Source organism: Thamnophis elegans, chromosome 15, assembly GCF_009769535.1.
Source record: "Thamnophis elegans isolate rThaEle1 chromosome 15, rThaEle1.pri, whole genome shotgun sequence".
Classification (NCBI taxonomy): Eukaryota; Metazoa; Chordata; class Lepidosauria; order Squamata; family Colubridae; genus Thamnophis; species Thamnophis elegans.
This window is the reverse complement of record NC_045555.1, coordinates 14,566,569-14,688,464: the sequence shown is the minus strand read 5'-3', so window position 1 is coordinate 14,688,464 and position 121,896 is coordinate 14,566,569. Positions and strand designations below refer to the sequence as shown.

Genomic DNA, 121,896 nt, shown 5'->3' with positions numbered 1-121,896 from the left:
ATCTAACATATTCTAAACAAAAATTCATTATATTTAATAACATACTTTTAAGTCTCCTCTCATAGTCCTCATTTGCAGTTTGTATAAAATTTCATATCCTCAAACTAGTACCTATATATGTATTATTATCATTATTACTCATTTATATGACTACATATAATATTCTAAATTTAACTAAGTTTGACTTAATTATTATTATAAACTTTCACTACATCAACCTATATCTTTCCAGTAGCAATGCAGTTTTATATCTCGTGTCATTTGTGGAATTAAAATTCTGGTTGGTCTCCTAGATGATCCCGTGGGAGGAGTCATTGATGGGATATTCTCAGACCCTATTTGCCTTGAGACTGAGGTTAAATTGAGGCCACTCCTCTCTGCCTCACTTCCTGGCTCCCAGTTTAATCTCAGTCTTTCGGCCTAATAGGAGATTTTTTTCTTGGCTCCTGACTTTATTCAATTTGATGTGAGAATTTTCCATCCTTGCCTTCCCCACCTCCTCCCTTGTCTTCCCTGAGTGATTGTGGCTGCACTGGGCAATAGCTGGGTTTTGCAGGAGCACCTCAGGCTCCAAGTCTGCTTGCAGTCTCTGGGGAGCCTCCGAAGCCGGCCTCCAGAAGATCAGAAGAGGAACTGCATTTCCACCCCATCGGGGGCTGCTGGAGTTCCTCCAGGCTTCTGGGTGGCGCTGTTGAGGCACAGCTCCTGGAGAAATCAGGCTGCATGAGCGGCGGCCACCATCTTGGATCCCTGCCGGCTTTGTCGTCCTCTCTGGTGGCTGGCAACATCGCCAACAACCTTAAGGTAGGAGAGCTGAACTGACTCTGTGCAAGAACTTCCAGGTGGCCACGTGGGCAATCAATCCTTCTTCAATAGGTCTACCCTTCTCTGGCTGACCCAGATGCAAGAGAAGGTTCCGGCTATGGAGGTACGTCTCTTGCAGGGCATGGCAAAGCTCACTGCGGCTGCCCAGTTCTCAGCAGATGCCACACTTGATGCAGTCAAGTATGCGTCCAAAGCGCTCGCCATGTCAGTGGCGTCCAGAAGTCTGCTTTGGCTCCATAGTTGGCAGGGGGAAGCCCAGTCCAAGTGGACCTTAGCAGCAGCAGAGTATTCCGGCGACAAGCTATTTGGAGCATCCCTGGACCCATTGCTGGTGGAGGACAAGAACAAACATAAGATCCTTCCTTCTTCTTCCAAGTGGTCAGAGCAAAGGTCGATGCCCTACTAGAGGAGGCCTGCATATCAGTCTCCAGAGCAGGACTACCAGCAGCAACAGGGGTACCCTCCCCCTACCTACACTGGCCAAGGGGATAGGCAATATTATAGAGATAGGAATAGATACCAACAGGCCAACAAGCAGCCCTTTCGAGGTGGGGGGCGGCCAATCCTACCACAAGAATAAATGATCCAGGCTCAGATCTTCCTATTGGCAGTCGCCTCGCTCACTTTGTGGACCGCTGGGACCTCATCACTAGGGTATCCTCAGCTACCATTATTAGATGGATCAGGTCGGCTATTACTAGACCCTACGAGGCTCACAGCCTTACGGTGCCGGCTGGAAGTACAGCCCACTCCACCAGGAGCATGGCCACATCGGCAGCCTGGTCAACCCAGGCACCCATAGAGAATATTTGTAGGGCGGCAGCCTGAGCTTTCCCTACGTCTTTCATCAGACATTACCGGGTGGATGCTTACGCTTCGGCGGAGGCTTCATTCAGTAGGCAGGTTTTGCAGAGAGTGTTAGAACCTCAGAAGGCTCAGGCTTCCGATTCCCTCCCTGGAACATTGAGTGTTGGTATGTCCCATCAATGACTCCTCCCCTGGGATCACCTAGGAGACTGTCAGTTGGTCTTACCTGAACTGCAGGTCTCTAGGTTCCTGTGTGAGGAGTCACTTTCCATCTCAATTGGGCGCTGTCTCAGGGAGTCCCTAAGCATTCTTGTTGTATTGGGTCAGTTCAGTTCTTGACTGATTTGGTTGTTTTTCTTGGTTCCATTTGCTGTTCTTACCATTCCTATCATATTCCTCTTATACCATTGACCTTAGATTAAACTGGGAGCCAGGAAGTGAGGCAGAGGGGAGTGGCCTCAATTTAACCCCCGTCTCAAGGCAAATGGGGTCTGAAAATATCCCATCAATGACTCCTCCCACGGGAACCTAGAGACCTGCAGTTCAGGTAAGACCAACTGACATTTTCTTAGTGGGTCTTTTATGGACTTCTTTTCGCAGCTTGTTGCTCATTGTATATCTTATGAGCACTTGAAACCTTCCATCTGTTCCTTTCATCAATTTATCTTTGGTTATCACCTATGTTTCAGTCAAGATTTTTCTCCTTACTTCCTTCAAATTTTCTCTTTTTTTCTTCTTCTGTACTTTGAAGTCTGAGGTAGAGTTCCAGTCTACCTATCTCCCCTTCCATAGTCCACTCCTACTATTTCCAACCACGCTCAGTATACTGTCAGTATCCACAATTTCCTTATCTCTTTGTTCCTTTTTTCCTTCAATTTTTGGAACTATGTCCTCAACTTTCTTCTTTTGATAAATATTCTCAATTTTTCCATTTCTTTTTGTTGTTCTTTGTTCTGCATCATTCATTCTCATCTCAATTTTCTCTGTTATTTCTAATATTTTTTGAATTTTAAACATAATCATTTGCAATATTAATGTTTCTTTTTCATGTTGCGCCATCCTTCTAACTTACAAACACTGCCACTATAGCATTCAAGGCTTTTATTGTATTCCAAACAAGTTCATTATAATCTTTCGTCAAAACTTTGCCTTCACTCCAGAAACTCCGAAAGAGCAGCTGTGCTTTTTCCACTATCACTCTCAATAAACAGGCTTTGAAGTGTAACTCCGATGATCAAATGGCAGAAAGAAAATACAATGTTTCCAAGCCTCCAGCCTTAAAGTGGCAGTGTTACTTTTTTTCTCTCTCCTATTATAGCCCTTTTTAAATAGCAGACTTATGGACAAAAATTCTTAATTAAAAAAAAAACAATCCAATCAAACATTGTAGAAAAACAAGAAATTTTTAATCCACAAGCATATATAGAAAAAGTAAAAAATAGAAAATAGAAAAAGAAAAACTAAGTCTTCCAATTTAAAAAATAGGAAACATTTGCAGAACTTCCATTCTTAAAAAGAGAATTTTTTAAAAAAGGATAACACACTAAGTTTAATGTAGCTTAATTTCGCCGCTTGTTTTCTTTTGTCTTCAATTTTAATTTGGTTTTAATTTTCTTTGGGTAGTCTCTTTTCTAATAATAAAATTTCCTCACCAATCCGACACACTATTCTCTTCCATTTTCTTTCCATTTCTGTAATCAGGAAAAAGAGCTTCTCCTGGATCAATCAGAGACTTTGCAGTATCCCTGAGATCAGCAAGACATACTCTTCTCTATCACCATCTCTTTGGGACAGTTTAGGTCCAAAAGGACCGCCCAGTGGCAGAAATATCGACTGCGATCTTGGAGCTCCAAGATCGCACATCGTATCGTCGCAAAGTCAGCTCTCTCTCAGAGCCTCATTGCTTTGACCCACTAGATAGCAGACTTTTCCAAGATCTGTACAAGCATATTATTACGGTTAAGAGACACAGTTAGGGTCTTAAGCCTTGCAAAATAGTACAGGTACTCCTTAATTTACAACAGTTCATTTAATGACTGTTCAAAGTTATAACGGCACTGAAAAAAGTGACTTATGGTCATTTTTCACACTTAACGACCATTGCTCACCTGATCAAAAGTCAACTGACTCATATTTATGACAGTTGTAATGTCCCGAGGTCATGTGATCCCCTCTTGCAACCTTCTGACAAGCAAAGTCAATGGGGGAAGCTGGATTCACTGGTCATTTTCATTCCTGCATACATCACTAGCAGCAGTTTTATCTGGTCTGTGTGGTGTTTCTTGACCTCAGCATCTTTAAGATATGTGGACTTCAACTCCCAGACTTCCCCACCCAGCCATGGGGGAAACACTAATCTAATTACTATATCAGCAAGATTTTTTTTCTCTTAGAATGCAGTACTGCGGGCTAATGCTGCTGACTGCCGTCTGCCAGCATTTCAGCAGTTCAATCCTGACTGGCTCAAGGTTGATTCAGCCTTCCATCCTTTCTGAGATTGGTAAAATGAGGACCCAGATTGTCGGGGGCAATTGTTGACTCTGTAAAACTACTCAGAGAGGGCTGTAAAGCACTGTGAAGCTGTATGCTGTATAGGTTTAAGTGCTATTGCTATTCTTTCTCTCCTTGCCATACAATAGAAGTCTTTCTATTGGAGATGGGATAAAAGGGAAAACACCACTTCCAGAGCAGAAGCCCCAAAGTCTTTCTAAAGTGGGTGGGCTAAGGCAAAGAGGTGTTTCGTGTAGTCTTGTCCTGTAAAAACATTGGTCATCCTCACATTGGGAGAAAGAGAATGTGTGGTGTGTGTCCCCCCACCACACCGAAGCAGAGCAGAGAAAATACAGGGATGTCATTGGCACAGATATGATAATTGAACTGAAAGCAAGCAAGCAGGAAAATTCAAAGACAGAATGAACAAAGTGGGACTACAAAACAAACCCCGGGGAATACTCCCAGACCAAGGGAAGAAGAACAAAGATTTCTGCATAGCCAAAAATGTAACCTAGTAAGAAATATAAGGTTGTGTAAGGTTCCAGCAGTTTTCCCGAGCCACTGAAATGCTAAAGAGAGTGAGACTTGAGACGAGGCTTGCAAAACGTATCAGCTTTTATTTATGGCGATAGCAAAAGCTGGGTGACAAAACTATATCCAAAACATACAAATAAATGTGTATAAGGAATAGCCACCTGCTGCAAAAGTGGCTCAGAATATTATATACATTTTAGGCAGATAGAAACAAAGTTTATCCAATCAGAGACCAAGATTTGTTACCAACTTGATCTTTAAAGCATTCTTTTGTTCAAGCTCCTGTCTCTGTCTACCTTATCTGTGGAGGATTCTATAGCCTTGTGTAGAGGGTGGAACTTTGCCAAGTTGTTTTTTGGCAGAATGCTTTAAGGATTTATGAGTCAGGAAAACTCCCTAGTTTGGTTCCTTTATCTATGCGGCCAGTGTAACAATTTGTTCTCAAATCCTGGCAAACAAACAAAAGTTCCACCAATAGCAATGATTGACAGTTTGCTTGAGCCATCAGCAGGTCTCGGACAATCCATCCCATACAGTGCCCGGGTTATATTTAATAATCTTGGACAAAAATGATAGAGAAGACCTGGACAAAACTAGAACAAACTGAACAACACAACAAAGTATTGGGGGTTTTTTTTTTAATGATAAAGATAGGAATATTTCAGAATCTGGAAAAATACTTACTGAAAGAGAATGATTTAATAGAATAGCCTACTAACAAGAACAAAGAAAGAAGAAAAGATGCGTAAAGAAAAGAAGACAAAAAGATCCAATGAGTTTGTACCATAATCCATTTTGCTCCTCCTGGTAACATTTTAGTTACAGGACCTGCTACAGCAGCTGAAACTCAAGAGCCCATGAAAAGGTATCTGGTGACTTTCTGCCAGTGGGAAAACAGGCTGTTCACAAGTTTTACAGAGTTTTGCTATTGCAAAAAAATAAAAAATGCTCTTTATGTGATTAGGTTTTGCTGCAACTGAGCCAGAAATAAAGTCAGAATTGAGCCAGTTCTGTTAATGGGATAACACGGTTCTAGAGTTGCTTTTAAACTAGTTCATAGTCCATGCATGGAATTATCTTTGACTGGACTTTGGTGCAGGTTAGCTAGCCTACTAAGAAATTAAACCATGTTTATTATTCTAACTTAATAAGGCAAATTTTCTTGGCTATGTCCAAGAAAATGTATTCTAGAGAGCCATGCAGCGTGATTTTTATTTATAGTTCTTCTACAGGCTTGGCCAGACGAAGTGTGACAGAAAGCTACCATAAATACTTCTTGGACTTAGTTCAATACAATCCTTGTATTGAAACTTAGCTAGAATCTATAAAGAATATGGCTAAAATTTCTTGAATTTATATATATAAAAGTGTGTGTGTGTTCCATAACTCTGGAACGCCTTGAGCAATTTCAACCAAACTTGATACACAGATGATTTATCCTCTGGAAACAAATACTGTGGAGGTAAGACACCCCTAATACCCCTCTGGGTGTGTGTTCTGTTAAGAGCATGATGTGCCTTAAAATGATTTCTACCGTACTGCCTTAAAATGGCATCTACTGTACAGTGCTATGGAGTTGCCATGGTAACGGTTTCACAGTACTCCACAAGGGGGCGCTCTCTGGTAAGGGGGAAAATCCAACATTAGAAATTGTGGCAACATTCATGGAAGGGGGGTTGGGATAAAAAAATCCCCGGGCAGTGCCGGGTTATCAACTAGTCCCATATAAGCAGCTCCTCATTGGCATCTTTGTCTGTCTGTTTGTCTTTGGTTATTTGGGTTTTCTCCCGCGTAAAATTGGAAGTGTCTTGGCGACGTTTCGACGAAGTCTCGTTCGTCATCTTCAGGCTTATTTACTCGGCTTCGTGCTTCTAGGAGCAATATGAGATCTCAGCTGTTCCTTCCTTTTCTGCCAATGAGGGTTTGAGCTGATTGGGTGGGAGCTTGGCTGTGTTCTGATTGGGTGGGAGGTGTGTTCTGATTGGGTGGGGGTTTATGCTTCATGTATGGATTGGAGAGGTTTAAAGTGGCTAATGGTGCAGTTGGGGTCTGGCTTCTGGTCTTTGGTCGTGCCTCATCATCAGTGTGGGTTTCTGCATGGATGTGAACGCTTTTGGTGCTCTCCCAAGGAAAGAACAAGACAATATATTATACAAGCTAGAAAATTTAAAGAAATCCTTATTGGTCACAATGGACACAGCAGAGCCACTTATAGACCTGGTTTCCCCAATAAGTGAGCCTCTCACTTCCCCACCAGAGGACAAGAGATTACATGAATACAAGATCATAGAAAATATGCTGATGATGCCGCTATCATTTCACAAACACCCATAGGACTGAAGAGAGCAATTAGGGCAACACTCGGCTATTGCAGGCAAAACAAGCTTGTCCTTAACTTTGATAAATCAAAAATTTTAGTTTTTGCTAAAAGACCAAGCCAATACTCCTGAAAATTGGAAGGATATAGTCTGGAACAGGTTAGAACATTTAGATACCTTGGTGTGGTTTTCCACTCGCTAGGGACATGGAAGGCACACCTGGATCACACATTGCAAGTAGCCATTAGACAGACAGACAGACAGACAGACAGACAGACACACACACACACACACACACACACACACACACATATATATATATATATACACACACACACACATACATATCCTATGGAATGGTATAGGACAATGATGGCAAACCTTTTTGTAAAAGCGTGCTAAAATTGTGTGTGCACTATCGTGCTATCATACATGCCCACACTTACAGTTAATGCACCCTGCCCACCTGTGCATGTGCGTGTGACCCCCACCCCACACATGTGCATGATCCCCCCTGCTGGGGGGAGTTTTCACCTCTCCCTGGCTCTAGAGGCTTTCCTAAAACCTGGAGGGGGAAAACAGCTTCCCCGAGCCCCACAGAGGTCCTCCAGAATCTGGAAACGATCCCGAACTCTGGAGGCTTTCCTGAAGCCTGGGGAGGGCAAAAACAGCGTTCCCCGGCCCTCCGGAAGCCGAAAAATCAGCTGGCCAGGGCACGCATGTGCACTCCAGCTGATGGCTCACGTGCCATCAAATATGACTCTGTGTGCCACCACATGTGCCATAGGTTAGCCATCACAAGTATAGGATCTCCTCAAAGGTGGGCTGCTGCTGATTTGCACCGGTTCAGGCAAACTGGTAGTTCCAATCACCAGCTGGGCCAGCCCACCTGCCCCCGGCTCTAGTTTGTCCTATTTATTTCACTCTCTGGCTTTGTTCCCTGCCCTCGAAGCCCAGCTGATTGTCGCACCTCACCTGCCTGAGAAAATTTGTTGTGTGTTTGAAGATGCATGAAAGTGAGGAAGGCCCGTGAGCACATTTCTGGCGAGCCTGTTGTTAATGATGTGCAACCCACCGCTGGATCTCCTGCTTGAACAGAGGGCTGGACTAGAACACCTCAAGATCCCTTCCAACTCTGTTATTCTTGAGGACAGACATGATATTGTTGCCATTACAGAAACTTGGTGGGATGAAACCCATAAATGGAACATACAGCTAGAAGGATTTAAATTATTTAAAAGAAATAGACCAAGTAAAAGAGGAGGTAGAGTTGTACTATATATGTATAAGAAATAACTACATCTCAACAGAAATAGAGCACAACAATGATGAGAACCATCTTGAATGCATTTGGGTCAATATTAAAGGTTGGGGGGGAATGACATTGCCATAAGTCTATGGGCCATCCAACCAAGTAGAGGAAGTAGATGAACTTTTTGCTAGTCAGCTAACTAAGGTATGTAGGAAGCACACCACAATAGTAATGGGAGATTTTAACTACCCTGAATTCAACTGGGAAACAAACTCTGCACCAAGTGGAAGATCCAACAGGTTCCTAAACTAGCAGACAACTTTACTTCCCAAAAAGTAGAGAAGGGAACAAGGGGATCGGCCATTTTAGACTTAATTCTCACTAACAGAGAGGAAATGATAGAAGGTGTTGAAGCCATAGGAACCCTGGGGACAAGTGACCATGCAATATTGGAATTTAACATTATGCAAACACAAGTAGTAGAACAAAGTCAAACTAGTCTTGGATTTTAAGAGAGCTAATTTCAATAAACTTAGAGAGAGCTTGGGAAGAATTCCATGGATGAGAATCCTCAAGGGGAAAACAAATCAAGAAGCTTGGGAAATTTTGAAAAATGAGATTACAAAAGCCAAGTCTAGCACAATACCAATGAAGAAGAAAAATAACAGTTCCCAAAAGAAACCAGCATGGCTGCATAAAGAACTCTCTGATAAATTGAAAGACAAAAAAGATAAGTATAAAAAGTGGAAAGAGAGGGACATAACTAAGGCAGAATATCAGCAAATAGCCCGAGCCTGTAAAGATGAAGTAAGGAAAGCTAAGGCTCACAATGAAGAAATACTTGCCACAAAAGTAAAAAATAACAAAAAAAAGCTTCTTCCAACATGTTAAAAACAATAAAAAAGTTAAGGAAACAATTGGTCCATTGTTGGGAGAAAGTGGTAAAAAGGTGACAAGCAACAGGGAGAAAGCAGAACTATTTAGCTCATTTTTTGCATGTGTCTTTACACAAAGGGATAAAACAGTCCAACCAATCAAAAACAGCACCACAAAAATCAGATTAGGAACACAAATTGAAATAGGGAAGAAAATGGTAAGTGAGCACCTGTCTACCCTAGACGAGTTCAAATCACCAGGACCGGATGGATTACACCCCAGGGTTTTGAAGGAACTTGCAGATGAGATGTCAGAACCACTGAACTATATATTTCAGAGATCCTGGAGCACCGGGGAACTACCAGAGGACTGGAAAAGAGCTGATATGGTTCCCACCTTCAAAAAAGGAAAAAAAATAGATCCAGGAAACTATAGACCTATAGACAAAATTAGTGGGCCAGAGGAATGCCGTCGATTTAGTTTACTTGGACTTCAGTTAAGGCATTTGATAAGGTAGACCATAACCTACTACTAGATAAAGTAGAAGAATGTGGGTTGGGCGGCATCACCACCAGATGGATTTGTAACCGGCTGACCAACTGCACTAAGCGTGTAGTCCTCAATGGAACTGCATCTACATGGAGGGAAGTATGCAGTGGAATACCCCAAGGCTCTGTTTTAAGCCCAGTATTCTTCATAATCTTCCTCAATGATTTGGATGAGGGAATAAATGGGGAACTCATCAAATTTGCAGATGACACCAAGCTGTCAGGAATAACCAACACTCCAGAAGACAGGCTTAAGATACAGAAGGATTGGGCACTATCTAATAAAATGAAATTCAGTGGTGAAAAGAGTAAGGTTCTACATTTAAGCAAGAAAAACGAAATGCACAGGTACAGTATAGGTGGTACCTTCCTCAATAGTAGTAACTGTGAGAGGGATCTTTGAGTCCTAGTGGACAACCATTTAACTATGATCCAGCAGTGTGCAGCAGCTGCCAAAAAAAGCCAACACAGTTCTAGGCTACATAAACAGAGGGATAGAATCAAGATCACGTGAAGTGTTAATATCATTTTATAATGCCTTGGTAAGGCCACACTTGGAATACTGCATTCAGTTTTGGTCGCCGCAATGTAGAAAAGATGTTGAGACTCTAGAAAGAGTGCAAAGAAGAGCAACAAAGATGATTAGCGGACTGGAGACTAAAACATATGAAGAACGGTTGCAGGAGCTGGGTATGTCTAGTTTAATAAAAAGAAGGACTAGGGGAGACTTGATAGCAGTGTTCCAATATCTCAGGGGTTGCCATAAAGAAGAATGAGTCAAACTATTCTCCAAAGCACCTGAAGCAATGGATGGAAACTAATCAAGGAGAGAAGCAACTTAAAACTGAGGAGAAATTTCCTGACAGTTAGAACAATTAATCAGTGAAACAGCTTTCCTCCAGAAGTTGTGAATGCCCCAACACTGGAAGTCTTTAAGAAGATGTTGGATAACCATTTGTCTAGAACGGTATAGGGTTTCCTGCCTGGGAAGGGGGTTGGACTAGAAGACCTCCAAGGTCCCTTTTAACTCTGCTATTGTATTGTATTGTATTCTGTTGGATGAGAGATCGTTAAGAAATCCCAAAGCAGTAGATCAGATAAGGAAGTTGGAAAATGTTCCAGAGAAAGGAGGAGCCAAACACTCTCACATTACTAAAGAAATAACATTGACATATCTGTAGAGTAAGCAGATCAGCTAGAGGGAGCCTCTACCTATTGCAGATTTGAATTTTCCGAAAATATTGGAAGTGTTCACCTAGAGCAGGAGTGTCAAACACGATTTCATTGAGGGCTGCATCAGGGTTGTTTGAACTTGGGGTGCTGGGGTGGCTGTGGGCGGGGTGCACATTGCCAGCATGACATCACTTGTGTCGGGGCACATGGGGTGCCCAACTACTAAGGTAGGACTCTCCTTCAGACTCTCCTTCACTCTCATTATAATCTTCCTTCCTCCCTCCCTCCCTTTCCTTTTCTGCAGCCCTCTGCCAAGAAAAATGGAGCTTGGGAGGGGGCATGCACAGCCCTCTGGGCCCCGTTTTTGGCCACGACAGCCTCCTGCAGCCTTGTGCTAGTGAAAATGGAACTGTGAGGGCTGCACGCAGCCCTCCCAAGCTCCATTTTTGCTAGCAGAGGCACCGTGGGCCACTCCTTTGCTGTTTCCACAGCGGCGTTGTAAGCCAGACCTAAGCACCCCGCAGGCCGGATCTGGCCCATGGGCCTTTAGTTTGACACTCCTGACCTAGAGGTCCAGCAAACTTAAGCTTGCTTTCCATAGCCTTAAAATCTGATGGATAGGCTAGAGCTGAGTGAACTGTTGAATTCAGTTAGATGTGTCTTTTTCAATGTTTTTATTTTAGTCTCAAATGTTTTCAGATTTCCCAGGCAACCAGAAAAAAAGGCAAATAGGAACTATATAAGAAAATCAGGTTTTGTCATTTATTATTACCCACTGGAAGATAGCCAAATATTTAGGCAAATAACATATTGGTATGTTTTGTATAAGTAGCTTCCAAATTTTGCATTTTTTTCCAGCTAAAACAATAATATTATTTTACATCACAGCTGGTTTGCTTTAAGAGCCATGGTGATTCAGCGGTTCAGCAGTATAATATTACTGGTGAAGTCTGTCCATTGCCAGGAGTTCGATCCTGACCAGCTCAAGGTTGACTCAGGCTTTCATCCTTCCAAGGTCAGTAAAATGTGGACCCAGATTGTTTGGGGGCAATATGTAAATAATGCTTCTACATTTTTAACTGCCCAGAGGGTAAAGCACTATGGAGCAATATATATATATAAGCCTAAATGCTATTGCTTAAGGGATTTGAATTGCAATTGAGAAGACCTGAGTTCCAGTCCTCTGGGCACAAAAACCAAATGGGTAACTTTGGATTAGACACTTTCTCTTGGCCCTAAGAAGCCAATGCAACCTACTTCTGAAAATGTGGCCAAGAAAACATGTCCATGTAGTTGCCAGGATCAAGACCAACTTAAATGCTCAACCATAACATTCTATGTAAAACACAAATCCGTATCAGCAGCGGCTCCAAACAAACGGAAGCATGTAATTATTGATCACTTTTAATTATTTTTCAAAAGCCAAAAAACCCTCTAACACAAAACATGCTTGTCCACCAATATCTAATCTTCCATCTTGCCGGAGCAGAATCTTCAACTCTCCCCCACGACTGGAGCACTGAAATGCTAAATGACAGAATTAGTTAGGTAGGCAGGAAATGTGCTTCTCTCTCTATCCAAATTAACAATGCAGACCAAATTAAAAATGCAGACTTGCTGATCACTGATGAAGAGCAGATAGATAAGAGAATCTAACACAATTACCTACACTACAAACACAGGCCAGACTGGAAAAGATGAAATATATAAACTCAGCATTGTCCAGTTACTTATTTATAGGGGGAAATGTCCGGACCAAACATAATTTCTAATGCTGGATTTTCCCCCTTTACCAGAGGGACCCCCTTGTGGAGTACTGTGAATCCGTTACCATGGCAACTCCACTGTGCTGTACAGTAGAAGCCAGTATGGCACAACAGGCTGTATCTTAACATAACACACATCCCGAGAGGTGTTAGGGATGTCTTATCCCCACAGTATTTTTTTTCCAGAGAATAAGTCATCTGTGTACCAAGTTTGGTTGAAATTGCTCGCAGCATTTCAGATATGCTAGAATACACACACATGCACACTCACACACACACTTTTATATATAGATTTTAACTACATTTCTCCAAAAAATACAAGAAGTCCTCAGTGTGTGACCTCAATTGAGCCCAAAATTTCTGTTGCTTAGTGAGATAGTTGTTAAATGAGATTTGACCCATTTTACTACCATTCTTGTCACAGTTGTTAAGTGGATCACTGCAGTTGTTAAGTTCATAGCAGAATTGTAAAGTGAATCTGGCTTTTTCCTTGAGTTTGCTTGTCAGAAGGTCTCAAAAAGTGATTGCATGACCTTAGGACACTGCCACCATCATAAATATGAACCAGCTACCAAGCATCCAATTTTTGATCATGTGACTATGGGGGTGCTGCAGTGGTCATACGTGCAAAAAAAATGGTTGTGTTACTTTTGTATAACTTTGAACTATATCTGTAAATGGACACTGATTTAAGTGCCAATGATTTGTCGCAATCCTTAATTTTAGAATTAAAGCTATAGTAAAAACTAGAAGAAACGATTATGCCTGAGGTTTTTTTTTTCATCTTGATTAAATTTGGGAGGAGAGCATGGCTGAATTTGTGCCAATTGTACAGTATCAGGGCTACCCAATGAAATAAGCCGGGTTCTTGTTTGAGTTCAAGAGTTCAGGAGGACATTGCAAATAAAATTTTGGCAGATTATACTCAGAGACCTTAAAAGGGAAACTCTGTAAAATCATAGGAATTCGTACCGCATAGTTTGTTTTTCCCCAGTTGCTGTGACCAGTAGCTGCTTAATACAGCATGAGCAGATCCTTAAGGAAAAATAAGATATCATAGCTGTGAGAATGATGTCGTAGCAGATCAGTGTTCAAAGCACTTTACCATATCTTAACTTTGAATAGTAATTATTCCAAGAGTGTAAGTTAATGCAATTTCTGTCATGAATTTCTTATCAGCAAAATACGTGCAGTGGAAATGTTCCCTCAGTTATTCGCTGTATTTCTGAATTGTTTAGTCTCCCATTCTGTGTTGTAATCCCACCCGTGTCTCAATGGATCAAATCTGTTTCAAGGACACTTTCCTGAATGTGTGTTGGGTTGTGTCATCCCTGACCTGATAGACTTTTAATCTAACACAGGGGTGGGCTTCAAAAATTTCAGCAACGGGTTCTCTGCCCACAGATCTAACACAGGGGTGGGCAGGGCCAGCAAGGGGTGGATTTGGAAGTTCTCCAAACCGGCCATAATGTTAGCTATGGGTTCTCCCGAACGCAGGGAGGCCCACCTCTGGTTACATTCAAACTTATGTGCACTCCAAAATGCCTTTTCTGCATTATTTCCAAAATGCCCCACAACCTTATCATGTACGTAGTAAAGGGGAAAAAAATCATAGATCATGTTACCTCAAAAATATGTCATCAAACAGTCTTAAGGAACATTAACGATAAAAGTGTAACAGAATTGGAAGGGACCTTGGAAGTCCTCTATTTAGTCCAACTCCCGATCAAGCAGGAGACCCTGTACCATTCCGGACAAATAGCTGTCCAGTCTCTTCTTTAATAAAAACTCCAGTGATGGAGCACCCACAACCTCTGCAGGCAAGGCATTCCACTGGTTAATTTTTCTCACTGTCAGGAAATTTCTCCTTAGATACAGCTGGATTTTTCCTTGCTAAATTTCCATCTATTACTTCTCGTTCTGCCCTCAGGTATTTTGGAGAATAGTCCTCTTTTTGACAGTCCCTTAAATATTAGAAGATTCTTATCATGTCACCCTTAGTCCTTCTCTTTAGACTAGGCATACCCAGGTCCTGTAATCCATTCATTGTATATTTTATTCTTCAGCCTCCTAATCACCTTTGTTGCTCTTCTCTAACTCTTTCTACAGTTAGACAAACTAATTCATTGGTGCAGATTTTTATAGATAGCAGTTGTATATGAAAAGTTACATTTCCACAAAGTTTTGTTCCTCTTACAGTTGAAATATTATTTTGGAGCTTCTGCTGCTATTATATTTTACTGTTCATAAATAAGAATTATTCACCTATATCTAATAAAAACAGGAAAAGCCCTCCATACACAGACTTACCTGTTACAGGATCTTCAGAAATGCCATTCCATGGTGCAAAATAACGAGAGTAAAAATCATAGCTGTCAGGATTTTTATGATGATCTCCCTTAACTGTGATTATTACACCTTTTATTTTTCCAGTCTTGTCAGCCAACAAAAGACGTTGGGCATCCACTTTTAAATTCTCCAGATCATACCTTGGTGACAAAAATTGACTGTTAAGGACTCAAAACAGGTCTATACTCTTGAAAATGCAAAAGTAAAATACCAATGAGAACAATGAACTGAACAATATTGTATTTTTTTATTACTATAATACCAATGGTAAATGAGCTACAGTAGTGCAGTAGCGAGAGTGCAGTACTGCAGGCTACTTCTGCTGAGTGCCAGCTACCTGCAACTATTTTTTTTTAAAAAATGAGGACCCAGATTATTGGGGGCAATATGCTGACTCTGTAAACCGCTTAGAGAGAGGGCTGCAAAAGCACTGTAAAGCAGTATATAAGTCTAAGTGCTATTGCTATTGTAAGCTTTAGCTCTGACTGTTGGCACATTTTACATGCAAAATATAGATTTGAAACCAAAATATTAAGCTTAGTAGAAACAAAAAAGGGCCAGTAATAAGAAGATTGTCCAAAATGGGATTCCCCACTGTGGTATCTATTAGATCAGAGGTGTCCAATGACTTGTGGACTTGTGAACTTCAACTCAGACGGCTGGGGAATTCTGGGAGTTGAAGTTCACAAGTCTTCAAGTCACCAAGGTTGGACACGTCTGCCCTAAATGGACTAGGAATTCCCAGAAAGTAGAATTCCCAACCAGCTGAGAAGTGCCAGGTATAGTCCAAAAACCTGGAGGGCGTCAAGCTGGAGCAATGTGAGCAAGGCAAAAATTAACAGGAAGAGTTAAAAGGAATGTCTCCTTCCTATAGCTTGTGCGGGATCAAAGAAATGAAGGAAATCAACTAAGGAAGGGAGATGAGAGTGCATAAACTTACATTCAATCATTTAAAGAAATGTGCATTTGAAATGTGTATACCTTTCATATGCCTCACTGAGACAGATAAGTAGCTTTTTTGTGTCAGGAGAATAACGGACCTCTTGAACGCTCAAATCCCCCACTGCTGCCTAGTGATAAAATGGGACAGAATGAGCCAAAGAGAGATACCATATTTTTCTCATGTCCATATAGCAGCAAACTTTTCTTCATTACTTATTTACTAAGTCTGGCAACACCAGTTTTATCCCTGTTATCTGAAGTCTGGACTTGCCTTAACTGATGATTTAAGCACATTGCCAGCAGCAACAGAATAACAGAGTTGGAAGGGACCTTGGAGGTCTTCTAGTCCAACTCTCTGCTCAGGCAGGAAATCCTATAACACTTCCAGACAAATGATTGTCCAATCTCTTCTTAAAAACTTCCAGTGTTGGAGCATCCACAACTTCCGAAGGCAACTCGTTCCACTGAGTACCGGTAATTGTTCTCACTGTCAGGAAATTTCTCCTTACTTCTAGGTTGCTTCTGTCCTTGATTAGTTTCCATCCATTATTTCTTGGCTTGCCTTCTGTTGCTTTGGAGAATAGATTGACCCCCCCCCCCTTGTTTGTGGCAACCCCTTAAATATTAGAACACTCACACCATGTCACCCCTAGTCCTTCTTTAGAACTGAACTAGCTGATAACCCAGTGTTGCTCGGATATTTATTTATCCTAATCCTGTATTAGACAGGAAAAGCCCTGATTTCGTTGACAATTAAATTAGTTACAAATGTTTTCCCTGTGCCTCCAGGAGCATCAAGAAAAGTGATACCATCTTGATTTCTAATGTTGTATTTTCCCCCTTACCAGAGGGAGCCTCCTTGTGGAGTACTGTGATGCAGTTACCATGGAGACTCCACTGCACAGCAGAATAGAAGCCATTTTATGGCAGTATGGTAGAAACCATTGTAAGGCACAACATGATATATCTTAGCAGAACACCCCCCGCAAGGGGTGTTATGGGTGTCTTACCCCCATAGTATTTGTTTCCAGAGTTGCATTAAAAAAGGAGATCCATCACAGTTGCGCCCCTTCCTGGATCGGGATGCCCTGTGCACAGTCACTAACACCCTCGCCCTTTCTCGCCTGGACTACTGTAATGCTCTCTACATGGGGCTGCCCTTGAAGAGCACCCGGAGGCTCCAGCTGGTCCAGAATGCGGCCACACGGGTTGTCATGGGGGTACCTAGGTGCTCCCATTTTACACCCCTTTTAGGCAGCCTGCACTGGTTGCCGGTTGTTTTCCGGGTGCGATTCAAGGTGTTAATTATGATCTTTAAAGCACTCCATGGCTTAGGCCCAGGGTACTTGCGAGAACACCTACTGCCACCATCCAGTACAATCCCACAGAGTTGGCCTCCTCAGGGTGCCGTTGGCCAGGCAGTGTCAGCTGGCAACCCCCAGGGGGAGAGCCTTCTCTGTGGGAGCACCTTCCCTTTGGAATGAGCTGCCACCGGAGCTTTGCATAATCCCCGACCTCCGGTCCTTCCGGTGCGCCCTAAAAAGTTGTGTTTTTTTGCAAGCCGGCCTGGCCTGAATAGAATAAATTAAATTATTAATTTAAAATTATTAATTTTAATTTAATCCTAAATTTGATTTAAATTGTCAATTGAAGATTATTGGATTTCCTATTAAATCTTTTTAAACTTTTGTTATATGTGTTTTTATGTTGTACACCGCCCTGAGTCCTTTGGGAGAAGGGCGGCATATAAGTCCAATAAAACAAACAAACAAACAGCCATAATATTTAAATTAACAGTATCATCCGCATGCAATACAAAAGGGGTGGGATTTAGATGCAATGCCTCACCACCATCTTACAGATTTTGACACTGAATTAGTGGGTTTTAGATTAGGCTTTTCATATTTAATTCCCCACTTCATTTGTAGCATACTTAAGACATTTCATTTGGTTTGGGGATTACATTTCACATGTAGGAAGAATTTAAGAGTGAGCAAACCTAAGGAAGCCTTTGCAGGAGTGTCAAACTGGCAGCCTGTGGGCCGGATACATCATGTGAAGGCCACACCCACCCCAGCTCCGCAAAGGGAAAAAATGTTGTGAAACGTCACATGACGGCAACGTGACACCGCACGTTTGATACTTGGGGTTTATGGCGATAAATACAATGGGGGAAAAAGCTGTGTAAATTACCTTTACCAACTCTTCTACTTCCTGGAAATCCTAGATTTAAAAAAAGGAAAGCAATATGAAAATCATGTGCGCCTTTCCCTTTTCAAGGGGAATGTTCAAAAGGCACCACCCAAAACTAACCTGTGGATACGTGAAGTAAAGTGGCAAATCCAAGATAATCTCATCTCCGGCTTTCCTGGCCTTTAATTCTCCACTAAGAGTTTTGAAAGTGAGGGAGGGATTCATATTTTCTGTTTTAAAATCAGAAATGTGTAGCCATCAATAGAGTAGAATAGAATAGAATAGTAATAGAATAGAATAGTAATAGAATAGTAATAGAATAGAATAGAATAGAATAGAATAGAATAGAATAGAATAGTAATAGAATAGAATAGTAATAGAATAGAATAGAATTCTTTATTGGCCAAGTGTGATTGGACCCACAAGGAATTTGGTGCATATGCTCTCAGTATACATAAGGAGAATAAAATACATTCATCAAGAATAAAAAGATACAACACTTAGTGATAGTCAATGTTACTAATAAGCGCTACAAGCAACATGGTTATACTCATAAGTTGGGAGAGATAGATACTAGGAAGGAAGAGAAGAATAATAGTAATACATTCTTAGTAAATTATTGACAGTGTTGTGGGAATTAAATGTTAAGCAGGGTGATGGCATTCAGGAAAAAACTGTCCTTGTGTCTAGTTGTTCTGGTGTGCAGTGCCCTATTGCGTCATTTTTAAGGTAGAAGTTGAAACCATTTATGTCCAGGATGTGAGGGGTCTATAAATATTTTCACAGCCCTCTTTTTGACTCGCGCAGTGTACAGGCCCTCAATGGAAGGCAGATTGGTAGCAATTTTTTCCCCTGCAGTTCTAATTATCTGCTTGAAGTCTGTGTCTGTCTTGTTTGGTTGCAGAGCCAAACCAGACATCTATGAAGGTGCAGATGACAGACTCAATAATTTAAGGAGGTTAAAAAAACATGCATTGGGTCAAACACTGAACAGTTAAATACCACTTACTCTTACGGAATAATACAGCAGCAGATGCAAGAGTGGCATGGCCACACAGAGGGACCTCATTTGTAGGTGTAAACCATCTTAATCCAAAACAGGAACCTGAAAGAGGATGCTCACAAATCACTTATTCAACAGCAGAAAAATTAAACAAGGAAGCAAAAATGGTACAAGGAACAGAAAACTCAATGTTCTTTTTTTTTTTTAAAGTAGAAAAATGGAAGACTGGCTTCAAGGTCATTTCTTTGGGGAGGACATTCTGAAAAGGTTTCATATACTTGAAAAAATGCCTCTAAATATGATCTGGTAATCCACAAGGTCAGGAAAAGATCACCCCCAAGCGACCCCTATTCTAAGCTATTTAGGATATCAAGAGTTAATTTTATAGAATTTAATTGGGCTGCATAAAAAGGCATTGTACACTAATGAAATATCTTTTTTTTTAATTTATCAAATGTATACACTGCCCATCTCACCAGGTGACCCTGGGTGGTTCATAACACGACAGGAGCCAGTCTTGTTGGAAAACCTCAACTTTGGGCCTCCCCCAACCTGGTCTTTGGGGCCAGGTTGGGTTTTGCATAAGTTATTGTTTGATATCTACAACATTGTCCTGAAATCTCCCACTGGATCTTATAATCCAGTGATGGCGAACGTTTTCAGTACTGAGTGCTGAAAAAGAAGCATGCGCATATATGTCTGGGCCAAAACCTGAAAGAGGAGCTGCGCGTGCCGGAAAATGAACTTCCAGTTTCCAGCGCACATATGCGCACTGGCCAACTAGTATTCTGGTTACTGGCACGCATGAGCGCACGACAATCAGCTGGCCAGCACGCATGCACACACTGGACAACAGAAGACCAGCTCATCCAGTTTCTGGTACCACCGCACGCACATAGGCCAGCTGTCGCATGCATATATGCCATAAACCCGGAACAGGAATGGGTGACACTACACGTGCCAGGCGACATGGTTCCATATGCCACTTCGGGCATGCATGCCATATATGTTCGCCATCATGGAGCTATAGGATAGATCTTCAGCTTCATTTCATAATCTATCACAATAACACCCAATTTCTTTATCAAAAGTGCCTCTAGTAATTCATCTTTCAGCAATGGTACATTTAACTACACAAATGATTACTTACTTTTGGTGAAGTCATCTGTGGGGTACAATTTTCTGATGAATGCTGTTTCTGAGAGGTTCATTTCTGCAGCAATTTTTTGATGCCAACCTTCTTCCAGTTCCTAAAGTGAACAACAACCAATTTAAACAGTTTATCTGCAAATGCACCCCAAGTCTTTTGCAGCAAGCATATATATGTTTCACATTTTTTAATAAAATGAGGGCGGGGCCAGTCAGAGGTAATATCTACCGGTTCTCAAAACTATTCAAAATTTCCACCACCTCTGCAAGAGAGAGTATAAACATCTCTCCTCCTCCTCCTCCTCCTCCTCCTCCTCCTCCTCCTCCCTCCCTCCCTCCCTCCCTCTCTCCCTCTCAGTAGAGAAATCACATTAAAAGACCTATCAAAAAGCCCCAGTGGTGGACCAGAGTGGCTGACAATTGCAAACCAGGCAGAAAGTGGCTGGGACAGTTTTCCAGGAGGTGGTGGTGAGAGGTGGCACTCATGGTGGGAGAGAGAATTGAGCATGCACTCAGCTTTATGAGGTTAGCTTTGGTAAACATTTAGCTGACCCAGAATTAAATCCTAGGATGGGACTACAAGAGTCCCTAGAGTTAAAAGTGAGACAGGTCTAGAACAGTGTTTCTCAAACTTGGCAACTTTGAGGAGTATGGACTTCAACTCCCAAAATTCTGGGAGTTAAAGTTCACATGCCTTAAAGTTTCCAAGGGTGAGATATACTGCAATGGATGCAGTGCATGATTTTGGGGGCCTAGATGCAGTGATGGGATGCAACTGGTTTAACAACCGGTTTGGTGAGCCTGTCCATGCATGCTTTGCACATATGCATGCCTAACGTGCGCTTTGCGTCCACGGCAGCATTCAAAATCCGCCCATTTTAAGCTTAAAAACTTACCTTCTATGTCAGCACCAGTGAGTAAAACAGCTGACGCACGGCAATCCGCTGCGCCGTGCGAATCAGCTGAGCTACAAAACAGGAAAATATAAGACATGAAAGAGCAGGGGTGGATGGGTGGGGCCAACTGCTCATCAGAACTACCGGTTCGACCGAACCGGCCCAAACCAGCTGAATCCCACCCCTGCCTAGATGCATATGTCATGGTGATTTCCCCTAATCCCCCATCCAAACTGGAAACATACCATGTCAAAATAGGTTTTAGACTATATTTCAGGAGATCTTTAGGTTTGGGAGGCGCTCCTGAAATGTTGAGAACACATGGTCTCTCTCTTTCTCGCACACGCACAAAATGGCTGCCAAAGGTTAGCTAGGAACAAATGAGCTGCCATGGCTAGTGTGATCAGACATGATACACTCATTATGCCCAAATTTTTCTGTTCTCCAGCTTCTTTTTGCTTTCTTTTGTTTCTGGGCAGGTGGACAGTTTCAACCAAATTTATTGAACTTACTAAATGTAATAAATTTAAATAAACAAATATTTAAATATAAAACAGTCCCCATCAGGTTGCATCCCAAATTGGCTGTGCTCAATTCCCATTTTCTTTTTTTTTTAACCCATTTTTTTTCATTGTTGAGGTTTGATATTTCATTTTTCTCATTTTTGTATTTTATTCTTGTTGACAACAAAAATAAATCTGTTAAAACAATTAAAGAATTCTGAAGAATTCTGAACAGCTGAGGCAGGAACCTTAGAAGTAATACATGGGCATCCGAGCATCATCTCCATGAATTTATCAACCTAATTTTCTATTTTCGAAGCCCAGCAAAACAAAAGGAATATCCTGGTAATCCTAATATACTATATGTTTTTAACCATCGTCATCTTGTGGTAACTTCTAAATATAATACTGTAGTGTTTGTTCTCTCAATTTTGTATAATCAGCTCACTGTTCATACAAAGTTGAGGAAACCTTTTTTGATTCAAAAGAAGGAAACATGAAACTCATCTGCATAAACTCAAAAAATTCCGTTTTCAAAGAACTGTGTTCTACCTTTGCAAAGCCTGGTTACAGATCCTGCAACATTAAATATAAGGCTGTATTTCAGTTTCATCTGAAAAACTTCCCAAAATACATACAAAATCTTTGGCAATATATATTCATAAAATACTGGCAAAATATTTTCTTGAGGACAAATCTCCCACCCACACCTCTACCTGGAGTTAAATAAGCAATATAGTTAATCCTTTGTATAAACAACCAAGTAAATTCTAGTAAAAGTGGCACCACTCACAAATAGCAGACATTGCCAGTTAATTTTCTTTAAACTAAAGGAATTTATTAAAAACTTACATCTTCAAGAAGACAAACAGCAGCAGGATTTCCACCAAAGGGTTGGTTGGTAAATGCATCAATTATGAAAACTGAAATCTGCATTTTCTTCCTTACAGAATTTCACAAAGCTTTTTAAAATTGCCCTTTGGAAATTGCAGCGTCTCTCTTTCTTGTTATTGCAGAAATGTCCAAGTTAATATTAAACTCAGCAAGTAGAAAGAAGCAGTAATCTTTTATCTAAATTGATTTGTCTTCTTTACCTATTTCAGCAACTACGCAAAGACTAAGCAATTTATGGCATTATTATTTACTATGGGATTTTGAAGAGTTATTTTTTGTTTATCTGAGTTGCCAGGACAATTGTGATCCTGTAAATTTACTCAGAAGTAAAACCTACTACATTGTTTAACTTTTCCATTACTTCAGTATTTATAGAATGACTTTTTGCCATTCTTTAAGAGCAAAACACAACTGTGTTGGCATCTGGCAGCAGTTTCTACCATTTCAAAGAAAGAAACCTGTAAGGACTCAGCTAACAAAAACTAAAACAATGAATATTCCATCCCCAAATAACATTAAGAGAGCTACAAAAAATGGGATCAGATATGTTTTGAGTCAGAAGATTTTAAAAATAAACATATAATTGAAGCTAGGGATTTTCCTTTTGAGGTTAATGGATGAAAAGGTCTTATGGAATTTTGTTTTTATATATAACAGTGGCAAGGTTCCTATATGCACAAAGCTGAAAGGACTTACAGATACCCACAAAGGAAAAATGGATGACAAAGACAATGGAATTCACAGAAATGGTGAAAACTTTGAAGATGATTTTGACCAATTTCATTTGGAAGAAATGAAATTGTGATTTTTGGATTTGATTAGAAACAAGGGATTATAGAAATAATGTTGTGTAGACCAGGGGTCGGCAATCTTAAACATTCAAAGAGCCATTTGGACCTGTTTTCCACAGAAAAGAAAATACAGGGAGCCACAAAACCCTTCCCATGCCTGACCATTTCCTGAACAGCCACAAAACTAGCATATGTAGTTGAATTAAACATTCTGTTTTCTTCTGAAACTTTTCTTGGGTTTATCCATGGTTGGCCTTCCGGGGTCAAAGAGCTCAATAAATCACGTTCTGGTGGGTGTCGCACATTGGCAGTTGTGACACATATTTTGAATGACAGGGAGCCACAGCAGAGGGATAAAAAAGCCACATGCGGCTCCAGAGCTGCAGTTTGCTCGCCCCTGATGTAGACTATTAAGAACTTTAGAATCTGAATTTGATGTATTTTTTTATTTATTTCTAGACAAAGAAAGTTGAAAGTTATTCTTTTTCTATTCTTTTTCTTTTTTCTTTTGGACTTTTATCTTGCTTTTGCTAAATTTTCCTTTTTTCAATTAATTTTTCTTCTTGCTCATTTTTTTTTAAATTCAAGAAAGTTACATAAAAAAAGAAACCAATTTCCATTACCAAATGTAGAAAAATGCAAGCAGTTGTGGTTTGACCATAACCTTTCCCTCCTTTCATCATTGCTTTTTCTCCTGCTGTAGCCATTGCCTCCCTAACATTACATTACATTACATTAGCAGCACACATAATTCACTTTGAGATTCATAATATTCCCATCAGAAAGCAAATGTGTTGGAAAATGTGGATGGGGAACATAATTGTGGGAGGTAAGGTACATGGACAATCATTGGCTTCTTGGTTTTTAGCTTTCCCTTAGAATTGTAATCCCAGTTCACCTGCTATGCGACATTTTATAAGAAATGAATGTTAATTGAACAAATTTTCTTTCCCCAATATAGAAAGACATTGACTGTACACCTAGAACAGCATTAGCAACACTACCTACACTAATATTGCAATATTTGATTTACAATATTTGTATTGTACAAATTGTACTGCTCCCATATTGTTGAATATGATACGTATTTTTAAAACTATGCTTCATTTGTACTATAAAAACTACTATAAAAGTATAATTGCACTCTTTCACTGTGCATACAAGTCAAAATATATGTTTTCAAGCCTCGGTGACCATGTGTCCTACTTGGAAGACCAGGCATCATAATCTAACTTAATTATGAAATGAAGTTTTTGGTTTAAAAGTCATGTTCACTACAAAGCTCCCTATGAAATTGTCAAATTAAAGAATGTGTAATCATAAAAAAGAATTGATACTTTGTAATTTAATTTTCGGAATTATCTTCTGATGGTAAACATGAAATAAGACAGATTTTTAAGTAAATGTGCATGGGCTGGTAAATGCACACTTAGTATTTTTATTCTAAGCTGATCTTGATGTGAAGCAGAGCTTCATCACATTGAGTTGCATTTCAATAATAAAACATTTACCTTAATAATGAACAGTTAAGTTTGCTGTCATATTGATAATTCTCGATTTACAACTGGTCATTTATCGACAATTTGAAATAAAACAGACCATTCCAAAGGTACTTACAACTCAGTTCCAAAGTACCAATGGCTGCCACACAGCCCCTTGACATGAGACCATATCTCAGGTGCTCAGCAACTGGCTCACATTTATGGCCATTTGCAGCATCCTGCTGTCAAATGACATTTGGTTGTTTTGGGGTTTTTTGCTGACAATTGGCATTAACATCCATTTTTCAAGAAAAATGGTCCATAGAAAATAATAGGTTCACTTAATGAACATGGATTTACTCAACAAACATAGTGTCCGCTTTGCAACTATGTTGTCTTAACAAGCACTGCAAGAATGGTCATAAAATTGGGTCAGTGATGTGACTCACTTTATGACCATCAGAATTCACAATCATAATGGTTGTATTCCAGAGACTACTTGTACTTTGGAACATTGAATGTAAAAGTGATTTGCACACCAAGTAAGTCCTAATTGTTTAAAGAAAAAGAGGTAATGAAATGACATGGCTTCTGAATGTATGTTATACCATTTCATGATTGATAAATGACATACAGAAAAAACAGAATAGTAAACTTGTCTGATCATATTTTATTAACCCTTTCATACAGCTGATTGTATAATTTTTGTCTTTATTAAAGGTTTAGTTAGAAACCGTAAACATCAAAATATGTACCTTCTCAGAAGATCAAATTGTAAAACCAAGCAATTATTAAAAAGATTATTTTATTTTTTATTGTATTTATATGCTGCCCTTTTCCCCCGAAGGGGACTCAGGGCGGCTCACAATTCAAATCAGGGAAGGGGGTACAGACAAAAAATAAAAATGAAAAACATAACAATGCATAATTTAAAAACACACAACAGTCATACCATTCGAGACGGGGGCAACAGCTCTTTAGCCCCAGGCCTGTCGGAACAGCCAGGTTTTAAGGGCTTTGCGGAAGGCCTGGAGGGTGGTGAGGGTTCGAATCTCCACGGGGAGTTCGTTCCAGAGGGTCGGAGCAGCCACAGAGAAGGCTCTCCTCCGGGTAGTCGCCAGTCTACTATTTATTTAATAAATAAATAAATAAAATAATTAAAAAGATTAGACTAATCATAAAATATACTGAAACCAACAAGAAAAACAAAGCAAATCTGGGATGTTGTTTTGTAACTCTGTATAACGGAGCAAAATAATTCGCCACTAGTAAAAGTTACTTTTATGTCAATATTGATAAATAGGAAAACTCGTTCTAGTTCAAATAATTGATGTGAGAATCAGAATAATATATTAAAGTGCTCAACAAGAACACACGAGGTATATTCTATGACTTTTACCCTGCCCACCGTTTGCCTAAATAGCAGCAAAGAGAAGGAACTTAACCCGGGTCTTGAAAAATAGAAGAATTTGAGTGCAACTCCTTTTTTCAGAAAACTGGCACATCCTTTGTTCAAGAAATCAAAACAGATTTCCAATCACCTCTGTCGGTAGGACACATTGAAAACAACACAAAAGTAGTATCTAAAGAGCTAGTGCCTTACATGCTGGCAACAACAATAATAAAAGATTGGAAGCTGACATTTTCACTCCTAGGTTAGAGTTTCTCAAAACCGTTGCACTTTTAAGAAGTATGGACTTCAACTCCCAGAATTCCCCATGCATCATGGCTAGCTCGAAAATTCTGGGAGTTGAAGTCTACGCATCTTAAAAAGTTGCCGGCTTTTGAGAAACACTGAGCTAATGGAACGTTCTTCTTTGTAACGCGCTTTCTAACGGAACGTTTGCTTGATCACCAAGACAAGCATCTTAACGAGTTGGGACTGTATTCGTATTTCCAACGTTGTGCGGACGCGGGCAACCAACGGAAAATTGCCCCCGACTCTTGGTTACAGACCGTCGCGGTAGGAGCGTTGCGCATGCGTACCCTTCGCCACCTTCCTCGTCGACGGTTTCCTCCTCCCGCGCGGAGCGTCCCCTCGTTCGCCAGCCATTCCGCCGCGCATGCGCCATTCCCGCCGCTAGGCGACGGGAGTCCTCGCGATACGCGCGCCTACGACGCCATCCTGTCTGCCTCAGCTGCGTAGCTTGTTAGTCGGCCGTCGGTTAAGCTCTTCCTTGTTCTTTGTGGGGGAGTTCCGCGCAGCCGTTTGGGCCGATCGCCTGGGGAAGTGGGTGAGGTGTTGCCGGTGAGTGGGTGGCGGGAAGCGATAGGGCCACTTGTCCCGATATGCCGGGAGAAAAAGAGAGCCGAGGTGGGCGGACCCGCCTTCTCGCTCCTGAGAAACGGGCGAACTCCTTCGGGGGTGGGGGGGGGTGGGGGGGGAGGGAGAGGGGGGAGGGGAGAAAGAAAGGGTTAAACGGCGCCGTGCGCACGCGCGCGGGAACATTCGGCAGGGATTTTTTTTTTTTGCTCTTAGCCGCCATTTTTAACTAGCCGGCCACCGCGGGGGTGGGGGTGGCCGCGACGCCTGAGAGATGTGGCGAAGGGCTCCCTCGGCCTACTATAACGGTATCGCAGTGTGTGTTGCTGGCTGCAGCCGCCGCTACATGAAGGGCTCTCTGTAGGGCAAAGGCCGCGCGGAGGAAGGACGAAGACGGCGAAGCGGGTCCCCGGAACGTGACAAAAGAAGCGTGCGCCTCCGCCATTGAGACCCCTCCTCCGCCGAGGACCACCTCCGGCGCTCCTCCTATCCGGAGGGCTCGTGCGCCTGCGCGCTGAGGTCGGCGTAGCGGAAGGCTCAGGACCTTCGCGACCAGCGTTGCGTGTTTGGAAGGCGAAGAGTCGGTTTCTCTTGACAACCTGAAGCATCGCGGCTCCCAAGTTCAGCTCCCCGGAAGTAAGGTGCCTTGGAGTCAGTTGGCACTGGCGAAATGAAAAGAGGCCGTCGGTGGCAGGGGCTTGGTCACAATCCCTCCCATAACGCGGAGGATAAAACGTGAAAAAGGTTTTCACGAAGCCTCAATAAATAGGGCTAATGGGCGGGGATTCGGACAGTTGAGATTGAAAAGTCAGAAGAGCGCAAGGTTAGGGTAGTCTGACGGCTTTGTGTGCTGACCAAGCGACAGGGATTGGTGGGGCCTTAAGCCACCTTGTGTCTTGTTAATCTGGTGTATTTGATTGTAAATGGTCACTCAACGAAGTCATGGGCTGTACTGTTGAGACAAGGAATAAGGAAAAGAATAGTAACCATTACCAATATTACATGGAAGTGCATAGATGGCTGATTTGGTTGAATTTTGAATGGGTTTCAGAAATGGCAGGACTAAAGATACTTCGCTGAGTTCGTTCAGTGAGTTAAGGAAAAGGAATTTGAATGGTCCCCATTTAATCCCATTGGTGGTGTAAGTGAAGAGACACTTTCTTGATTTAGGGCCTCTCACTTAAAAGTATGACTGTTTTAGCAGAGATCTTTGTATGCAGTACATGTAAGCTGGAACCCAACTCAAGGAGAAATACTTGTCTATTGTACTGAACATGACAAGGTCATGCTGTCCATAGCTTTGTATTAACCTGTAGGGATATTTACCAAAAGTATATGCTGCCTCACTCTAGGCAATTTACCATATTCAAATTTATTATTTATTCATCAGGTTTATACAGCCATGCAGTTAGTGTTAAAAATGAAAGTTATAATTATACAAGCCCAAAGCAGAAAAAGAATGTGTAGATGCACCTCAGTACTTCTAAATATATTTCTGCCCTCATGACAAAACCAGAACATCAAGAGGAGAGAAGCTAATCTAATTTCCACTTTAAGTGATTTATTATTTAAAATAATAGCATAATTGATCTAACTAAAATATTAGTGCCTTTACTAGGATAGTTTTAATGCAGTCTGTTAAATAGTAAAGTGCATTTTTCAAAGTAATATTGTTTACATTGATTGCACAATGTCATTTCAGTAAAAGGCACACCACTGAGGCACCTTCTCTGCGTACATGTATGGGAAAGTTTAATTTATTTTCATAATTTCGTATTTATGGTTCTACGGTGCTTTACATGTTTTAATTTGAAGTTCAAAATACTGATCAGTATATCAAGAATTTGACCTTAAGTAGTAGTTTACATAAGATATAAGTTTGACAGTACAGAAAAGCAAGTCTTTGTTTTTTTATAACTACAAGAAGTCTTTACAGGTAATCCTTAGCTTACAAATGCAATTGGCACCAAAATTTTGGTTGTAAGTTCAAGCACCTATGTGACCAGAGCAAAGTTGTTGTTGTTTTACCTTTTTTTATAGTGTCAAGCAAATTACACAGTCAAAAGCCCAAATCCATTCTCCTGAATGGGTAATTTTTTTGCAGGAAACCACAGAAAATGCTGGAAACTGAACAAAAAAGCCAAAAGTTCCAATCATGTGACCACAGGATATTGTAACCAGTCTTAAATGTGAGCCAGTTGCCAAGTGCCTGAAATGTGGTCATTTGATTGTGATGAGATTCTCTAACTGCTCAAAGTGCTTGACAGGCCATATAACACATTTTCCAAAGCTGTTCTTAACAGTTGTTAAATGACCTATCATAAGTTGAGGACTACCTATAAAGTTTGGATGTTTAAAACAATATTAAACATGGGAATAAACTTAATTGAAGAAACTGGAAATTCTTTTGGGGTAAATATATAAAAGATCTTACTAAATTAGTAGATATAAAATAGATCAAAATGGTGGCATAAGTAAAACTAATTATATATACTATTTAAATAACATCTGTAGTGCTCAAACTTGGATGAAATAAATAATTGCAGGAAAAATACAGCATTTACAGAAGTGCTATCCATTGAGTCCATTGTTGCTTACTTCCATGTAAGCGAGCACAGATTTAGTGTAAATGTGGTTTTGACAATATCTGGATGTGTTATAGCCAAAAAAAGTTCAACTCTTGAACAAGAGTTTATATATCTCCAATGACTTTGTGGCTTAGGAAAGAAAAAAGGGAGGGTCAGGATGGGTATATAGATACCTGTGGAACATTACAACTGATGCTGTAACCTGAATATCTATGGATATCTTTGGTCATCAAAACTGAAGTTTCTTGGATGAGAAACGAAACAGTTTTATTCTTCCTCCTCAAGGGGAAAATAGTTCGGTTGCCTTTTGAAAAAGCACTTTTGAGATGTGTGTCTAGAGGTAGTTTTTTTTTTTTTTACTCTGGCCCCCACCATTGGCTTGTTCCCAACAGATTGTTCCAGAGGAATTGCAATCTTCAACAGGAAAACAACTCTTCATTCCACATAAATAGAATTTAACTCTGATGTTCTAATTCTCATTTTTTATATTAAGAAAAATATGAATGAATTAGAAGTGTATTTATTTTAGTGTGTCTAAAATTCATGTGTGTATTGTGGGGGTAGTTTTAAAAAAAGATTTCTTCCAGATTTCTTAAGTAGCTTATTGTGCTAGCCATTTTTATTTCTATTTTGTTCAATATATTTCTAATTAATTTTCTGAAACAATTGGGTTTTTGAACATGTTGTAAATGTACATTGTTAATTAAATACAATAAAGGTATTAGCCCCAAAGAGATTAAACCTATATAGCAGGAAAGAGGGAGTGACTTTCTTTGATGCTGCAGTTCTATATTAATTGTGAAAAATGTCTTAATTGGAGTATGAGACTGTGTGTACAATATATCAATAACTCATGGTTTTATTGAAAAGAACTAGTAAAAACACAGTGAAGGAAAATATCATTATCCCATGCCCAGGACTGGAGTAGAGTGTTCTGCTACCCTCCAGAATGAAACTTCATACTGATTTCAGATTTTCTTAATTGGTTGGTGGAATAGAACAGTTTAATTTGGGTGATTTGAAATAGGGGTTTTTTGTTTGTAGAATAATTACAATTCTTTCAAAGAAGTATGCTTGTTAAATTCTGTATGTAAGATACTTTTTTACCATACAATTCAATTTTTTCAAGTGCTTTTAAATATTTTTCCTTTATTTATTACAGTCTTTTAAAAGAAAGTCTACATCTATGGCTCATGTAAAAAGAATCTAGGTTCCTTATTCTGATAAATAATGGACATGTTTTTATTACAGAAGATACTATATTGAAAACCTACAAAGCTGGTCTAAGAATACAGAATACATTGCATTATCCCAAAGTTCTATTAACGTTCCAGTGAAAGTCTCTTAAGAACTACTAATAATGTGTTCAACCTCCATTTGCAGAGTTAAAGGTTCTATTAATGATAAACCATAGGAAAATAAGGAATGTACTATTATCTTCTACATTATGAACTGGAAACATGTTGATTGTTAAATAATATCAAGCCATAGCTCTACCTAAGATTCTATTCTCTAGTTGGTTTAAAACTATTCTCGCTATTCTTTCCAAGCTTTGTATTGTAATGGAAATGGGAGATGGGTATAAGGAAGAGGAAGTATGCGGGAATCATGTTGCGGTAAAAACACCTATGCTTTCTATAAAAAGTACCTGGGGGGAAAATCTGTTGATTCAGCTGAGATTTGAATTTATTTTTGAGTGTGTAAACTGCCTGGAACAAAGCCCAGCCTAAGAATCACTCTGCATATGTGTTGAAATGTGACTTTTGTTTTTGTTGAGAAGATGCTCACTTTCAGGAAGAGAACATGAGACCAGTCTCTGGAATACTACATGCATCATAATATGCATTTTCACGAGCTCTGCACTACTATGCACTACATAATGACTAATACTTTCAGAAGAGATGGAGATCCACAATTTCCTCCTAGCATTCCCAGTGGCGTTTGCTCCTCCAAGTTTCCCCCTTCTTTGACCATTCCTGGCTGTTCTAAATGGTTCGGCTTATCAAGTTCTTTAGACATAATGTTTTAGAATGCATTTTGCTCTGATGGTGAAGCTTCCATTCATGCTGAACAAATGGAAAACTTTCAACGCTTTATGACACAGTTTTAGTTGAACTTAAAAGATATTGAGGACAAAAATTGGTGCAATTGACTTAGGATGTATGGGCTGCTGGGAGAGACTTGTTAATCATGGCCTCCACAGAGCTTTGGTGAAAAGATAAACCAGGTAATGAGTTTATAAACCAGGGTTTGGTAACTTTTTACTAGCTGTGGCTGTGCCTTGGTGTTGTTTTTTTTTCCAAGGACATGTGCTGTGACAATATAATAAGATTTTTTAGCTTGCTGCCACCTCAGCTTTGGGCATTTTAGGAGAAATTAAACATAGGAGCTGTTTGCAATAAGGTAAGGTAGAGACCATTGTAGGGAGTCTTAAAGAGGCATTTGTAGTAAAGTCTCTGGTAAAAAGTAATTTTTCCATTGTGAACTTTCTAAGTAGTAGAAATGAAAGTAGCACTGTCATCTATTTTGTTCATAAACCATTGCACTAGAGAACAGTAAAACTGATATGGGTGAGATTGGTATCTTTGGATGCTAATTGCTGTCTTCTTAAACATTGTGTTCCATTTATAAAATGGGAACAGACAACTCCAGTCAGAAAGTCTATTAAAAAAATTTCCTAAGAGTTCCCCATTAGAATTTAAAATCTTTCTGGAAGTTTTGGTTGAAATCTGAGAACATTTCTAGAGTCTCCTTTGTTATCTAAAGCTAAACAGTCTCCAACCTTTATAATCTGGAAATACTTGATAATGTGTATGATGGCTTTAGAAGCTATGGCCAGTCATGGAGACTTTAGTTTCAAAATGTAAGCTGGTGAGACTGGCATTCCACTTAAGCTTTAACAGTTACCTCAAAGTAAAAATCAGTGCTTAACTCTAGCATTTTGCTTTCCAGTGTGTTTGGATGGGTGAAATGGATATTTTAAAGAAGTATAAAAATATTGAGATGTGCTGTGGAACTTGATAGATGCAAAGGGAACCCAGGACATAGAACTTTAATGCACTGGTCAAATTTTCCCCTTCTCCAAGAATCTGAGGGATTAACATGAGTAATACAAATGAGGCCCAAAGAATCAGACTTTAGCAGGCTCTACAAAATCTGCCAGGAAGTGAGAGTATTATGAACTACATGTACTACTATCTTTTGCTTCTTTCTTATTGTCGTTACGTCTTATGCTTTGTATTGCTGTGAGATACTTTTTCCACAAGAAAATTCACTTCACTGGCAATCTTTATGAAATGTTTTTAGTATGTGTACCATATCCATTTTTGTGAAATCCCCCTGCCTAAATGTGTGTGCTGAGAATATCATTTTCTTTCTGATATCTCTAGCCCACCTTAGCAAGATCTAAAGCACAAACTATTCTGAGCAGAATATTTTTCCCATTATAATTTTTCTTTTAACGTTTCTTTTAACCTACTGTTTCCTGCAGTTGTAGGTGGAGCTTTAACTCAAAGTAAATCGTTCTACCCCACCAACCAACATTTCATAAATAAAATTGTAAAGACAGTATTTGTAGATATTTTATTCTGGGAATTGCAGTCCAAAATATTTGGAGGGACTACTTTGGGTAAAATTAAAGTGGAAGGATGCTAGTCTAATTGTAGTGGAAGAAATGTCTGCAGGTATGTGAATTGTATTTTGAATTTGCTAGCTATTGTATCATTAAATGTACTTCCTGGTTCTCTCAACTTGTGCAGTTTTTACATTGTATGTACACACTATGCATAGACATACTCCCATACAGACTACTATTACTTTACATTTGCACCTTAAAATTTCAATGATTTTTTTAAAAAAAAAACCATGAACCTTGCTTTCCTATTTTGCTGGTGTTTTATGTTGCTGGGATAATGCAGCCTCTTGTGCACACACCCAAATTCATTTCCCTCCCGCTGTTAGCTTAATGTTCTCTCTTCCCTGTCACCCTCTGCCCCCAGAATTAGTTGTTTGACTGTCTTTCCATTTATTTAATTGTGAGCTTCTAGTCCTGAGCCCTGTAGGACTGCTGCCTTGGCCCTTGTAGCTGGCATTGGAATGAACACCCATGAGATTTGTTTGCAGGTTGAGAAGCATGCATTTATTTCATATGTATTTTTAGGAAACAATTTGCTGGGGCTTCGCTGGCCTGCAGTAGTATGAATTTAAAAAGAGTGCCCTTTGCAGTGATTGAATGTGTATTGGGCAAATGTGAAAGGGAGGAAGTAAGTATTCAGTAGTAGAATTTGTCTTCATAGATTAGATGCCTATCAGTCGAGGTCTTGAGAATAGCTATGTGGCAGGTTGCATGAGCAGGTCATGCTAGTTCCGTATGAGTTCAAGACAATGGCAGTTGTAAATTATCACAGCATTATACTCTGAGCAGTTGTTGCATTTTTTTAAAAAAAGTTCAAGATGTTTCTAATGTATACAGTCCTGCTTAGGAAGGGGTGGGGGGGTGAATCGTCATTCTCAAATGCTAAATTTGCTGTTTATGTTTTTTATGGTGTTTGATTTTAAACAGCAAAATGGACTGGGCTGGGAAACATAATGGTCCAAATGATTCATCTAGTGATGGAACAGTACGATTGCGTGGTCTGCCATTTGGCTGCAGCAAGGAGGAGATCGTTCAGTTCTTTCAAGGTAGCTCTAGTGTTAATGTCAAGTGACTTTCAGTGTTTCTATGTCTGCAAGATTGATATTTGAAACAGCTTAAAATTTTATTAGTATTCTTGGGGGAGGGGGAATCAGTCTTTAAAATTTAGATTACTAATGTTGGTATGCTTTGTTAAAAACTCTGCTAAAAAGTAAAGAGTTTGCATTGGCAGGATAAAAATTTACACATTTAGATAGCCTATTAGGAGTCAGAATTTGGAGTATGTACTTATGACATCATGCAGTATAGGTGGGTTCTTTGTGATGTAGCTGTTGCTGTGTAATCTGAACAAAAGAGACAGTAATACAATGTCTAAATGAAAACTCTTTAGCCTGTGTATTTGGGTTGGGGGGAAGCTAAGCTATTTTCTTGCATTTGTGTAGATTTGCTTTAAGTATTTTCTACAGATGGGAATGTTTCAGACTTTAACACTCTTCCCCTTGATGGGGTTATTTGTCCTTGGGTTAAAGGGTTGGAAATCGTGCCAAATGGGATAACATTGACGCTGGACTACCAGGGGAGAAGCACAGGGGAGGCCTTCGTGCAGTTTGCTTCAAAGGAGATAGCAGAAAAAGCTCTGGGGAAACACAAGGAAAGAATAGGGCACAGGTGGGGATGGAGAGTTTGGGATGGTAAATATTTTGTGGGGGTTGGGGGTCAGAATTGCTTTTGGGGGGGCTGGGGTGCATAAATCAACTGGCTATTTTTTTAAAAAGAAAAACACCCTAAGTAACTGGGAGTAAAATAGATGTGGTGGGAGGGGGATTGATAATACTACGTAGCTTGCTAAAATTGGGCTAGTTATGTATGTTTGTATGTTTTTTGTGGAGGGTGTTCTACAATAGCCAGATTTTTTTGAAAGAACTTTTTACTGGGGCAGGGGGGAGTGTGGTTCAGAGATTTGCTGTATTTAATTTGCAGTTAGAATTTTTAGTCAGTAAAGTAAATCACAGAACTGCTTGATTTTGCATTTAATATTTTAAATCCTAAAAGTGACACTGGAAAAAAAAGTGTTCACATGCCTTCAGTGCTATATCTAAGATTTTAAAAAATTTAAATGTGCAGTTTTTGTATTTCTTTCCAATGTTATATATCTGTATTCTTACATTTGTACATTGTAAATCTTTTTTTACTCAGATATATTGAAATCTTCAAAAGTAGTAGGAGTGAAATCCGAGGATTCTATGATCCACCCCGAAGAATGATGGGACAGCGACCCGGACCATATGATAGACCAATGGGAGGAAGAGGGGGTTATTATGGAGCTGGGCGTGGAAGTATGTATGACAGAATCCATCGAGGAGGTGGTGGATATGACGGTGGTATGTGTATCTAATGACCACAGGCTCTTGTCATTTTCATGTTCCTGACATTTTGTCAAGAAATACAGAAATGACAGTAATTATAATACATACCAAGTCTGAAACCTGGCTATATTTCACTTTGTTTATACCAGCCATATGACTTGAGATTGAAAAGATATGGAGAGGCATTTGAAAAGAGATTTTAAACATGAATGAAACTTGGTTTGTGTGTCTTGAGCCTGTTAATGTCTACATAGAAATGTTTGTATTTCATATCAGATCAGTTTGGTTCTAAGCTTACATCCTTTTTGGTGTTTAAAGACTCTTCACAGTCTGTCCCCCTCTTAAATCTCACAGGATATGGTGGCTTTGATGAGTATGGTGGCTATAACAATTATGCCTATGGAAATGATGGCTATGATGACAGAATGAGAGATGGGAGAGGTAAGAAAAAATGTTACCATGTTGTTCAGCTGTCTATTATTGTAGATTCGGCTAGGGCTAGGGATATTGCTTTGATGTTTTCAATATCCTGTTTATAAACAGTTTGGTACAAGAAATGGTATGTAGTGTCGCTAGTTCTATTGTTAGGACAGGAATTGATTGGCTTGCCTACACTACTGCAATTGTACTTTACTTTTTTAGAGGAGGCAGCACATATCCTCAGTCAAGAGTCAGTTATGCTTTCATGGACCTGTTTTGCTTTTAGGAATGGGAGGCCATGGCTATGGCGGAGCAGGAGATGCAAGTTCAGGTTTCCAGGGTGGTCATTTTGTTCACATGAGAGGTTTGCCTTTTCGAGCCACTGAAAATGATATTGCTAATGTAAGTATTGTTGAAAATATTTCTAGCTGAAACAAGCGTGGGTTTTTTTTTGGGGGGGGGGGGGTCCAAAGAGATGAAAAGTTTCACATCTGGAATCAGATGTAACTGTTTTAAAGAATCAAGAAGTTCCAGAGTAACCTTCCCCTTTTCTTTCCCTTTCTTCTGAGAATTTTAAAAACTAATTAAGGTTATTAAATATGTGTGTGTTACTTTTAGTAATTGAATGACTAGTGGTATTTGAAAGTAACTGAAGTGCACATTTCATGTTAAAATTCCCCTTGGGGTGGAGAGATTTTACATAATTAAGCAGAAGGAGAAAAAAATGCAAAACAAAAAGAAACCCCAGTATTTGGTTTATATCCCCATCTTTTCTTCTCTGACAAAAGTATTCAGAAAGGTTTGTAAATCTGATAATCAAAATTTTAAACAGCTGTTTTTATAATTAAAATGATACACGTATAAATTACAAATACTTTAGTCAAAATTAGAGAATTTCTAATAGCAAATATAAGAACTTATAATTACTGTCACTATTATTCAATTTCTTGTAACCAACATGCTATCTATATCTATTAGTTTGAAACTTGGTGTTGCTTTCATTAGTCAGTTAATGTGGTTCCACCACAAAACCGCAGTAGAATAAAGCGCGCTCGACGAAAGCGCGTACGTGACATCATCACAGCGCGACGAAAACAGCACGCTGTGAGCGGTAAACTTAAAATTAACACGAAAACCTTACCCTAACCCCCCCAAACCTAACCCTAAACCTAACCCTAAGACTAACCCTAAACCTAACCCTTAACCTAACGCTAAACCTAACGCTAACCCTAAACCTAACGCTAACCCTAAACCTAACCCTTACCTTTATGTGAATTGGCTTGCTTTAATTTTATTTTAATTTAATTTATTTTTAATTTTATTTGTTGGCTGCTGATGACGTCAGGTACGCGCTTTAATCGGGCGCGCTTTAGTGGACCGCGGTTTTGATGGGTCACGAGTTAATGTAATATAGAAATGTAGCTATTCTCTAAGTATTGTGATTCTTCTGTGCTAATGAAGTTGTATTTTTCTTGCTAATGGGGCTGGAAATATTCAAATGAAGGCAGGCTTATAAAAAGAATGTAACATAAATCAGTATTTAGTGGCTTAGTGGGAAGGATGCTAAATAGTAGCAACAGCACAATAGATAGGTAAATCAGGGAGAAGACTGGGAGGGGACCTGCTAATTGTAGCCAGTATACCGATAGGACGCAAGTTGCTAAAAAGAAGAATATTTTGATTTGAAAATAACTGCAGGTTAATGAAAAATGTAAATATTATTGGCATCATACTAACCAAATGAGTTAGTATGAACTATTCTGGGCCTACAGTGTTAATAGAAGAGAAAGCAAAGCAGAAACCAAAACACTGACTTGTCCGTAAGAATTTGTGCTCCAAATACTTAATCTATATCAGCTCAGTTACTTCTACTTGATATTTCAACGTCATTCCAATGCATGGTTTAGAGAGATACGACCCAAAGCAGTAGCACATTTTTTACATTTTTCTGTACACAAAAAGCAACTAGGGGAATAATTGCCTATGCTGTTGCATATTAAAGAAGTTATATGTTTTATTAAACTGTCATGTACTCTAATCAATACTTTCCTAGTCAGTTTGTTTTAATTTATTGGCTATCCAACTCGAAGGGATTTAATAATCATATCTAATGGATCTGAAGTATCAAGATTTGTACTGTAAAACGCATATGCATGGTAGAAGTGTGATTTATTTTACACAACTATGTGAATCTTGGACATGACAGACTTAAAATAAATTTGAGGAGTTTTAACTTACTGCTTTCTTTTAGTTTTTCTCACCACTGACTCCTATAAGGGTTCATATTGACATTGGAGCAGATGGAAGAGCAACTGGAGAGGCTGATGTGGAATTTATGACACATGAAGATGCAGTGGCTGCCATGTCTAAAGATAAAAACCATATGCGTAAGTTACAGTAAATATGTCTGAAGTTTTGTACATTTTTCCTTGATTTTGTACAGGTAATTGTAACACTTGCATTTATGGGAGTAAGCTTTTTATTCTTTTAAAGAGCATCGATACATCGAGCTATTCCTCAATTCAACTGCTGGAGGCGGTTCTGGAATGGGTGGCTATGGTAGAGATGCCATGGGTAGGTTTAATTTCAGATTTTTAATTCGATTTCAGTCTACAGGATTTCTAGAGACTAATGGTAGCTGCTCTTTTCCAGAGCAAGGTGGCTATGGTTCCGTTGGAAGAATGGGAATGGGCAGCAGTTACACTGGAGGATATGGTACTCCTGATGGATTGGGTGGCTATGGTAAGGTTTTGTTCTGTTTCATATCAAGATAATTGGTTTTAATTTCCACGAATACTTTGTATTGCATGAAGAACTAAGAATGCAGTGTAGCTTCCATGCTTAGAAGGCATGAGTGGTATCATAAGGGTGGTAAGAGTTCTTTCATTCGTATAGGTGGATATAAAGTTTAAACGATATTAACTACAGGAATAAAAGTGTTGCGGTTATTTTGTAGGTCGTGGCAGCGGAAATAGTGGTGGATATTACGGGCAAGGCAACATGGGAGGAGGTGGCTGGCGTGGAATGTATTGAAGAGTGTCATTGTGTCTCCAAAGCGTGTTGGAAAGAAACAGTACTTGGTCTACTAGGCTTTCTTACAAAACTTAAAAATTTCTTTTGTATTGAAAACTTTATAATGACTGAAGGAATGTGTTTTCCCATTATTTGGTAAGCATCAGATTGTGATGGGGAAATCTGTTTTCTGTAGGTTTTATTTGTTGCATACTCTGACTTTAAATAAATTTTTTATATTCAAACCACTGATGTTAATAGTTTTTATACTAGCTCCTCCTGAAGATAGTTGCGTACCCTAGGATTTTGTTTAAGAAATTTGGTTCATTACAAGCAGTTGTACTGGAAGATTATATTATTGATTCTACATCTATGAAATGAAATGAAATAACCATCAGGTGTATGTTACATTTGTTGAGGTTTGGAAGAAAGCAAGTGTTAAGTATTAATAAATTGTTTGTCAATGAAAACTTAATTCAATGAAAACTAATGGAAGAATGTCTGAAAATAGTGCGGGACATGAAGACCATGAGTTAAAATTCTAGAACGACCTAAGGCACAACGGCTACACATGCCATCTGAATAACGTGTAGATCAGAAATTTCATATTATTTAAAATATATTGATAGAAAACATGGTCTGAATCTTCACTTTGTTTTCTTGACAATTAAAGTTTGAAATAAGTTATTAATAGATACTATATGAGAAAGATATGAGAGTAAAGCAGAAATCCATGGACTATGGTAGCATTGATAGAGAAGTAACTGTTACAGTTCTTAAAAATAAAACAATTGACTTGAGAATGCCAGTTCTATTGCTGAAGATACCAATGTAAGGATTGTGTGGCCAATCTTGACAACCATCATTATTTCCACCTAAAAGTCTGGTGGCTTACATAAGTAGTCCTTTTGCTTTGCATTTTTAACATGTAAGATTGTTTGGATGAAATATTGTTTAGCCACATAAGCATTTTCTATGTTTTGAAGAAAAGGTACTAATGTTCACGGATATTTTTTTGTTTTAATTGCTTGTCCTCCAGATTCTTCTGAATAATTTGTCAAATGTGAAAAACTGAAAGTTTGTTGCCTGTTTTTGCTAGTAATGTTATGTATGTAATAAATGTCTTGTGGGAGATAGCAAAATAGATTTCATTCTAGGACATGTGTTGTGTCAATTTATCTAATTGAAGGGCAAACAATGCAAATCTTAAATCTTTTCTACTTTGTACAAAATTTTGTATAGAGAAACACTTTTTAAGGTTTATACTAAAAATGGAAGTAATTTAGATTCTTGAGGGCTTTTTTGGTTGAGCATATTTGCATCAAGGCTTGATGCTCAATATTGTAGAGAGTTAAGTATGAGAATTTCATGGGTCATAGAAAAATAGAAATGATACAAATTTATATCCAATACTATGATTCCAAAGCTAAAAATGTTAATTTGTAGATATGTTTTATTCTCCGTAAAGTTTGTACAGACAGCAGCCTCGTATCATAATAGCCATATTTGATTCTGAAGATATGCTTTCCTGTTTGCAACTCTTAGATCCTAAACAGTTTTACAGAATAAATGAAATAGGAAAAGCAAAGATGAGATCCATGATTTCAGTGTGCTTTACTCAATGCACTGTCTTCCAAGAAGAGTATTTGGAAGAAAATAATTTTAATATTTTAAAATTAATATTAATTTCAGGGAGGCAATATATTGAAGTACTGTAGTCCTTAAACAGTAAAGCATTCTTACAGTATTAACATCACGAGTTTTATCATAAAAATTAAATTATGCCTTTTTTCCTCTATAGCAGGGCTGTCAAACTTCTTACGCCATCATGTGATATATTAGGACTTTTTTCCTCTTTGCTATAAACTGGGCATGGGTGTGGCCAGCTCATGACATGTCTGGACCGTGAGTTTGACAGCCCACTCTATAGTGTTGAATCAAAAGGTGGGTTAAAACAGCTTTGCTTGAATAAAGTGAGTAAATAGGACCCTTAATGAGGAGCCTGCCTTAGTAATAGGTTCTAGTGTTGAACACTCAAGTGTTAGAAAAAAAATCCTAATACTCAAAGTGGTATCTGCCTCTGAATTACCATATTTTTGAATTATAAGATGCACCACAGTATAAAATGCACCAAGATTTTGAAGAGATAAATTTAAAAAAAAGGGTTTTCGCCTTCCCCGGCCTCCAGGAGCACAGTGCAGACCTCCCAAACCCTCTGCATGCCCCATTTTTTGTGAAAAATGGGGCATGCAGCAAGTTCAGGAGGCCTGCAAAGTGCTCCTGGCGAAGACAGAAACACAATGCATGGAGGGTTTGGGAGGCGAAAAGGGGTCTTTTTTTTCCACAAAAATGCGCCTGTTTTTCACAAAAAAAATGTGCAGAGGTTTGGGAGGCCTGTAGAGTGCTCCATGGGGCTTGGGAGGACAAAAATACCCCCGTTTTTGTGAAAAATGGGTTTGTTTTTGCCCTCCCCTGCCCCCAGTACAGGCCTCCCAAACCTTCAGCGTGCCTCATTTTTTGTGAAAAATGGGGCCATTTTTTGCTCGTTTTTGCCCTCTCTAGCCCCCAGGAGCACTTTGCAGGCCTTCTGAACTCTCTGCATGCCCCATTATTGCAAAAAATGGGACACATAGGGCAAAGTTTCAGGGGGGCCACAATGCTGTATTCAGTGTATAAGTGCACCCAGATTTTCACCCCTTTTTTGGGGAGAAAAAGGTTCGTCTTATACTCTGAAAAATACAGTACTAAGCTTGTCATACTCCATGAGGCACTTGAAATCTCTCTTGACATCTTCTAAGGCTTCTTCCCAGTCCTTAATCATTCTCATTGTCCTGTCATTCCAGTTGTTTTCTACAAACTTTTTTCAACTGTGCCCCAAAGTAGACCCTGTTCAAGGCATTTGTTACTACAAGGAGTGTACAGAGGATAGTGTGCAGTAACAGGATCATACAATCAGATTCATAACGGAGTGGCCATCAAAGCAAGAACTTCATTATGTAAGCCTCTGATAACCAATATATTGATTCTTTGACTCAAAAGAGGCAAGTAGGATGGATCATCCTAGCATCAGTTTAATTCTTCATTCTAAATAAGAGTGCATTCTAAGATTAATGCAATTGAATCAGGGTCCCACACATTCAGAGTTTCATTGCCTGTATGGAAGACTTATTTTATACATCAAGATTTCTTACCATGTGGCATTAGCGTGCTTCATAACAAAACCTACCAGTCCCTTAATGAGATTACTTTTTGTAAACATTAGTGCTATACACCTTCTGGTCACATGGGACCAGTACAGCTATAATAAATGTTTCCCAAATTTACTGGGAATAATTGTTTTTTTTATTTATTTAATGGAAATCTGTGTGTATCAACTTCTATTACACAAGCAGCTACATAACAACCAAATGAACGATTGGAGCATCACCAGGACTAGCTGAAAATTGTTGAATATTTTTTCCAATGTTTACAAACACTTGTATTTTAATCAAATTTTATTTATGGTCATTGACCAAAATTTCATGTAAAATATCAAACATCAAACGCATAATAAAGATGCTAAAAGACAAAAACTTTCTGACATGGAACAATATCAGAATTATTAGATATAATTATATAGTTACCCAGTGTTTTCTTTCAGCAATTGTGCCCGGACACTACTTTCTTTTGATATTTCGAAGAATTCAGTAGCTGATATTATAATATGTTCCAGGAGACAATTGGAGTAAATTACAAGAAAGGGTGATATTAATTTAGAGCATCATGTATGGCACAATAGTATGTGTGATGGTGAGTGAATGACATCCTCCAAACCATTCTTTAAGGGAACAAAAGGTAGCTAGGCCTCCTTTCCAAAAACCATGATGACTTAGCATTAAGCCTAGAAAGCCTAAAACAACTACCTGTAAAGGACAGTTGAGAATGTGGTGTAAATAACACTCTTTTCCAAAGGCTAATGTTAAACACCAGTAAGAAATTCTGCTTTCCTCTGTAAGTCTAGACCCAGAATGCATTGATTGATGTCTTTTAAGGACTCTCGGACCCAAGGATTTCCAGGTATTGGATTGAGAATCTGTAGTAGTCAACTCTGAAGCTGCTTTTAAATTTAAAAAAAAAAACTTTCAAAATATATAGTCAATTTAAAATCTGGGCATATTTCCACCAAAGAAATTAATAGCTTGTTCTTAGACAATGTCTGTACATAAGAAATGGATAATCAAATAAAATTTGATGAAGATTGTAAGCTCATATTTCTTCAAAGGCTGGATAGTTTTGAGTTTGGATCAAATTTATCACCTGAAATTGAAGAGGAGCTGATTTTATAGCCAATAAAATTACTCATTTGGAATCAGTTCCCCAAATATTTCAGAGCCTGTCTGCAGTTATTAAGTGTGCGTGTTTGTGCATGTGTGTGTCTTTTCTCAGAATTGTACCTTTCTAGCAAACTCATGTGAGAACATACTTAAAGAACTGTTAGTGACAAGTGTCCAAAGCACGATTTGGGAATTGAATCTGAACCACTTCACAGCCCTGTTGATTAAGCAATAAAATTCAACCATCTCACAACTGATACAGGAAGGGGGGATGATAAATGATCATGTGTTAAAGTTAATAACTCATGAGCTTGTAATTATTAGAACATTTATTAGAAAATCGGTTCCATGGTTGTTAAGGCTTACTTTGACATTTTGATACAAGCATTTCAGAATTACCAAGTTAGAAACTACCTTTCTCCCTTAAAAGAGTCCTGCTCACTGAATGATCCAGTAAAGTAGCGTTTCTCAGCTTCAGCAGCTAGGATGTGTGGCCTTCAACTCCCAGAATTCCCCAGCCAGTGCTAAGAACCCAGCCTCTCATAACAGAACTCAATTCATGTGGTTGCCTGGTTCTACCCCAACAGCTTTTTACAGGCAGGGAGTTCCCCAGCAATTTTTTGTACTACCTCAAACCTATAAAAGATTGTCTATTTCAGGAATACTATCTAGATAGTATTCCTGAAATACTGAAAACTAATTAAAATTACTGAACAGCACATCACTGCACCAAATTTTATTGACCTCAGTAATTCTATTTGCCTTCAGAATTCTGTACTGATCTTATATTGCAACTCAATATTTTTTAAATATATCTGGAAGGTACCCAGTTGTGAAAGAGGAATCAAAAAGAGGAAGATTCAAAAAGGGGGAGGGAGGTTGGTTTGGTTTAGATCAATCCAATGGAAAAATGCATTGCAACTTTTTAATAGGCAATGCTTTCACATTAAAAACTGTTCTCAACATCTATTAGAAATAACACACCAGTACAAGAAGACTACCATTTTTTTAAATGACACCCTCCATTTTTCAAGTAAAATTGTTAATTAGATAGTGGTTTTCCAAAAAGTTGCCTTGAATAAGGAGCCCTCCACGCACACATTTTCCTACAAGACAAGTAAAAGCAACATTGTCCTGTCCTGTTAACAATTCATTTGGCAATCAGCTATTTTGTAATTTAGATTCCTTCTAGATCATTTCGAATAACTTAAGTTTACATTAAAAAGTGCAAATCGTTTTGTGTGTAAGTATAAAAGCTCTATTTATACAAAAAGTCCTGCTAGACTAGTCTCTTGAGTTCTTGGAGACAAATTTTAAGATACATTCTTTTCACAAATCTACCCCAACCAATCTTATACAATATATGGAGAACTGATCTAAAATTGCTACTCTGCCAATCTTTTCATGAGGCATCACTTGTCTGACAACCACTGTATAGGAAAGAGACATCCCTCAAGTGTGCGTACTACCCTTCCTTGATATATAAAGGATTATTTTGCAAGTATTACAAGTGCTGCATGTTAACCAGTTGGGGAAGTTAACCATGGATTTTGATTCCAGAGGTTTAACAGTATAAGAGATGTAACCTTTCTCATCTGAACCCCCGAATGGAAATCATTCAGCCCTGAGCTGTCTGTCCTAGATGGATCCTGAATATGAATTTCCCTATGAGAAGCAAATCCTTCCATCTTGCTAAGCTAGATCCTCTAACTCCTACCAACTACATTCAATACAAACCTGCATTAACTGTTGCCCAGAAACTGGAATCTGAGGCCAACTTGTGTAGAAATACTGGGGAAAATAACTGAGTTCTGCCACATCTGAACAAATATATATTTGTTTATAATTTGCCTCATTCAACTTTGCCCACACATAAAGCAACAATGCTTTTTCAGTGGAAGTGTCGGGGAGGACAAAAAAACTACACAAATAGTGCAGTTGATGTAAACGTTATCTAGCTCCAATGTCAGCTTCTCTGCTTCCCTGTTCTCAGCATAAAGCTTTCATTACAAGGTCAATTCTGCACCACATACTAGAATAGCCCTCTGACAACATAAAACAGCAGAAACAGAACTGCAAAGCAGATGCATTTCAATCATTGCCTCAGCGCAACTGTACAAAACAAAGACTTTGATTCTGGTGTTGCAAGAACAATGGCACAAAGACGTAGTGACAAGTGTTTCCATCATGTTGACATTAAGGGCGCTAAGCCGGAATTGCAGTTATATATATATATACTCATTCTCATAGGGTGAATGTCTTATAACTTCTGCAGAAGACTTAGGGCACATTGGAAGAACACCTTTGTATGAGTAGTGCATGACAGGAGTCACAGACCCGAACCGGCTTTGGTGAAGATGGCAAAGGCAACTCGTTGTCAGAGCAGGCATTGCAGAAAATTTCACCACAGTTTCTACAATGATGCTAAATTTAAAAAAAAAAGCCAATATAATTTGTGTACTAAGCAATAAGTAACCAATAACAACTTCAGACTACCAATCTAGATACCTATTTTTGAGGGTAAAATAAATGTTCTGTAACAAACCTTGAAGGTATTTTATTTGGAAAATCATTACAGGAATTCTCCCAATGTATTGACTGTTATGTACAGAACTAGTAAAACAGCTACCCTCAAATTTCTGTAGCATATTTTTAGAGAACTGAGCCAGCCAAAAGGCTGATAAAAATGTTCACCTAGTGCAGGGGTGTCAAACTTGATTTCATTGAGGGCTGCATTAGGTTTGTGTTTGACCTCAGGGGCAGGGTAGGCACGGCCAGCTCGTGTCAGGGTGCCTGTGATGGCCCCAGTGCTCTGTCAGCAAAAACAGGCTCCCAAGCGCCATGTCTGGCTATGAAGGCTTCCTGAAACTATGCCAACAAAAATTGAGCTCAGGAAGGCTGCCCACGGCCCTCCCAAGCTCCATTTTCGCTGGCAGAGGCACCACAGGCTGCTCCTTTGCTGTTTCTAGGACAGTCCCGCGTGCTAGATCTAAGCACCCCAGGGGCCAAATCTGGCCCCTGGGCCTTGAGTTTGACACCCCTTATCTAGTGAGTGAAAATATGTTTTTAATTCATAGCAATCGATAAAATTTACTGAGAAGTATGTCTTCTGGCACTTGTTATATTTCCAGATTTTAATCATTTTTAATTAATGGAAGATGAGACAATTTTTAATATAAACTCACCTTCCTCTTGGAAAGAGAAAATTCTTTTTCACATAATTTGCAGTGAGTAGCTTCTTTGTCCTTCAACCAGACCAGGCCCTAGTGAAGAGAAAAGATGCTGTCTGAACCGAACCACTGCAGATGCAAAACTATTGTTTTGTTACACGCCATTCAGGTTTTACCAAAGGGCAACTTTCGCAGAGTAAGTCTTTCCTAAACAGATCAGAAATCTTTCAGCAGAAATTGTACTCTTTAAAAGCAGTGTTTAAGTTCAGAGAAAGGGAATGGACTTAACTGCAAAAGTTGTTTGTGAATTTGTTATCCTCATCTGAAATATACTGAAATAGCATTTTTTTAAAAATAAAAAATAAAGCCAGGAACGGACTAAAGATATACCAAAACATTTAAAATTTGAAATAGGTGTTCCCATTTTAACTGAAAGAAGATACTTTTCTAGAAAAATTGGAACACTGGTGTAAACTTCCCAATGTTTCTGGAGTAGCACAGGAATATTTCTGCAACATCAGACCAACATATATTATATTGCCAAAAGTATTTGCTCACCTGCCTTTACTCGCATATGAACTTACTGTAAGTGACATCCCATTCCTAATCCATAGGGTTCAATATGACGTCGGTCCACCCTTTGCAGCTATAACAGCTTCAACTCTTCTAGGAAGGCTGCCAACAAAGTTTAGGAGTGTGCTTATGGGAATTTTTGACCATTCTTCCAGAAGCGCATTTGTGAGGTCACACTGATGTTGGACGAGTTTACGTGGCCTACCACTTCGTGGCTGAGTTGCTGTCGTTCCCAAACACTTCCACGTTCTTATAATACAGCTGACAGTTGACTGTGGAATATTTAGGAGCGAGGAAATTTCACGACTGGATTTGCTGCACTATCACAGTTCCACGCTGGAATTCATTGAGCTCCTGAGAGCGACCCATTCCTTCAGAAATGTTTGTAACAACCACATGCCTAGGTACTTGATTTTATACACCTGTGGCCATGGAAGTAATTGGAACACCTGATTCTGATTATTTGGATGAATGAGCGAATACTTTTGGCAATGTAGTGTATCTCAAATTGAAAATATTTTATACATGCTGGAATAGAACCCAAATGCACAGTGACTAGTCATATAACAATTGATGCTCCAAATTACAAAGGAAGCTGTTAGCTTAATGCAGAAAAACTAATACTTGAAATGAATGAAAGAACCAATTTGGATTATCAGTTACTACCCCAAATATTACTAACCTGAAGTGTTTTGTTTGCTTCTTTTATGTCTTCTATTTTAAGCTTTGATCTAAAGAGAAGACGTGATTTAGAAATTACGGGCAATAAAAGCAAGGGGCACATATATCAGTACTTTTAGAGATTCTAGTCTGGAATCAAAAGGTGCAGAAGCTCATCCCTTTTCCTACTCATTGTGTACTTGTGGATAATAAATTCACTAAAACCTGTGCCATTTCTGGAATTAACTAACTCGTGTATTACTATGGAGGTTTCATCCCCTATGAGTTCCACCTTGATCACAATTTGCAAGCTAAACTGGTGTGAACTGAGCACTTTATAAGGAGAAGATGAACAGGTATTGATAACACACTTTGGAATAGTTTCTCCCAAATAGGCCAGAAAGAGACTTTTTCATAACTAACCAAAATTATCTCTTTAAGAAGGCTTTCCTTATTTCTGGATAGGTTTCTTCACTGTGAGACACCCTATTTACTTGTACGGTTTTGTTTATATTAAACTACCTCACGTCCACCAGAGGCAGCCTTCAAATATTGAAAATAAAAGGGTAATTATATACCCCCAAATTTAAACTCCTGGAGGTTTACAATACTCGTGGCAATGGAAATGCTACTGGGAAGAGGGGTCATACTAATGTTTAAGAGACAAAGATGCAGAGCCTGTGAATGGGATCAAAAGAGAAAAGCTGAGGAGTACACTTTCTATTAACAAACTGGAAACATCATTCTTAGCAACTCAAGAATACAGTGTCTGAGAAAGAAACGCAGCCCTGAGCAACAATGGCTGTTTTAGACATGAAGTTGGATGCTGCCCACTAACAATCCAAATGAAAAATGACAATAATTAAATATTTCCCAACTAGAAAACTGGCTATATGAAAATGGTGACTAAAAAAGTTGACTCATCCTCTGATCAATAAATAAAGCTCAGAATATTGGTGATTCTGGATTTTGAAAGTGATGTATTTCTCTTGAGACCATAACACTTAATACAGTTTCTGCACATAATCGTTTGCTTTTATCCAATGTCAATTACAAGATGCCTTGAAACCTAAAATTCCCTTCAGTAAACTAATTGATCAGTAGTTTGATTTGAAGGGAAATAAAGAACCTGGCTCTGCTTTCAGAATTTGTCTATTCATTATTCCTATAATATTTTATGAATTTATTTCTTTACCTGTTTTGTTATTTAAATAAATACTTGTTCATTTTTGAGATGTCAAACTGCTGGAGGTTTTGGTCACTTTAATACTTAAATTGTAATTTAGGATTCAGACAGACGAAATAATTCAAAATGAAAGCTCAGTAACATCAAGATGGGAAATAAAATTATCTTATTTTCTGATTTAGAGCCCAGTCTTAACCGTGGGACCATCCAGAAGTAAATCCCACATAGATTAGATATCTAAGCAAAAACTAAGCAAAGGCAGTTTGGTGTTTTCAAAGTAATTTTTCCTTAGACCATCTTATTTTTACTGGTTTATTTATAATGTGTATCAATAAACTAATTTATTTCACTTCTGAAATTCTGAGACTGAATTCTTTGTTGCTTGAAATCACACTAATATTCTGCTTAGGGTTAGATGGGCTGCACAAACTGTACATTAAAGGCTTATCTTGAATTAAATTCATAGAAGGTCCAATAATACCTTGGGAAACATCTTATACTTCTCTAACACGAATAGGTGTATATGTGACATCTGCTGCCCATGGAAGCTTCTGAAGATCTGGATACCTAACAAGCTGACTTGGCTGTTAACATGCACAACGGCTGTTAACATGTAGTGTGCTAATGGAGCAGGAGTGAGCAACTATGCTGGCTGAGGAAACTGGGAATCCACAAATCATAAATTGTCCACCCCTGCAACAGAATATGAAATGCTTAAATTATAAATGATTCCTAATTAGTCCATTACACATTGGGATACCTGGATAATTATGCCTCTTCCCTAAAAAGAAAAGAAAAAAGAAAATTACTCGCTAAGTTTGCCAGCTAGTTCTTGGAGAGCTTCTTCTTGATCGTGACAAAGATTTCTCAATTGCTTGTTATTTCCCTGTAACTTTAGGAATTCCTTAAATAGAAACAAACATAATTAATTGATACATAAAGTACGAGAATAATTGACATTGAGAAATATACATCAGGCATTTCTTTGGTTCAAATAGGCACTCAATGAACGCCGGATTATCACATATTGATACCCACCAACTATTATTCAGAGGCAGGGAAGAAATAAGGATTCATTTTATGTCAGAACAACATGTTTTTCAACCTTGACAAGTTTTAAGATGTGTGGACTTCAACTCCCAGAATTCCCCAGCCAGCATGCTGACTGCAAAATTCTGGGAACTGAAGTTCACATGTCTTAAATTTGCCAAGGTTGAAAAGCATAGGGATAGAATATAACAGGAAAAGCATCTGAACTGAGGCAGAATTGTTTCTAAAGAGTGATGTGAATATCATATCTTCAACACCCTGAGACTTCAAATCCAGAAAAAAAGCATTCTAAGACAGAATGATTCTGACTTATCAAATGCTGAGATGGATGGATGGACAGATGGATGGACAGAGATAGACTAGATAGATAGACAGACAGACAGATAGATAAAAATAACTTCCATGTAATTCAACAGAAAGGTTTACTTTGCGTTGCGGTCAGATAAACATAAAATACGTCTTTGAATAAGACCAATATTCCACCATGGTTTTCAGATAGACATGTTCCTTGAACGTACAAGTCTTCTTGTGCGGATTTAATCAACTGAGTCAAGGAAAGTATTAACAATATTGGAGAAATACCGTACTCTTAGTCATAACAGGTAAAAAGCAAAATGGGTAGAGCAAAAGACAAAAGGAAGGATAGAATGATGACAACTTTGCTCAAGCTAAGTAACGTGAGCGATAGAACATGAGAATTTTTAGAGGTAGATATAGCAATAAAATAACTTCCAGGAATGCCTCAACTGAGAACATTCCTGTTTTTCTGTGAATCACAGGCCAAAAATAATGGACAGATAACAGATTATATGCAGGGATGAGAGTCAAGATGGCTCTCATCACATGACTGGGCTTTGATCGTGCAGTTGCAGCCATATTTGTTTTTAATGGCCCCCTGCATTATGCCAATATCTGAAAATTAAGAATCCCACATTAATTCTGTAAAATATTTAAAATTACTATGTTTCTCTGAAAATAAAACCTGGTCTTATTTTCTTGGGGCCACCAAAATAATCACTGAGGATTATTTTCGGGGATATCTTATTTGAAGGTGGAGGTGCCCCGCGCGCCCCGCACCCACTTACTTCATGGCGTCGGTGGAGCCACTCGCATCACAATGCCGCAAGGCTCATCTCGCTGGTGCTGCCACGCATGCACACAATGGCACAACACACCACGCAACTTCCAGCCACAAGCAGCTCCACTGGTGCAACAAGCCTCGCAGCATTCTGCTATAAGGGTTCCACCAGTCCAACAAGCCTCACGGCATTCTGCCACAAGGGCTCCACCGGTGCAATGAGGTAAGCGGGTGCCTGGCCCATGGGGCACCTCCACCCCAGCTTAATTTTTACACCTGCGCCTTGCCCCACCTCATACAGCCAGATGTTGGGGCTTAACTGGTAGTGGATCTGACTATTTGAGAGACCGCCTCCTGCCAATCACCTCCCTGCGTCCCATCAGATCGCACAGAGTAGGCCTCCTCCGAATTCCATCCACCAGTCAGTGCCGACTGGCGACTACGCGGAGGAGAGCCTTCTCAGTTGCTGCTCCGACATTATGGAACAACCTCCCCGTGGAGATCCGTACCCTCACCACAGTCCAGGCCTTCCGCACAGCCCTTAAGAACTGGCTATCCCGTCAGGCCTGGGGATAGGATTACTCTCACCCCGCCCGAATGTTGACTGAATGTTGTGTTTTTATGATCAATTTTTTTTTTTTTTTTTAATCACGATTCTTTTCTTTTTAAGTCTTGTCTTGCACTCCCTTCCCTTTACTGTTGTAAGCCGCCCTGAGTCCCCTCAGGGAAAAGGGCGGCATATAAATTTCCAATAAAATGAAAAAAAATAAAAAATAAAAAATAAAAACTAGGGCTTATTTTGGGGGGGAGTAAGGCTTATATTAGGCACAGGTGTGAAAATTAGGCTAGGGCTTGTTTTCGGGGTACGTCATGCTTTTTTGGGGGAAACACAGTAGAAGGAAATGCTAGTAAGCACTGATAGTTAATGTGAAGGTTGATAGGCTTAGAAAAATATACTGTTTCTGAATAATCACATTTTGATGAAAGCAATTTCATTTGCACCTCTGGCTGAAACAAAGGCCCCAACTCCTAAAGAAAATTTATCAGCTTACCTTATAAATGGCCATTTAGCGAATGTTAGGCATCAGGATCCTGGTTCTAATCATGATTCCCCTCCTTTCCCCCACCCACCTATAAGTGATTGAAAATAACCTCTTTGCTTGCCATCGCAAAGACCCAGTTTTCAGCCTCTGTTAAGGGAAGAAAGGGCTTCTGCCAGTGCAGGCCTGGAGGTCTCCCACAGCCCACCTGCTTGTATGGCAGCTTTGTGGCCTCATCCCCTCACGCCCACCTCATGAACTACGCAAAGGCACTTTCTGGTGTACCCTGTCCCTCTACTGTTTTTAATCAGGATTCAAGTTTTGAGAAATTACTTTTTTAAGTGTAATGATTTGCTGAGTCTCTGTTTGTAGAAAACAGGTCGTTTCTTTTTCCTTTTTAAGGTCCTCTTCCATGGTTTGTCTCCATTCTTTTTCTATTTTCAAATCTGTCTCCAGCTGACACCTAAAAATATAGAATATTTAAAAATTCATTCAAGCTAAAAGAATGCTTTCAAAGCATTAGCTTCATTTTAATTTATGTAATCTTTTAATCAGTGCCATAATCTCCACAATAGATATTTCATCTCTAAATCGTAGCATAAATCTAATGACAGGCACTTGATATGCTCAGTAGGCTTCAGTCTGGTTGAGACGTGACAGCCTTCTTCCCCTGCTTCTCAGCCTATCACAGGAAAGAAGCTGTGGATTTATTCTCTGTAAGGCCCAAAAGTAGGACAGGAACCACTGAGTGGGAGTTTTATAGAGAAAGACCCAAACTTGAAATAAGGAGGCTGTCAGGCCTGCAGCCATCTTTCTTTTGAATCTTTGGCCTGCCACACTTTCTATTATTCTACTATGCATTTTCTATTGTGGGGAAATGGGAGGGGGGATTGTAGGAGTGAGATGCTATGTAGCCATAACAAAATTCTTTCTAGAAAGCCAAGGTCATCCTTTGTCTCTGCACCTCTGCACCTGAGCGGAACTGGATGGGTGAAAATGCCAGCATGACAGTGGAAGATTGGACCATGTGATGGACTTGTGGGTGTGGGGGCAAGATCTTGAACTTTCAACTGGGTGGGGAAAACTGGGAAGCTTTCAGATTTGGGTTTTTCCAGATGTGACAACATGACTCTTAATAAATTGGAACTTTGAGCAGTACTGTGCCTTGGACTCTGATTTACTTTTGGGTGCTATTTGGAACCCTGACAGAGGATTTTCTTGGCCATAAGAGTTATGAAATGGTGGAACATCCCGATTCCTGGAATCATGGTGCTCCCTCCCCAGGGGTTTTCAAACCAAGGCTGGACAACAATTTGCCTAGGAATTGGTCTAAAATTCTTGTTCTGACCAGAGGTTGAACTAGAAGACCCCTAAAAGTCCTTTCTGACCTCACCATTTAATCATTCTATGACTGTTCAACTCAAGATACATTACCGATGTAGTATAGGAGAGTCAGTCTGGTGTAGTGATGAAGGTGCTGGCCTAGAAACCAAGAGATAGTGAATTCTAGTCCCCCTTAGGCTTGAAAGCTAGTCAAGTGACTTTGGGCCACTCTCTCCCCCTCTCAGTCAAACTCACTTCACAGGTTATTGATTAGGGAAAATAGGTGATGGATTATTAGGTAGGCCCACCGTCATGAGTTAAAGTAAAGTAAAGGTTCCCCTCACACATATGTGCTCGTTCCCGATTCCACAGGGTGGTGCTCATCTCCTTTTCAAAGCCAAAGATCCAGCGCTGTCCGAACACATCTCTGTAGTCATGTGGCCAGCATGACTAAATGCTGAAGGCGCACTGAACGCTGTTACCTTCCCACCAAAGGTGGTTTCTATTTTTCTACTTGCATTTTTACTTGCTTTTGAACTGCTAGGTTGGCAGAAGCTGGGACAAGTAACGGGAGCTCACTCCGTTACGCAGCGCTAGGGATTAGCGCTGAACTGCCAGCCTTTCTGATAAACAAGCTCAGCATCTTAGCCACCGAGCCACCACGTCCCTTTGCCCTGAGTTACTTATAAAGTAATAAAGGAGGGACAAAATGAATAAATAATTCATTGAGAAGTAGAAATTAGTTTGAGAAAGAACAGTGAGAAAGGCAATTTCTCATTAGTTTGAGAAAGGCAATAGTTGAAATACGAATAGAATAGAATAGAATAGAATAGCATAGCATAGAATAGAATTCTTTATTGGCCAAGTGTGATTTGACACCCAAAGAATTTGTCTTTGGTGCATATGCTCTCAGTGTACATAAAAAAATACATTCATCGAGAATAAAAAGATACAACACTTAGTGATAGTCAAGATTATTAATAAGTTATCAAATTGTACTAGTAAATAAATAAAATATAAATTGAAAGATACAAGCAACATGGTTATAATCATAAGTGGGAGGAGATACAGGTAATAGGAAGGATGAGAAGAATAACAGTAATACAGTCTTAGTAAATAATTTGACAGTGTTGTGGGAATTAGTTGTTTTAACAGAGTGATGGCATTCGGGGGGGGGGGAACTGTCCTTGTTTCTAGATGTTCTGGTGTGCAGTGCCCTATAGAGTCGTTTTGAGGGCAGAAGTTGAAACAATTTATGTCCGGGATGTGAGGGGTCTGTAGATATTTTCACACCCCTCTTTTTGACTCTTGTAGTATACAGGTCCTCAATGGAAGGCAGATTGGTAGCAATTGTTTTTTTCTGCAGTTCTAATTATTTGTTGAAGTCTGTATCTGTCTTGTTTGGTTGCAGAGCCAAACCAGAAAGTTATGGAGGTGCAAATGACAGACTCAATAATTCCTCTGTAGAACTAAATCAGTAGCTTTTTGGGCCATTTGAGCTTTCTGAGTTGGTCGCAGAAAGAACATTGTTGTGCTTTTTTGATGACATTTTTGATGTCTTGAGATATGATAGAACCTAGAAACTTGAAGGTATGTATGGATGTATTTATTTATTAGTGGTCCCTCACCTTTATTTAAGTCAAGACAGAGGATGTAATCTTTCCAACAACAGCCCTGAGAGGTGGGTTGGCCTGGAGGAGAGAAGCCAACATAGAAACATTCTAAGGGATAACTAGAACTCACTGTCTCCTGTCCCTAATCCTACACCTTAATAATTTCCATAAAATAATATCTTAAATGTCTACACAAATGTCTGCAAAGAAAAATACTGTACACCCAGGATAGGGTATCGTTTTAAATGGTTCATATAGAGAAATTAAAAACAACATATAAATATTAAAATGTTTATAATGAAATATTAAAAGTACTCCAGTTTCCCAAAAATAAATGTTACTTACACTTGGTTTTCCTTTTGGGCAATTTCTTTCTGAAGACTTTCAGATTTATTCATATAATCTTGTTTAACTTTCTTGTCCTCACTGTCTGCTTCCATGTGAGCCTTCTCTGCTTGCTGCAATCTGGTGTAATTCAAATCAACTTTGGGTAAAACTGAAGCTAGAATTTGGATGTAAAGGATGAAGACAAATAAAAGGAAAAAAATGGGGAAATAGAACATTTCTAAATGAAAACAAAGTTTGGGGATAAACTCACTAACTCAAATGAGAGACGCAGACAATGCCTACAAATTCAAATTATGCATCTCACTATCACCACAAAACTTCTGTAAATTTCTCCATTTTTTTTTATTTGGGATCCATGATAAACAGGCGCCATCATGAGCAAGTGATACATATTTTAGGTTTGATACATACAGAGTGCTGACTATTTAAGCTCTTTTATGGATATGATTTCTTTTTTGAAAAGGAAAAACCAAACTTCAAATAGCTCTGCCAACTGGTTTCACAAAAGAAAGAAAGGACACAGGGACATCCTCACTTCATCTGCATGAAAAGAACCATAATGGTGGCCCTGTCCATGTGGTCGCAGCCACTATCTTGACTTTTTTTTTACTTTTGTCTCCTGATTATTTAACTTAGGACACAAATAGTATATTTGAGGCTCAACACAATACATGCCAAGGAAAATTGCTCACTGTCTAATACAGTATTTCTTAATCTTGGCAAGATAAAGATGAGTGGACTTCAATCCCCAGAATTCCTCAGCCACAATTCCTTGCAGGGGAATTCTGGGAATTGAATCCCAACTCATCTTCAGGTTGCCAAGGATGAGAAACACTGGTCCAATGTGGTTTGTCTGGCACTAGTTTTGTGGTCATTAAAACTGGTCTAATGTAATATCTATGGTATGTAAATCAGGGGTGTCAAACTCAAGGCCAGGGGGCCGGATCCAGCCTGTGGAATGCTTAGATCTGGCCCGCGGGACTGCCTTGGAAACAGTGACGGACTTGCCCGCAGCGCGTCTGCCAGCGCATGGCCCTCTCAAACTCCATTTTCTCTGGTAGAGGTTTGCAGGGGGACATTGCAACTGAAAATGGAGCTTGGCACCCTGTTTCCGCTGGCAGAGCGCTTGGGCCACCACAGGCACCCCGATACAAGTGACGTCATGCTGGTCATGCTCATGCCCATCCCCACCATGCCCACCCTGGCCCTCCGAGGTGAAACACAACCCTGATGCGGTCCTTAATGAAATTTAGTTTGACACCCTTGATGCTGGATTCCCACCCAGGTTTGAGAGTGGATAAGAAAACAGATAAATACTGCCTGGCAGAGCAATCCACCTAGACTTTTCCTGTCACTTCTCTTCCGATCTCATACACAACTTGCTCCAAAATTTATTTCTAAGGAAAAGGGAAACAGATCATCTTCTCATCTTCCCATGGATCATCTACATTCCAAGAAAGTGTGAAGCGACTCTGTGCATTGAGCTTTTTCAGGCATGGCACTAGCCTCACTTGGGGGGGGGGGATCTTTGAAAACACTGCCTATGCCTAGAGAAGTTTGTAAAAACCATCCAGTAAACCTTCAGTAAGAAGATTGAAAGGGGATTTATCTTGAGTTCTAATGCAAGGATGTCTGTTACAAGGAGTGGGCGTAGGAGTTAGTTAAAAATCTCCCAATGCCAGCAGCCACTGTGCCATCAATGTCCAACCCCCGCAACCCATGCATTCTGCGTAAAAAAGGGGGCAGGGCTTCTGTTGCATGGCTGTGGCTGCCATCTTGCCTTTTCTGATCCCCCGCAACACTCCTGCTCTAATGCTAATATGTTCCTAGAGCTCCCACATCTGTAAAAATAATACCCCCTCAGCTTTAAAAACAGGGGCGTGAGAGAAAGCCCCTTTCCAAAAAATTAATTGTAAAGCCTTTCTACCCAGGCAGACATCCAAGCACAAACAAGTAATTTCCATTCCATGATTGAATGCTATCAACTATAAATAAAAAGTATTTCCATAGTCCCTCCTTCTTCTGTACCACAAAGTAGAGGAACATATACGTTCCACTAAAAGAGGTTTTATGCTTCACCAATGTCCACCAATTAATTTTCATTGCACAACTTCTTCGGTTCAAAGCATGGTGGATTGCCAATTTAATTCCTCTTTTTAAAGCAAAATATAATTCTCCCAGCAAAATTGTGGGGCACATCTACACTTCTTAAAAACAACATTGTGCAAAGGTTAATATATTTAAAGAGAATCCGGGAGACCATGTTTAACTCTTGCCCTTATCAAAACACCAAGAAAAGATCTATGTGAACTGAAGTTGAATTACAATCTGTACGATCTTTTCTGCACCTTTTCCAGTTTCACTGTCATAAAAATAGTGCTAGCTGAACATGAAGTCAGTCTCTGTTTATCATTTGCTAGGTAATAACACTGTGATTTTGAAAAGATCAATTCCAACTAAAAACTGTTAAATTAAGATTTCTATTGTCACTTCCTTTCGGAAAAACAAAGCAGGAAATCAGTGTCAGAAAGACGGTCTGATGAGAATACTACACTGACATCCCAAGTAAACCAAATACATGGACAAGAGACTCAAATCCAAGCATCATAATTCAAAGCTCATTTTCCTTGGGTAAAGCGCTGCTGACTGTCTGCTCTGTTACAAATTGCTTTGCAAGATCCATGGCTTCAAAATGATATATCTTTAACCAGCTTGTACTGGGGCTGCCCTTCACGACTGGAACATTTCACCAAAGTCATAGCAATAGTCCTAGTCTGCGTTAACAATTCCTTGTCACTTCAGATGTGCAATGGATTAAAAAAAAAATCAAAGACAAAGGCAATAAAAACATCCAAAAATGTGGGATAAAGGAGAAAAGAAAAAGAAAGAGGAAAAACGATGTCAATAAAAGAATATTCATGCTTGCTAACGTTTTAATACACAATCATGTTTTTGTTCAATAGACTGGGTTGAAAAAGAAAACAATGATGAGACTATGGATGTTTACATTTTTTAAGCAATTAGAAAAATCAACCATTTTTTAACATACTGTACTTCTGGGATCGTGATTTGACAACTGCACTAGTGTGCAAATTCAAAGGTCAGGATTTGAGGGGGGGAGGAATAAGCATTTTTGTGTACCTTGTTCTAGATTTCCTCACTTTCCTTCTCCCAGAAATATGAATGGCTAAGCAAACTGGAAAGCGCACTCTATATTTTTAGCATTACAGTTGAAATCAAAATGTGTTGGTCAAAAATTTGTAATCAAAGCCCTATTCTTCATTCTGAGCAAGAGTGAAAAAGATGTAGGATAGCGGTGTCCAACTTTGGCAACTTTGAGACATATGGACTTCAATCCATGGCTGGCTGGGTAATTCTGGGAGTTGGACACCCCTGGTGTAAGTATTGATCAAGGCTGATAATTTTTTTGACACACAAACCTGCAGACACCTCCACTCAGGATAGATGGTTTATTTCACCATAAGCCTGAATTTGTTCTTGGCTTCTTAAGGGAGAAATAAGATTGGCTTAGATCTGAGGCTACATCAACATGATGTTTCTAGCCATGGTTGATTCAGCCACAGATCTAGGTCAATTTTATTTCTAGTTGTCTACTAGAAATTTCTGCTAACAAGTGAAACCAAGTCAGAAATAAAGAGTAACGTGCCCTCAGAATACAGCCATGGTACCAATTCTCTAACTTTGATATCTAAAGCAGGGGTGTCAAACTCATGTCATCATGATGTGACATATCAGGACTTCGCTAATTGGGCATGGGCGTGACCAGAGCATGATGTATCCGGCCCGTGGGCTGGGAGTTTGACAGCCCTGATCTACAGCTTCAACTCTATGGTTACTTTACAAGCACTTAAGCTCTTATGTCCATCTTGCCTTTAATCTCTTTTCATGGAACTAATATCAACAAAACCTGCTTCTGAAACTATTCCATGTTACATGCCTCCTGCTGCATGGATGAGGAAACCAGTTAACAAAAAAAATGTCTTTGAAAATTTGAATTCTATAGCAATCAGCCAGTTACAAAATATAGTAGGTCATCTGCAAGCGGAGCCTCTCAAGGTTTTCTGACAGCTTTAGAGCTGCTAGTATCGGAAGGCTGTGCAGACCACATTTAGTCCCCCTCAAAAAAGGGGGGCAGAGCCCCTGGATTGGACTGAAATCATTCCCTGTAGCTTTTCTACTTTCAACTCATCCTTCAATGCATCATCAGTCTACAGCTGCAATGCAAAGGAGATCCAAGTTTTATCCTCTACTACCACACAGTTTGCTGCACCCAGCACAGCATATACTTAGGTCAAAGGGAGCTTGGACAAATTGCTAACAATATGGAAAAGTCAAAAGGGACTAAAGTTTTGGAATAGCTAACTGTAATCTGCAAAATGGGTTATAATGTGATTTAGAGTAGAAAGGAAGAGTGTATTCCTGCAACTTGGGGAGCAGGGGCAGGATTCAGCCGGTTCGGACCAGTTCAGGCGAAACAGTAGCTCCGACGATCAGCTGAGAGTGAACTGGTTCACTCCAATGATCAGGTGGGTCTGCCCGCCTGCCCCTGTGCTTTACTGACTTATTCTTCCTGTGTTTGAAGCCCAGCTGATAGGCACGGTAGAGTGGTTTGCTATGCCTCAGCTGTTTTACTCACCAGGGCTGCACTAGAAGGTAAGTTTTTGAGCTGTTTTCAAATGTATTGCGTGTGCGCGGAGCGCGCAAAGCGCATGCTCGACAAACTGGTTGTTACACTGGTTGAATCCTACACTATTGGGGAGGCATCTTCTATGTTCACAGAAGTATATCAAATCAGATCAGTTTGAATTATGGCTGTTCTTGCATGAACATGTATTCAAAGCTAAGAGCAAGTTAAATGTGAAAAATTATGTCCTATTCCTTTTGGCACAATATGCAGGTAACTGGGTCTATAACCTGCCAAACTAGCATGTAGTGCTAAGCCAAGGTCTGTCCCATGTTACAACTTATGTCTGTAACATAAATTGGATCAAACCCAGTTTCTGCTTTCCTCCCATCACCACCATCTTCATCATAAGTTAGCCAGACAGACTTTTGAAGTTTTTATTTTTTATTTTTTTGACACTCAGCTTGTCAATGCATGTGAAGTAGAAATCGTGGTTTTTAACAAGATCTCAAGCCATGGATTATGAATCTGGGCATTAAACTGAGCATGAAAAATAGTGGTGATTATATAAAAATACCATTAAAATTTGCCAAGGTTTGCACCTGAGAGGAAGATATAAGCCCAGGGGTTCTCTTGCACTAAGATGGACAAGAGAAAATGAGTAAGAAAAAACTGAAAAGACTCGTGTTGTACCTTTGTTCCAGATGCTTCATAGTTGCGGTAATCTCACTAGTTTTATCCTCCAGGCGACCAATTATTTCATTCTTTTCTTTCATGGCTTCATCTGAAAACTATTATTAGAGATTATTCCATTACAATATGGTAATTATCATGCAGTATAGCTTTTCTTTCTTCTGCGGCTTTCTTCTCTCTGAACCAACTCTGAATGCTGAAATCTCTGCTAAAAGTAGCAGTGGCCCTTTAGGCCACGTAGGGGGGGAAAACAACTCCAGCATTCATCAGGAAAACTTCAGTCCTGCTAAACTACTGCATGTTTTTCAGTTCCCAAACCACTTCATGTACTCATTTGACTTGGAAGGACAAAGAAGAGGGAGAAATGTAGCTGATGTCAGAATCATATCTGTATCCAATTAGATAAATAAAAAATTTACCTCCAAGACGGGCACTGTTTTATCAATGTCTATGAATGGGGAGGCCAGCAACCACTGTTTTTTATTTTCCTTTAGCCTTTCTGGGAGGGAGAGTACAGGCAGTCCTTGCTTAACTAACATATTTGGAACTGTCTATAGCATGGGTGTCAAACTGTTTGACCTCGGGAGGGGGAGCTCATCGTCACTCCTGTCGGGACACCTATAGTGACCCGAGCGCTCTGCCAGCAGAAATGGGCTCCTGAGCTCAGTTTTCAGCTGCCACGGCCTCCTGCAACCGTCCTCCTGAGCTCCATTTTCACTGGCAGAGGATTGCAGGCAGTGGTGGAATTCAAATAATTTAACAACCGGTTCTCTGCCCTAATGATTTCTTTCCAACAACCAGTTCACCAAACTGCTCAGAAAGTTAACAACCATTTCTCCTGAAGTGGTGTGGAACTGGCTGAATCCCACCACTGGTTGCAGGAGGCCGTGGCAGCCAAAAACGGTGCTCAGGAGCCTATTTTCACTGGCAGAAGCACTGCGGGCCGGTCCTTCACTGTTTCCAGGGTGACCCCATGGGCAAGATCTAAGTACCCTGCGGGTCGGATCTGGCCCCCAGGTCTTGGGTTTGACACCCCTGGTCTATAGAGATTCTCAGTCATCCAGGTCATGGTTGTCCCAAGAGTGCTTTTTCAAGAGGTAACTGGACTTTCTGATTTTTCTTTGTTGACATTTCACTTCTCATCCAAGAAGCATCTTCAGTTGTTTAGAGCTGAAGAAGCTTCTTGGATGAGAAGTGAAACATCTTCAAAGAAAAGTTAGAAAATCCAGTTGCCTCTTGAAAACAGCACCTTTGGGATATTTGGAATTGTGAAGTGCCCAAATCTCAATCATGTGACAGAAGGGTCACTGTGATAATCATAAATGCAAGGACTGGTCACAAAGTTACTTTTTCACAAAGTTACTTGTAACTTCAAACAGTCACTAAATAGGGCAGTTATTAAACAAGGATTACTTATATTGCATCCTTACTTGAACTTTCCTGACTTGGCATGAGTGACTTGATAAATTAGATCAGGGTTTTCCAACCTTGGCAACTTTTAAGACTTGTAGACTTCAACTCCCAGCAAAGCTGGCTGAGGAATTCTGGGAGTTGTACATGTACTAGGGTGTTAATTTTGCTACCAGTCGCCATGTCTGTGTCAGGCTTGGAAGCCATCTTTGTATTGGGCCTCAAGCCTGCCACATATTCAAACATATTCTAATATGGGAAACTGGGAGTGGAGATTGTATGGAGCATGAGAGATATGTAGGCAAAATAACATTCCTTCTCAGAGTCAAGATCGTTTTGTCCCTGCATCTGGACTGACGTGGATGGGAGAAGTCTTCCTTAGTGAAAGAGGCTGATTGGGTCATGTGATGGACATGTGGGTGCTGGGGCAGAGTTTTGAACTTTCAACTGGGTGGGGAAAACCTGGAAGCTTTCAGATTCATGTTTTCCCAGATGGGCCAACATGGCTCCTCCAATAAATTTGAACTTTGAGGGATATCTAGCCTCGGATTCTTATTTGATTTAGGATGCTATTTGGAACCCTAGCAGTCTGCTTTAAATGCCTACATTCTTTTTAGGCCCCATCAATATGGAAAAGTGGTTGGTTAGGAATAAAAGTTCAGTTTGCGTAGACTGAGTTTGTTTCTTTGAACGCTCTCCACAATTCAAACTGAGGCTAACAAAGTATATCTTAAAACAGGGTCTGTAGTTGTGGCTATGTTTCGGTTAGTTTGCTTTGGTCTGGCCAAGTGTCTGAACCTGAAGTGACAAAGAGAGGGAAATGCAATCTGGGTAGCTTTTGCAACCTCATTTTTAATGCTCCTGGATTTGGTTTTCCTTTTCCTGCTCCTACCACACAGGAAAATATTTTAAGCAGGGGTGGGTTCCTACCGGCTGAACAACCAGTTTGTTTTGCGCGTGCTTTCTTGCATCGCTCGGGCTACACTTGCCTGCACAGTTTAGCAAAAATTGAACTTCCGCATTGCAAACAAGGAAAGGAGCAAGGAAAACAGCTAATGAGCAGCAATTCAATCTGATCAGCTGAGCTTCGGAAGCAGAAATAAAGGTCAGTATAACCTGGTGGCAGGTGTGCGGGCCCACTTTCATGCAAACAGAGAACCGGTTCACTCTCGGCTTACAGTCAGAGCTACCAGTTCTACCTAACTGGTCCGAACCGGTAGGAACCCACCACTGATTTTAAGGTGTTTAAGAAAGGATTCACATCCCTAGCCCTGCATGTAGAAGCTGATCAGCCCTTGTGTTTTGTTCAATTAGCAAAGGATTCTATTGTTAGCTGGCCAGGCACTACCAGTTAGGATACTGGCTGCACAGACATTTCTGCAAGAAGGGCTTCCATATTATTAATATATTGGATCGTTCACATGTTTAGTGATGGCTGATGCTAAGCAAGCATGGCTCAGCATATCATACAACCAAGTTCATGACTCTGTTTAAATGGCACTGTCACCCCAAATAGAGAAGATGCTTTGGGATAACTGCCAACAGTTGACCCTGAAATCCTAGGGGGGCGGATCAAACCCCCAAACACCACCAGACATCATTACATTACACTTATATATTTTAGTTTCAAAATATAAATAATGAACTACCTGCAGTTTTTGATACATTTCTGTATTTATCACTTTGACTTCCTCCAGCTGTTGCCGCAGATTTATAAGAGTGTCTTGCTTTTCATGTATATCTTTCTCCAATAACTTCATTGCAAGTTCTATTTCATGCTTCATACCAACTTGGACCATCAATTCATTCTCTATATCCTACAAAAGATAAAAACAAAGAATCCCACATTACACCCAAATCTTGTGTTTAATTTTAGATTGAACAGTTCTAGTAAAACAGCATGACTGATGATTGACAACTGCATGCAACTCCCTAAGTACAAGTAGTCCTTGCAATACAACTGTAATTGAACCTACCCATTGCAGTCATACTGTATGTCATAACAGTCGTAAAATGGGTCCGTCGTGTGACCAGAATGATTTTACAACCTTTCTTGCAATAGTTGTTAAGCAAGTCGTCATAATCATTAAGTCATGAAGTGAACTAGTGATGTGTTATGGGCACAATTTTGCTGAAAACTGGAAGTAAGTGACAGTTTTTGGCAAACGTGTCATAAAATACAGTCACATTACTGAAGGATACTGCAACCAGCTATATATGCAACTGTGTTGCCAAGTGTCCAAAGTGATGTGACCATAGAGGAGGCCCAACTGTCAGAACTTTAAATCTGAGTCATAAGTCCCCTTTTTAGGTCAGTAGTAACTCTGAACAGTCACCAATGGTAAGTCAAGGACTACCTGTATATAACTCCAAGGAATATGCAGAAGCAACCATTCAGAATTTATATAACACATCTCTCGATGCTACATATTTTCATATATGGTGGACTTGTCAAAAGGTTAAGGCATTTTGGATAAAAATGTGGTGGATTATGCAAAATATCTTTAAAAGAAGGATAAAGTTTACTCCTCAGTTATTTTTACTAGGTATATGTACTGACTTTACAGTGGTAGAGACTAACTTGATTCTGCACCTAATAACGGCAGCAAGACTGTTGGTGGCGCAATACTGGAAGAAGGAAGACTTGCCTACAACTCAAGAATGGACATTGAAAGTTACAAACCTAGCCGAGATGGCTAAAATATTGGCATTTCTTAAAGATCACTCAAATGAGAGATATAAACGAGACTGGAAAAAATGGATTGACTATACACAAAACAAATACGGGACTAAGAAATTCCAGATAGCCTATGCTTAAGATTAGGAATAATCTAAACTGCTCAAAGTTAGTGCAACAGGAAGAAGCTGAGTTCAACGCAGAGATGTTATTGACTTTCTTTTTTTTAATTTCCTTTGTCTTAATATATTTTAGACTGTGTTTGTTAAAAATCTACACCGTGTACAGGCTCTGGGAAGTCGGGGGGGGAGGGAGGTGGGGTCTTAGGGGAGAGGGGGGAGGGGGGATATATAGTATGTGTTAGAGTTCAAAATAACGCGATTGCACTTGTATACTGTTGCTCTTTAATTCCGGTGTAAAAATAGGACAAGCTGAATATATTAATAGATAGTAGAAATACACCGAAGAGAGGAGTAGAGGGATAGAAAAAAGAGGGGTAGAGAGGGTGGGAGAGAGGATTGGAGGGAGGGTGAGAAGGAAGGGAGGGAGTGTACCGGGAGAGAGGAGTGGTAGAGGGGGAGGGGAAGTAGGGTAGAGGGGTATGATGGAGGGAAGATGGAAAGTTGGAGGGGGGCGAAAGAAAGGGTGTATGGAGGGTCGAAGAGGTACATTGGGTTTCTATTTTTGGGGGTATTACTGACAAGAGGAATGGCTGTGTTTATTGTTTAATGTTATATGGCCCCGGTTCTGCACAGTATATATGTGACTGTACGAAAATGAAAATGGAAAATAAAAACACATTTACACAGAATTTATATAACACCCACTCACTTGTCTTAACTGTGACTCTTCTCGAAGCTGTCTATGTGCTTCATTGTACATTTCATCCAGGCTTTGTCGGGAATGTTTATATGTCTGAAGTTCTGCTTCAGCATCTACTTTATTCATCTACAAAGAAAATAAGGAAAATTGTTGTAGTTAAAAACTTCCTCTTCCTAGAGCAGGTATGCCTAACCTTGACAACTTAAGATCTGTGGACTTCATCTACCAGAATTCCCCAGCCAGCCATGCTGACTGAGGAGTCTGGGAGCTGAAATCCACAAGTCTTAAAGTTGCCAAAGATACATAATCTTATGTATTTTATAATCCGTAAGATTTTATAATCTAGTAAGAACACCTCCTAAGTTTTCTTTGTGTTTGTGATGAGCTTGGGATAATGAAAGAGAATTATGTGGAGCTATGCATGTGTCAAAAATGATTTAGATCATATATAAGCTACAGTACCCATTTTAAAAGTATTGTAATATGTATAAATAATATTGAAAATGCTGAACAACGCTCCTTCTATACTTTGGAATCTGCTGTATTTGTTATTGCTCATAAAACGTTCCTTATGGCAATACTGTTATGAAAACCTCATTTTCAATAAGCCAGTGAAAGCTAGTACAGCACACCAGGTGAATATTTGAAGTTTTTAAAAATGGGGGTTGGCAACCAATTCTCCTTCCAAGATTCCAGCTGTAACTTGAGGTATGCAAAATTTAGCCAGGCCTCATTAATTCAGTTTGCATGTCCATTGTGAGTTTGGAACATCGTGCTTCCACATCTCCCGTGTACCAGTGAAATAGATGAGAGCAAAATTTGGGGCCTTTTCTTTTTGCAGAGAAGTCTGCAAAAATTTAAGAGGTAGAAATGTGTGTTTCGAGCCTTGCAGTACTACAACCAGAGGTGGGATTCAGTTGGTTCGGGCTGGTTCGAGCAAAGCATTGTTGAATTGCTGGCTGGCTCTGCCCCTTCCTGCCCCGCCCCTTCCAGGAGTCCCAATGCGCCTTGATTTGGCTCCCAGGTAAGTGCTGTGAGGCCTACTAGGCCTAAAACAGGAGGTGGGGTGCACCACTCCCCTCCTGTGGCCCGGTTTTGCTCCCAGGGGGGTGCAGGAGGCTGAGTGCTCCATGTCACACCCCCTGGTCACGCCCTTCATGGCCACGCCCCCCGGTCAATCATTAGGGCAGAGAACCGGTTGTTAAATTATTTGAATCGCACCACTGACTACAGCCCTTTACCAAATATAGGGCAACAGTTTTCACCATTTACTTCAATGATGTCATAACATAATAAAATTAGTTGTTCCCCAATTGCCCCTTTTAATTCTTTTACTGACTCCACTTACACATCTTTGAAATGGCCACAGGCTGTCCTTCCTCTGGCCTGCTGTTCTGGTCTTAGAATGGGCCATTTGTTAATTAACCCACTAAAATACCAAGTGGTATTCCCACTTCACTGTCTTTTGCCTTAGCTGCATGTCAGTTTTACTTCCCTGTCCTACTTCGTAAGGTCTATTTTTATTCCATGTTTCAGCTGCTTCACCATTTTTCAGTTCTTTTCTTTGAACTGAAATCATTATGCTGACTTCTGCGGTTTTAAAACGCTTCCTCTGAATATTTTGCAGGTGGTTACTTTGTCTTTCTAGACATTTTTTTTACCCTGCCTACAAAATCTTTCTAAACATACAGGGTTAACATTAGATCAGATTTAAAAAATGTGGTTCCCCATGTCCTGACTATCTTGACAAAGGGATGTAAATATATTTTGCAATGAATAGAATAGAATAGCAGAGTTGGAAGGGACCTTGGAGATCTTCTAGTCCAACCCCCTGATTAGGAAGAAACCCTACACCACTTCAGACAAATGGTTATCCAACATCTTCTTAAAAACTACTGATTAATTGTTCTGTCAGTAAATTTCTCCTCAGTTCTAAGTTGCTTCTCTCCTTAATTAGTTTCCACCCATTGCTTCTTGTCCTACCCTCAAGTGCTTTGGAGAATAGCTTGACTCTCTCTTCTTTTTGGCAGCCCCTGAGATATTGAAACATTGCTATCATGTCATCCCATACTCCTTCTTTTCATTAAACTAGACATACCCAGTTCCTGCAACCATTCTTCCTATGTTTTAGCCTCCAGTCCCCTAATCATCTTTGTTGCTCTGCTCTGCACGCTTTCTAGAGTCTCCACATCTTTTCTATAACATGGAGACCAAAACTGAATGCAATATTCCAGGCCTTATAAAGTTGTATTAACACTTCACATGATCTTGATTCTATCCCTCTGTTTATGTAGCCTAGAACTGTGTTGGCTTTTTTGGCAGCTGCTGCACACTGCTGGCTCATATTTAAGTGGTTGTCCACTAGGACTCCAAGGTCCCTCTCACAGTTACTACAATTGAGCAAGGTAAACTATTGAGTTTAGCATAAATGAAATGCCCCTTCATGGCATGATATACTTACAAGTGATCTTCCAAAATATCCCTCTGAATCTGTTGCCTAGAGTCTTGAAGTACATAAAATGCTTAAATATTATATTTTTATAGAAAATTACATTAAAAATGGCAAATTGTGACAAATCATGAATTATTTTAAAATATCGTACCTCCAGATGATGTTGTGTTTTCATTAAAATGAGTGTGTTTTCACTTCTTAAATGATGGTTTTCTTCTTGTAGTTTAATTATATTGTTTTTAGCTATCGCCAACTAAAAGAAAGGTAGAGTGCAAAAATTTAAAACAATCCAAAAGCTTTCTAACAGCCAAAACAAAAACAAACAAAAAACCAAGTCGAGACTCAAAATGCTGCATGAAAACATCACAGTCTGCTAATCACATCACTGCACTACTTCAGGATATTTATGTAGGGCTTATTTCATTCACCCTTTTCTACTGCCAACAAACAAGAACTCATGACAGTTTTCAGGAAGCAGAAATCCAAAATGTGCAACTGAAGATATTAATCTCAATTAAAATCCAACATTAATAATAGCTAAGGAATGTTTGATATGCAGGGTGCCATGAGTTTGGGCACTTGTAAAAGGCTATCTACCAGGAAGGGCTGTGGTATCTTTTAAAAGATCTTGCTGCAAGGATTCATGTAGTAAGCAATTTGCACAATTGCAAAGGAATTTATACACACATACAGAGGGAGGGAGGGAAAGAGAGGGGGATGGAGGGAGACAGAGAGAGAAGGTGTGTGTGTTTGTCTATAGAGATTCTCAGCCATCCAGGTTGTCTCAAAGGTGCTTTTTCAGGAGGCAACTGGACTTTCTTTTTTTCCCCTTTTAAATATGTTTTGCTTCTCATCCAAGAAGCTTCTTCAGTTCTGACAGGATAGACAAGATAGATGCTTCCATTCCTCACTATCCTGTCAGAGCTGAAGAAGCTTCTTGGATGAGAAGTCAGTGTCTTCAAAAGAAAAGACAAGAAGGTCCAGTTGCCTTCTGAAAAAGCACCTTTGGGACACACACACATGCGCGTGCATACACACACACACACACACATCATAGGTATGCCCCATCGCACTTGTACAGACTCTCAGCAGCTTGAGAGAATGTTCTCTCAAGCTGATGAGATAATGTTCTATATGGGTTGGTGGTTCTGGATTCTCCATCCACACTGCTATCATACATATTTTAGGTCCATTTCCAGATTGTCCATGAGACTGGGGTCAAAAAGGTCAAGATGGCTCTAGCAGGGCTTCAGTGGCATGGTCATGGCCATCTTGACATTTTGGGCACCTTTGCAGATGTTCCTGCTTATATGGCAAAAAAAATATGCAGGTTTGTACAGATGGATCAGGATTTCAGGGCTAAATACAGCTGAGCGAAAAGGAGAACATCCAAGAAACCGTGACCCGTCAAAAGCGCGAACGTCATAAGCGCGCCGACAACACCGCGGCGCTAAAACCGCGATTTCAAAAGCGCGCCGACAACAGCGCGCCAACAACAGCGTGCCAAAAGAAGCGCTATTTCATTTAAGGTAAGATTTACAGTTAGGTTTAGGGTTAGGTTGAGGGTTAGGTTGAGGGTTAGGTTGAGGGTTAGGTTGAGGGTTAGGTTGAGGGTTACGTTACAGCGCGCTTTTGTCGGCGCGCTTTAGGGCTAATTAGTGGCTCATTCGTCGCGCGGTTTTGTCACCGCGCTTTAGACACCGCGGTTTAGTCAGGCGCGCTTTTGTTGTGCACGCATTTGTGGTGGAACCCCAAGAAACTAGGCCACTAGCCTCATGCTGCTCAGATGTTCTGTAACAAACAAGGCACCTCTTGGCCAAGGGAAACATCCTGGGTGAAACAAACCAAAACAAATCCCAAACTAAAATAAAAAACCCCAAACCCCAAATACAAATAAAGACTCCTAATTTCAACATATTATTGAAATTAAAGTGTACATTGCTTGAAAGACAATACCTCTTCGATTAATTTAGTGTTTGACTTCTCTAGTGAATCAACGCGGGTATGGAGGCTGCCGACTGTACTACTAAAAAGGATAAAAAAAATATTCTTCAGAATTATTTCTACAATTACACAGTAGTACATACTGGTTTACAAAACCTCCTAGCGGTGGCTCGGGACCCAGCAACAAATGCATCAGAAGACACATCCTAATACCACTCCTCAAAATACAGTGTTTTCTATCAGATTTTTTTTAGACTTCTGTATCTAGCTTATAGCCCTGATATATCCCAATGGTCACCCTACTTAAAATCAAGAAGTGATCCAGTATAGCTTTTTGACATCACCCAAAAGTAGCTACCGTATATACTCGAGTATAGGCCGACCCGAATATAAGCCGAGGCACCTAATTTTACCACAAAAAACTGGAAAAGTTATTGACTCGAGTATAAGCCTAGGGTGGGAAATGCAGCAGCTACCGGTAAATTTCAAAAATAAAAATAGATACCAATAATGTTTTTGATATTTATTTCAAAGAAAAACAGTAAACTAGCGGTGTATTCAATGAAATACTTCACTCACCTCATGATGCTGATGTCCCGCTGTGATGATGATGTCCCGTGCAGCCGCGGGAGCGATGTCCCGCCTCCTATGACACACGGCACAGTGATTCCTATCATTGGATCACTGTACCAGAGGAGGTGGGACATCGCTATGTGGCTGCTTGCCATAACAAGGAGGAGGTGGGACATCGTTGCAGAGCGGCAGGAGGGGGAGGAAGGGGAATCGTAAGACAGCCCTGCATTACATTAGAACGTGAGGAGGGGGGATGGTGCGGTGCGCGCTGCGCAGCAAACTGACACAGAGGGAGGGGAAACTCACAGGGGCACTGGGCCATTCACGAGTGTCACCCAGCGGCATGGCCCCGCCCCTTTTTCTCCTCCATTTCGGGCAAATTTTTCACTGACTCGAGTATAAGCCGAGGCGGCTTTTTTCAGCCCAAAAAGTGGGCTGAAAAACTAGGCTTATACTCGAGTATATACAGTAACTGCTATTATTCAAAAGGAGAACTATTGGTAGTTCTTGACTTATGACGGATTGTTTAATGATCACTGAAAATAAAGATGGCCTTGGAAAGGATGCGTTATGGTCTATAAAGCACTTCTTACCATTATAAAACATTTGCCTGCCCATAGTCACATGAACTGCATTTTGTGCATTTGGCAATCAACTTAAATTTACAACCAGTTTCAGCATTCAGAATCAGAATCAAACTAGAGCTGAAAAGGACCTTGGAGGTCTTCTAGTCCAACCCCCTGCTCAAGGAGAAGACCCTATATACCATTTCGGACAAGTGACTGTCCAGTCTCTTCTTAAAAACCTCCAGTGATGAAGCACTCACAACTTCTGAGGACAAGCTGTTCCACTAGTTAACCCTAACCCTAACCCTGATAATTATCAAAGTAATTATTTTTAAAACAGAAGGCATCATTCCCTAACACAACTTATACTTACTTCAATTGTCGGTTTAATTCTTCAACATAATTCTTCTGATCCAATATTGCAGCAACATGGTCATTTCTAAAAGAAATTTAGTTTTAGTTTAGAATATTTAATGTTTAATTAGACATTTGATCTGAGATCTGAGTGTTGAGAACTGCATGTGAAAAATTTCTATTTACTCTTCCGGAAATATGTTGTCTTAATAAATGTTCTCCATAAAAACCAATATCTGAATTATTGACTTGGCTTGAAATTTAGAACCTTCTGTGTAATTAGCACTAGTAACTGAATAACCACCATCAACAGACTTGTAGTCTGTTAAAAAAAGGATTCTTTTGGTTTTCTCAAAAAATTGGAAATTGAACATTGCTCTAAGGCTGGGTTGGACAACTATGGCCCCTTTACGACCTGTGGACTTCAACTCCCAGAATTCCTGAGCCAGCATGTCTACAGGTCATAAAGAGGCCAGAGTTGCCCATCTCTCCTCTAAGGATTCACATATGACTTTGATTGTCCATTTCCTCAAATTTGTATTAGATAGTGATAGGATGACTGTTCATACATCTCTTCTGCATTTCTGATTTAAACAATCCCCTTTCATTAAACAAGAGACTCTGATGATGTTTTTTAGTTGTTGCATGATTTCTGCTTTTTGCCCTTGAAATCTGTGGCCCCAAAATGTACAGCTTTTTTCACAGTAGACTAAAATGTTATAATTACTATTTTTTTCCAGACTCATAGAGATTTACATAACAGGAGAATGTAATAAAAGTAAACACAGATGAAAACACACACACACACACACACACACACACACACAAACACTTACAATCAATAAAATAAGCAAGAGCAAATAAGAGTCACCTTCCAGGGAAGATGGGGACATAAAGTTTTAATTAATAAATTGCTTCTGGACTTTGTGCTTGAGGTGGAAAAATGAAACGTTGACTTTGGTTTTGCTGATTAGATAGGTTTGTATAGAAATGACTAGTTTATATTGCTATGTAAAAACAAAATGTTCAGGCTATATGTTATTAATAGAAAGTCAATGCATAAATTTGTCATTTTTAAAAAGTAAAATTTGGCCTTCGCTAATTTGAAGAGAAAGTCAATTTGAGCTTATGCTGGACAAGAAGTGTGGAAAACTGAGTTCTAGCCCAGCTTTAAGCACAAAGACAGCTTGGTGACTTTGGACCAGTCCCTCTCTTTCAGCCCTAGGAAGGAGGCAATGGCAAACCACCTCCAAACATGTCAAGAAAACTGCAAGGACTTTGAAGGAATTAAAAAAATAAAGCCCATGCAACTTCAAGAAAGCCAGCTCTGAGGGGCCAGATTAACATCTCCATGGTTGGTTCTTGCATAGCATAATCCAGCCATTTCTGGCCTCAGTCTACTCCCCTCATGAAGTCAGGGTAACAAGAGCAACTTGTAGATCTGGTTGGAGTACCGTATTTTTCAGAATATAAGACGCACATTTTTCCTCAAAAAAAAAAAAAGAGGTGAAAATCTGGGTGCGTCTTATACACAGAATACAGCATTTTTGGCTTACCGAAACCCCACCCTCTTTGCAAAAATGGATGTGCAGAGGGTTTGGGAGGCTTGCAAAGTGCTCCTGGGGGCTGGGGAGGGCCGTTTTTGTTCATTTTTGCCCCCCCAGCCCCCAGGAGCACTCTACAAATCTCCCAAAGCTCTGCATGCCCCCCCCCCTTTTTTTGCAAAAAAAACGGCAGAGGGTTTGAGAGGCCTTTAGAGTGCAAAAACTTTTTTTTTAATTTACTTCTTCAAAATCATGGTGCGTCTTATTCTCCGGTGTATCTTATAGTCCAAAAAATACGGTAGATGGGTATGCAACATGTGTGAAGCCTTAAAGGGCTTTGAAAGTCAGAACTAACGCACATTAGGTACATGACATAAAATGGATCACGCGTAAAGATTCCCTACTTCTGAACAGAAGGAATATTTTCTGTGAAGGGAAGGACACTTTTGATCTTGCAGGATGGTGGCTTTTTCAACCATTTAGTTCAACATGCTAAAAGTTCTACTAAAACTCACCTTTCTTTATCTTCAGTGTCATCGTCACTCTTTAGATACATGGAGAAATCAATTACGCCAACCTTTTTAAAAAAATCAAATTTTGCAAAATGAAATGAAGGAACAGCTAAGGGATAAGCTTCATTCTCCTGGATATTTAATCCAATTCAACAGAATTTGGAAATTCCAGATTTGGTATTGATCACATTAATGGGCTGGATTATAATGACTAAGGCCATTGTGCAACAACCCGTGTCCCCTGCATCTGCTCCCAGGGGTTCAAAACCTCCAGATCCAACTGTGTCGGCAATGGACTGAATGCATAATGGATTGAGAGCAATGGGCAGTATCTACAAATGAGTGAAGGTGTGTTAGTTTAATTATGAATATCCTATAGATCAGGGGTCCCCAACCTTGGCAACTTTAAGACTTGTGGACTTCAACTCCCAGTTCCTCAGCCAGCCTTACATTATAATACAATACAGATATTTTTTTCATTATCCAAATGAAAATCCAAATTATCTCATAGAGTTTACAATCCAAATTATCTCATAGAGTTTACAATATTAAGATCTAAATATAAGCCAAAATACAGATTTCATACACCTTCTGAAGAAAGCACATAGAACCATTTTTTTGTACAGGAGAAAAAAAGTAGCCATGCTATATTTGAAAGATCTTTCAATCAAAACCCTTTTTTCAGTATTCTGCAGAAGCAGAATTACAGGGATCTGCAGTATTCTTTCAGTATTCTGCAGAAGCAGAATTACAGGGATCTGCAATATATATATAGATTTTTTATAGTGCTTCAAAGAAAATAAATTGTTTGTGTGAGGAAAAAAGTTTCTAAATGTATCGGCTGAAATGAATTGTTTGAATTATTTTATTCAAGATCTTCAGATTTGCTCGAAGGCTACTTCGAGCCTTCGAAGGCTGCATATTGTGGCATCTACTTACTTGTGAATCCAAATCTTCTCCTTTTATGCACAAGTTTGCATCAATGACATTTAACCCAACTAGCAATCCAACAATGACGGCTCCTTCTTCTTCCATCATCACTGCATGGTATTCATAAAATTCCCTGTAAAAGCATTATCATATAATTTAAAGGACATTGTCAATTACTGGTCAATTTCAGAGCCAACCAATGTCAAACATTCCTTGTCTAGAATTTTTAAAAAACTGAAAAAACTATTTTTTTTAAAAAAAATGCCTAGTTCTGCAAGTATGAAATTAAATAATGTGCAACTGCATTTTGTATGCTTTATGCCCTGGGTATGCACCTTTTCCAACAGCTGGCAGCATGATGTAAATTTGAAGAATATATTAACAGCAAAAGAGAAAGAATACATTATTGCCATTGTTGTGGTAAGTGCTGCCTGGGAAGGTCACAGGCATTACATTGTTGACTTCTGGTTTATACCACACTACTGTCAAAACCTGAATAATTGTTAGAATGTCCCCTTTCTTTTTTGTTCTACCAAACCTTTTAAAAACAAAGCTGTCAGGTCAATCAATTAGAACATTTCATTGAAATTTATAATTCAGAAGAAAAGTGAAATGCTCCCACTAGAAGCAATGCAATGTCAGCTGTTTTATTTAGCAAAGAAAATAAATATTTTAGCTTAGTTTGAATCACAATGCAATCAGTGTGCCCAATTCTGTTCACAATCAAAGCACTGGTTTTTAATAAGAGTCTGGATAAGGTCTCACCCGAGGAGATCTTTCCGAAGGATGAGACATCGGAGATAATCAGCCATCTTTTTCTGCATGAGTGCCAAACGTAACCAAGCCCGAGCGCGTCCTAATGAAGTCCTGGTTTAAAAACAGGAATAGAGACAGGAATTAAGACAGGGGTGTCAAACTCAATTTCATTGAGGGCGGCATCAAGGTTGTGTTTGAACTCGGGAGGGGAGGGGAGGCAGCTCAACATCTCTCGTGTCGGGAGTGCCTGTGGTAGCCTGAGTGCTCTGCCAGCAAAAACTGGCTTCCTAGGTCCGTTTTTTATTGCAATGGCCTCCTGTAACTCTCTGCCAGCAAAAACTCTCATGAGCTCCATTTTCGCTGGCAGAGTCACTGTGGGCCGGTCCTTCATGGTTTCCAGGGCAGCCTTGCGGGCCAGATCCAGCCCTTGGGCCTTGAGTTTGATACCCCTGGATTAAGCCATTTTCTATCTTTATTTGGAACACTGTTCTTAACCATTCTATATTCAATTTTAGCCACTTTACACTCTCAACAAAAATGTGCTTTCATAAAAAATTACCCTTCTGATTTAACCATTTATTTGACAAAAGTCTTAAGACACAAAATAAAAGATAATGTCCTTTTCTGTATTTGTGTTGGGCAAATACCATCCCGAGGAAGAAGAGATTAATGAATACCTTACGGTTTCTACAATGAGCAGTTGGTCAAAGGCCAGGTAATTCCATCTAGGGGTGACTTACTGAGACTTGGAGGGGCACAGTGGTGGGATTCAAAAATTTAACAACCAGTTCTCTGTCCTGATGACTGGCTGGGTGGGCGTGACCATGGTGGCCGTTGCCAGGGGGTGTGACAGGCAGCACTCAGCCTCTTGCACTTCCCTGGAAGCAAAAAACTACCCCTGTAGGGACCTGTGCCACCCCCCACATTTTGGGCCTAGTAGGCCTCCCTGCACTTATCTGGCAACCAAAACAGGGTGCCGGGGGGGGGGGGGACTCCTGGAACCGGTTTGCCTGAATTGGCCCGAACTGGCTGAATCCCACCACTAAGCACATCCAAAAGAGACCATAATCCATAGGACTCTATTCTACTGAAAGCTTCAAAAAAATTAAGTCTACTCTTGTAAAGCATTAAGAGTGTCATGTATTACATGGGTAACTATAAATAATTCTTTATTTCAGGTCCTGGTTTTAAAAATAGCACTTTTGAATCACATCACATTTAATATTCTAGTTACTTTATTAAAATCTTCCCCTGATTAATTTGTGATAAGAACAATTTTTGACTGGGCTCATCCTCATGTGCTGTAGACCTACTCTGGCAACCAGATATTCCTGCCATGTCCATATTTCACCCCATGGTTGAACCAAAGTCACTTTCTCTCAAAACAATTTTAGCATAATCCATCAGGAATGTGGTTTCATATATGATCAGGGCTGGGATCCACCACAAAAAAGACAGGTAGATTTGCTGCCAGCATTGTCATTCTCTTGCATCACTTATCAAAGATGAAGTTCACTCATTTCCACTTTATCTTGCACCTTTACTTCCCATTTACAACTTGTCAGATGCTATTTGTGGCAACTTGAGCTGTGATGGGATCTGCCATTTCAAGCACCTGTCTGGCTTGCTTCGTGTTAGGGAGTGATGGATGGTTGCTCCCCATCAGGCAATGGCAGATGAAACATGAAACAAAAACCCTTTAAAACAGGAATGCTACTTAACAACAGAGTAGAGTAGGGCACAGGAATCAGCAAAATTTATGCAACCCAACTTTTCTGCCTGGTCAGAGATTGATGGATTGTAGTTTAACACAAATATTCCCACTGCAAAGGAAAACAGCTCAATGGGAGAACAGACCTCTGGATGAATAAGATCCCATCTTCATTTTTTGGCACTCTATGGTATTGATAGGAAAACCTTGCCTCAAAAACCTGAAAAAACTACTGCCAGTTCAGACAATAAATGGGTAAATAATCTGAATCTGGTAGAATTTCCATCTTACCTTATTTGCATCAGATAAAACCTCATGTCTTCCTTTCTTACAATTTTGAATAACAACATTATTTCACCTACAGAATATTCTATAAGGTTAAGAAAAGTTACATACATTTTAATTGTGGAAGATGGATCCTTGTTCATTTCATTCTCATTATTTATGTATGGAAAGCAGTGAAGAAAATATTTCAGTATAATAACTTACTTGAGACCAGGTAAATCTCTAACGCTAGCGGCAATCTCCTCAGCTTCTGGATACAATTTCTCTACAAGTTCCAGAGGGCCCCATATTGTTTTATTATAACTTAGAAAAGATTTCTTTACTAGAAGACAAAAATAAACACATTTTGACTTTTTACACTCTATTTTACTTTTTTGGAACATTTAATATATTTGTTCCCTAGGCATCTGAGATACTTACTGGATAGACACAAATTGACCTCAAAAGTTTCGTTGCTAAGCAAAACACTTGTTAAGTAAGTTTTGTCCCATTTTTACAATCTTTCTTGCCTCATTAGTCAAGCAAATCACTGCAGGAGCTTTTAAGTTAGCAACACATTTGTTAAGTCATAAATACATGCTAGGTGGCACATGTCTGAAGTTTGACAAAATGACCATGGGATTCTGCAATGGTCATTAAGTGTGAGTCACTTTTTTAAATGCCTTTGTAACTTCAGTCATTAAACAAATGATTGTAAATTGAGAACTACCTGTTTTGGGGATGTTTATAAACATTAATATTTTCTATTTAACATCGTTTAATTTAATGATGTCAGTAATTATTTTTTTACCGCCACTGCAGCCAGCTATGAAACTTACATAGAAGAAAAAGTAAGAAAAAGCCAAGATCACACTTCTAGACAGCCAAGAAATAATGGGAATTAGCTGATCAAAACAAATGAACCAAGTACATAAGTCATTCAGAATCTAATGAAGGAAAACTGGCAATGAAGTAAAAACTGCTATCTTGAATACTGATAAACTCAAAGGAGGAAGTCACAGCTTCCTTCTGAATTGATTTAGAAAAGAAAATTTGCACTAGGTCTGGAGGACAAATGAAAGTAAACATGGGTAGGCTAGCATGCAGCAGTGTGCACCAGTGATTCTTAACCTCAGTAACTCTTAAGATGTGTGGACTTAATTCTCAGAATTACACACATCTTAAAGTTGCTGAGTGTTGTGGCCCGCCAGCGGCCAGCAGAGCTGGTAGCTGATTCTGACAGTGAGCAGGTTGGGGAGGAATATGGGCCAGTCCTGGAGTCTGGGGAAGACTCTGATAAGGGCTATGCATTGGAGACAGAGATGGGGTCAGGGCTGTATGCCAGCTGTCAGCTGCCTTCAAAGTCAGACATCTGTGAGGCAGACGAACAGCTGGAGCCTGTTCCCAGTGAGCGCATGCACAGAGTTGTCAGATGAAGGGAAGAGCTAAGGAACAAGGATCAACTTGGGAATAAGGCCACAGGTGGACGATGAATGGCCCCTCCCAGAGGAAATAAAAGAGGAGCAAAAGGGGGGTGGAGTTTGCAGGAGACAATTAGTTCACTTAATTGGTTCGTGACACTCCGAGACTCCTTGCCAAGTTATCTGGCAGCTCCCCAAGTTAGATAAGGTCTGTGACTGTAAATCCTCCCTCGAAAGACTTTGCTGGATGTGAATGAGCAGAATTTACAGTAGATTAATAAAAAGGGGTTTTGTCGGGACAGGGAGTTTGCTTCATGCTCTTGGGAAGCCTAGATCAGAAAACTGAGACTGAGAAACATTGATATACGCTATGATTTAAAACGACTACAATGCAAATAAAGTAGCGGTCAGCCCTGGAGCCATTTTCCCCTGGCACCTCCAGGGCTGCCACAGCAGAGATGGGTCGAGCTATGGGAACCGGAGTGGGGAGATAGAGAAAGCTGGGGACTATAGGCAAAAGAAAATTCTTTCCTCTGAGAACCGAGGACTTTCCCACCAGGTGGGATCTAAGACCAAGTGACCCTTGGACTGTGACCTGATTGGGCCATGTGATGGACTGCATGGCTAGGGGAAAAAACTTTACTTTTAACTAGGGGAAAACCCAAGCGGGTTTTAGAGTCAGGTTTTCCCAGATGTACCAATATGACACACCTAATAAATCTATATTTGAGGAATATGCCTGCCTTGGAGTTTTGATTCCATTGGGTGTGTTACTTGGAACCCTGACAGTAACCAGTCGAAGTTGGCCCTCTCAAATGGCCAAATATAGAACAAAAATGGAATGAAAAGACTCACTCAACCCAAAATACCATCTGTACCTTTCAGGCCGTGTTTCAGGCAGTGTTCCATGACAACAAAAAACTGCTGGAGAGGTGGATAATCAGAATCAAGAGTTCGCCCAAAGCTTAGAGCAGATTCAATGAGTCCCTTTATACTCAGTTTAGCCATGTTCAATAGATTTGTTCTTTCAATTGCCTGGGGGTCTTTCACAGCTTAGAGAGAGAAAGAGAGAGAGAGAATTGATTAAGAAAAATATTTTATTGATTAAGGCACAACAGCTATGTCCGAATATAAGAAAGTGAAAAGCGAAAAAACATCAAAGCAACAGAGCATTGTGCTAAGAAATATGGGGTATTTCCAGCAAAGCCAGCCACAAGAAGTTTTATCAACAATGTTGCAATATCAGCTAAAACCCTATTCCAATTTAGTTCTGGCAGCATTTTAACAATGACACATCATGTGACGATTGTTATTTCCTAGAATAAATCCATTTCACAGTATGGAGAAGTATAGTTATTATTCTTTTTTTTTAAGTCGGTTTATGAATTTTAAATGTTGACATCTCAAAGAGATTTAAACTTAAATTGAGGATTTCAAGTTAAGGCTTTAAACTAAAACCAACTGGTTATAATAAAGTATTTGTCTTGTGGCTCACAGTTAACCTAATCGTTATGTTTGTAATGAAGGAAAATAGGGCAGGTTTATCCACCTACTGAATCCTTCCCATGAACTGGGATAGGCAGATATTGTTTGATGGCATTGAAGATATCATCACAGCTGTTCCAAGTAAAGCTGACTTTCGCAATTGACGGATGGTGAATTTGTCAACGGGGATGAGTAATGCTCCAGATGTTTGGGCTTTCTTTTGCCACAGCCATTCTGCTTCTATCCACAGATCTTTCTATTTTATGATTTTTCTCCAGGTCATTCTTTTCTATTCTCCTTTCTCTGGATACGGAAACGTTCACTTTTTTTATTATTATTCCATATGATTGTTTACCATTTGCTGCTATCACCAATATGTTTATCATTGTTGTTGCTGAAAATAAACCTGGCCAGAATAGGAGATTCAGGTGGTGGGAATATTCTTTCCCATCCAGGCAGCATTCCTTGGCATCCAGGAATCCTCCAAGTGTGATTTTTGGAAGCTCTCAAGGGAAGGGCGATTCCTAGCAAATGGCACTTAAATCTGCTGCTTGAGGTTTAAGGGACAATCACAACCACCTAAAAGTGTAGCCAGCAATAAGCAGATCTCGATAAATTGGCCCTATGGCCTCTCAACTCTTGCCCTGCTGGCCCTCACTGCATCCGATCAGATCATTTTCCGTTGGCAGGAAGGACACACCTGCCTGATCTGAAAACCTAAACATCCCCAAACCCCCATAATTTTAACCTAAGACCTGTTGACCTCACCCCATTCCTAAGAGTTCTGTAAGGGGCATGGATACGGGCACCAGTGGCCTTCCGTCCCTGTCCTACTGTCTCCATTTATTCATACCCATTTACTGTGTTCATATTTATGTTTATACTTATACCCGTTATCTTTTACATGTTTGACAAAGTATCCATCCATCCATCCATCCATCCATCCATCCATCCATCCATCCATCATCTATCTATCATAAAAATAAAAAACCACGGGAAGCTACGTTGATTTGGGTTCCAGAATTACGGCCGTGGGGACAGAAAAACAGATCTCCCTCTTCAAATCAGAATCCTAACCGGCTCAGAGCCGCCTCGTATTTTCACGGCGAGTTTTAAGCCGAAGGCTTCTTCTCATGCTCCTCCCGGGCTTTCGGGAACCACACCGCCCAGCAAAAAGCGATTTCTGGGGCTGCGGGGAGCCGCCCTTTTCCCGAAGCTCCCGGCAAACGCCTCCGGCTCTGGAAAGCTAAAAAGGGACCGCCATCCCCGCGCCCCGCCTTTCATCGCTCGCCTCTCAAATCCCTTCTACTCCGGGGAAAACCCCGCGGGGAAAGCGAGGGAGAAGGAAAGATTCCCAGCCCGGCGGCGCCAGATCCTGCGCCACGCGCGCCTCGGGACAACCCGGTTCCCCCCCGGCCTGGAAGCCGCGGGGCGAGATGGAGGGCAGGGCGCCTGGACAGGCGTTGCCGGCGGTCTCCGAGGACTGCGGACTTCGAGCCTCCCCACGCAACCACAGAAACCCGCGCGGCTTCGAGGGGCTGGCGGTGCAGAGGCAAGGAAGTACCTGCTGCGGCCGACTGGCTGTTGGTACCCAGCAGTCAGCTGGAAAGGCGGCCTGGGTTGCAGCCCCTCTCCAGCCATTTTGGGGGGCTCCCAGCCAGCCAGCGGAGAAGAGCAGCAGCACCGCCTGGGGAATGCCGGTGGGGCCAGAAGACCCCTCTGCCTGCTGCCTCGCCCGCCCAGCCCGGTCGCCGCCCTTGCGCCCCTTACCCATGGCCAGTGGGGAAGAGCAGCAGCTGCCCGAGCAGTTCAGCGCGGATCCAGCCTTGGCCGCTTTCACGGCCCTTTTCCAGCCCTCTTCATCTCCCATCTCCGCCTCCTCCTCCTCCTCCCGCTTCCCTCAGCCTGGGTGGCTGCGCCTCTCGCGGCCGGAGGACCGAGATGGCGCCGTGCCTAGGACCGGCGCGGCATTGCTGGAGCCGGCACGAGAGGAGATGGGTCCCCGGCCGCAGCCGGGGTGCCGCTTTGAGGGCCACCCTCCGGTTTTGAACCTGAAGGAAGCACGACAGGGCAGAAACAAGCCGCAACTGGTCCTGTCCTCCTTGCTTTCAAGGATGCCAAACCAGTGTTTTAAAAATAAATTCCCCACGAACTCAATGACACGCTTTGTTAAAATATGTTTTAACTAGAAAATGTGGAAATTTTATTAAGGACCTTAATGCTGTTAAATAATTATGTTATTATATAAAACGTGAAATTAGAAATTTGAAGATGCATATTGTTAATGGAGATAGATGGAAAAGAAATGATGTTTATCTTCAAAGAGAAGGAAAAATACTGTTTGTGTGTTAAAAATTAGAAACTGGAAAATATTAAAAGAAAAGTAAGGCGGCTAAAATTGGAAATAATGGAGATATAATGTAAACTGAACTATGTTTTTTGATGGGGATGTTAAAGCGGGAATTCGGACAACACTCTGTTCACGAAAATATTGTTTATTATGTTAACAAAAATAAAAAACTTTTTACAAAAAAAAAAAGATGCCAAATCAGTGTTTTAAAAATAAGTCCCACACAAACCCAATGACACGCTTTGTTTATAAAAAAAAATCTGGCAAGCATTTTGCCAAAACCTGGTCAGGTACACACATCTGTTGAAACCAGTTTGGTCTCTCCTGTATATAATCTACGAAGATTATGTGTCCTTCATTTCAGAAAGATTTATTGTTCAAAAACTGGCTTCTGTCCTTTATTTGGTTTATTTTTTTTTATTGCCATACAGAGAGGCCGCCTTGTTCCAATTCTCCTCTGTGTTCAGTTTTTTAAGAGTGGATTCTCAAGTCTACCCACAAAAAGCAATAAAAAGAAAATGCTCAGGGGGGAAAAAGGGGTGTTTGGCTTTGTGAACTGCAATAGTACATGTAGGTACATTAATGTTCTATTGGTGCTTTTCTTCAATGCAAACAAGACCCCCACAATACCTGTCAGAATCTCTGTATGATCCCTGCCTAAAAATGAACAGCCAGTAGTAACCTGTGCTAGTTTCTGTTTCTCTCTTTAGTAAAAATCTTCAGTTTTAGTGTGCTGGGATGAGGGGGACATCTTAGATTGAGCAGATGGGTTTAAAAGGGAAATATACCGCTTCCCTGAAAATATTTGTTATATATGCAAAAGTTAGAGGAGTGTTGAGTATGCAAATAACTGGGGGGAAGGAGTGTTATATATGCAAATGTTCCCTGTTACCAGCTCTCTGATTGGCTGGTCATTTGACAGTTGCTTTGGGCTCGAGTATAAATACCCTGACAGTTGCAGGGACGTTTTGAATCGCAGTCATCTCGCAATAAACATCTTACTCTCTGATTCCATGGCTCCTGCGTCTTTCCGTCAAACATATTCAACAATATTATCTCTGGATAATAAGCCCAATTGGGGTTTTCAGTGCATGCACAAAAGTAAGCCCTCCCTGAAAATATTAAAACATAGCAACAGCCATGAGGTGACCACGCTCACCGCCTCCTGCACCTCAAAAATAATAAGACCTCCCTAAAAATAAGGTCAAGTGCTTATTTTGGGGGTCAAAACACGGTACATTTATATAGACTGAAGTAATAATAAAGTCATTAAATGAAATACAAAGATGGCAGAGAAACCAAACTACGATGGGAACAAAGAAAAGGAAGGTCGTCCTCATAAAAAGCCTGGAAATCTCAGCAGGGTGGTGGGCATTTGAATCTCACATAACCTCACCCTAGAGGAGCAGCTATTGCTAAAGTAAAGCGTTCCTTCCAGGGTGCTGATATAAAATTGTAGGGTGCTAACCATGCGAGATCAAGCCAGTTGGGCAGACACTATGGAAGACAGGTGATCCCTCAAATCCTATGGAAGGGCTTTATAGGTAGTGACCAGGATCTTGAATCCTACCTGGAAGCAAACTACGGTAGCAACCAGTGTAGTTCATGCCCATCATTGCTAAATTCTACCAGCTGAACCGTCTGGGTAGTCTTCAAGGGCAGCTCCACATAAGAGTGCATTGCAGTAATCAAGCCATGAGGTGATCAAGGCATGAATCACTGCCTGCAGTGGCCCTGTCACTTTTGATATTCAGCCTCCCCACACAACTAGGATGCTGTCCCTGGAAGGATACCAAAGAGAGAATGCAATCTAGATATATTTATTAAAAAGGGGTTTAGAAATCACCCACCAAATAACTTGCTAGCCCAACAACTTGTATTTATCTGTATTGATCATTTCTTCAACCATTTCAGAGGAGAGGCAAAAAATAATAATCATCTAGCTACAAAAAAGATTGTATGTTTTCATTCATTAGGAGTGGCTGTTTTCAACTATGTTTGGAAGGCTGCTATAGTTTAATGATAGATGAGATTTATAATGTAAGATATACCAATAATGCAAATTTATGTTTATTTCACATTAATTTTATTACAGGCATTACAAAAACAGATGAGCATTTTAAAATATTCAATACATGAGTTTAAAAATATTACAAAAATATACGTAAAAAAGAATTTGATTTTAGTGCCGTTTGGAGCTTGATACAACAATCAAATCCAAAGGAAAGTAAAACATCATCATCCAAGAGGTAGCTTTAGTGTAGGGTATATTTCCATGCACATAAAATTGAATTAATACAGCTTCAGTAAATGGCATTAGAGCGTGCAATGAGCTCAAGGTGCACAGTTTCCCCCCAAAATTATGTTAGCATTAGAAAATAGCATTTCAAACATCCTTACTAAAATTGCATCATTGCAGTGCCAAATAAATAGGAGGGGGAGGGAATCATAGTTAAGTAGTGATCAGGCTTTCAAACAACAATATCTAGGTTTCTTGGAATAGTTCTGGCATAGAAGAAGACATACCACAATCAAACCAATTTTAACAGTAGAGCTTTGGGGTCATGCTTAACTAAAGTGAGATGTAGAATTTGTGTACTTTCAAGATTTTTGTATAGACAGCTAAAGCTACTCATTTGTAAGCACAAAATATTGATCAAAAGAATTCAAAATACTCAATTAGATAGATACTATTTCTCAAAATGGGAAAAATACAAATAGATATACCAAGATAATACTTTTAAGCTCTATTTTTAAAATGTCCAAATAGTTATTTAAGGCATTATTAGTATGTAAAACAACAAGCTGGAACAATCCAGTTTAGCACCTTCTGGCAGAATTCAGTGTATCTGCTTCATATTAGTGAAGATTCTCCTCAGTGTTTGTTTATCATAAGAGTTTACAATGTAAAACATGTTCATATGCTCCTAAAGGAATATTGAAAATGTAAGAAACATTAAGGAAAACATGGTTTTAGTTCAAGTACTAGGAAAATTGGGTCAGGTTTTAATGTTTACTCTATGTAATATTTAGGTATCTGACCATCCCATATTTTGAATAATTACATATACAGGCAATCCACACTAACTGACCATTCCTTCAGTGATCATTCAAAGTTATGGTAACTGTGATTCAGGTGCTTGGAAACTGGTGTGCGTTTATGACAGTCACAGCAACCTATCATTATTTGAAACCTTCACAACTGGCTTCTAAGAAGCAAAATCAATAGGGAAGCAGGAAATTGCAAGTCACAGCTACAGGATGTCGCACTTAAGAGCAGTGGGTGATACACTGTAATCATAAGTCAGAGGCAGCCACCTTTTTCAATTTATAACTATGTCACTTAGCAAGAGAGGTGCCAGTCTCAACTGCGGTCAGTAAGTGAGGACTACCTATAAAATGAAGCAGAACATGGAGCTAAAGAGGAAGCATCTTCTCAGAACTGTTGAATTCCTATTGAGTTTAAAATGTGTCATTAACTTTAAAAAAGAAACATAAGGAACGCAATCTATTGCTGCCAATGTTTAAGAAACTTAGTCCCATGTAAGAATGCCCTGACCTGCATATTTTTCAGATAATTATAAACCCCATATTTACTCCTGTTATCAGCAGTTCCAGTGTTTCCGTCTCTACTAAGGATTCCAATTCTATCTAAATCCAGTTTCTATAACATTTAACACAGGGGTCCCCAACCCCCAGGAACTGGTCCCTGGTGTCTTAAAAGATTGGGGTCTCTGATTTAACAGTGAACTTAAGCCTCCGGAAGAATGAGCAGACCATGCTAAAATTGCCTCCCTAGATGGAAAGATGGATTCCAATGCAAATACAATCTTCCCTTATCAAAGTCTTGTCTTACGCATGAGTGAGGAGTGCTCAGCTTCCAAATGGAGTTTCCTCAATCCGGTTAATTCTTCCTTCAAGCCATGAAAGCAAAGAAGTGGTATTAGAAGCAGCAAGCAGTTTTTGCCCCAACTGCCATTCCCTGGAGGTAGTTGATGGGAGGAGAGGGAGAAGGTGAGGTTAATTAAGCATAGAATAGTGACAGTCAAAATTGGTGCTGCATCTAAGAGATAAGCTTCCATCATTGGTAAGCCTGCCAACTGTCCAATCTTTCATCCCATCTCTTACCTAAGTAATATTGGAAGCTGTCTAGTTAATGGGGCATTTTTTGTTCCTTCCATAGGCATTTTGCACTATCCTTGCATGCAAAAGGAAAGCAAACTATTTCTGTACTACCGTATTTTTTGGAGTACAAGACGCACTGGAATATAAGACTCACCAAGATTTTGAAGAGGTAAATTTTTTTAAAAAGTTTTTGCACTCTGCAGACCTCCCAAACCCTCTGCACGCCTCATTTTTCGTGAAAATCGGGGCATGCAGAGAGTTTGAGAGGCCTGCAAAGTGCTTCCGGGGGTGGGGGGACTAAAAAAAGGGCATGCATAGTTTTTAGGAGGCTTGTAGAGTTCTCCTGAGGGCTGGGAGGAGAGCAAAAATGAGCAAAAAACAGCCCATTTTTCGCTCGTTTTCCCCCTTTCCAGCCCCCAGGAGCACTCTGCAGGCCTCTCAAACCTCTGCACGTCCATTTTTGTGAAGGGGGCGGGGTTTCAGGAGGCCAAAAATGCTGTATTCAGTGTATAAGACGCACCCAGATTTTCACCTCATTTTTTGGGGGAAAGGTGCGTGTTATACTTCAAAATATACAGTAGGTAGATGGCTTGGTCAGCTATAATACTACAGTAATAATTTCCCATTTGCTCACCAACTGCAGCAGTGTCCTAAGAATAGTGTGCTCTAGGGCAGGTGATGGGATAGCATATTATTGCATACATTTGGTCATTGATTTGGTAGAGAATTTTGTCTTTTTTAAAGATCAAATTATTCATGCTAGCTAGATTAATAGTTTAGCCTTTCTCTCAGCTCCCAAAGCACCAGCAGCTCCAGAGAGTTGATTAAAAAAACATTATCTTTTTAGCTAGTGTTTGTGTAGGGAGATAACAGACAATATTCAAAACAGACAATCACTTTATCTATGATACTTTTGAGATCAAAAAATAAGGGATCAAGGGATAAAATTCCCATTACTTTCCAAAAGCTGAGCCCCATAGTTCCTTTTAGCTAAATATTTTTTTAATTTTGCCTAATCAGAACACAATTCACTTCAAATGTTCTGAGAAAAGATTCCAAAATCTGGTTTCATTTTCTTTAAATGAAAGTGATAAAGAAGCAATCTTGTCCTTTCAGACTAGATTTAACAGTTGATTTTGCATTTTTTCATCTTCAATTAGGAGGCCTGAAAAGTCTTCATCTAAGCAGGCTGGCAAAAAAGACAATATAACTAAAAGAAAAAGAAAGGATATCATAGCTTCATTCTTCAGATGATGAAGTAATTTCTTTAGAGGAGGATAGAGACAAAGGGATGGTACACAGCCCAGCATAACTAACTTATGTTTGGCTCTTGTAATGGCAACATTAAGACGTCTCCAGTCCTTCAGAAGTTCTCCAACCTATTTTTTTTTAAAAAGGGAAGCACAAAGAATACTCACAAGTTCTCCATTACTTTCAAATAATAATCATTCCACTGGTTACATATATCTCATCAATGATAACGATTAACTAACCCCAGAAGAATGGTGACCCTCTGCTTTATTTAAAGTCGGTATGATTTCTTTCATATAATGTAAAGCTCTTGTCTTAAGCACAAATGGCACTCTACTCTTAATACAACATTACAAATTGCTATCTTTATAAACCTGATCAAAGGCAAGCATTTTTTTTTTACATATTGCCAACTTTTGATACTAAAAATGATAAGCTTTGTGGGTTAAAGTTTATAAATAAATCAGGAAAATCAAACAATTTTAATTGGATCACTTGTTTAAAAATGCGGGCAGTTGTTGAAAAATTGATAGAAAATATTTTGCAAATCATTTTCATTCAAAATAAATATATTCAAATCTGGTCACTTTCTATAATGTTTCCATTAATTATTGTTATTTGTACAAACGTTATTCTGGGTAAAAATACCAAGAATGGGTGTTTTAAATGATTGTATTAATCATTTTATCATATACATGTGTGCATAAGGAGAGTACATAATTAGCTACAAAACATTTTCCAGTTTGCTTTTGTTTTTCTTCCATAACTCTGTAATTTATTTTTTGACCTGCCTTATTGTGCCTATTCTGATTAGTTTTATATCAAACTATTATTTATATCTCTTTTATTTCTAGGTTTGAGCACCACTGCAGAAGAAAGTGGCATGCTGAATTTTTGGTTTGGCCACTTATAACACAGATTACTAATCCAAAAATAGGACTACTGGGGCTACACCTACTCCCCCCCCAGTGTTATACACAGTGTATTTTGCTAGCATGCAAAACAGCCTTATATACATATGGACTCTTCAAACAAAGAGAGGAAACTTGGGAATCTTAGCTACGAGTAAATATTCAAAATGAAAACCAGTCACTCATTCTAAGATCCATATTAGATTTCTTGCAGAAAGAAAAAACAAACAAATAATCTATACTAATTGCTAGTACATCTTTGCTGTTTATCTTACCTGCTAGCACATAAACCTTTTAAAGGACTGCACCATACATAAATTAAATGTTGGACAACAAACCTAAAATACTTGGAACTATGAACAGATATATGATTCTATAGTGTTTACTCACATTTCCATCCACATTGTTTCTTACAAAGGATACTATAATTACACTCTTGTCTCTCCCCTGGTATCTGTCCACAGTATTTACTTCTACATCAGCGAGGTATGAGCCTGCCATCAAATCTGTAATGATCTTCAATTGATGTCTATATGGAGATATGACTCCAATATCTGAAGGTTTACAACCAGCCTAAAAAAAATAATCCCAGTGTTAAAATTATGGAATCCCAGATGGCCGTGACACAATGCATTCCAACACTCATCCTTTTAGGAGATTTAAGAAAATAACATATAGAAATGTCTTAAAAGAATCATATCCAATTTGTGCTACCCACTGATGATATAATAGGCTAAATGAACTTCTCCTTCGCCTCCTCTAATGCCCCCTTAATCTGATGTTAGCTACTAATTACTTTTGATTTTAATGCAACTTTATTCTTAGGTATCTTCAGTCCACCTTCTGCTTCTATCTTCTCTTAAGCCTAGGGGGAGCAATCTGAGGTCCACAAGAATAGCAATAGCAATAGCAATAGCAGTAGACTTATATACCGCTTCATAGGCCTTTCAGGCCTCTCTAAGCGGTTTACAGAGAGTCAGCATATTGCCCCCAACAATCTGGGTCCTCATTTTACCCACCTCGGAAGGATGGAAGGCTGAGTCAACCCTGAGCCGGTGAGATTTGAACTGCTGAACTGCTGATCTAGCAGTAGCCTGCAGTGCTGCATTTAACCACTGCGCCACCTTGGCTCTTAGAAGAAGAAGCCACTTCCTTCTTTGACAATCCTCCCTTATTCCTTGCAACTGAAATAAATTAAGGAAATCAAATGTGTCCTCTGGCTGCAAAAACTATGCCCACTCATCCTAATAACATTAATTATTGGCATATTTTTCTCCCATACACTTTTTAGCTTATTCATCACAGAAATGTATTTTTGTTGATAACTGATCTGGATTATATAGGAACCGATATAAGTTCTTTGGATATCATATAATTTGTGTTTTGTATCTCAGATAAGAACACATCATCTACCTGCCATTCATTAAACCACACTGGACCCACACAAATTGGAAAAAAAACTAAGTTTCTGCTGTTTTAAAGAATCGAATCATTGAAGTAAATGCAACTCTTGAAGAGCACCAGCTTGTCTTATTGTGTTTTGCAAAATCAGAAGTTGTTCTTCCAAATCATTTTTTAACTCAGTGCAGTGCTTTCTATTAAGAGCAAAATGCAATGGAAGTTTTTGCACTTTGAGAACATTACATCCCCAGTTACTATAATTACACCCTACAGTGATTTCTGCTTTAATTCTGGATACTTGTCAAGATTGATCTATTATGCACTAAACCAGAGGTAAGCCCCCTTTCCCACCTGAAGGCTCCTAAAAGGAGGAGGCTTTCAGGTACTTTATCCATATCTACATATACCGTATTTTTCACACTATAAGGCACACTCCCCCCCCCAAAAAAAGTGAGTAGAAATGTCTGTGCATCTTTTAGACCGAATATTGTGGTGGGTTTTTTGGTGTGGAACACTGGAGCTTTTGCTGCCAAGCAGCTGATTGGTGATTGGATTTGCCTCCCGGAATACCACCGATCAGCTGTTCTAGGTGGCCGGGATTGCCACCACCGCCTATCGCTGCTGCTGCTGCTTGTTCACTGCCATCTATCACCAGTGAACAGGCAACAGCGATAGGTGGAGGCAAACAGGCGGTGAGCCTCAGCTGATTGGCGGTATTCCAGGAGGCTGATCCAAACACCAATCAGCTGCTCGGCAGTGAAGACTCCAGTGTTCTCCACCAGCGGCAGCAGCTCAGCTCAGTTGACCAGTGGTGGGTGCAACGGAGCAGAGCTCTGATGAGCCATGTGCAGGGGTTGCAATAACGTACTGAAGCTGACCAAGCTATTTGCTGTTTGCTTCAAGGATGCTAGCCAGATGAATACTGGATGGCTGCTGGGAGGCAGAGGCAGATTTTTTTTCTTGTTTTCCTCCTCTAAAGCTAATGTGCGTTTTATAGTCCGGAGCGACTTAGAGTGCAAAAAATACTGTAAATCCTGCTGCCTGGCATCCCTACAAACTTCCTATTTTTAATAGCAAGAAAGAAGGGAAACGGATTTGCTTCCCCACAGGCAAAGAAGGGAAACTGCATTCTACCCCACCCCAGAAAACAAATTGCCCCTTTTTTCCTGCAAATGAAATGAATTTTCAACAACTTGTGATTAGAGGAAATTAGAAGCTTGGTCTTCAAATGTCATGAATTCCAAGGGACAAAACCAACCTGCAGGCATGAATAACCAATCTCATCACACCTCCAAAACATATTGAGGCCAGGCTATTGGAAGGACTGAACTAATAGGGGGAACACTGCTGGTGTACCTCTTTATTTAGCAAGTATCTCAATATAAATGCATAAATAAAATCTCTATAGTTTTAAAAAACAAGAGAAATACCTTTAAAAATATGGATGTGAGGAAGAACACCAGTCTGGCTTCAGTCATGTTACTTATACAGCCTTTTTCTGTCTGTTCTAGGGCTTCAACCTGAATTAAAGACCAACATCATATACCTGAATCCACTGCAATGAAAATTTCAAGCTGTTTGTTAGTTTAGGAAGACTATATTGAGGTATATCAAAAACTGCTGCAGGTAGATTATATAATTATGCTGAAGGGGACAGTCTTATTGGAATTGAACATCTGGACATTTTCTAAAGCAAATTTCTTTTAATTGAACCATTTTCAGGGAGGGAAAGAAAATAAACAATATTTAATTACTATAGTAAGGGAAATGGAAAAGGGAAAAAAGGATAGAGCAGTGATGGCTAACCTTTTTGTTGTCGCGTGCTGAAATGCAGTGCACACATGACACCCCTTACCCCCCTGCACATACACGTATGAAACCCCCCCGCACTCCCCACGTGCATGCAGCCCCCCCTGCACCCCATTCCGCTAGCAGGCCTCCCTGCACCCTCCTGGGACCAAAAATGGGCCACAGAGGGGTGCACCCCCCCTGTCAATTGGCTGCCGGGGGGTACACACACATGTGCGGTGGAATTGAGCTGGGACAATGGCTCACGTGCCATAGATTTGCCATCACGGAGATAAAGCATAGAAGGAAGAGAGCAAAAGCAACTGATAAAGACTGTTGGGATAAGAGAGAGATTTGCATGGGATGAAACAGAGAGGCCACTTGATTCTTGCTCAAAGATGCAATACCACATGGTGTCAATCTCAAAGTTGATCTGACACATGGTCCCTGCCACTATTCTCCTAATGGAAGTTAAAGCCAACTGTCAGAGACCTCTTCATATTAATTCTGCACCTTCAATTTCCTGAGAAACAGAACAAAACCCAACATCAAATTGCTTTGAGGATGAGAAGATAGGCCCAATAAAAGTTACCTTCTCAGTGTTAAGAAAACAAACGGGATTATTTGGATCAAGTGTTTCTTTTAGCCACGATTCTGAAGACTCTTCCAGTTTTAGTTTTTTTAAGTTAGGCAAGTCAATGACAGCTCTGGACACCTTTTCAGAGCCACATTCCAGTTTACCATCATACACCAGCTTGTTGCTCAATGACATAATTTTACTAAAGGGATTTAAAATGAAAAAAAAAAAAGAAAGTTAGATTTTTATCAGTCTTGAGGTGTGGCGAAACAACATGTTTCGTGCTTACATACCTGTTCATTCGGTACTGGACAGTTAGATGCACAACAGCATTCTTATTTTGTTCCAGCCTTTTGAATAAACTTTCACTCATGCCAAGTTCTCTGCAATAAAAATTCAGGCAGTAACTTGCACATAGCATGGCTAACAGTAAGTATAAATCCTACAGCAAGTTCTGACCTAGGCTTCCCAAGATCATGTAGCAGACTCCTCGTCCTGATAAAACCTCTTTTATTTAGGTTAAAGGGAATTCTTCTCCAGCAAAGTCCCAGCAAACAGTCTTTCATGAGATTCATAATAACAGACCTTTATCAGGCTTGGAGAGCTGCCAGGCCAATATCTTCCAAATGCCACACTGTAGCAGCAATTACTTGGCAAGAACAGATCTTCAACCTAATGAATTGAATTAATTATCCCCTGCAAACTCCCCTCCCCTTTCGCTCCTCTTTATTCCCTATGAGAGGGGCCATTCACCGTCCACCTGTGCCTTTACTCCCGAATCAGCCCTTGTTCCTTAGCTGTTCCCTACTCCTGGCAGCTCTGCACACGCGCACAATGAGAACAGGCTCCAGCTGTTCTTCTGCCCCACTGATCTTTGACTCCGAAGGCAGCTGATAACTGTCAGGCGGCCCTGGCCCCATCTCTCCAATGCAGAGGAGTCATCACAGCCTTCCCCAGACTCCAGGACTGGCCCATGTTCCTCCCCAACCTTCTGTCTGAGTCTGCCACCAGCTCCGCTGGCAGGCCACAACACAGCATGTCATGCTGCCTACCTTGCTTCTGGGTTTTGCACAAGTGGAGGCAACTGCTGATGGTCTCCCACCAGCACAAATCGAAGTGAATAGAAAAGAGGGCCAAGGCAGATGGGCTGGCTAATCTGAGAAGCCTCGTCCACTATGCAGAAGTCAAAACGTTTACGAGTGAAGATTGGATGGTTTATTCCCATGCATGTTGTTGCAATGACTGGCTGGAAAAAGATGAGAAAGTATGAAGACAGCACCTCTTTTCAACTGTAAATCAGACATGCACTCAAATTCAAACAATACTACATTGTGTTCCCTGTACAAGTTATTAAACGCAGTTCTTAACTTAATGTCTCTCTGCTGTCTGAATTTGAGATGGAGCTGAGTACATTTTAATATTCCAGCTGTCTATGGAAATTCTTAGTCATCCAGGTCACAGTTGTCTCAAAGGTGCTTTTTTCAAGAGGCAACTGGACTTTCTGTTTTTTCTTTGAAGATGTTTCACTTTTCATCCAAGAAGCTTCTTCAGCTCATTATTCCAGCTTTCTATATACCTACCTATATTCCCTCCAACATTTAAAGAAATTGGTGGCAGGGAAGTAAAGCTGATCAGAGGTGAAGTGGATAGGTAAATCTTTTTCTGCAATCATTTATCAATCACAGATTATTTTACAGAAATTTAAATGGTAAGATCTTTGTAAATTTGTTGGTAATAACACCTGAGAATTCCTTTTTATCTTAGAATATATAACAGGCTGGCCAACCTCTGCATTCTTTGGGCAATTTTAATTCCCTTAAATTTTTAGGAATATATATTTATTATCTCACAAGCAGATCTTCTCTAAGTGAATAGGTTTCATGTTAAAATTTGCATCTTCTAGTGGCAAAGATTCCCAATTATAGAGCCCCAAAGTGGCTTTTGTTATTTGCAGGGATTCCTTTCCAGCACAGCAACAGTGGATTACAACACTACAGATCCTGAGAATTTGAAGGAATGTAGTTTATGAGTGGGCAAATCCATCTTCTTTTGCACATGTATAAAGCAAAAAAAAAAAAAAAAAGCAGTCCCCAAACTGCAAATTTATCAAACTCTTCACCATGGATACTGAGATCTAGTTTCTTTTTACACAGTAGCAGAATGGTGCTATGGCTAAAAGCCCCTTTTTACAAATATATATATGTGTGTGTGTGTGTGTGTGCGCGCGCGTGCGTACATATATATATATATATATATATATATATATATATATATATATGAAATAGATATAAGAAATATATATATGTATGTATGTATATAAGAAATACATACATACATACATACATACATACATACATACATATATAAGAAATGAAAAAGAAAAAAAATCAAGATGCAATATCTTTGTTGTAAATATGAATGCACCTTTCTTATTCATCTGATTAAAACCTACTAGGATCACTTAATGAGGGCATAGTTATTATGAAATTAAAACAACATAATATCACCAACATAAACTTCCCAGTAGAGATTCTTTTTAGGCACACTAGTCTCCTGAAAAAGGCATTTTCTTTACCTGACTTTGGTATAATTCCTCCAACTGAGCCACAGTTTTAATACACTTTGATTTGCAGATCTCTTCTTCTGTAAACCTCTTTATGTCTGGATGAACCTTCTGAGCTCTTCCTAGCCTCAAAAATCCCACTTTGAACTTGACTAACTTAAGTAGGATATTGTCAACTGCTGAATGGGTAAAACTAGTTAAGAGAACGCTGAAGCCACAAGCATAAAGAATCCGAACCTAAAACATGGGAAAGACAACCAAGGAAAAAGCAAGTTTAACCTGTATTTATTTAGTTCCCCTGTGCTGATCACTATCCCACCCCAAGTAATATGAGAGCAGATCAGAAGACATCAATTCTTACGTTCAGCAAATGTTTGAAGAAAGTCTACAGAACTATACAGGCCAATCTCACCCTAATCCTTTGGACCGGCGCTATCTGTAGCCATGCCGCCAATCCGCAGCTCGAAGAAACCGGCCCACCGCTGAACCAAAGGGGTCCTCCCCAGATCACTGGTGGAGCACAGGCCTGAAGAAATCCTCTGCAGACCCTGGTGGTGGTTCTGGGCGCTTGCGGTGGCCAAAATCAAGCACGCCGATCTCCGAGCTCCTCCACATTGGCCACTGTCCAAAATGGCGACTGCCAACCACATGGCCTGATGCCGAGCCGGCTCCGACTGAGCCGCTCTTTCAGGAGCCTTCGAAGGGTTCCGCAACCCCCCGGGTCACGCGGTACAGCACCCGCCAGCGCGCAGCCCAGAGCCTCCCCTTTAACCGCCCAGTGGCTTGGGGGCTCCTTTCTAGTGCAGCAAGCCTGGCTTGTGCAAGGAAAAAAAGGTAAACAGCACAGAGACGCAAGGGAGAGAGATGGGATGAATCACGTGGAAAAAAACTAAAAGGCTAACTTTAAAGCAATAAAACCTCTGAAGCCAAATGGAGAGTCAGAAAAGTAGTCCTTCTGGGCCGAAGACTGAGGTTAATCTGGAGAGTCAGGAGGAGGAATAGAGGGATTGGACTCAAATTCTACCTTAGTCTCCGGGCAAATGGGCCGTGTTAATACCCAGTTGTGACTCCTCCCACGTCTCGCTTCGGAGACATCCCATCTTCAGGGTCTTACAAAAGAGTGTCAGAATGGGAGCCAGTCTAATTTCCAGAAGGAGGGAGCCACTACGGAGAAGGTCCTTCTTCTAGGTTCCTGCCATATGTACCGCCTTAGAGGATGGAACTCCCAATATTCTTTGCTTCTCCTCTCTAGTGGGTCGGGTGGATGTGACTAGCAAGAGACAGTCCCTCAGAGAACCTGGTCCCAAGCCAAGAAGGGCTTGAAAGCACTTTGACTTGTATCTGGAAGCAAATTGGCAAGGCAGCTCCCGGAAGAGAGGTGACACATGTGCACATCGAGATCTGTACCAACCCATGGAGGGTGTTGCATTTTGAACCGACTGAAGTTTCCAGATGCATTTCAAGGGAAGCCCCATGTAGAGTGGATGGCAATAGTCAAGATGAGAGGCGTCTAGGGGATGAGTGACCATATCAAGCCTTGAAGTACAGATTTCCTCCACACTTTAGGAAATCTGAGTGGAAGCATGAGGGAACTCTATTCTCATGTCTCTGGCATGTAAGGGTCTATGTACTATGTAAGTTCAGGGGCAAGCAACCTTTTGATAGTCAATAGCAGTATAAGTGCAGTAGGCAGATTAAAATGCAAAGCAGATGGCAAATAGGAGAATGTTATTTAAATACTGGTAATCCTTGTTCAGCAATTGCTTCATTTAGCAACTGTGCACAGTAATGATGAAAAAGTAACTTTATGAATCGAGTTGACATCTCTGTGGTCATGTGGCCGGCATGACTAAATGCCGAAGGTGCACGGAGCACTGTTACCTTCCCACCAAAGGTAGTTCCTATTTTTCTACTTGCATTTTTTACGTGCTTTCGAACTGCTAAATTGGCAGAAGCTGGGACAAGTAACAGGAACAGACTCCGTAATGTAGTGCTAGGGATTTGAAAGCCGAACTGCCGATCTTCTACAAGACCTTACCAAAGCACAAATCGTCGTAGTCTTTCCCGTTCCAGGCATGCCAACAATAAGGGTGTAATCCTTTGAAAGGAGAACTTGTTTCATTGCTTGTTTCTGGGGTTTATTCAATCCTAGGATTTACCAGACAAAGAGAAAAATAATTAACCTGCCATTTAACTAAAACTGTACTCTATTTTTTTTCTGTAAACAACACCAAAAGAGAAAGTACCGTATTTTTCAGAGTATAAGACGCACCTTTTTCCCTCAAAAGAGAGGGTGAAAATCTGGGTGTACAGTGAATACAGCATTTTTGGCCTACTGAAACCCCATCCCCTTTGGAAAAATGGGCATACAGAAAGTTTGGGAGGCTTGCAAAGTGCTCCTCAGGGCTGGGGAGGGCAAAAAAGAGCAAAAAGCAGGTCATTGGCGGGGGGAGTTCCCAGGAGCATGCTACAAGCCTCCCAAAGTCTCTGCATGTCCTTTTTTTTTGCAAAAAACAAACCGTTTTTGCAAAAAACAGGCCATTTTTTGCTCATTTTTGGGCCCCTCCCAGGCCCCAGGAAAACTCTGCAAGCCTCCCAAAGCTCTGCATGCCTTTTTTTGTATGTGCAAAAAATGAAGGATGAAGTGGGTTTCGGAGGCCTGCAGAGTGCAAAACCTTTTTTTTACAAAATTACCTCTTCAAAATCATGGTGCGTCTTATACTCCAGTGCATCTTATAGTCCGAAAAATACAGTATTTGGATATCCATGCTAGAATGGTATCTTTAAAAGTCAATTTAGTCTTTGTTCCCTATACCGAGGAAATATACTTCCATCTAATCCTATAATGTTTACTCAGTTCCAATGAGTACACTACAGGTAGTCCTCAGCTTACGATCATAATGGGGATTGGAATTTCTGTTGCTAAGCATGTTAGTTGTTAAGTGAGTCACACCCAATTTTACAACCTTTTTTTGGCCATGATTGTTAAGCCAATCTCTGCTGTTAGGTGAATCATGCAGTCATTAAGTGAAACCAGCTTTCTCCATTGACTTTGTTAGATGGAAGCCAGCTGGGAAGATCACAAGTGGCAATCCTGGGACACTGCGACCATCATAAATACATGAAGGTTGCCCAGTGCCAGACTTTTGATCATATGATCCTGGGGATGCTGTGATTGTTGCAAATTAGTGGTTTTCAGTGCTGAAAATTTGAACAGTCACTAAACAAACGGTTGTAAGTTGAGGAGTAGCTGTATAGCATTCTCCAACAAAGTGGACAAAAGGTTTCTGCTAAAAGAGGCATGTCTGTGGGGGAACCAGGGAAAGCTATTTACCTCAAAGCAAGCCCCCAGTCTTTTTTTCTATTAGCCAAGACCTGAACCTGGAACTACCATATTTTTCAGACAATAAGACGCTCCGGACTATAAGACACACCTAGTTTTTGGGGAGGAAAACAAGGGGAAAAAATCTGTCTCTGCCTCCCACCATCCATTCGGTATTCATCTGCCCTGTTTGCCCCTTTCGCCCCTCCCACTGCCCGTTTGCTGCGGCCCATTTGGCATGGCCTGTTCACCACCGCAGCACCTTTGCCGTCGTGGCCCATTCTCCGCTGCCAAGGCCGGTCTAGAACAGCACCACACCAACATACACACCCCACTGCAATATTCAGATTATGAGACGCACAGAAATTTCTTATACTCTGAAAATATGGTAATTCACTGCTGTCTTCAACACATTATAGTCTTGTAATCACTCCCTTGTGGTAGAAGTAATACTTGTTCCATGCCAAGGCAAATTTGTAAATTAAACGTTGCTCCTATTTATTTTTCTGGCAGTTATATTAGCAATAAAATGCTCATTTTTAAAAAAAACTCACACACATGGGATGTTCCACTAGTAAAAAAGTGTTTGCCGGAGAGTACTAGTTGGAGAAATACCTGTGGTCTTACTTGTAGTTACTTTACATCTAAGTCCTGATATTTGCAAAAAAAGATGGAAATGTGATCCATCCTAAACCAGGCAATAATTGGCTCTTTAGGAGAAATTGTCAAGATTGAACCGCTTTGCTTCTTTCAAACCTTATCACTATTTGACTTGCCAATGAACTGGGGAGAGGGAAAAGTGAAATGGAGTGCTGAGAAGTTGTGCGGGGATCATGAGAGCCTGGAAACCATCCAAGTCACCAGTGCAAGTGCTTGAGAAGTAGGTGGACTGTTCCCATAACAAAAAGGCTTCTCATAATTGGACAATGTGATTACCCAGGGATGGGAAGAAAGAAAAACCATTGTTTAACTAGGCAAGGATTTGCATAGGAAAACCAGAGCTGGTTTTGATTCTTCGGTACCAAAATGGTATAGCCAATAAAGTTTTACTTTTGGGAATTCAAAGCTCCCTTATTTTGGATTCAGTCGAACAGTTGGCAGAAATTCAAAGTGCTTCTTCAGCCCAGAAAATTCTATATACTAATACACTTAGAAATCCAGCAAAAAAAATTACCCTCCTTCATATAGTATTTATAAGAATTGTAATCACAAACAGATGAACTTGGAATTTCAAATTTTGTTACCAACTCCGTGAATAGCTTTTCAATATTGTGGCATTGATCATTCTTTAAGATATGCCTGCTTATGAATATTACTGAATAAAATAATTATATTGTGGGAATGAGCTTATTGCTGAAGCTATACAGATTCTAATATATTTGTGTCACAAGGATTTGCAGCTGAAAGATATTAATTTAATGCTCTGAAAACTGGACTATTTTCCCTCTATGAGGGAGATGGGCAGTTTTAAAAAATGATAAATAAATCACAAGTAATAATCTTTTGTCCCCTGTACCTTTCAGAATGTTTGCCACCGTGCCCTTTGCCTCTGGAGGAAGAACAGAACTCAAGTATTGAACAAATTGTGGCTTGTAGAAGTCTACTATTAAGCTACGAAGCTTTTCACTAAAGAGAAGAGAGGAAAGATGAAATAATCAACTGTGGACATATTTCTAAGAGTAATGTTACTTGTATGGAAATAAAGACGAGAAAAATACCTGGCAGGAGAATTTTCCATTAATTTAGAAAGATTTGCTAAAGGAGCTTCTATGCCAAGTGCTCCTTCCTCATGATCTAATCTATACACAGTATCCCCAGGGAGATGAGATAAATTCCTGAAACACATTAAACAGAACCAGTAAAATTCCACAAAAAGTTTTAAATACCTCCTGTCCATACAAGATATATAGATTTAAATCTGCTGGGCATTTCAACTGTGTTACAATTGATTCTATACAAGTCCCATTTCTCACCAGGAATACACCTTGTCGTGACATTCAAACATCTCCAGAGAAAAACATTTTGCTAAAACAGCATGAAATCTGAAGTACAAGCAATACTGATACTTAACAAAACAGCTTCAATAAGGCAGCACATGCAAGAATCTATATACAGATCTACCAGTGTCACAGTAAATAGAAATATCACTGTTTATTAGCTGGCACACGTAATCTTATTCTGCAACTAACCAATAACCCGACATTGCCCAGGTATTTATTTATAGGAGGGAAATGTCCACACTAAACGTAATTTCTAATGTTGGATTTTCCCCCTTACCAGAGGGATCCCCCTTGTGGAGTACTGTGAAGACGTTACCATGGCAACTCCACTGTACAGTAGAAGCCATTTTACGCAGTACAGAAGCTATTTTAAGGCACAACATGCTATCTCTTAACAGAACCCATGCCCCGAGGGGTGTCTTACCCCCAGAGTATTTTTTTCCAGAGTAAGGGTTACTCAGCCTGAAGATGGCAAGTGAGACCTCGCTGAAACATTGCCAAGACAATCTCAATCTTACATGGGAAAAGACCCGAATACAACAAGACCAGCATACCTACACCCATGAAAATCTACGAATATATATACATATATATATGTATATGCAAATATACATCAATCAATACCTATCCAATAAGCAGGAAAGTTTGGTTCTATTGACCTCCTGAATATAACCAGTAGATAAGGCAAGCAAACTGTGGTCTTCATCACTTAGAACAACTCTATCCCCAACCATCAAAGTTGTGATTGGCACACAATCATCTCTACGCTGGAACCAGTGTAGATACTGTCCATCCGAAACTTCTACTACATTTTCCATTCTGATCATATTTCCAATGCAGTCCCCATGTTTTTCTCTGCAAACATCAAGAACAAAGAATGAACTGGGTTTGGATTTCTTCCATTCGAGACTCAGGCTATAGTACCATTTCTTCTTTCTTACTGTAGTGTGCAGAATGAAGTTTACAAATGAGCTTACAAAAATCACTGCTGATACTTGCTTAAGTCTTTGTCTTACCTTTCTGCAGCAGACAGCATCCATATATTTTTACGCCCTTTTTTCCCATCTTTATACTGTGACTCCAAAGTTAGCATTAGATACCACAGGTGGAAATATTCCAAGTGAGAAGGCTTTAAATGACAAATCTCCTTTTCAGTAGCAGCCACCATATCTGGAGGTATTAAGACATCTTTCTGGTGTTCTACGGCCCTGAAACACAACTGAACATGAGTCCACCAAAAAAAATCTAGATTGTATGATTCCTGCTTTCCTGTTCAACCAGTGGTGGGATTCAAAATACTTTATCACCGGTTCTGTGGGCGTGGCTTAGTGGGTGTGATATGGCCTGGTGGGCATGGAAGGGAAGGATACTGTAAAATCTCCATTCCCTCCCCACTCCAGGGGAAGGTTACTGCAAAATCCCCATTTTCTCCCGATCAGCTGGGACTCAGGAGTCAGAGAATAGATGGGGCGGGGCCAGTCAAAGGTGGTATTTACCGGTTCTCCGAACTACTGAAAATTTCCACTACCGGTTCTCCAGAACTGGTTAGAACCTGCTGAATAACACCTCTGTGTTCAACACTCTTTTACATGGTTTCTTATACCAAACCAAGCATGATTCTTGAAATTATGGTGTCAGCCATTCTGGACTAAGGCACACTTTCATATGACCTCTTTAAAAGAAACTTACCTACTATAAAGTATACAATTTTGCTTCTGAGAGCAATAGCTACAAGCTTGGCTATCATTAATCAAAGGAGGTAGAGGGGCAAGTTGTGTTTGCTTTTTTCCTATAGATTTATATGTGTTGTGAATAAAATAGAAGGCCAGCTGATTTCTCAGTTTAATCAGTTCTGCAAAGGAGAAAAAGAGAAACAAGTTTAGACACTTGTGAAGGGCATGAAAAAAAACATATAGCAAAACTTGGGCATTCAGTATATTCGAGGACTGGCCCTATGAATTCATTCCTCCATTCACCCAAAAGTGAACAAATTATTAAATATAGTTCCACCATAGCTCAAGTCAGCTTCTTTATTAGATATAGTTCTGCCGGCTAACAGGACAACTTTGAGAGTGCAGATAACATCCCCTGAAAGGTTGCTGGACCGGTGAACAGGAGGCTTCTGGGCCCAGTTCAAAGTCCTGATCATTACCTATTAGGCACAACCCTGTGATATATGAAGATGACTTGCCATAACTCAGGGGTGTCAAACTCAATTTCATTGAGGGCCATATCAGGGTTGTGTTTGAACTCGGGGGGGGGGGGGACACAAGGGCAAGGGGGCATGAGCAGCTTGACGTCACTCGTGTTGGAGGCTCCTGTGGCTGCCCGAGTGCTCTGCCAGCAAAAACGGGCTCCTGAGCTCAGTTAAAAGGCACCACAGGCCAATCCTTCACTGTTTCCAGGAAAGCCCCGCGGGCCAGATCTAAGTATCGCACGGGACGGTTCTGGTCTGCGGGCCTGGAGTCTGACATCCCTGTCATAACTGTATCTTCCTATCTGGTAAAAATATCCAAAGAGATCTATTGCTTCCATCTTGATAGCTACATAAGGTACAGTCTAGAGAACAGGCCTGCTTCCTAGTAGTTCCCACATTCTGGAACACTCCACCCCCCCCCCTCCAAAAAAAGAAATGCTTGGTCCTGTTTCTTCTTCCATTCATCAAATAAAATTATTATTTCAATGTGCTTTTAGCTCTAATTGACTAGGGAAACTGATCAAAGGCATTTTTACAATTTGTATTAGGTTTCTCTTATTGCTCTATTCACCACCCAGAGTTCATTACAATGTGGGCAGCCTACAAATACTGCAAAACAATTTGATAAATAAGCTCTTCATGTTACACACAAAATTATATTTGTTTTTTATTAAAATGAGTTGCAACTGTAATGATGAGCAACATGTTAAATAGGACATCATCAAGTAGTAAAGGAGGGAAAAGAGGATTCTCAGAAATGTCATTGCGAAACGGGGCTCAGCTTTAGATATTTAGATATATGCCACATAATATAATTCAACCTTTTTGACTCAGAATAGGGCTAGACAGTGAGAATATAACCCAACTAATCTTCTTAAATAAGAAAAACTGTAGGTTATTCTGGAATGCTTTTAGAGCCCTCTCCACATACCCATTTAAGCTTTAAAAAAATGTTTACTCTTTCTCTGCTATATTATATGTGTTTCAAAATGTATTTCCATTTACAGCTAGGCTGTTTTGCTTTTTGCCATGTGTGCATGCACGCACATGTGCGCTCGCGCACACACGCACACACAGCGGCCACAATGAAAACAGTACAATAGAAAAATGGGGTAGAAAACATTGTAACTATACTCCCTCGTATAGACATCACCCTGCCAACAAAAGTGCATATAGTCAAGGCTATGGTTTTCCTAGTTGCAATGTATGGCTGTGAAGGTTGGACCATAAGAAAGGCTGAGCGCCAAAGAATGGAGGCCTTTGAACTCTGGTGCCGGAGAAGACTCCTGCGAGTCCCTTGGACTGCAAGGCAATCAAACCGGTCAGTCCTAGAGGAGATCAACCCTTATTGCTCTTTAGAAGGCCGGACCCTGAAGAGGAAACTCAAATACTTTGAATTTCACTTAATGAGAAGGAAGGACTCACTGGAGAAGAACCTAATGCTGGGAACGATTGAGGGCAAAAGAAGAAGGGGACGACAGAGAATGAGGTGGCTGGATGGAGTCACCAAAGCAGTAGACGTGAGCTTAAATGGACTCTGGGGGATGGTAGAGGACCGGAAGGCCTGGAGGAACGTAGTCCATGGGGGTTACACGACTTTGCAACTAACAACAACAATACTCTCTTGTAGATATTTTTGCTATTACCTCTCCTATCCATACGACTTCCTACTACAGGAATCATATTGCCTGTTTTCAGATATAAGAGAAATCCACCTTCAGGATCAACTCGCCTTTCTTGACACAGTAAGGAGTACAAAATTACCTAAAAAGATAGTTAAAACAAAACCGAAAATTAAACATAGAAACAAAGTGAAGATATGTGCAGCATTTTAGTACACTGAGAAAGATCATTAAAACTACAGTAATTCCATTTTCAATATTTTCTGGTGTGTGACCATCCTAAGATCATCAATGCAGAGTAAGTGCTATGTAAATGCTAACCCCAAAACAATCTCATATAATTGTATCAGATGATGGCTTGCCCTTGCCTAGGATGAAAACATTCCTTCCTCAAAGATATTCTAACAATTATATTAAACAGACTCCGGTAGTTGGCTGTTATAGATAACATCTTCTCCTAACTTGCCAGGAATGTCAAATGAGGTATTCCTGGCATCTTTCAACTACGAAGACCAAAAAGGCAATATCAGGGAATCATGGCAATAAAGTGTCATTCAACCCAGCACAGATGATTATCTACAAAATGCTTTGCAAGTATGTCCATCAGGATGCTCTTATATATAGTGTAGATGCCTTCAATAATCTTATATTCTTCATGTATTTAAACTTTACACATTCCATATATATTCCAATATGTACCTGACTTCTATGCTCTACAGAGTTAGATTCTTTTCCACTTTTAAGCTCCAGTGGCATTATTCTGGTCTGAGTTTTAGATCTTTCATGAATGGTTACTCCAGCTGTAACATCAATCTTGCCCTTTAAGCCAAACCTGGGGCACCAGATATTCTCCTCAACATCCAGGATTTCTGTAACCTTGACATTATAACAGGACTTAGAACCTAGTCTGTTACAAAACAATTCATATATGTTAATTTAACCTGTTAACTATGCATTTCCTGAAAGACACAAGGAAGAACAATTAAAATCCTGCACTCCTCTTGAATAGAAGACTAAAATAGTAGAGAACAAGAGAATGCTACTAAACAACTTAGGCTATTATTTGTCTGTGTTTAGTTCCTGAATCAGTATAAATATTCAGCGCAGTCATAGACAGAACCAACCTTTTGCGAAGATCACAGCAAAAATTGGATATTTTCTGGAAAAGATGCAACCAAACTGCTTCTTGTTTCCGACTACTAAATATAGCTTGCCTACAACATCAGCAAAGCTATGAATAATACAAGCTTGAAAATGTGTTGTCACTAGATAGTTCAGGTGACACAATAAAAATTAAACAATTTGTATTGGGGGGTGGGGGAGCCAAGGAATTGAAGACATGTATACAAATTTGTGCTGTGGTGATTTGCTTATATAATTTATTGAATAAGGCACAATTGGATGGGTTTATGATACACCAAGCCATAATACATGCAGGCCACATCATGCCTTGTGATATAAAACCAAACTGCAGGATAGCTATGTGCAGCTTCCACCCAGACCCTCTCAGGAATTTGGAAAATCAAAATTATTTGCCAAATAAAAAAAGATATTTGCAAAAATTGAAAACACTCATTATTTATTGTTTAAAATATTTTCATGGGAAATATTTATGTTAATATCTAAGGGTTTAATATTTTTTTACGATTCAATCATCAAATTCTATGAATGCATCCGTTTTAATTTTAAATGTGGCAAATATTAAGGCTGGGAAATACTGCACTAAAGCATAGTAAGTTTGTTTGTATTCAATTAACAATTACTTACGGTTTTAACTGCACATTATTTTGGCTGTGTTTGTATGTATAGACTTCTGCCCATTTAATAAAAGATGGTAAGTATTCCTCAATCTCATGAATTATATCCTTTTGCTCTAGATTTAACTGATACCTTTAGGAGTGAAAGAAGGATGTTAGAAACTGGACAAGAAAGATTCTTGGGCTTTTTTCATTTAGCGAAAAATCAGCTATAGAAAATTGAAAAGGGATCAGGATCATAAAATAATGTTATTAATAAAATGGCAACTTAATTCAATGATTGATTGATTGATTGATTGATTGATTTTGTATTCCACCTTTATTATTTTCATAAATAATTCAAGGCAGAAAACATATTCAAACACCCCTTCCTCCTATTTTCCTCACAGTAACCTTCAGTTGCACTGAGAAGTACTGGCCCAAAGTCATCCAGCTGGCTTTCATGGCTAAGACAGACTTAAAGTCAGTCTAGACCAGGGGTGTCAAACTCACGTCATCATGGTGGCATCATGTGATATATCAGGACTTTTTTCACCTTCGATAAACCAGGTGTGGGTATGGCCAGAACATGATGCATTAACAGTTCTGGTCTAGACCAAACTGGATTTATGAAACCAAGTAGAGTTAATAATAATTTCTGAAGGAACTCAAGGATCAGACCCAAGGTTTTCACATGGAGACCTAGGTCCATAATGTATTTTTTTTTTCTTTTATGACCCTGTAATTACTTGCTTCAAGGTGGGATTGGGGTGACTGAGTGAAGCTGAGAGTTTAGTGGTCAGATGCTCTTCCTGATGCCTTTCCGGAGTTCACAGCAGATATTTTCTCTCTGCACCCTGACAGAGAAACATCTATTGCTATCTAGGTCTTCACCTCTAGGCCACCTGCCCTGGATCCTTCATATATTTCAAATCAAGAAAGAGGGGAAAATAGGAATGTGAAAATATGAAAAGTATTTTGGCATACATTCTCAATCATGATAACGAGAAGGAAAATGCTTCAATATTGTGAACTGAATTGGTAGCTGAATACGGGAAACCTGAAAACATTTTCACAAAGTGAATCTTTGATTCAGAGAGTTCTAATGAAACAGTTTTCACATGGTCAACAACAGCAGCGACCTACAACAATACACCAACTAGTCTCCACTAAGTATTAAAACTAAGAAAATATAATTCTTAAAAATTATTTCTTGATAACTCTTACAGTTCTTTTAGATATTTTGGTCCATGAACAGCTGAGAAAGCAATTTCTTTCAGTTTCTCCTGTGTAAAATTTATTCCCGCTTTCTGGAAAATTCCATGTAGAATTGTGCCTATCAGCATTGCACGTGAAGTACGTTCACATTTCTGCAAGACAAAATAACCACTTTTGAAATATTTGCATAAATGTGTCCTACATATCAATTAATCTGCAAAATTATTTGCTTCCCTTACTATGCTCATACTAAGGCCACAGGCCTGTACAATACATACATTTACTACTACTAAGTCACTGAACACAGAAATAACTTATTTCTGAGAAAAGATAAGTAAGGCTATGCTTCAAATAAGCCAAGAAAGCTAAGAATAGAAAAACATACAACATATAGTAAAAAAGTATTTTAAAAAACTAAGGAATGAATGTGCTATTTTAATTACAAGATTAAAAATACTGTTTCTTAGTTGAGTATTATCTTTCTACAATTTTTCTATTATTATAATTATAAATCTTTCTGAATATAAATAAAAGATAATTGAAGTGTATGTATGTGTGTGTGTGTGTGTGTGTGTGTGTGTGTGTGTGTGTATGTATGTATGTATGTATGTATGTATGTATGTATGTATGTATGTATATATATATATATATATATATATATATATATATATATATATATATATATATATATATATATATATATACTTAAAGTCACAACCCCTGGTATGCCCAAGTATGGGAGGAAGGTCACACTTCCACTCTCTGTCATTAGGCTCATCACAAGAGACCATCCAGACAGAAACCCAATATTTTTTACTGTTGCCTTTTTGTTACATTTGCTATATTTATGCTGATAAATAAATAAAGGGAGACTAGTATAGATCTATTTCAAGCTATTTAGCTCTCATCAGCTAGCCATACCCAAGTTCATACACAGCCATACACAGGTTCGATTCCCAACTTGGGTATGGCTAGCTGATGAGAGCTAAATAGCTTGAAATAGATCTATACTAGTCTCCCTTTATTTATTTATCAGCATAAATATAGCATATATATATATATATATATATATATATATATATATATATATATATATATATATATATATATATATATATATATATATATATATAGTATTTGTGCTGAAAAATAAATAAAGGGAGACTAGTATAGATCTATTTCAAGCTATTTAGCTCTCATCAGCTAGCCATACCCTTACTGGGATTTGAACCTGGGCTATATTACATACTAGGCAGACTTCTTAGCCATTAGGCCACAGGCTCTTATCCGTTATCAGCGAAGCCAGGGTGAAAGGTATCTATTAGCTTTTTTTTTTATAAAATATATACATTTTATAATATATATATATATATATATATATATATATATATATATATATATATATATATATATATATAAATCAAAAAATCTAATAGATACCTTTCACCCTGGCTTCGCTGATAACGGATAAGAGCCTGTGGCCTAATGGCTAAGAAGTCTGAAAAGTATGTAATATAGCCCAAGTTCAAATCCCAGTAAGGGTATGGCTAGCTGATGAGAGCTAAATAGCTTGAAATAGATCTATACTAGTCTCCCTTTATTTATTTATCAGCACAAATAGAACAAAATGTAACAAAAAGGCAACAGTAAAAATATTGGGTTTCTGCCTGGATGGTCTCTTGTGACGAGCCGAAGGACAGAGAATGGAAGTAGTGATCTTCCTCCCATATTTGGGCATACCAGGGGTTGTAAAAAAATCTTATATATATATATATATATATATATATATATATATATGTGTGTGTGTGTGTGTGTGTGTGTGTGTGTGTGTGTGTATGTGTATGTGTACATGTATATGATGTATATGTATATGTATATATATATGTAGGTATATATATGTATGTATATATATATATATATATGTATATATATATATTTAGTGTCACAACCCCTGGTATGCCCCAATTATGAGAGGAAGCTAACTGCTTCCATTATCTGTCAATCGGCTCGTCAGTCCATCACGACAAAAACCCAATATTTTTACTGTTGCCTTTGTTATATTTTGTTTGCACAAATACAAAACATATATATATGTGTGTGTGTGTGTGTGTGTGTGTGTGTGTGTGTGTGTGTATAAAACCAGTAAAACTATCTTTAGTCTCCAAGTGCACTAGTCTTGTTTTTGTTATATTTTCAGAAGAAATAAAGAAAAAACTGTAAAGATGTCTATTTTATTTCTATATAAATATTAAAAGTCTCTCATGGCTGATATTAGAGCATAAAAAGCTTCCTCTGGCCCAACCACATTAAAAAATTAACTCCCTTATATTATGATCTTTTCAAATAAATAATATGGGAGCAGCCCTATCACAAAGTTATCAAGATAAAGCAGACTGCCACATGCTTTAATCCACGAATGTCAAACTGGCAGCCCGTGGGCCAAATGGGTCACGTGCAGGCCACGTCCACCCCAGCTCCGCAAATGGGAAAACGGTTGCGAAACATCACATGACAGCAATGTGACACTGCAAGTTTGGCACCCATGCTTTAATCCAACAAAATCACAGCTGTCATGGCAGATGAAACTGATAAAACACAAGCAACCACTGCCTCTATTACTGCATTATAAAAGAATCAGGGTCCATCACCTCCTATGTACATATGGAAGTAACAAAAGCATTCAGAAGACCTCTGTCCTTATAGGTTTACTTGTATAATATATGAAACATCCATTCAATTAAATGCCATTTGAAACACCACCAAATGAATCCAGCCAATAATCCAGCACCATTTTGGAGCTAAAGTAAATTATGATTTTACTGATGATAAAAAATCTTGACATGACAGCTGTTTTAAACATTTAGAAATCCAGGTGTTTTTTTAAACTTACCCGGAACTTTTCACTCAGTACAGCTCTTCTCATGCACTGAATGCTATTTGATACAGTTGTACCAGAAAGTAGCACATCTGGATACAGAATTAGGTATCCTGAATCAGCATTTATTATCCAGATACCAGAATTGCACTCTCCTTCTAAGTGAATTATATCTCCAGGCTGGACTGGAACAGAAATCCTTTAAAAAAGATAGATTAAAGGGGGAAATATGTTTGGAAATGGGAGATAAAATTAAAAAAAATAAACTATTTTTTTCTGCAAATGATCCACCTCTTCTCTGGGTATGTGCAAATACAGATTCCCCACATAAATAGGGGGGAAACATTCCCCCATGTAATGGTTATGTGGATTTCTGAAGCCCAAATCTGCTACCACGCACTCAGAATCATGAATGGGGACGAGCAACTACATAAATTGAAATAATAAAACAGGTCACGGATAAAAGTATATAAAATGAAAAAAGTGAGGAAAAACTAAATTAAATAAATACTAAATAAATACTAGTTAAATGAATAAATGCATAAATACTAGAAGGGTAGTTGAGAGAAGTAAACACCATACTTTTTCCAGTTTGCTTATGACTTATGTTCACAAGACATATTGAATCACAAAAGAGTTACCGGTAATCCTGTTTTTTATGCTAAGTCACTATATGAATCCGGCCCGTGTGCTTAGCTTTGATGCAACATACCCCAAAAATAAAGTTTATTAGGTAACAGGAAGGTTTACCAAGGGTAAATACGCAGTAAGAGCATGAGAAACTTTTCATACAATATTTCCCTAACCGTTCCCTGTTATTCTTATAAATTTATCACAAAATTATTTTTTTACAATAGAGGTGTAATTAGAAATCTACCAGACAAATGTCCCGCTCCATTTGCCTGAGAATTACCAGTCATCCTGAAGGATGCACAACTCTCTCTCTGAATCGTCAAGCATTGAAGAAACAATTGTCAGACGTTTCTCACGTTCTTCGTCATCCTGAACATGTACAACACAGTATCTGTTGTTCAAACCTCTTTGGAGTACAGTATCCGGGAAGCCGATCATTTTCTTTGGAAACCTAAAATAAATAGACCAATAATTATTTTAGATGGTAAAATAATATTTACACCTACAATAGAATAATCATGTACATTTTTCAGCTCAAGGGCCAGGGTGTATGTGTGTGTAGGGGGGTGGAATCTCACTGCATATAAAAAGGAAGCAAGATTTCAGTGCTCTACTTGTGGCTAACCCCTCTTAGTTAGAACAACTAATCATTGGAACAACTTGCCTCCAATGCTCCAACACTGGACGTTTTAAAGAAGATGCTGGATATCTATTTGTCAGAAGTGTTGTAGGGTCTCCTGCCTACGCAGGGGGCTGGACTAGAAGACCTTCGAGGTCCCTTCCAACTCTGCTATTCTATATTATTTCCTTTTTCTGCTTTCCCTGTCAAAAGGACTCAGAAGGAATTTCAAGTGAGAACCATTATCTGCAGCCAAAAGATCAAGCCCAGGAAGGGAACCATTACATTCACCATTCATTTTCACTTTCAAACAACATCCAGGCGTCTCTTTTTTTTTAACTTTCATCTTATTGGGAAAAATTTGTGACCGTCTTGATGATCTCATGGGGCCCCTTCCTAACTGGAAGCAGAGTTGGTTCTCTGAGCTTACTTATAGGGTACCATGAACCACGTTCCACTAAACCACGATCAAACTACGCTGCATTCAAGGTTTTAAGAGGGAGGGGGGGTCACACACGCACACGCACCCACACCCACACCACCCGGGCGCTTTCAAGGCCCCGCTTCAGCCCCGACCGAGACGACCACCTTTCCGCCAGCGGCTCTTCCACGAAGCTCTTCTCCATTAGCTCCTCCAGCGAGGCTCCGTCCAATCCCTCCAGGGCTTCCTCCGCAGACGCCATGCGAACTACCGGGGCTCCGGCCGTAAAAGCCCGCCAAACCCGCCCTCGCCTGGCCCGGCCTGCGAGGTGCGCCTTTCTCCGCCTCCGCGCCTCTTTCGGAGAGGAAGAGGCGAGGCTGCTGTGGCTCCCTCTGCACAGGCGGCCTCTAGCTGCCTTGTAGGCGCTTGCTCGGAAAGGGGTTCCCGCCGGCCCCTGAGGGAAAAAGTGGCTTTGACCGGCAGGCCCGAATTTCTCCCCCACCCCCTTCGCGAACCAACTGTGACAACTCAGGCTTAGTTCTGGGATGGAAATATTAAGCCAGGTGGGGAAATAAAAAAGGAGGCCACAGGATGCCCATTCCTCTGTATTGATGACCATTTATTGTATGTTATATTTTTACCTCACTTTTATTATTTTGTAAGTAAATTTTGAGGGACGCGGTGGCTCAGTAACTAAGATGCCGAGATTGTCGATCAGAAAGGTCAGCAGTTCAGTGGTTCGAATCCCTAGCGCCGTGTAACTGAGTGAGCTCCCATTACTTGTCCCAGCTTCTGCCAACCTAGCAGTTCAAAAGCACATAAAAAATGCAAGTAGAAAAATAGGAACCATCTTTGGTGGGAAGGTAACAGCGTTTTGTGCGCCTTCGGCGTTTAGTCGTGCCAGCCACATGAGCACGGAGACGTCTTCGGACAGCGCTGGCTCTTCGGCTTTGAAACAGAGATGAGCACCGCCCCCTGTGCAAGGGTAACCTTTACCTTTAAGTTAAGTTTGCAAGCATACATCATAGTCTTCCCTATTTTCCCCACAACCACTACCCTGTGAATTGAGAACGTCACTAGCCCAAACTAACCCAGCCCTTTGCTTTCATGGCCAAAGTGAAATCAATCTCCAGTTTCCAGGCCAGTATCTTCACTGCTGCACCAAATTGGCTCTTCTATCTCTATTGGATGCCTGAAGCACTGCTCTGCTCTTCCTTTCTCCCTTTATGATGTTTTTAACAATTTGTAAGGTGTCCAGAGAAACTGGGGAATGGAGCAGCACATTAATGTAATATACTGAATTTCCTTGAACACAGGCTATTGGGCTACTTCAGTTATCCATGTTGTGTGGTGTGAAAACAGCCAGGGAAAGAGCACCGCAATGTGGTTTATTTGGTTGGTCGGTCTCTGTCTACCTATCAATATATCTATCTTGTCTAGCTCAATATATCAATATCTATCTCAATATCTCTATCAATATCTATCTATATCAATATCTATCATCTCTCTCCCCCTCCCTCCCTCCCTCTTTCTCTCTGGTAAGGCTTCATTCACATATTGCACTAAGCCAGTATTTCTTATAACATTTTGATTTCAGTATTCTTTCCCACTTTTAAAATATCTGGAGGTGTCCAAAACAGCTTTTGTTAATATGGGTCATATTTACTATATTAAAAATTAAGATTGATGCATTTACAGAATATTTATTAAATCCAATTCAATTCAGTTTATTGTGGTCATAAACCAGTACAGGTGATAAAATGAAGTTTAAGACAGAATTAAAATACATTTGTAAAACTAACATTAAGTGAGGTCCAGGGTACAACTTATATTAAATTATAATGTAAGTTTTCCTAAACCATGTAAAATAACTACTCAATCAATTAGATATTAATATGTTAATGAAGAAAACCTATATTTTTAACAAATTAAAAATAGGAAAAAATAAGTAAATGTTTGCAAATAAGTTTAATGCCTGGCAAATAATTTTCATTTTGAGGACCCCTGTGGAGGCCTTCAGCCACTCTTTTAAGAAAAGCTGTACAAACTTTTTACATTCTTGCTATTATTCTGTTATAAGTCCCCAGAATCACTCTGAACATGAGATGTACAGCAAATAAAATTTATAAATAAATATAAAAAAGTATGGCTTAGTATTACAAACAGATGCAGTCGTGCTTTATTCAATAAATTATGCAAGTAAATTGCTGCAATTGCAGCAAATGGAAGCTAATTGCACAGAACATAAACAGACCAAGCACTTGTTTTCAGGTATCCAGAAAGACCCAAGCAGGTGGACACAGTTGATTTTAATTCCTGGGAAATTGTAAATCCATTTTCAAACTACAGCAAACAAGATGTAGGCCAGTGTTTCTTGACTGTGTCCATTTGAAGATGTGTGGATCTAAGCTCCTAGTGCTAGCTGGGGAATTGGAAGTCCACACTTTAAGGCCAAGGCTGAGAAACTCTAAAGAGTTCGAAAACTTGGCCCTTCCCTAGAATTGCCCCCAAAGGGTAGCATGATTTTTCATCCACACCTCTTGATTCTGAAAGGCAAATATATAGATGCTAATCTATGAGGTCTGGTCATACAATACTTTTTGGCAAATGGATAGCTACCTACTTTGTGACTTAGTCTGTTACTGTGAACCAGCTGGATTCATTCAATGAATGAAAGCAATTTCCATGAGAAGGCAGCTATTAAGAGGAATGCTACTGCATAGAAACTAGAACTGCATAGAACTACTGTAATTTTTTAAAAATAGTTTTCCATTAATGTGTATATTAACAGAACAGCAATATAACTGAATAAAGACTTATATTATTTTGTAACCTAAACAACGAACAAAACTATACACCTAAAAAGTTGCACATTCAGTGTTAAAATACTTGCCCACTTACTGTGTGGCATACATTTATGGATCCAGAACAGGAATATTGAGTTTTCTCAGAGTTTGTATGTTTCTAATCAGGTGATACCAAAAGCAAATCATAGGGGTTCATGTTGCCCCAAAGGGTTGAAAATACAAGAAATCAGCCTCATCAAGGGTATCTTCTAACAAGATATAAGCCACTGGAAGAAGCTGGCACATGAAATGGTGAGTTCCCCTTTACTAGTTGCCTTTAAATAGAGGCTGTCATGGATGCTTAAGTAGATCATGCACTGAGCAGGGGGACAAATTGACCTCTTGTTTTGTTTTAAAAGCCTTAATTCTTTTCTGATGTTGCAGTATTTGTAAGCAGTGCTTGATTTGAATTAATGCTAATGCCATCTTTTTATTGTTTTAGGGATTTGGGGGTAAAGTTATCAAGTTCATAACAATCAGTTTATTCTTTCCTTACTTAAGTATCCCTTACTTGATATTCATTAATAATTGAAAATGGGAGGAATGTATGAAGGTTTGAGGGGAAAATATAAAAGTACATACTTTTCCTGGATTTTTCTCCCTTCTCCCATATTGAATTTTTTTTAAAAAAATTGTTGTTAATAGTTTGGACAATTTTATTTTAAATGTAAACTTCACAAAGAGGTCAGGATAATTGTATGGTAAATCAAACTTGCATATACTGCACTGCATGCTCTTAAAATTGCAAAGTGAACTAAGATCTGTAAAGGGTTCCACTATTAACACACACACACACTCCTTTCTTCTGTGACTTTAAAATTTCCAAAAATTCCAGAGGCAAGTAAATTCAACAAAAGTACTTCCTACTCAAAAATCAGCAAGAAGCTTACAAGGATTGCAATAAACTCTGCCCCAGAATAGGTCCTCCAAAATAACAAATCAATTCCACACACTTCAAACCAGCAATCAAGCTTGGTTTGAGAGCATCACTTTTTTTACCCACTCATCCACCTGGCAGAAAAAGCTGCAATTAAGCATTTCTAAATGGGTTGGAAAGAAAGGTTCCTACTTGTTTTCAGTGTGACAGGAAAAAGGATGCTTCAAATGTGCAGGGATGTACTTACAGTACCTCTAATCACGTGTACTTCTAGGATCCTGCTGCAGCTGGCTGAGTAAAGACAATGCTCTAAGGCAAGGGTGTCAAGGTTAAAGCCTACAGGCCGGATCTGGGGTGCTTAGATCTGGCCTGCGGGGCCAGCCTGGAAACAGCGAAGGACCGGCCTGTGCCGCCTCTACAGCAAAAACGGAGCTTGGGAGGGCTGCAGGAGGCAGTTCAGGCCGAAAATGGGGTCTGGGGGGGAGGGGTGTCGCACGCAGTCCCCTGAGCTCCGTTTCTGCTGACAGAGGATGCATGCCGTCCAGGCCAAAAATGGGGTCCAGGGGGGGTGTCACATGCTCCCCCCAAGCTCAGTTTTCACTGGCAGAGGGCTAGCAAAACAAACTAAAAGCAGAACAAAACAAAAGGAGAAATGGTTTCCCTTTTGCATGAGCATCCAGGGACAGAAAAGGAGAAAGGGAAAGAAAAAGAAGAGAAGGAAGGAAGGAAGGTCCTGTTTTAGCACTTGGCCACCAACAGACAGCAAAGCTCCTCTGGAAGACAAGAGTTTGGTGCTTTTCTTGGTCTTGCCTTCCTCCACTTGATTCACAGGTGCCCCCAACATGAGTGTTGAGCTGGCCACACACACCCTGGCCACATACACCCATCCCCCCCCCCCAGGTCAAACACAGCTCTGATACCACCCTCAATGAAATAGTGTTTGACACACCTGCTTTAAAGCATTGCTGAGACTATTAGTGCCCCAAGCCTTTTTTAAATCCAAAGTTCTGCAGAGCCTCAAGGGTGAATATATGAACAAGATCATGCTCAGATGACCAAGAATCTTTATAAGCTACAGAGTAAGCAGCAAAAAAGCTAAACACAATCATGTTGATAAACAGAAGACCACTAGGTAATGCCAAAGTGCATGCTAGATTGGAAAGTTGTTAGCATCTTGGAAGCAGGCAATAGCAAGCCACTTTGCTTGTTGCTAAAAAGGATGTACAATCCCATGTAATCCCTAGTCAAATTAAAGGGAGAATTTATCTTTTGTGAAGCAAGGTTGCTACATATATACACTGCAACAATTTCTTGAAAACACTTATATTGACTAAACGGCAATATAAATAATGATGAGATACTGCAATTCAATTTCTATTTATAAATCGGTCCACTGAGTCACTTCTAGGCAATAAAGGCATTATTGCATTGCAAGGGTCTCCAATCTTTTTGCTTCTACGGACTGGTGGTGGCGCTTTCAGAGGTGGGGGGGGGATGGTTTCACACGTGCAATCTAGATCACACACATGCAAATGAAGCGTCACAAGCTTGCCCACCACTTTTGACAGTCCAGTTCCCAACAGGCTATGGTTCAGTAGCGGGCTGTGGCTTTGGGGTTTGGGACCCCTTCTGTATTGTATTTTGATTGCTACTTTCAAACAGCTATCCTTCCAAATTGCAGCAAAGTACAGAACCAACATTCAGAAGTTATAGAACTGTATACCAGCAGCTACAAATTGCCCAGAAAGACCAACATTTAACTGCAGTTCCATTTATCATTCATCAGTATCTTAAATCTGCACAAAGGGAAACCTGTAATTCTAAAAACATATATTAATATGCTTGCGATATTCAGTCATATTGTTATTCAAGTCATTTTATTAAAAAAAATAGTACATGTTTCTGCCCAGAAATATATCAAATTACATATTTAAAGGTATATATGCCTTCAATTATCATTCAAGTCAAACCACAGAATTTAAGATTATATGATAGGTACAGGCCATGAGCAATACCCAGTTCACAGCTACTTTTTGGTAACATAGCCATTTTCAGTTCATAATCAATATATACTATTTACAATAAATAAATAAAATTGCTTTATATTAAAATTTTGAGAAGGATGTAATTTTATAATTTTAAGGGTGATCATCAGATTTCTACTTATATAAAAGTCCATGGATCAAATAAATCCTTAAAAGACATTCTCAATTCACTATGGGCAAGAGGAAAATAAAATTGGAGGAATGAAGAGTCTGATTAAGAAGGCTACTTCAGAAAAACAATTTATCCATGACATGGATAAAGGCAAAAAGGGTAGGATTGATTACTAATAGAAGCAAGTTCCCCTGAAAATGAAATAACATCATCCAGATGTGGGCTGTCAACTTGCAATTCATCATCACAATATAATTTGAAAAGACCGGTGACTGAAATTCTGAAATGCTAGAGTTTCATTCTTGTGGCAAGCTCATTTAAAAAGGGAGGAGGAAGATTTAATAACAACGCAACCGCCAATCAGAAGTTGTAAAGTCACACATAAATCACTCAAGGGTAACAGAATAAGCTATCTACTTACAAGCTGGATCTATGCAGATACTGAAAACAGGCTGCAAAGAAGATGAATTGTAATGCCTGCTTGAAAACTGTTTTAGGACAGTAGATTTTAGCATTATTTTTGTTTTAATTATCTTCTCTCTTGTAGATGGATGTGCATCTTGACCCATGTGCAATTCATATACTTTATCTGGCCAAACTAAAGACCCCAAAAGACCTATACCCTAATTTATTTACATAAGTATTTTATCTAATGCAAAAAAAATCAGCATTATCCCACATGCTCACAGCACAGGGAGCAGTGTCTTCTGCTTATCTTTATTTTTTAATTTCAATTTAACTCTGTAATGAAATCCAAACAGTAGCTTCGTGAAGTCAAACAATTTTCCTTTTAAATTAAGTTTAATAACTTCATTTATAAAACATGGAAGGTTAAATACTGTAGGCTAAGAAGACTTGTACAATATTCATTTTAGGGTCATTTAATTCTTTTTGTACTGTTTTTTTTTTCAAATGTAGAGACAAACTAACAATGGATTGAGAGCATTATCAAATTATATCAAAAGGATTGCACTGAATTTCTGAATGCTATATGTTTGAAAGTTTGTGTGTTTGTGTTATAAACCCACCCAATTACCCATCTACTCCAACTGAGAGAGAAGTTCAAAAGCTATTTATAATACAGCATGATTCAGAGGAAAAACATCCAATAGTTAACATGGCTAAACTAAATTATATAAGAAACTAAGCACCACTTTTGATTCTAGTTAAGGAACAGGGTATCATAAAGTATGAGCCATTTTCTAATTATTACAAAAATCTGAAAGTAAAGTTACGGTGAATGGCCTCTCAAAAGCAGACTCTGAGTTGAGTTTCTACAGCATTAAATGCTACATCATCCCTAACCACGTTAGCAAATAAGCATTTTCAATTCAATTACATGGAATGTAATTTGAAGTGTGCCTACAACTTATATTTTAGCTAAGGCATACGGACATCTAAAACAAATTTTCCTAACTTTAAAAAAGGTGATCAAATTCTTAAAGTTGGACACAAACATACAATGATTTGGAACCACATCGATTTCAATTAAGTAAACCGTATATCCATTCTTGCAAAATATATACATAGTAAACTCTGCCATGTTTTGTTGAGCTCCTTCAATTTTTTGCTGTGTTTTCATATATTAAAGAAAGCACTTTAAATACTAGTGATTTCTCAAATATATTCTGAAGCTTCAATACATTATAAACTGGGGGGGGGGGAATCAGTCTTTAATTGAGGTGTAAAAACTGCCTCATAAATTCATAAGTGGTGAAGGCAACAGCTTGAGAAGGAATACAACGGATGTAATTCAATGATAATCCACGGTACAATCCTCTTCGTACTCCATGGTTTCCATAAACATATTTCAATGTTTTGATCATTGTACTGGAAAGAGAACAGAATAAGCTTTGTAAAACAAGAGATTTTCCAACACTTTACTCCATCAATATTTTAAAAAGCAGTACCTAATGGGAAAATATAAAAGTCCCCCTACTCTTATTCAGATAGAGGGCAGAAACAATTTTATTATACAGAAGTATGCTAAGTTATTGCTAATGAGACTTAATGATTTTGCAAGAGATTTCTTTACATATAAAGAATATACAACTCAATATCAAGATTTTTGATACTTTTATCTGAAAATCCAAATTCCACACTAATGAATATGAAGCTCAGTTCGCAAGAAAATTTTCTACACAAGCTCACTAATGTAAGTAGGAACATTTTTAAGGTGAAAGACTGCAGTCTGTTGCAATTCTAACTGTAAATTATAGTAGGTAGACTTCTAAGAGATGTACAGTCTTGAGGCAAGACATTTAAACTAACATGGTGCCAAAATGTAGAATAAATGCCATATTTTGGAATCTTATTTGTTGCAACTTTGGAAAAGAATTTCAAGAAAATGTATTTATAGTTTAGCTTTCTCCATGTGGCATAGATGCTAATGAACTAATGGCTCATTTTCTTTTACACTGTGTTGTTTCTATTGATTTTAGGGTACATTTTATAGATGACTGCCTAGAAGGATTTAACTCCTTCAAATGTTTTGTTTCCTTGCCTGCAGAGCTTGGAAAAAATAGACTATTTTGCCTTATTTGTTTTTTGCAGTTCTGCTTTTGTTATTTATTCATTTTTAGATGAAACTTTGTTTTAAATATAAGGTCATTTTATATGTTTCAAGCTGATTACAAAAATAGTATTACAAAAAGCTGAAATACCAAAACAAATTAAATGGCATATTTTAAAAAATCTTAAAGGAGTGATTTTCGGTAGTTCATTTTTCACTTCCTTTCCACTCTTAGCCACTAATCATTATTTAAATACTGCACCTTTTATAAACATTGACCATTATTGCTTATATTTATTTATATTTGCTCATATTTGTTTAAATCATTTCACAATATGTTAATTTCCAATTTGTCTATCTTGTTAATTACTGACAGAATGATATACCATCCATAAAATATTTCATATCAATCTTCCCTCAAATGATAGCGTGGAATAAATTGCATAAATAGTTATGTTTCCATAACTATTCCCATTAATTCCACTGTAATTAATTATTTAAAGTTTTGCATGCATGTTAAGTTTATGTTCTCATTGTTTTTACTATTTTATTACTTGTTCAAATGAGATTATGTTATCACTGACCATTAAAACATTCTTCTCCTAATAAAATTAATCATTTCAGGCAATTAGCCTACAATTAGGCTGTCCATGGAACAGCTAAATTTTAACTCTACATAAAATGTGAAATTAGGGCTGCCCAATAATTAATATGCCATGTGGTTTGCTGACATCACATACTGAAATAATATCCCTTTATCTCTTTATCAGGGATAAAGATAAAACTTCTTCAGCTTCAACCACAATAATACACAGGCAAACAATCGATAAAGGACTCCAAACTTGATTGCAGAAAATAAGACTTCAGCAACAGAGTGGTCAATGCCTGTAATGCTCTATCTGACTCCCTTGTTACGGTCTGAAACCCTTCAATCTCAAACTGTCTACAGTGGACCCCACCCCATTCTTAAGAGGTCCGTAAAGGGGGCGTGCATAAGCACAACAGTCTGCCTACCGTCTGTGTCTTACTGTCTCCATTTATCTATTTTTACTTCCTTTGTTCATGTTTATGTTCATACCTATACTTGTTATCTTGTACATGTCACAAACAAATAAAATAAAAAATAACCTGATGTCGATGAGTACCAATGCTCACAACCTCAACTGTTTTTTCTTGACCCTTTTTTTAAGGAGCTGGCTTGCTGCAAAGCATCTGTCTGTTTGTGCTTTGAACTCATATTTATTTGCATCCATGCTTTTAGGCGCAGAAGAGACCCATAGGGTCAACATAGATTTTGGGGAGAAGAAGCTGCCATTCAACTTCTGACAGAAAGGAGTATTGTGGTTGACAATACAATACAATAGCAGAATTGGAAGGGACCTTGAGGTCTTCTAGTCCATCCCCCTGCCTAGGCAGGAAACCCTATACCGTTCCGGGACAAATGGCTATGCAACATCTTCTTAAAGACTTCCAGTGTTGGGGCATTCATAACTTCTGGAGGCAAGTTGTTCCACTGATTCATTGTTCTAACTGTCAGGAAATTTCTCCTCAGTTCTAAGTTGCTTCTCTCCTTGATTTGTCTTCACCCATTGCTTCTTGTTCTACCCTCAGGTGCCTTGGAAAATAGTTTGACTCCCTCTTCTTTGTGGCAACCCCTGAGATATTGGAACATTACTATCATGTCTCCCCTAGTCCTTCTTCCTACC

At 39.5% G+C, this 121,896-nt stretch overlaps 5 protein-coding genes across 16 annotated transcripts in view; 1 reads left to right on the top strand and 4 right to left on the bottom strand.

Moving 5' to 3' along the window:
• Positions 1 to 12,214: 12,214 nt before the first annotated feature.
• PBLD (phenazine biosynthesis like protein domain containing) lies at positions 12,215 to 22,671 on the bottom strand. 2 transcript variants are annotated; one of them, XM_032231997.1, is made up of 10 exons: positions 22,480 to 22,555; positions 21,125 to 21,195; positions 20,230 to 20,329; positions 19,086 to 19,181; positions 18,197 to 18,306; positions 18,077 to 18,106; positions 15,923 to 16,011; positions 14,903 to 15,081; positions 13,565 to 13,627; positions 12,215 to 12,353 (listed from the first exon to the last, which is right to left on the bottom strand). In XM_032231997.1, the coding sequence occupies exons 3-10, from the start codon at positions 20,288 to 20,290 to the stop codon at positions 12,235 to 12,237; spliced, it is 747 nt and encodes a 248-aa protein (XP_032087888.1). In that variant the 5' UTR covers positions 20,291 to 20,329; positions 21,125 to 21,195; positions 22,480 to 22,555; the 3' UTR covers positions 12,215 to 12,234. The 2 variants fall into 2 exon arrangements, with proteins under 2 accessions (XP_032087888.1, XP_032087887.1); XM_032231996.1 differs by lacking the exon at positions 21,125 to 21,195 and having other exon boundaries at positions 22,480 to 22,671.
• Positions 22,672 to 26,863: 4,192 nt separating this feature from the next.
• On the top strand, positions 26,864 to 41,110 carry HNRNPH3 (heterogeneous nuclear ribonucleoprotein H3). 8 transcript variants are annotated; one of them, XM_032231867.1, is made up of 11 exons: positions 26,864 to 27,041; positions 27,421 to 27,692; positions 34,206 to 34,324; positions 34,808 to 34,946; positions 35,475 to 35,659; positions 35,999 to 36,085; positions 36,351 to 36,466; positions 38,316 to 38,451; positions 38,558 to 38,638; positions 38,717 to 38,806; positions 39,021 to 39,187. In XM_032231867.1, the coding sequence occupies exons 3-11, from the start codon at positions 34,210 to 34,212 to the stop codon at positions 39,095 to 39,097; spliced, it is 1,026 nt and encodes a 341-aa protein (XP_032087758.1). In that variant the 5' UTR covers positions 26,864 to 27,041; positions 27,421 to 27,692; positions 34,206 to 34,209; the 3' UTR covers positions 39,098 to 39,187. The 8 variants fall into 8 exon arrangements, with proteins under 8 accessions (XP_032087758.1, XP_032087759.1, XP_032087757.1 ...); XM_032231868.1 differs by having other exon boundaries at positions 27,421 to 27,697; XM_032231866.1 differs by lacking the exon at positions 27,421 to 27,692 and having other exon boundaries at positions 26,865 to 27,041; positions 39,021 to 41,110.
• Positions 41,111 to 41,924: 814 nt separating this feature from the next.
• On the bottom strand, positions 41,925 to 82,424 carry RUFY2 (RUN and FYVE domain containing 2). Of its 4 annotated transcripts, XM_032231863.1 has the most exons (18): positions 81,960 to 82,423; positions 79,583 to 79,756; positions 77,509 to 77,626; positions 75,318 to 75,419; positions 74,562 to 74,685; positions 73,626 to 73,687; positions 71,586 to 71,651; positions 70,086 to 70,155; positions 68,281 to 68,382; positions 65,687 to 65,803; positions 63,828 to 63,995; positions 60,769 to 60,866; positions 55,428 to 55,547; positions 52,480 to 52,609; positions 49,788 to 49,882; positions 47,815 to 47,863; positions 46,575 to 46,652; positions 41,925 to 45,813 (listed from the first exon to the last, which is right to left on the bottom strand). In XM_032231863.1, exons 1-18 carry the CDS (start codon positions 82,057 to 82,059, stop codon positions 45,670 to 45,672), a joined length of 1,917 nt encoding a protein of 638 aa, XP_032087754.1. In that variant the 5' UTR covers positions 82,060 to 82,423; the 3' UTR covers positions 41,925 to 45,669. The 4 variants fall into 4 exon arrangements, 2 of the variants coding, with proteins under 2 accessions (XP_032087754.1, XP_032087756.1); XR_004256557.1 differs by lacking the exon at positions 41,925 to 45,813 and having other exon boundaries at positions 46,615 to 46,652; positions 49,460 to 49,882; positions 81,960 to 82,424; XR_004256558.1 differs by lacking the exon at positions 41,925 to 45,813 and having other exon boundaries at positions 46,625 to 46,652; positions 49,739 to 49,882; positions 81,960 to 82,424.
• Positions 82,425 to 84,656: 2,232 nt separating this feature from the next.
• On the bottom strand, positions 84,657 to 112,087 carry DNA2 (DNA replication helicase/nuclease 2). Its single transcript, XM_032231524.1, has 21 exons — positions 111,966 to 112,087; positions 111,039 to 111,209; positions 110,141 to 110,324; positions 107,260 to 107,402; positions 106,064 to 106,186; positions 104,996 to 105,203; positions 104,321 to 104,438; positions 102,167 to 102,329; positions 101,494 to 101,685; positions 101,102 to 101,332; positions 100,196 to 100,312; positions 99,994 to 100,103; positions 97,194 to 97,303; positions 95,168 to 95,392; positions 93,645 to 93,838; positions 92,886 to 92,975; positions 92,608 to 92,794; positions 91,658 to 91,747; positions 89,217 to 89,399; positions 87,897 to 88,043; positions 84,657 to 85,485 (listed from the first exon to the last, which is right to left on the bottom strand). The coding sequence occupies exons 1-21, from the start codon at positions 112,058 to 112,060 to the stop codon at positions 85,429 to 85,431; spliced, it is 3,138 nt and encodes a 1,045-aa protein (XP_032087415.1). The 5' UTR covers positions 112,061 to 112,087; the 3' UTR covers positions 84,657 to 85,428.
• A 5,292-nt stretch (positions 112,088 to 117,379) lies between these two features.
• Positions 117,380 to 121,896, bottom strand: part of SLC25A16 (solute carrier family 25 member 16) — a 20,321-nt gene continuing 15,804 nt past the window's right edge. The window contains exon 9 of the mRNA XM_032232004.1: positions 117,380 to 119,508. Coding sequence (XP_032087895.1) covers positions 119,352 to 119,508 — 157 coding nt within the window. The 3' untranslated portion in view covers positions 117,380 to 119,351. The remainder of the gene's footprint in view (positions 119,509 to 121,896) is intronic.

What these genes read in the sequence shown, in the direction of transcription:
- PBLD (XM_032231996.1), bottom strand. Translation starts at nt 22,563, where the DNA reads ATGCAGATTTCAGTTTTCATAATTGATGCATTTACCAACCAACCCTTT. An exon ending in TTTACTTCACGTATCCACAG is followed by an intron (nt 18,107 to 18,196) that starts GTTAGTTTTGGG and finishes TTTTAAATCTAG; the next exon opens with GATTTCCAGGAAGTAGAAGA. An exon ending in GGGGAAAAACAAACTATGCG is followed by an intron (nt 12,354 to 13,564) that starts GTACGAATTCCT and finishes TCTGTCATTTAG; the next exon opens with CATTTCAGTGCTCCAGTCGT.
- HNRNPH3 (XM_032231866.1), top strand. Translation starts at nt 34,210, where the DNA reads ATGGACTGGGCTGGGAAACATAATGGTCCAAATGATTCATCTAGTGAT. An exon ending in AAGGAAAGAATAGGGCACAG is followed by an intron (nt 34,947 to 35,474) that starts GTGGGGATGGAG and finishes TTTTTTACTCAG; the next exon opens with ATATATTGAAATCTTCAAAA. An exon ending in CTGAAAATGATATTGCTAAT is followed by an intron (nt 36,467 to 38,315) that starts GTAAGTATTGTT and finishes GCTTTCTTTTAG; the next exon opens with TTTTTCTCACCACTGACTCC.
- RUFY2 (XM_032231863.1), bottom strand. Translation starts at nt 82,059, where the DNA reads ATGGGAGATGAAGAGGGCTGGAAAAGGGCCGTGAAAGCGGCCAAGGCT. An exon ending in CCTGAAACACGGCCTGAAAG is followed by an intron (nt 77,627 to 79,582) that starts GTACAGATGGTA and finishes TTTGTCTTCTAG; the next exon opens with TAAAGAAATCTTTTCTAAGT. An exon ending in GCCCAAAAGGAAAACCAAGT is followed by an intron (nt 52,610 to 55,427) that starts GTAAGTAACATT and finishes CTATATTTTTAG; the next exon opens with GTGTCAGCTGGAGACAGATT.
- DNA2 (XM_032231524.1), bottom strand. Translation starts at nt 112,060, where the DNA reads ATGGCGTCTGCGGAGGAAGCCCTGGAGGGATTGGACGGAGCCTCGCTG. An exon ending in AATAATGTGCAGTTAAAACC is followed by an intron (nt 105,204 to 106,063) that starts GTAAGTAATTGT and finishes GTTTTGTAACAG; the next exon opens with ACTAGGTTCTAAGTCCTGTT. An exon ending in GTGCAAAACCCAGAAGCAAG is followed by an intron (nt 92,976 to 93,644) that starts GTAGGCAGCATG and finishes TTTTTATTGCAG; the next exon opens with AGAACTTGGCATGAGTGAAA.